Genomic DNA, 126032 nt, shown 5'->3' with positions numbered 1-126032 from the left:
GGGCATCGTACCTCGTTATGGAGGACACGCGTAACAGGTAGACAAAGCATTTGGAACATAAAGTGAGATGATTATAACCAGTATTCAAATTAGACAAAGTTCTGCATTTCACACCTCGTTGTTGGTGTCCTGTGCTTGAAAGCACAAGGTTTCAGTTTAGAAAAAGTTTTAAAGAGCACGCTGGAACCACTGTTGTATGAGCCACTTACCATACTTCATTCAAATATGCAGACGTGCCTTCAGTTACATACATCATCCGAGCCAGGAACAGCCTTGCAGTTACAAAATTTGCTCTGATGTTATCAGCTGGCGGGGTGCATTGCAATGTGTCTCAACAGGTCGGTTGTTTTTTTAACTTGTTACTCCCTTACATATAGGACTGGAATTTGTGACCTGAAATCTGACACTAAGCGAGCAGAGTAAGTAACTAAGATAATATTCCAAAACTGAAGAAAGAAGAAAAATGGTGATGGCATGAATCTCTTTTCTGGGTCAGCCGTCTGGTTATTCTCTTCCTTTGAGGTTTGCAGTCATCATTTAGTCTAGATTTTCCATAGCGATTTCTGGCAGGCTTTGCTGTCTTTGTATTTTTAGAATAATGTACATGGTGGGAGAGGGGTGCCCAGAGGGAAATTACGGGGGGGGGTGACCCATATATCACTTAACAGCTTTATTAAAGATCTCAAAGGCAGAGGCCTAATGAACTTCATTCTCTTCAGACTGGCACTCGAAGATTTGTGAAAAACCTGGAGAAGGAATTGTAAAAGAGCGTCAGTCTAAGATGTGAATAAGAAGCGGAAAAAAAGTATTTAATGTGGAATAACAATCGATAATATGACTGGGGCTGGAAAAGCCGAACTCTGGGTGTACAGCAGTGAAACTGTGCTGTGGTAGAGAAGCCTGAGGAAATATTTTGCCTTTGCACCGTTCATGTGTTGCACAGGTCTCACTTAACATTTCCCCAGACAGGAGTACTTGGTTTCACTAACCCTGTGCAGAGAAGTTTGCCATAAGAGTCCTTGGATATACTCCAGAAGGGACAGACAGCATCACTTGCACTGTAGGCCTTGGGAAGTAATACTCAAAACAACATTAGGAAAAAAATAGTGCAGCAAGATGCTTGGATGAGAGGCAGGAGGTATCATCTTTGGCTTTTATTACTCAAGGATTTCTTACGTCTTGAAAGCATACAGGACTTGTTTCCTAAAGAAAAAGTCCTGGTTATGCGGGCAGACAGGCAGAAATCCAGTATGTAAAATGTTCTGGTTTGTGTTCTTTCTTCCTCTTGTGTAGGACAGTTCCTGTATGCCAGCTCCATATCCAGTAGTCAGCCTCAGTGCTGAGTACTTCTGTGCAAATGTGCAAAACCATTCAGCTAGTTGACAGATTCTTCCCTGTTAATGATGGAGATCTGCTTGTTTGCATCTGGCAGCCTATCAGTCTAGTAATTAAAGCAGAATGCATGAAGTTACTGACCACTATAATACACTACACATCAGTTTCTCTTTATTGGTTTTGCTTGGAGAAAGGTTTCACTGAGAAGAATGGAGTCTCATGTGGTACCAGAAACCACTTTAGAGGTTAGTTTCTGTTCAGTTTTCAACCAACAATACTCTGCAAATTGCTGCTTCAGCCAAGGCTTCCTTAGGGTTCCCATAGGCTTTCAACCAATTTTTAAAAAAACAAAACTCTCCACATATTTTGAAACAACTTCTAACAGATTGCTTTGGTTTTGGTTAAATTGTGCTGAAATCACTGTTGTGGATAAGTAATAAACACTCAGAAGACATGCCTGGATAATTCTGACAGGAAAGATTGAACGCTGGCTGCAAGCAGTCAGGGGAGCTCCCGTGCTAATAACATAAAGATCTCCAACTAAATAGAAGAAATGAATAGTCTTTAGATAAAGCAGTAGTAACCCAACATTTATTGCATTAAAGTGATATTCTAATTTGACATCTTAATTTTAATTTAACACTGTGTCCAATGACAGATATGCAGCTTGGATTTCCTGAGTGGAGGGACAGCATAGTGAACCAAAGCTTCCTAACATCTCAGATACAAATAAGTTACAGAGTTGTGCTCTGTAGTCTTCATCGAAAGCAAACACAACTTGCAGTGGTCCATACAGATCCCCGAAGAGTCTAGCTGTAATGACACTAGAGGGAGTCCTGAGGCTGCAAGAAAATCCTTTTCCTGTAACAATTTCTTAAGCAAATAGTGCCTTATAAATGAAAGTGTTGTTAAAATAGAGCTTCTGGGGAAAATGAAGGAGGCATTCAATTCAAATGGGATCAAACAGTATTCAAGTTCTATATTCCAAGTTTTCCAATGATTCATTAAGCAAGCCAAGTGAATTTAAAAAGGGGCATTGTTAATAAGGACTTTATTTTTTCAATAAAGAGGGTATTTAAAGCCAGCATTCAAAATGGAGTAAAAGAATCTCTTACATTTTTGTTCCGATAATTTAAATTACAAGGGCCCTGTTCTACAAAATCTGTGCTCTTCTTGTGGTCCTTCATTGAAGACTTACCAGGTAGACCATGTGGTCTTGAGTTTTCAAGTTAGGCAACGGAATTTTTACTGAAGTCAATGGCAGCTGTCAATGCTCAGCATCTTGAAGTTCAGCCTACACATCTGCAATAAAAATAGGTTTCCCAAAAGCGCATAGGTGCCTCCCACAAGTTACTGTGGGATGCTGGTCCATGCATGTTCCTAAATCACTTTAACAATTTTGAAAATTGTAGCTATCTGAAAGAGAAATTCACATGCAGCCAGGACTGCCAGTCCTCAGTAGCTCAGAATGATTGCTTATCTTGTGCTGCTGGGATTGGGAATACTGTTTGTGCTGTGGGAGATCATAATGAGCAAGCCTAAAGCAAGGCAAGGTTGTCTGCTCTGAATGAAGAAGGAGGATGGCATTGGCATTCACTAGGCATCCAAATGCTTCCTTTCTTCCCCTTCGTGGCACATGCCTCAAACCAGGGCCTCTATACCTGCTTCAGGTATTCACCATACAAACCCTGTCCCTTCCAAGATATCACAGAATGAGTGCTCAGCTCTTGTTCCTCTCCTGATGTTAGGTGAGCTCTGTCAGAGAGCTCTGAGATTGCATTCAGGAACAGCTCATCCAGGAAACTAAAATCTTCCTCTTTTTCAGCCAGAGTGGCAGAGCCTGAGGGACTCAGCACAGGAGGCTGCAGCTGCTACTAGAAGAAAGAGGTTTGACTGTTGGACGACCCAGAGAAGAAATTGGTGGAATGACATTGGTGGGTAGTGGTGCCCTTTACACTGCACAGCAATAGAGTGCCTTTGAGAAGAAGCTGCTAAGTGGTAGTCCTTACAGAGCTGCTCATGTGGCCAGCCCAATGGACATCCTCAGTGTAATAATGTTACCAGGGCAAGAGGAAAATCACAGCCATGTAGGCAGGCCAGATACTGCATTTTCTATCTGGAGCTGTCCAGGGGGTGAAGGCTTAGGCATGCTCCTCCTCCTCTGTTTTTTCCTTGTGGGTGGTAGGGCCCATTACATCAGTTTGCGGCTGTGCATATCTACGGGCTGTGCAGTGGAGGAGCTGCTGTCCTCACCTGCTGTCCTCATGTTCATGCCTGAATTGTCATGGCTGCTCAATTACATTAATAAAGGCTGCTCTTTCTGCAAAAGCAATACAGTTTTAGAAAAGACATGCCATGAAGAAGCATGAGTATACATTAATGGTGCTGCTGTGTTGTAGGCTCTGCCTTATTCCCTATAAGATATGTACTAGCAAACATAGGATGCTCTCCATGTGGTCTCTCCTAGTCCCAGATCAAACTCCTGTTATTTCTTAGCAACACAGTTCCGTAATTATGGAATATAATAATGAGTCTATTCGCTTGCATATTAAGTGTTACTGAAATCAAACTTTGATTTTTAAAACAAATGTGCAAAGTGCAGCAAACAATGCGGTAGCCTTAGCTTGTATTATTTTTGCTTGTTTGTTCAGTTTTGGTGTGTGAAGATGTGTTTCTTTATCCTGGGTATTTACTGATACATGCATGTACAAGAGTCTGAACTGTCACACTGGCCTTAAAAGAAATATTCATTTGCCCAAAGTTCAGTGTTTAGTGTTGCAGTTTAGCATCCCCTCTTCTGCAAATCTGTATGCAAGTCTCAGGTCATTTCTTTCAAGTGAACCTATTTAAAACTTCCAACTCCAGAAGCTTCCTCAGAGATAATCTGTCAGAACTGGGAGTCTTGAACCAGATCGTCACCACTATCTGCCAAGGCAAAACAAGCCTAAAGTCCAGCAAAGAAAAAACAGAAACACAACTACAGCAAAACTATGCAAGTTATCTTAGCACAGGGAGGAGACTAGAATTCAGCTTTTGTACAGGTCAAAGGAGGCAGAGGAACTTGAAGGGATGGTGCTAAAGAAAATGCTTTCATGCCCCTGGCTTCAGTGTGCTGGAAGAGAAGAGCAGCTCCCTGGAGAGGGCTTCACTTCCAGGGCGGTGGCACGTGGTCTCCCTCAAGACATTTGCAGAATTTAAGTTCTTAGGTTTTCATGAAAAATATCATCTCATTCCATTCCATGGCTGATTTAGAGAATGTATAGCAATCAGATATTGAAGCAGCTCATTTACAAGGAATATATGTCAGAATGTTTAATAAAAGTAGTGAAACAGAAAAAAAACTTTCATACAGTTTTGAGTTTTGGGGTTTTTTTATACACTTTGCTTCCCTGATTTATGCAGTTTTTCTAATCCTTTTTGGCTTTAGCAGGTTTTTTTATGCCACTCCTGCTGATCTGAAACTTTGTGGTTGTTGTTTGTAACTCAGTCCCTTTTGGTTAGACCCTTATTTTCTGGGAAAATCATTTATATGCATCCACACTGATCTGTTGTTCTCATTTGCCTGTGCAAATGGTTCCGATTCTTCCAATAATGGTAATACATCTTTCTTTTACCAAGTGAATCCTGGATTAGCGAGAACTGTCCTCAGCATCATTGTTGTTATTCTGGTTGAGCATCTGGTGCTTTTTCATGTGCTGCCTTTAACATCACTAGAAGTGAGTAATGTCTTTACAGCCCTCCTGCTCTGATACTCATATGGCTGTCATTCCTGCTGCCTTTATTAAAAGGTGCATTTTGTACGGCTTCGCTTTTGAGATTACTTATCAGACTGCAGCTGTACTAAGTTCACACCACTGCTATGCAGAAAGCTGCCTCTTCCTGTAATTCAATACCCTCTGCTGATAGTTGCTTTTGCATCTGGATTGGATTCCTGTCTTGCATCAATCTTACACAGGTGCGGCTGCGCTTGCTAAATTGTCTCTGGCTCATGCTAGCTGTTTTCACAGCCTTCACAATTTTGACTGTTTTGCTCTTACTAAAGCACTTGTATTAGAAGTAGTGGGAGCCTCTCTTCTTTTTCTTGACCATGAGTACAGAATAATGTTGGCTGCGGGTGCACAATAATGTGGGATGGAAGGGACCACCTGAATCATTAAATTCCCCCTCCTGGCTACTGCAGACATTACCTCATATAATAATCACTGTTATTCATTTATTGAACTCTGTCTTAAAACCACTCAGATGGCTTGGTCTCATCCCTGTCCTGTACATGACTGCCTCTTTGCAAAACTTCTCCTGAATGTGATTAGTCTTACGGTTTGGAAATTTCTGATTTGCAGCTGAAGTTCTTTATGGGCAGCTGATACCTCATTTGTGCCAACATTGCTTTTTAATCTAAACAGTTACCAAACCCTTGGTGCTGAGCTTTTTCCTCAACATATTTGTAGATGGCACTATTCTTCCCCTCAGCCCTGGCTGAACAAGCCTAGCTTGTCTATCTATGCTCCTCTCACAAATTAGATGCTCAATACCCTCACTGTTCTTTTCAGCCTTCTTCTCTTGCACCCCTTCTGGTTTGAAGCCATCTTTCAGAAACACAAGTGACCAGAATGATATGCAGCCATGAAGACCTGGTAGTAGAAAGGCCTTGTGTCATGCCTTCCCCTTTTCACTTCAGAAGGTTTATCTCTGCCTTAGGCCATGGACCAGGTTGTCAAGTCCAGGGGAGTCCCGTTTACCTCAAACCTGACAAAGGAGAGGACAACTCCAACATCTGGCACATGAGATGGCCATCTTCACGCTGCTCTCCAGAAGCCCCAGCTTTCTCTCTTTGTGCTGTCTGATAGCAACCTTTCAATGATGGCTCAGACCGATAGGAATTGCTGGACTAGCTCCTATGGTTCCCCACCCCAGATGAGTGGAGCACAGCTGGGATTGGCGTGGGCTTTGTGACACAGCAGGATGTATCACACCTCTAATGGCAACCTGGAGCCTGTGTAGTACACAATATATTTTTCACCATTGTGGCTCTTTATTACTTAGAATTTGGACATTATTGATTTCACGCATCTTTTAGAAGCTGTGTTGTTTTGTTTTTCTTATATCTAAACAAGTTGCCCCTTTGCAGCTTTTTCTTGAGGATTCTCTGCAAGTTTTCTGTTGCTTCATCATTATCATTTATTTGCCTGAGGTAACAGAAGTGCTGTGCAGTTCAGAAAGAAGTACAGCCCAGTGGGCTAGGAAATGGGTCTGACGAATAATGAAGAATGTGAAATGGTAGACTGAGATGAGGTGTGGTGAGCTGGGCTGCAAAAGGGACATTATGTAGAACTGCCTCTAGGTTTTTAATATTTTGGTGATATATTTCTGTAATGGTTAATAGGGTTAATATTTTATGTATCATGTAGGTTTTGCTACAGAGTTTGGAAGAATGGGGTTTGAAGGCTCAGATGTTGGCTTGGTGCTCAGGTGCTTGGGAGTATTGCATCAGGTAAGAGGACCTGGGAAAGTACAGGAGGGATTTTGAGTGAAGAGAACATCAAAAAGACCATCAAAGCTAGTGTCCTTCATGAAGCAGATGCCACAAACTCGGTGATGTATGGCCTTCAATGGAAAGACAAACAATGGTACTAACCTAAAGGCCTGCTAACACCAGCAAAAGCATTTGCATTGAGCTTGACAGGGCCGAGATTTAATCAAAAAAGTTTTAATCTAGTACATATAGAAACATGGAGACATGGCAAGTCTCAAGATGACTTGGTCACCGGTAAAAGCTGACTCCTAATGGCTACAATTTTTGCAGGCTGGGGGGACAAGTCCTTACATAGCTTCAGTTTTTCTTGCTCTGCGACTAACTTGTCAACCAGCCAGGTCTCCCAGTGTTTCCCAGACAGGACAATTCTTTATACAAAGAAGAGCAAGATTGTTTTAATTTTTAATCTATTAATTTCCTTAAGAAGGAGGGTGTCGGTTTGAAAAGCTACCTCTTAACACTTGTGCTGGTTTTGGCTGGGGTAGAGTTAATTTTCTTCATGGTAGCTAGTGTGGGGCTATGTTTTGGATTTGTGCTGAAAACACTATTGGTAATCCAAGGATGTTTTCGTTACTGCTGAGCAGTGCTTACACAGAGTCAAGGCCTTTTCTGCTCCTCACCCCACCCCACCAGCGAGGAGGCTGGCGGGGGGGAAAGGAGTTGGGAGGGGACACTGGGACAGCTGACCCCAACTGACCCAAAGGATATTCCAGACCATAGGACATCATGCTCAGCATATAAAGCTGGGGAAAGAAGAAGGAAAGGGGGGGACGTTCAGAGTGATGGTGTTTGTCTTCCCAAGTAACTGTTATAGGTGATGGAGCCCTGCTTTCCTGGAGATGGCTGAACACCTGGCTGCCCATGGGAAGTGGTGAATGAATTCCTTGTTTTGCTTTGCTTGCATGCATGGCTTTTGCTTTACCTATTAAACTGTCTTCATCTCAACCCACGAGTTTTCTCAGTTTCACCCTTTGGATTCTCTCCCTCATCCCACCGGAGGGAAGTGAGTGAGCGGCTGCGTGGAGCTTCGTTGCTGGCTGGGGTTAAACCGCGACAACACTTCAGGCATGTTTGACTCATCCTGTTTGGCCAATCCCTCAGTGCCCTAATAAACCCGGTGTGAACACTTTGTTCTGGTGTGTGGTATTTCAACCCTGAGATTACATTTTGGAAGCAGCCTGGTTATTGTATCCCACTCCACTGTCCAGACCAACTGAACTGGAGCCAGTTCATTCTGCGCTGTTACTACCGAGGAATGTTTCAGTGGTTTGGGTGGCCCCATGAGAGCTGGGAGAGAGAAAGACATACTCTGTAAATGGTGTCAATGATACCTACTCCATTTTATGGATTGTCTTCACTACTCCAGGTAGTGTGCCTGTAGACTACTGTATGGGAGGTACTGGGCTCTTACCTCCTTCCCTACCTCATGTGTAAGCAGTCCATAAAGCCAACCATTGCCCACCCACGGACAGTGCACATAATCCCACATTTCACTGCACATCTGCCCAGCCACCTGTTCAGATACGGGCTCTAGTATCTGTCACTCCGTGGTTTTTTCCAGCTGTCTGATCACGCACTATTGCTGTCTGTCTTTTTCAGACTGATCACTGATGAAAGCTTGTTTCCTTGCTGTTACTTAGCTAGGACAACTCAGTACAAAAGCCACAGATGGCAACAAGATCATCTGAGAGACATCAAGCTTCTCCCTTGACAGCTCGTATACATGAAGGACTGCTTGTAAGACAAGAAACAGGTGCTCAGGCCCTGACCAGCCACAGGTGATGGTAGGGCTCATCTGCAATGTCTTTCAGTGCAAAATCTCTTTTAAATGTTGGGAGAGCTAGTTTCTCCTTCCAGCTTTTACTGGTCATCTCAGATCTGCGTAGTGCAGTTGTTCTTCAGCTGGTGCTTTGGGGTTCTGCTGTGATGGGAATTGCTTTTCTCTTCAGCAGTGTAAGAGCTATCTTTCCCCACACTTTCCCACTGTCCCCAGCCTGGCAGTAGCACTATCGGCACTAGTAAAACTTCGGCCCTTGTTTGAGACCAGGTCTGTCAACTTGGAGGGACAGTCTAAGCCCTAGGTATCGTCCTCCCAGCCAGGGCAGCCTAGTGATATTGTGGTTGAAAACAGCAGCTGGGCCTGGAGACCCACCTTCACTCAACTGTGGCATCATACAAGTGGACCTCAGTTAGCACTGAGAGCAGAAATAGAGTCAGGTACATGGAGTGCCAGTATTACTTCTCAAGCTATATCCAGGCTGCCCAAGGCTGCTTTAAAGATATGTCCACTCCCTGGGGGAGTTTCAGAGTAGAAATTCTTCACAGCAGCATCACTGGAGTTAAAAACAAGCAGAGATGAGTTGGTTCAAAACAGAGGGAGCCTGGATGCTGATCATTGGTTTGACTTCTATCAGGAAGACTGTGGGAATCAGGAAGACCTAGAAAGAAATAAATGTTGACAGACAAGGAAGAACAAAACAAAACAAAGCGTAAAGTGAAAATGAGCAGAAGAGAAAGAGAAGGGAAAGTTTCTTCTTTGCTTGTACCTGCTTTGCTGTCTGCCCTGCAGGTGATAGGTAGCTATCTCTGGGATATAGATACCAGAAAGAAGAGTAAGTATCCTAATGAATTAAGGAAGAGGTTTCACCGATGATTTATTTTTACAGTCTGTCAGCATTTTCCTCAAAGCCAGGGTAATCCAGAGGGCTTATAATTATTTCATAGGCAAACCCCCAAGCTTCCAGTCGCAGTCCTGTTCCCCTTCAAAAAAGGGGAGCTTCTCTCCCCTCTTTTTTATGCTCACAATGAAGTGCGATTTTCTGAGGCTCTAGATTTGTATTCTTTGCACAGAAGAACAATACTTTTTATTATTACATACTCTGGCCATGCTTCTTCTGCAAACACTTTAAGCTTTTAGGCACAGCATGTCTGGTTTACTTTGGCTTCCTTACTCTTTCTACCCAGCATATGAGGAAAATAGATGTGCATCTCCATTGCACTCTGCTCAGTTCTATATTCACAGCACACCAGTCTATGCCATTTTCTGGACACACTCTTGTATCTCCTAGCAGGGTTGATCTTATGCTGCCAGTGAAAACCCTTTGAGGTAGACATTGACCAAAACACCCTAAAACTAGAAAAAACTTTGCTTTCCCAGTATTGTCCCAATTTTCTCGTTAACAGTGGCAGAGGTCAGCCAAATCTAATACAATTCCTGTGACGAGATCTCAGGCCTAACTACTTGCGTGGGTGTTTCCTGAGTAACAGCCTGCCCGCAGAGAGCGCAACTCCCTCCTCACTCCTACTGATGTGGCACCCCTGAATCCAGTTGAACTCCAGTGTTTGAAAACTGCTGACAATGAGAGCAGCATCAGACCCACCCAATGGTGTGTGTTTTATGGGTCTTTAATTTTTTCCAACCCACTCCTAATTCCACTTCAGGGCTGTAAAATTGATGCTTATAAAACATAATGCTTGGTAGATCAAGTGAGATTTTTCTGTAATTCTTAAAGAGTGTAGAGTTTTGAAAGAAAGCAATCGGTTGCCTTCCTTTGTGCTAATGCGGTTTTTCATATGGAAAAAACAGAATTAGTCATTTGATAGCTGACATTGGAATAGTGTTTTGTTTCAGATAGTCATTTTTCCCTTACGTACAGTGTGGAGGCTTTTTTTTTTAAGCAAGCCATAGCTTTCAGCCATGTGATCCAATGAAAATAATTAGACATAGGAAAGGGACTCCCTCTGGATCTTAGTGATCCAAGTCTCTGATGACACAAGTACCTGCTGCTTTGACCATCAGAATCCATCCATTGTAAAAATGTCCTTAACATTTGGGTTTGCTCACAGAGGTAGTTTTAATACTCCACCTGACAGTCAAACAGGTATTTTGCCAGTGTGGGCAGCCTCAGAGCGGTATTTTGCAACTGCTCAGAATTCTCTGAATACAGGATGACTTCAGAAATAGACCCACTGAGAGCATTACTTTCCCTGATAAATAATCTTCTTTATAGGATATTCCCCCATCTGTGTAGCAGACCTCAAGAGGGAAGTAATAACAAAGGAAGAAATTTGCTTGTTCTGTTATTCTCCTCCTTTGATGCTGTCACTGTGCAGGGTGTGCATGGCTGAGCTCTCCATCCTCCAGCAGAAAGAACGATTTCCTTTTTGTTTCCAGTCCTTTTCCCAAAAAGTTTTGAGCATCCAGCATCTTCTTCCAGTTCCAAGATAATCTGCTGCATGGCCAGTTGTTTCCAGAAACCAGACAGCCTGTTCACCTGCCTAGAAAATGGAGTTAGGAGTTGTACACATAACCTATGGGGTTAACATCTTGTCTTTGTCTTGAAATTTAATACTCCCCAGTTGCTGCTGTTTTGGATGATCAAACTAAGCAATTATATTATTTTGACTCTTTAACACATCCCTCATTATGTTAATTTTCAGTGGAAAGGTTTGCAGTAAAAGGTCAATGTTTGCCAAAGAAACCACAAAGTCACCAATTATTTCTACTTGTGAAATAAGAGTAGCTGTGGAATCTCGCATACCCTGGCTAGTGAGGATAGGCACATGCCAGCACTGATGTGACAGACACCATAGCAATATCAGGCAAAGAAAACTTTTGAAGTGTGGAAGGAGATGCTTTGAAGACCATTAAGACTTATGAATAAATGTCTGTTATTTAATCACTGGAATATGAACACTGCAGTGATTTCCTTTTCCAAGGGGGACTTGTGAAAGTTTATATCAGACTAGCTGGGCCCCAAGTCCAGCTGAGATAGAAATTGTGTCAGTTCTGCTTCAGGGAGTGCAGCAATGGTGATTTACACCATCTGAGCATCTGAGTTCATGTTGCTGCTTGTAGCCATGGTGAGAAAGGTATATTCTAGTGAGCTAACTGAATAACATAGCATGCTGGGGTTTAATTCTTATTTTCTTCTAGTAGTACTATGACATGTTATAGAGCCTTCCCATAGAAAAAAAAAGAGCTCCTAAATTTCTCTTTGTCTCATTAATGTTATAAGCAACAGCAAGAGTAATATGAGAAAGATACAGAAATATGGATACAATTTTTTATCAGTAGCTTTTACAAACTTGCGCTTGTTGTGATGGGTACACAGCAAGTTGGTATGTTTATTTGTCTGCAAGTATTTTGGTAAATTCCAGGAAATATTACCTACTGTTCTTGTCAAAAGATCAAAATCTTAGAATGTTATATGCCATTCATTTTCCAGTGTGAATGTGATTCATTCCTGATTTTTCTGATGACTCATTCCCTCTTCTCATCTTGGCTTCTCCAGATGTAAATTGGAAAATATATGCAGTCCTTGTCTAATTCTCAAGGCTGTTTTGGTACCTAGGTAAAGTTCACTAGGTGTTTTAAGTAATTCTTGGGAAGCATGAAAGGCAGTCACATTGTTCTTTCAACAATGGATAATAATGCTTAGATTAAAATTATCTGTTGTCTTTCTTTGTTAACCATTTTCTGAAAACACTGAGAACAGTCAAAGAAGCAGTTAACTCTAAAGTATTTGTTTCTTAGTCATATGCTTGTAGAAAAGTGTGAATTATTTGATTTTTCAATTAGGGGGCTAAACAAAGAAATTGGGGAAAATATTTGGGGTCTACCTTGGAAAAAAATATGGTGGGAAATAGGGTGAAATGAAATATTTTATCAGATCCATAAACCAAACATTCATTTCCTTTTTAGCAGTGCTGGGAAGCAAGCACAGTGAAACAGAATTTGCTTGGTTATAAACATATGGATGTTGAAGCATTTCTCCTAAATAACAAGCAGACAAGTTTGCCCACTTTATCACAACAGCACTGATTTCTTCTTTGTCAGGGGCAGCAGGGAGAAGAGGCATCTTTAAAACTTTTCTAATTGCATTTAGCTGAGCTTAATTTTAAGCATGTCTTTTAGCTTTGGGTTTTAATCATAACAATCAATTGAAAGAATACTTTTAAGAACTAGTAAGCTGAAAATAACAACTCTATTGCAAACACTACCTCCCCTTTCCATCCAGCTCTGGCAAGTATTTCCCTTCCTCTTTTTCTCCTCTTATCCAGCCATGTCCTCCAACAGGACCAGAGGTTGGGGTCTGCAAGTATACAGGAAGGCAGCTGGGGAGAGGGGAGATACAAGTATTTTAGGTATGGAGAGCAGAGATGTTTTCCCTTGTTCCTTATATACTTTCTAAGCATCCTGCCTGCCTTAGAGTGAAAAGACCCATTATCTGCCAATGAGCTTTAAAGTCTTTTAAACTGATATCCTTTTCTTAATCCAGTATTTAGAACACTGGAATGCCAAATGACACCCCTGAAGTGTCATTTCAAAAGAGCATTTGAAATGGTTTATTTGGAAACTTTCTAAAATTACACATCTTGAATTTTCTAAAACTAAATAATTTCTCTCCTTTTTTTCACCCTGAAACTGTTTAGAGAATCAACCCGAACTGTACCGATAGCTCCATCCAGCCCCAGCAGTGCCTTTTTTTAACAAACTGAATGTCTGCAGCCTGCTCTAGTGCTTTGTCAGAACCCAAATGTCATCTGCAACCTGCCAGCCACTGACTTACATCTTGATAAACGGTGTTTTTCATTCCATGTGAACTGGGTTTTGTTCTTGTTTATACCCAGCGGTATAGAACAGCTCCTATTGTCCATTGTTCCCTTATGTACTTTCAGAAAACCTGTTTGTTTCTGGCAGCCTTCTCTTCGAGGAATGTGATGCAGAGCACAGATAAAAGCACAAGCATCTGTTAAGATGATTGTGATTGGCGTTATCCTGACAACAGTGTAGAAATTGTCTGCTTGGGATGGCAGGCAGGCACAGCCAAACAAAATTAACAGTAGCTTCAATTTACAGTGAGTATGATAAAGCATATGCTTTAATTCAAGCAGACTGTGCAAAGCTGCTGCTTATTTCCTATGCTTCCTATGCATGACAGTCGTGCACACGCTGATTCATTCAGGAAGAGTTGACACTTACATAGGTGCTAAGCTCCAAAATACTTTTGAGGATAATAGTATGGCTAAAGGCAAAAACTGGGAGTTCTCCAAATATTAGTTCGTTCTTGGGAGCTTTAGGGAATGTTTGCAATACTAGAAGCTGGTATTTGCCAGACTTCAAGTGTTGATGTTTTATTTCAGTCCTGAGTGATGGAGGAAAGTCTCCCCAGTCATTGGTGCTATTTCAGGCAACACTAAGAAAATTCTTGATGTGTTCTCATTCAAGCTTTGACCTGACCTGACCCTGCTTAACTTTAAAATCTGACAAGCATGGTCTGGATTTATTTTTCTATAGCTAAGAGTTCAACGCGTATTTAAATGCTTTAGGCCTTCTACTATCAATGTTAATCTTCTGTTCAAAGATATACTGTTCTGTTTGGCTTCTAAATAGCTGATTTTGCCCTGGCATCCCTAAAAAATATTTCTGTATGGAAAAATTGCTGAAAACTGACATCCTATGTGTTTTTTATATTTCTCCCTAAAATATATTTTTAGTAAGGGACTAAGAAGCTTCACTGGTGTCTGTTGAAATTCACCGCTGTGCTTCTGCAATGATTCTTTTTATCATTATTCCTGATTTGCTGGCTAGATTCAACAAAATAACTGTCCTGAATGAAAGAGACCAGCTGTTGCTATTCTTTCCATTCTCTCCTCCCCCAGAGTTTTATTTTCAGTTTTGTAATGCAAAATGCAAGAAACCTTTTCAAATGCTTTCAGCGAATACAAGTGTCAAGTTCCCTAAACATCAGCAAGTGAAAATAGCTGTGGAGAATCTTCTGCAAGACCCCCGTCCCCAGTGCTTTCATAAAATGGTCAAAGTGAGATGACTGACATGCAAACCAGGGAAAGACTCTCTCCCATCACTGACGTTTCTCTGTGGGCTACACAGAGATATCAGGTTGATACTTTGATAGATTGCAATCTGTTTTCAGCAGCTGACCCAGACATAACATCATCATTTCCTGATTATATTGATATGTGTTTCTATTATTTGCTTATTTTGCGCCTTGAGAAACAATTCCTTTTTGTTGTTTAACTGTAAACAGCATTGCAAGGCCTCATATTAAATCATAATTATTTACCATGCTGTTCACGCACCTTTGTCCCTGGGGAATGTGGTGACGTGAATTTACAGGAAGATCGGGGTATTTCTCACCAACAGTTTCCTGTTATTGATATGCTTTTGTTTAGTTGTGATCTTTTTTTTACCCTTTCAGGTTCTCAGGGGAAAAATAAACAGGCGCATGACATTAATCACAGTCCTCTGGTATCGTATTGGAGGCCTCACAAATACTTTCGATGTGGAATTGTGAACTAGGTTTGGATCTTTCGAAAACACCAATGACAGGGTATTGTTTATTAGTACTTACTCTCTTATTCTGATAAATGATTCCAATAATTCTTAAAAATTCTTTTGTGATCGTGTTCCTTTTTAGAAGCCAGAAGGGTTCAAAGGTTTACGAAGACAACCTTGAACGGTTTGTGTCTATGTGCGTAGATTTGTATAATTGGGCTAAGTTTCCGTTTGAGAGAAAACATGAATCACACAGAGATACAGAGGTAATTCAAAAATCCAGAGTCCTTTCAGCAAATACTGGCAATCACAGCCAAAAATGTTTTCTTCAAGATGGTTTGCCAGCTTCTTTCCTTTATAAATAAATGAAGCCCATATTCTTTCTGCAAAAAAGGTAATATAAAAATTCTATTCAATAGTACATCAAAAGCCACCAGCATAACTACCAGGATCATTATCTAACACATCTAACATGTAGATCTTAAATCTTTTTCAGTGGTTTTGGCTATCCTACTTTTATTTCTGTCTCTGTGGATGTGTGGTACACTCCTAGCCAGTGACCTTTGCATAATATCTTGATTTTGCAATAAGGAGCTGCAGCAGAACAACTAAGAAATTTAATGTCAAAGCAGATTTTGGGAGGTTTAGATTTTTTTCTTCCAAGACATTGTAGAAATATTGTGGTGAAAGGCAAAATGGCAGTGTGTCCCAGAGAACCCACACCAAGAAGACCACCGAGGGGTAGATCTGTTGGCTAAAACAAACTGTTAAAGTAAGCTCACAAGTAATGTAGTAGCTATTCAGATTCCTTACCAAATTCTCGGGGTTTAATATTTTTGTTTTGTGTATTGTTAAGTAGCATCTTTCTTAGAAACTGTGTTGTAAGATTTAGAGCAAAATCTCAGAGTCAAACCGACATGTCCACATCCTATTAGTGGCTACAGATTTATTGTATTTGGTACTTAGTGTTCTGCTTTGAGTGTTTGACACTGTTGTTTTCCTTCATTACTGCTGCTAGCATTAAGGACTACTAAGAACGGGTCAACAAAAGTTGTATGTGATACAATACGAATAAAAATTCATGTTATAGAACTTCATATAGAGGGTTTTAATTACCTTCTCTCCTTTTGGAGTATTTAACTTTTGGATAACATGTAGATTCTATCTGAATTCTTAAAATACTCACTTGTTCTCTTTCTAGAAGTCTATGTAATCCAAAGGACTCTGTAAAATTTTCTCTATGGCCATGCACAGTTCTGCTGCCACTGGATTTATGTGAATTTGTCCTCATCTGTAAGCTGAGCCAAATGAGATCTGGCTGCTTTTCAGATGAGGAAATTCTAAGAAATCTCAGGTTATTAGGTTGTTCTAGTTGTGACATTTCATCCTCAGGACTTCCAGGCCTTAAAAGCAATTTGTTGGTTCCATTACTGAATCAGATATATTTCCTCCCAACTGCATCAGTTTAAGATTTCATGACCTGAGCAAAATAGCTTTTTCTTTCTGGAAATCCCACTGGAAAAAAAAGAAGTGAAAAAAACACAGATGTTTTATTAAGCAGACCATAACAAAGCTTCCTATCTGATTTTGGTCTCTAAGCACATTCATCCCTCAAACCATAAAAGCGTACATTCCCCCCAGCCAAGTTCTCTCCATTCCAAGTGAAGCTCAAGACTAACAGATGATGTTCCTGAGCACATCAGCAAGCTCACCTCCCACTCTCTGCTATCACCCTTGAAGACCTTGGGTGCTGGGTTTTTTCCCAGAACATAGACCTCTAGATTAGGGTGTCCTTTTACTTTTTTACCAACATGCTGCCTTTTTAGCAGGACCTGTTGGGATGTCGACTCCAAGTTGTGTACCCATGCACTGTGCCCTGGCTATGCATGAGCAATTGTGTGGTCTGAACCTGATTGTGGCTTAATATTTCATTCATACAGCTGATGTATCCTTTCACCTGCCACCAGAGCTGACTGACCTGGTGAAGAAGGACTCAGTTAAAACGTTTTAGAAATGAATGAAATGCCTAATTCCCTTGTCATATCCTCAGTTACTCACCCTCTGAACACGCAGAGTTTTAACACAGTTCTCCCTTCCTTGGTAAGGCTTTAAGTCAGGGAGCTGGATCTTCTATTTAAGTACCAGACAGGGTGGAAGGAAGTCAGAATTACATTTCATCCAAGACATTTCAGGCTTTTCATTCCTCCTGGTTTGGTGTTTGGGATCAGTCCTCAGAAGAGAGGAAGATAAAGGGTCCATCATTTCTCTGAGTTCTTAAGCATTTTGTTGCTGTTGTTCCTCTGTAGTTTTTGCTCTCTGCTAACACCTCAGGACCCATTTTCACCAAGATGGCGAGACCAGCTTGTACTTTGTTATGTCTCTCTGAAACCTTGGTTAGTGATTTTGATACTTTTAGTATCTCTCTGGAGAATTTTTATTATTATTCTTTCATGCCACAGTAGAAGGTTATTTCTATTGTTGTTAAGTGTCTTTGGAAAGCAGAGATGTCAATCATGATCATTACAGAATCATGGTGCCAAATCGGGATGCCTTTCCCTCTGCATGGATGCTCATGGCCACTTTGGTTGTTTTTTTGTTGGACTAACAGATTGCTTTCATATTTGTCACACTTAGGAGGACAAATATTCAAGATAACAGGATAAGTGTTCGGCAGTCAATGTTAGGTAAAAATGCTTACTCTCAAGCCCAGTCTCTGGTATTTTCATAAATACCAAAGTTCTGGAAAACTGAATTTTCTTAAAAGCTCACAAGTCTCTCCTTTCTCCACAGTTCATTATCTTGTTGAAAAAGATTCCTTTCACCCAGGATGTGCACTTATCTATTAAATCAGCAGATATTCTACGAATTCCTCTTGTTCCCTAATGACAACTTTATAATGCTCTTACTACTTCCTACTGGTCAAATAACACCAAAAAAGCCTTGATTTTCTTGCCACTGCCTTTTAACTCTGCATGACATTTAACAGGTCAGGCAGTTGGACTAGATGATCATTGTAGGTTCCTTCCAAATGAAATAATCTCTTCTCTTCTCTTCTCTTCTCTTCTCTTCTCTTCTCTTCTCTTCTCTTCTCTTCTCTTCTCTTCTCTTCTCAACTTCCATTCACCAACTGCAGGGTAATGTTCTCCCTTGGAAGACTGGGCATTGTGTTATCCTCATGATACTAGTTCACTATTTCCAATCTCTATATAGCTATAAATGCTATTCTAACATAGGGGCCAGAAGAATACTGCAGTATTTATCTCATTGAAAGCACGGGGTAGTACTCACCTGACCTAACTCAGACAACTACAGTGTGGACACCTACTACTGTTCTATTCTTCCTAGTTCCTCTATGTAATCTTTAGAGAAAAATAAGTTCTTTGAGTGAATTCCTCTCACCCTCTAGAGGACACCAAGAGCAGATTGGATGAGTGTATACTGTTGTTGTGACTGGTCTGGGTTTAGTAGCATAGAGGTTCAGCAGGAAAGCAAATGACGCTGCAGCTACAGCTGTATGAACACTTTAAACACAGAATTGTAGAAGTGGTGGTTGGAGGGGACACCTGGACATATGGAGGGCTTCAGTCCAACCTGCCCCTCCAACCAAGACTCACCATCACTGGATCAGGTCAGCCATAGCTTTGTGTAGCCCCATGTAGTCCTAGGACTAACACACACTAACTGGCCACACTATTAAGCTCTCTTAGTCTAGTCTTTTGGTCTCTGCAGCACGCTTCCATTTAGTGTGGTAAGCCCCACTCAGAACCCTAGCCCTGCATGTGCATCCCCTTCTCACCTTGGCAGTTTTTCATCACCACTGGGGTTTTTAGTATTGTTCATCACATAAGCGTGATTTAGCCATGAACTCAAGCATGCAGAGGTACCCAGCAAGCAGTAGGCAGTGCAAATGGAGTGCGCTCTCTGCAATTTTTCACTGGGTTGTGAAACGGATGCTCTGAGGGTTCAGCCAGTTACAGGGAATGGCAGATATATTCTGCCTTTGAGATGCAGGGTGCAAACAGCAGGTCAGCCTTAGGTGGAACTGTGCACTGTCTTAGATTCCTAATAAGATCTCAGTTTTGTAATTAAAAAGTGTATTGTCTGCCTGAGAGGTCAATTACATAGGTGGAATTTTAGAAATGCAAATGCCAGTGGGTGAAATGTGCAGACTTCTTATCTGCTGTTTTGTTTTGAAACACAGAACAGTGTCCCTTAGTATGTAAATTTGACTGTTTTGAGTGTAAATTTGCGCTGAAGTTGGACCTGAAAGCCAAGTGTAAATCCCAGAGTTACCACTTGCTAGGCAAGGTTCTCAAAGCTATTGCCAAATGTTGCCCTGGAGGCAGCCTGGTCTCTATGAGACAGTGCTCAAACCCAACACAGAAAGAGGGAAAGCAAATATAAAATAACTCTGCTCTGTTTAAGAATTCCAATGGCAGGATCACAGGTCCTAAAAAGTCTCCATGAAACCCGGCCAGCTTGAATGTTCAAATCCAGCATTTCCAAACACCTTTAGTTTTAGCTGAGAAAGGGTAACCCAGGTCTATTGGAGTCCAGGTCCTGAAGACATTTCAGCTGTGGTGGTGTCCTCTGCTGACTTATTTAGCTAATGAAAGCTGAGTCACAGCAGTTAGGAGACTGACACAGAAAAGGGAGTGTTTGAGTGCAGACACCCTCTCCGTTTATTCCAGAGGTGTTTACAGTGTCCCATGCCTATGAGATGCAGCGCACTCTCATCTCATGCAGGGAAATTTCTGAATACTTTTAAAGTTGCACAGTTGAGTAGAGCATACAATATTACTCATATGCTTAAATTTAAACACACCAGTCAGCAAGCTGATCCCACTGGAGAACTGAGCTCCCAGCTATTGAGGTCTACCACAGAGAATACATTTTTAAAACATAAAAACCCACTATCTTTTCTCCTGCAAAATATTTATTCTTGCTTTTCCTAAGCTTTGTTTTTCTCTGATATCTTTCACATATTGCTGCCAATGTCATTTTACAATGATTTTGGCTCAGAGTACAATATATTAAACTCTTCCTTTCCATACAAAACAAACAAATGAAAAGAGAAACAGAAAATCCTTTATCTGTTGTCTTTTTTTTTTTTCCTCAGAAGTAGTTACCCATTGTTATGATAACCACAAATCACTCATGAATATTACCAACAACATTCTGGGGAAAATGAAGAACAATATAGATGCCACTAAATAGTTCTTAGTTAAAAAAACCTAATATTTTATCATAGCAACAGGCACTGATTTTATTCACGGAACTTCATTTTAAAGGACAAAATGCCTATTTGCACTTATAGTGAATTACGGCATGACACAAAGATGTATGTTTTACATTATTTTTTCTCTGGATTTCACATAAAATTCAGCAAGCTGCAACTGAAAAAAATGTTCAGCAGAATTCAAACCTGCAGTGTTCCCAGAGCACTTTCCTGTTGCTTGTAAGAAAAAATAACACAATAATTCTTAAAAATGTCCAGGTTGCATCCCTTGTCAATTCTTTATTTGATCCCACCTGCTTTCTTCCATTACACTTCCAACTGCCCAGGTTCCATCCAGTAAAAATCCTATTTAAATAAGAGATTTAAATCAGCATGAGCTAAGCAACACATTTTCAGTCAAGGTGGTAGAATACAAGTCCAATCCCAGGAAAGTTTACATAGGTAGAGAAATTATTTCATTCTTAATGACAAGAAGGGAGCAAAGCTCTTGGCTCTTTCCCTTGGAAATTAGGTTCTTTGGCAGTATGATTTGAACGAATTGCCACCCCACAGTGGACTAGCGCATCATGCTAACATTGGCTGTGAGCCTGAAGAAAATTGCCAACAAAAGCCTTAGTGGGTATGCAGTTACTCCGGAAAAAGAGTCTTCTGTCAGCAGAGCTTATTCCACTCTGAACTGGTTTGAGCGATGCCAACAAAAGTACTCTCTTGCTCAGGTGCAGAGATGTTGCCAGTATTTCTAAAACAGAAAGCCTTTTACATGCAGACAGGCCAACCGTGTGGGTGCAGCGTGCACTGCCAGTGCTGCACAGCTGCAGATAGGGTAGGTGAGCCCTGGGGGATGCACATGGCCTGGCGGGTCCCCCAGTGTCTGTTTTGTCTAAAGAGATGGTTTCAGATTGGCAGCAAGAGGAACAGACTGGAGAAGGACCCCCTTGTGAGCTCCCTGCCAGGCTGCTTCGATGGGTCCTCGATCCCTTAACCCATGCGCACGAGAGCATCACTGGTTTTGCTCATGTCACCCCATAGAAGTGGCATGTCCAGCCCAGGAAGGGCAACGATCGCGGGTTCACATTGCCGGGTCTGGAGCGTAACCTCAGCACAGCCCACATAGCTCTACCCAAAGCATTTAGGAGGTCTGTGAGTGAGATGGAAGGGGGGAACCTGGACACAGTTTAGGAATTCTGTGGTGCTCAGCAAGCAGTGTACCTGGGAGGAGGGAGGCACAGCTGGGGAGTGGACCAAAGCACTAGCAGAGCAGGCACACCTTGGGGAATGCAAGGAAAAAAAGGAAATACAGGTGGAGAGAAGTAATGTGACAGACAGGAACTGGCCAGGGCACAATGTGGTAGGCAAAGATGAGCCACTTCTCTCCAGTAAGCATTGCTGGGTGTAGCTTTATGGTTTTCTTTTTCCTTTTGATTTATATGTTTGCTTATTTTTAATTTCTCCCCAGAAGTTCAAGAGCGTGTGTGAATTCAATGGGAATGCCTCTTGTCCCAAACTCACAAATACTCTACTGGATTTGGATTTATACTTCCAACTTGCGAGACACAAAGAAAGTTCTTTCAACACCCATTTTTAAAAAGGGAAAAAAGGAACACCTAGGGAACTACAGGCCAGTCAGTCTCACCTCTCCGCCCTGCAAGATCATGGAGTGGATCCTCCTGGAAACTATGCTCGGGCACATAGAAAATAAGAAGGTGATTTTCTGACAGCCAACATGGCTTCACTCAGGGCAAATTGTGCCTGACAAATTTGGTGGTCTTCTACGACGGGGTTCCTGTGTTAGTGGATAAGGGAAGAGCAACGGACGTCGTCTACCTGGACTTGTGCAAAGCATTTGACAGTGTCCCACATGATATCCCTTGTCTCTAAATTGGAGAGACATGGATTTGATGGATGGACCACTCTGTGGATAAGGAGTTGGCTGGATGGTCGCACTCAGAGAGTTGTGGTCAACAGCTCGATATCTGAGTGGAGAGCAGTGACGAGTGGTGTTCCTCAGGGGTCAGTATTGGGACCAGCGCTGTTTAACATCTGTGTCATTGACATGGACAGTAGGATCGAGTGCACCTCAGCAAGTTGCTGACGACACCAAGCTGTGTGGTGTGGTCGACACGCTGGAGGGAAGGGATGCCATCCAGATGGACCTTGCCAGGCTTGAGAGGTGGACCGTGTGAACCTCTTGAAGTTCAACAGGGCCAAGTGCAAGGTCCTGCACGTGGGTCGGGGCAATCCCAAGCACAAATACAGGCTGGGCCATGAGTGGATTGAGAGCAGCCCTGCAGAGAAGGACATGGGGATATTAGCGGATGAAAACCTGAGTATGAACCTGAGCAATGTGTGCTCACATCCCAGAAAGCCAACTGTATCCCGGGCTACATCAAAAGAAGTGTAATCAGCAGGTCAAGGGAGGTGATTGCCCCCCTTTACTCCTTTCTCGTGAGACTCTACCTGCAGTACTGCATCCAGTTCTGGGGCCCCCAATATAAGAAGGGTGTGGACCTGTTGGAGGGAGTCCAGAGGAGGGACACAAAGGTGATCAGAGGGCTGGAGCACCTCTACTGTGAAGACAGGCTGAGAGAGTTGGGGTTGTTCAGCCTCAGAAGAGCAAGCTCTGGGGAGACTATATAGCGGCCTTCCAGTGCTTAAAGGGGGCCTACAGGAAAGATGGGAAGGGTCTTTTTATCAGGGAGTGTAGTGATAGGACGAGGGGTGATGGTTTTAAACTGAAAGAGGGTGGATTTAGATTAGCTGTTAGGAAGGAATTCTTTACTGTGAGGGTGGTGGGACACTGGAACAGGTTGCCCAGAGAAGTTCTGGCTTCCCCATCCCTGGAATTGTTCAAGGCTGGGTTGGATGGGGCTTTGAGCAGCCTGGTCTAGTGGAAGGTGTCCCTGCTTATGGCAAGGGGGTTGGAACTAGATGATCTATCTTTTAAGGTCCCTTCCAACCCAAACCATTCTATAATTCTATGATTCATTTCCCAAAATGATGCCTCATATTAACAAACCAAGTAGTAAATAAAAATCTCAAGCATAAGGAGATTTGCTGTTCAGCTGGTAATGAGTGTCTGAGTTTAAACGAGGTTTCTGGCTTTTGTTGAAATGTAATTTATTAGTAATAGACTATTTCTCAAATACAATTTTTGACCGAATCATTTATTTCAAACAAGAGGACAGCATCATGTGGCTGATGAAAACATTTGAAAGTGCTAAGCATACAGATCAGAAGGAAAAATATTTATGTTTCATGAAGGCATGATGGCAAGGAAAAGATTCTGGAGACATTTTCAGCTGCTGCTTGGAAACTTGGCACTGTGGCCAGGGGACATGTTCCAGCAGTCTTTGTGCCCCTTATACAAAACCCCACTTGCCCTTCTGAAGCACTCACTGGGGAAGCACTGCAGAAACAGGCCCATTCATCCTCAACATAAAAATCCTAAGGCATAGGCTTAGGTTTTAAAAAGTGACAAATTATTTTCAAAATCTCAAGGATTAGCAGGAGACCTGAGTGTGTTTCCAGGTCTCCCCCATCTGGTGGGTAGATCTGACTATGTTACATCAGTACTTTGGGTCTCACTTTCTTCCTCTTTAAACAGGAAGGGGAAATGTGCTTTAGAGATAAAGATGCAATCATTATACAAGAGGTAAGTACGTCTATTATTTTTTATTACAGGTGTAGGACATAGTCATTGCACTATAGCATTAAAAGCTTCACAGCTTCTAACACTGGCTCAATGTTTCTTCTATTTTTTTCTGTTTTCTTTATTGCATGTTCCAGATCATGGAAGGAAACTTACCCTTACCAGGAAGAAGTGGATAGAAATAGTATAAAGAAGTAAACATTTTAAATTTAATTAAAGAAAATAAATTAAGCCTGTTGTGTGGGAGAGGGAGTAGATAATCAGTTTTAGAACGAGGTGTCATTCTGTCTTACAGAACTGGAGGAGAATGAGACATGGTTTGTCTGCCGAAATAACTTTCACTGCACCCTGGAAAAACATTTGTGGTGATAAAAATATATAAAAGAACTTTTTATAATAAGAATTAGAAAAAATGCAGACAGGAAGAAACAAATTAGCGTAGTAGAGAGGCTGAATTTACTTTAGCCCAGCAAGAGGCAAGAAGAGAACACTAAACAGGAGCTCAAAGAGCTACTCTCATACAGACAGCAGTAATATATAGCATGTCATCCATGTATAAGGATATACTGCTAGTCTGATTCTCCTTGTGTGTAACTCATGCTTTAGAGTCATAGAGGGAATATCAAGGATATTGAACCATGATTGTGAGTTACAGGTGTGATACATCACTATGCATATTAATTACAGCCAACATTTCAACTATACGTGTTTGCACATGTACATGCTTAGCTGCTGGGGTTTCTATGTGCATACTTTTCTCATAGCAGCACGGGTTTGCAGAGCCCCGCATGGGGCTGGGACTTCTTTGTACTTCATTCCGTGTAAGCTCACAGGAAGACATGGTCTTTGTCCCAAAGCATTTTAATGTCTACCTAGAAACAATGGCATGAAACAAAAGGAGGGAAGCAGAGAGGGAAAGGGACAATGAGGTCTCAAAGTTACGTGAGTCAGCTCCATGTACAATAGAATTGACCTGAATCATCTGAAAGGCTTCTTGGGTAAATAGCTTTGCTGTCCTGGTACATGTCCGGGCAGCTGGTGCTTTTACATGGCTTTGATGGTCTGTCTATTCAGTTGTTGTTCTGATGTGGAGGATGTTGTTTGCATTGTAGGAGAAGCAGGCCTGGTTTTGAGGAGGGAAGTAGGACTTCCAGGTTTCCATGCCACTGCAATGAGTTTAGGAAATAAAATAAAATCTAGGACATACAATGCTTTTTACAGCATGTCTGAGGAATACAACAGGAACTGATATTGGTGTTATTATCTGTCCTTCTGGACTTTTCTGCTTCTACAGTCCCAGCAGGTTCAGAGATATATGTGGGCAGGGGCTGTGGAGAGGATTCTCCTGTGATTTAGTTTATGTTTCCTGTGAAATCAGTAACATTTAATTGCAGATGACAGTCAGTCAGCATCATTCATGTGCACCCTCTGTCTTACATACAAACATACTTGTGTGAAAAATGCTGTTTCACAAAATATCTGTGTGAACAAAAATATTTTCACACGAGTCTTCCTGGAGAAACAGCTGTGAAGATGCACAAGCCTGCTAGAAGCAAACATCTGTCCAGAGATAGAGGAAACATTCATGACTGTTGTGCAAACTTGCTGAGCTGTGATAAATCAAGCTGCAGCAGTAGCCATCTCACACTCAGAGCTCCTTCATTAAAATTATAAGGCTCTAGAATACAGAGGAAGTGCACACCCTGCACTCTAATCAAGTCCTCCCTGTACCAAATCATGGCAACCAGAAGTCAAATTAATAGACAACCTTTTTCTTATTAAGCCACTAGATGCCTGGAGGTTTGCCTTGCAAATATTGTGAAAGCACTTTGTGAAAGAGGATGATCCAATATGTAGGTCACTAGTCTGGTACCTGCAACAGCTGGCTGGAGCCTTTGCTTTGGGATGGAGTACCAGTGGCATCCTGGGTGGGACATTTGGCCTCCTCTTTCCTTAGTTTGCCATCTGCAAGCCGTAGTGCCTTTCTATCTATAAGTGCAGCAACAGGGAACATGCTAACGACTGTGAGATGCTCATGAAACGGTGGAGGAAGAGCCACAAGGTGGTGAAAGGTTTTTGTAATACACAGCACTCCCCGATGTTGTTTTCAGAAGCAAAATATTCCTACCTGCACAGTGCAGGTTCAGCTGAGTTCCTATATAAGTTGCACCGGAGCTTTGTAGAGCACAAGAGCTACAGGTAGCTCATTTGCTATTTCTCTGTGTGTGAGCACTGCCAGTTGAACTCCAAATGCTTCTGTCTCCTTTCTTATTAAGGGTGCTATTTATAGACTTTCTGGCTGCATTCCACCTGAAGGTCAGATTGTTTACATGGAGTGAGGATATACTGTGTTTTTCTAAATAGAGTACATTTTTTGATTCATTAAAAAAACTTTTCCCTGCACAACATAATGGACAGACCTTACTTCTTACTCACAACAGAGAGCTGGCTGAAAATCCAAGGAGTTCCAGAGAGCAGAGATGGCTGAAAAATTGGGAAGGACAGTAAGGGTATCCACATGCATGCAGGAAAGTAAAGAACGTCCAAGTAATAAACACAAATAAATACAGATTAATGCAAGGGCATTTGTCTCCATTGAATGTTTAACCCAGGTTTATGTTTATATTTCTTGCAGCAACTCCTGCTCTGTAAGTAAACAGCATATGAAGTCCTGCACAATTTCATACTCCTCAGGCAGTGCTACTGTTACCATTATTTCTATTCCAGTCACAGAAATTTTCCTATTTCCTTTATTGGAAGCAGGATATGACATGATACTGTTGTCTCCTTTCTCTGTTGTTTTTTAGTTCTTCAGCATCTCCTCACCTTAATACAACGTGGGGGAAAATATCACAAAGATGAGAACTATTCTTTCCATTCCAACATTTAAAGACATAAATATAGAAGATGAGCCATCTTAGGACTTTGATAGTGCAGTAGTTGGCAGGATAGAAGCACATGGAACAGGCAGAAACTCTTACACGTGGAACAAGGTAGTTCACATTGCTCAGACAAGAGACCTATTTCTGGCATTTTATTTTGATCCTAGAAAATTAAGTGTCCTAAGAAAGAGTTCTCATCCAGTGTACAGTAAGAGAGGCCAGTGTATGGCCAGTGAGCTGATTATAAGCTGAGACTTCATTGGAGAATTAAGGTCTTTAACCTCTCCTCTCCCATTAATTCCAGCCACTGCCAGGTCACACAGTTGCAGCAGTACAACCTGCCCCTAAAATGCAGCCCATCAACAGCCTTTAAGCCTAGTCTTCCTAGTCTTTTCTTTCCATTACTGAGACTACTGCAAAGTTAAGAGCCTATGGAAAAGAAAGAAAAGCAAAAAAAAAAAAAGTTTAAAATTAAGTGACTGGAAAGGGCTGTTGAGTACCCACCACCCTGCAAAGGCATCCAGGGAGCTGGGGGGTGGCGGAGGGGGGGGTACTGCCCAGCTGAGCTCTGCCCAGGTATATAGCAAGAGGGGAAAAAAGCAGATGCAAACTCCGCAGTTGAATTTGCTAATGTGCCACGAACAGCTGGGACACTTAGGTGGCTCCCATCACAGAATGAACACTGGGGCTAGGGGTTAAGGCTGGATGGTGCTTCTTCAAGAATCACTTGAGATGATAGAAAACCAAGACTTTCAAAGGAGTCATCCTATCTCAGACTAAAAGATGTGAGAAACTGCAGGTGGACCACCAGTTCATAAAGTGATTAGACTGGGGTCTGCCCAACAGTTCCATTCACAGCTGAGTCTTTCAGGGCTATTCTGTAGCACAGCACAAGCACCTCTGCCACCTGCACTGGTAGCGCTTACCAGAACAGTCCCCTGCCTTGTTTTATGATAGACCTGGTCACTGGAAATTGCTGCCAGATCCCAGGAAGGTCCCGAGAAAAAGACTGGCAGTTCAGATGTCTGTTAGGGAGCTAAGCACCGTTATGAAGAGGATATTGGGCTAGAAGGATCTTCAATCTGACCTAATATGAATGTTCTTACTCCCTTCTTATGTTACGCTCTTCACTGACGTGCGCAGCAGCGCTGGAAGACGACTCTACCTCACCAAGTGTTAGGGCTGCGATCAGCTACCATGTACATCCTATGTGAAGTCATCAGGTTCCTGGTGTCCCAGTGTTTGCCCCTTTGAGTCAGCTGAGACTGATCTCACCACCTACCTTTTGTGTGTCCACCCTGGGGATCAATAGAAAACAGTCCCCCACACTATGATCTACTTACCTGAGGCAGAGATGAGCTAGCTATAGACTTGAACACCACCAGGACCTGGGAAAGATCTGGACCCAGGTATAGCCTATGCTGCCTTGGTAATTATTTAATTTTGTTCCCCGGGGCACTTGTGCGTAGTTTTCATCAAACATCATTTTATTGATGTTAAGCCAGGTGTGGCAGTGGAAAAGTGCTGTGGTTGTTGGCAGTGCTGGGTATCCCTGCCCTCACACTGGCCAGAGGGAGCCAGCCATTTTTGCTTGTCATGGTAGCAGCCAAATTTCTGCAGCTTGAGTAGGCTTTTTAAAGTAGGGAGATGAGAAAATCAAGGGAGGGAAACAGATGCTTTCACTGTTCACCCTCATCTGTTGTGTGCTCTGGTTTTGTGCTTACTGTTGGGCAGTATCAATATTGCCAGTCCTGAGTTTTCAGTCTCAGCTGGATGACAAGTCCCAAGAAATCATGGCATCAGTTTCAAAATCTTAAAGGGTTTGGTTTGGTTTGGTTTGGTTTGGTTTTTTAACACGGCCTTTTGGACTGGCTGCCAATTTCTGAGTCTCTGCATGCACACCTGCAATGAAGTACATTCCCCTGCGGTGAGGTTTATTGGGAGGGAAATAAAACTTTTCCCCAAAAAACTTTCTATTTTTTTAAACATCAGCTAAGATTCCTAACTAATTCTGTGCAGACAGGTCCTAGGTTGCTAGCAAAGCATTCAGTAACGTGAGATTTGCGGTATGGCTTTAAGAGGTGATAATGTTTCCTGTTCTGTAGATTAGCTATATGGCTATACAAGATTACAAATACTTCAGTACATAAACCGGGGTGGGGGTGGGGGCAGAACTTCTTTATAATACAATGTTGCACCAGACCCCATTTTGTTCCTTTTTTTATTAAATGCCATCCTGGAACTTTAATGTGGGACTGGATACTGGCAGTTTCCCATGTGCAAAGACCAGGACATACTGAAGAGCAGACTTGGGCTCTCCTTGTGTGCTGCTCTTTTCTTATGCTTATAAAGCCTGAGTATGTTCAAAGCTGAAAACTAGCAATATAAATTTCCTAAATGCCTTTAGAAAACCAAAAATTCAACCACTGCCAAGAGAAACATGAGTTCCTGAAACTGGACAGCATTGCTTGGGTTTCCTTTGAAGAAAAAAAAAAAAAAAAGAGAGAAGAGAAAAAAAGCCAAATGCCTGAAATATGTAAGATGGAGCTATACAGGAGTTAAAGGGAAGCTGCTTAGGAAGCAAAGCAAAGCCCAAAATAAAAAGCAGGAATGGAAAACTAAAAATAACAAACAGGAAAGTGTGACACAGCTGCAAGGGCTCTGGTGCATTCTCCCCCAGCATTGTACCTTTTTTTTTTTCAGGAACATACTAATATTGTGTTTGGATTTCAATGGCATTCCAATCCATTATTTGTTCTTCAAAAATAGATGTTTCTCTTGTGAGGAAGAAAGAGATTTTCAAGTAATGTTCATATCACTTCAGTTGTCCCAGTTTATCAAATAATACTTCTATAGGCTTAGCCTTTGCAGAGCAGAAAGACTGCATCAATTATGTCATTTCAAGAAAAACTAATGTTTGTCTTGTTAGAATGGTGAAGACCAGTTCATGCATAATCAACTGTTGCCCTTAATTTCAGTTGAATATTTACTTGATAGTTTTCAAAAGTAGGAAGGGGGCTAGGACATGAATCTAAGTTGCAGCTACTTTGGAAGCACAGTGGATGGGAGGGGATCAGGGAGGATCAGGAGCATCGTGTACTAATAAAGTTAAGAAAACCTCTGTCTTTTTCTTCATCCAAACACAGGTTTATTTGTTTTCACAGAGCATGTTGCCTGCCCTGAGAATCCTACAGGAAGGCAGCATGGGGGATACGGAGCTGCCAGGACTGCAGCGAGATTCCTGGTGCCTGCAGAAAAGCTGGGCTCTCCAGGCGTGGGTGCAACACAACCACCCCAGCCACGACCAAGGCACCCAACCACACACAGGGGTCACTGGCAGCTCCTGTGTGACGAGATGGGAAGGAATGCTTCAGCATTCAGAGGTCTTGCTGTATTAACACCTATTTAATTGCTATATTTGCCCATTCTGCAAAAATTAAGCCACACACATGGCTTATGCATGGTCTGTGGCCACCCAGAAGATAGATGGACAATTGACTATGCTTGAGTAGTGCTGGCACCTATTTTGGGAGAGCAAGAAAGCCAGAACACGCCAGTTTGTCAGTCCAAGTTTCCTCAGACAGTCACAAACCCCTGTGGAAACCACATTAAGACCTGCCAAACTGGAGATAGTGGTGCCTATCAAGTTATCAGTCCAACTTGTAAAATTTCTATTTTCAGCAGACACAACAAAAACAGGAAATATTTACCATCTTTGCAGGTGTCAGGAAATACTTTCAAAGCACTGCTGTGACCTGACAGTCCATTGAAATAGATAGCAAACGTGTACAGAAGTGATAATAAATATATTTTCATTTAAAATATATACTTTGGTGTGTTTGCTCTATTATGTATGTCACAGCAGATCAGAGTGGCAAATTTATATTGTTAATCACACTGTGGTGATTAGACAGTGATACATCTCCCAATACTTCTGTGAATGTATTTATATAATGAAATTGTACATTAAAGTACGTTAAAGATGTTTTGCACAGTTGAAGCTGATAACGCTGTTTTTCATTAGAAGTTGGTGTACACTGGAAATATATTTATTACATATTATTAGAATCATGGATGGAATACATCTGATATATTTCAGGCTTTTCTATTCTGTGTACTTCAGACATCTCTCTAAAACGTGATGATATATTGTTTGAACTGTAATGGTGTCTGCAACATCCTATAATACGGGTTGTAATAGAAACTAATACTGCATTACTGCATACTTATCAATGTTGTTGCATGTTAAATATAAAATGAGAGGCAGTGCAGATATTACTAGCTTAGCTAGTAGTTGAGAAAATAAAGTCTACCTACTAGAAATGAGGCCTATTTGCCAAATGTACTCATACTGGAAATAATATATGACCCCACAGGAACATGTTGTGTGACAAACCATATCATGACTTTTACCCCAGGACAGAAGAGCATCTGTGGCTAACTTCAGGCTTGTGTGGGAAGGAAAGATCAGCTAAAAAGAGCATGCCTGCAACGTGGAGTTGCGTGAAGAAAGAAATAAAGTCTAAAAGACAATCCACATGTGAAAAATAAGGGAAATGAGTTGGAGTGTGCAGTAGGGAGCCAGGACAGTTGTGAAAGGAAAGGTAGAAAGATGAAAGAATTGAAAATAAAGAAAAGGCTGGTGAAGAGTGCTTGGTTCCATGAACATCACTTCATGTGCCTTGGGAGGCAGTTCTGAAGGGCAAGGAGTCCAGGAAGGTTCGACATTCTTCAGGAAGGAAATCTTAAAGGCACAGGAGCAGGCCATCCCCATGTGCCGAAAGATGAGCCAGTGGGGAAGAAGACCTGCCTGGCTGAACAGGGAGGTTTGGCTGGAAGTCAGGAAAAAAAAAAAAGAGAGTTTATGACCTTTGGAAGAAGGGGCAGGCAACTCAGGAGTACAAGGATGTTGTGAGGTTATGCAGGGAGAAAATTAGTAGGGCCAAAGCTCAACTAGAACTTAATTTAGCTACTGCAGTAAAAGACAATGAAAAAGTTTCTATACATACTTAAGCAACAAAAGGATGGCTAAGGAGAATCTCCATACTTTATTGGATGCGGGAGGAAACATGGTGACAAAGGATGAGGAAAAGGCTGAGGAAAAGGCCGCCTTTGCCACAGTTTTTAACAGTCAGACCAATTGTTCTCAGAGTACCCAGCCCCCTGAGCTGGGAGACAGAGACAGGGAGCAGAATGAAACCCCCATAATCCATGGGGAAATGGTGGGTGAACTGCTACACCACTTAGACACACAGATGTCTATGGGACTGGATGGGATCCACCCAAGGGCACTGAGGGAGCTGGTGGAAGTGCTCACCAAGACACTTTCCATCATTTACCAGCAGTCCTGGCTAACCGGGGAGGTCCCAGTGGACTGGAGGTTAGCAAATGTGATGCCCGTCTACAAGAAGGGCCTGAAGGAGGATCAGGGGAACTACAGGCCTGTCAGCCTGACCTCAGTGCTGCGGAAGGTTATGGAGCAGATCATCCTGAGTGCCATCACACAGCACGTACAGGACAACCAGGGATCAGGCCCAGTCAGCATGGGTTTATGAAAGGCAGGTCCTGCTTGACCGACCTGATCTCCTTCTATGACATGATGACCCAATTAATGGATGAGGGAAAGGCTGTGGATGTTGTTTACCTAGACTTTAGTAAAGCCTTTGGCACCATTTCCCACAGCATTCTCCTGGAGAACCTGGCTGCTCATGGCTTTGATGGGTATACTCTTTGCTGGGTGAAAGACTGGCTGGGTGGCTGGGCCCAAAGAGTGGTGGTGAATGGAGTTAAATCCAGTTTGGTGATCAGTCACAAGTGGTGTTCCCCAGGGCTCAGTACTGGGGCCAGTTCTGTTTAATATCTTTATCAGTGATCTGGATGAGGGGATCGAGTGCACCCTCAGTAAGTTTGCAGATGACACCAAGTTGGGAGGGAGGGTTGATCTGCTCGAGGGTAGCGTGGCTCTACAGAGGGTTCTGGACAGGCTTGGATCGATGGGCTGAGGCCAATTGTATGAGGTTCAACAAGGCCGAGTGCTGGGTCCTGCACTTGGGTCACAGCAACCCCATGCAGCGCTACAGGCTTGGGGAAGAGTGGCTGGAAAGCTGCCCAGCAGAGAAAGACCTGGGGGTGCTGGTCGACAGCCAGCTGAATATGAGCCAGCGGTGTGCCCAGGTGGCCAAGAAGGCCAACGGCATCCTGGCCTGTATAAGAAATAGCGTGGCCAGCAGGAGCAGGGAGGTGATTGTTCCCCTGTACTGGGCACTGGTGAGGCCGCACCTCGAGTCCTGTGTTCAGTTTTGGGCCCCTCACTAAGGAAAGACACTGAGGTGTCGGAGCGTGTCCAGAGAAGGGCAATCAAGCTGGTGAGGGGCCTGGAGCACAAGCCTTGTGAGGAGCAGCTGAGGGAGCTGGGGCTGTTTAGCCTGGAGAAGAGGAGGCTGAGGGGAGACCTTATTGCTCTCTACAACTGCCTGAAGGGGGGTTGTAGTGAGGTGGGAGCTGGTCTCTTCTGTCAGGTGGCTGGAGATGGGATGAGAGGAAATGGCCTCAAGTTGCGCCAGGGGAGGCTTAGATTGGGTTAGGAAAAATTTCTTCACTGAAAGAGTTGTCGGGCATTGGAACAGGCTGCCCAGGGAAGTGGTGGGGTCACCATCCTTGGAGGTATTAAAAGATATGTAGATGTGGCACTTAGTGACATCGTTTAGTGGTGGATTTGGCAGTCAGGTTTACAGTTGGGCTGGATCTTACAGGTCTTTTCCAACCTAAATGATTCTGTGATTCAATGATCATTTGCAGTATTTCTTGTACCAGTGTAGTCCCATTGCCACAAGTAGCAATAGGTAGACTTCAAAAGATAAGGGATAAAATTTACTTACATTATAATTTCATCCTGGAACCTATTCTGTGTGGAGTAATCTGTCACTGGAGCAGCTGAGGAAGTGCAAAGCCATTTTATAAATTTGATGGAAAACAGAAGAAAACATCCCAAAAACATTTGCAGGCATGCCTCTCCTTCTTTCTCCTGACTTGCTGTGTGTGGATCCACAGGTTACTCCTATATGGTAAATCAAACAGTGCCAAGGAGTTGCATTGCTGCCCCAGGGCTAAATGGTCCCTGGCATGGCAGCATCCAGGCCAGCACAAAGACTCCCAAATCCTTCCTGCACTGGGGTTGGCCAGGGACAGGCTGTCCCCAGTAGGCAACTGGATCCAGTCACCTTGTTTTGGAGGTGAATACAATTGGATGGTATGGACACAAACCATTCTGGACACAGGCCACCACTCAGCTTCAGCAATGGAGAATGGTCACCAGCAAATTCACTGAAACAGATGTGGCCATTGTGAAATCATTTCTGTGGATTTGGGAGCAAAACTGTGCCTAGTCTGCATGCAGCATTGCTATGCCATCACCAGCAGTCTTATTCTGTCATTAATGGATAGACACAATAAACAGAGATGCTTTCAGTTGTTTTTTATTGAACAATAATAGTCATATACTTTTTTAAAACCAACCAGCTTATTAGATTTACATTCAAGAACTTGTAATGTCATTTATGACACTGTTGAAAGATAGCAATAACGTATGCAAATATTTACTACATTCTTTAAATAATTCTCTTTAGTCTGCTGAAGGACTGTGGGTTTGATCCTGCTCTCACTGAAACCAAGAAAAAATTACTTTTTATGTCAGTAGGTGAGAATCAATACACTTGCTTGTAAACAGCCCAAGATAATATTGCTCCCTCTCAGGCCCAAACATTCAATACAGGTTAAAATGTGATATATGGGAGTTTGAGGTTTATATCTGTGTGTCTCCAATTATCATGGCAAGAGAGCCTGCACTGCCATACTGATGTTCGGATGCCGACTGCTGTCATAGTCCTCTTGTTCTAGAGCAGCACAGTTCAACACTGCTTTCTCAGGTGAAAGCAGCCCGCTTCCACCAAAGTTGACTTTGGATCATGATTTGGACTCTTTAAAAGCTTTGGAGTTTCTATTGTTCATAGTTTTAAAAGTACGTTTTCAGATCCTGCACCAAACTTTGGCAGCAGTACTGTGTGGTCCTTCTTTCACTGAAGTCACTGTCAAAGCTCCCATTGATTTCAAAGGAAATACTCAATTCAGACCACATTTCCAATGAGAATGCTCTGCATTACAAGGCAGTTCCTAAACTCACGCAATCCAGGTTCACTGTGACACAGCTACAACATCAATTTCCATTATCTGAGGATCTGGTTGTTTCCAGACATATTAGCAAACCCATCTCAGTGTGGATTTTTATGTTACAAATATATCATCTAGTCTGGACTGAATGAGGGACCGCCAGTTCCTACAACATTCTAACGTACTTTTTTCCCCTGGCTGAAATGGGACCACTTGCTCATGCAAGTCAGAAGCGAAGGACTGGGTACCAAAGTACTGTAGCCTGTGGCTGCACTACCAGTCACTGAGGGTCCAAGACTTCTCTGCACTGGATCAGATGTACTCCCTGTGAGTCGCAGCTGGGCTGCAGCCAGCGATGAAGATGAAAAGTACGACAGTCCATTTGCTGGCCTCTGGCGTTGGACCTACTCTTCCCCAAGAAACGCAGACGTTGCCTTAAGGGCACTAAAGTAGCTGCTTTATAGAAATAGAGAGAGAGTGAGAAATAATGCTAAGCAGCTTCTTTCATTTTAGGTCCCCTTCTACAAATCTGTGTAATTTACCAAGCTGCTGTTTCTCAGCACAGAATTTAACTTCAGAAATCCACCTTAACACAATTTATGTCTGTGGTGTCTTGGCTAAGTTGTTCACAATGTATAGACTGAAATGCTGGGTGTTTTCTCACTGAAGGAAGGGTGTATTTGTCTCTGCAGAATTGTCACCAAAATTCCAAAAACCAGAAGATGACTAATGACTAACGTTGGTTTATTTAATTCACACTGTTTTGCTCATTTGTTATTATTATTATTGTGATTCAGGGGTGTTGCTTTCTATCCTGGGATTTGTTGATGTGAATTTCTTTCATGTTGGCTCCACACCAATAGTTTCACTCACCCAGACTGTCCACTGAATTCAGTGAGAGCTTTCCTGGCCTCAGGCTGCAAGAGTCAACCTCTGGCATTATTTAAATGAGGAGGGTTGAATTGTGCTGGTTTTTTAATATTACTGTACATTCAGGAATCCACAATACATTTCTCTGTTCAAATACTTATCAAAACAAATATCAAAAATCATATACACTGTACAGTCTATTTTTAAGTAAACATTTTTCTCATGAAAAACAGAATCACAATTGGCCTTCAGAGGTTACATTTTCATATGCTATAGATCTACTTTGTTCTTAAAGTGTGTTGTTGCATATTCAATAATCTGTGAGAAATGCATTCACTTGAAAGTCTTATGAATGTAACTAAATATCAGCGAGGATTTAGCCATTTCATTACTGGAGAATGAATAGCTTTCTCCTTAACGAATTCCTCTTTTACAGAATTGCCATCCCCTGATGCCATGTCGTTCTCTGAAAATACACAAAAATAAAGGTGGATTTCATGAAAATGAGAGAATTAAAACATTGTCCTGCAGCAATGTCCCTGGTTTGGGGAACACTTCAGGAAAACCTTAGCTAGCAAATCTTGCAGGGATCTCCCTGAATGCCTCCAGTTATCTAGTTGCAAAATTTCTGCCACGTTATGGCATAAGCCAGATGTGCTTTCTAATAGTTCAAGCATAAGTCAAGTGATTTGAGTTCAGTTTCAGTTCTCACCGTAACACTCCAGTGTGACACGGGACCAAGCAGCACATCCTCAATAGCTACAGCAGCAAATTAAATATGCCTGCGGCTGTTCTCTGACTGAAGCCAGCTGGCATGGAATAGCCTGGTGCATGCCACTAAACTCTCTTACTCTCCAAAAAAAAGGTAAAAGTTATCCAGTTTGTCTACTGGAAGTGGTCCCTTGCTGACACTGATTCCTGAGCTGTGGCTGAGGTTGTTTGGCACGGCCTACCTAGGCTGGGATAAAGCATGCTGGCTGCTGCCCTACTGTTTGACCATGAAGGTGGTCAAATTGCAATACACAGGAACACACTCTGGCACCATTAAGTTTACTAGGATATATGTAGCCATAATATCTTTATAAAATATATGGGCCAGAAACTTGCCTGTTTAAAACACAGAAGCATTCACAGCTATTTTAATTTGCTGAGGAACTGTCCTAGATGCTATAGCTACCTCTGAAGACCACTATTAAATGAAATCCCATGTGACCATCCTATGCAGTACTACCCACAGTGTCACTGGTCTACTTCCAGTGATGAGGACAGAAAACAGGGTGAAACCTTTGCACAGGTAAAAAATACCAATTGTTTCTATGGTTTCAGTATCTTATCCTGGCTGAGATCAGGCAAGCTGCTAAACATTGAGGCAGCAGAAGCTTTGGGGCCAAGGGAAGGAGAGGAAAGGGGAGGAAGAACTGATGAAAACAGGCTACCTGGGAAGATTTGGAATATACACTAGATACAGAAAAAAAGCAAGACAGGAATATTTTTTTGTGTTATTTCAGAACCCTTGGTAATAAAAAAAACCTGGAAAGGCAAAAGAGCACAACCATGTAGAAAGATACAAAAGGATCAGGACTGATCCATCTCGCAAATTATTTTTTCAAGATCATTTAAAATGTCATGTAAGTATAAGCTGAAGAACTTTGCTTCTGTCTAACTTTCACTAAACAGAGAGTGGGGAAAGATAAATCATGTTTTAAGGCAGCAAACTCTTGATAGCTTAATATAACAGGAGAAAAGCAAAATAAGGCACACAAACTGCAGTTGGAGGAGAAATAAATTTCAAATACATTTGGGTGAAATCCTAGAAAAGCTCCCAGTAGGTCTAGGATTAAATCTCTGATATTTATTTAAAATCGTTACATTTATATTGATTTTGATTGGTGAACATTGTTCAAATATACCTCAGTATCATCAGGTGGAGAATAAAAGAGGAAGAAATTTTAATCCCAGGTTTCAAATCTTCAGTGATCTCTCCTTCCTGCCTCAAAAACACTCCAGTTTCTCACATGCCTTTTTTTTAATTCTGTAAAGAACTGTTACAAGCTTCAGACATAATCTTAAATGTAAGAACTTATTCCAGAGATGCTGTGATAAATGTCTACAATAAAACATTCCATAAAACAGTTCACTGACATGTGAAAATGTATAAAGCTCTGTCTTCATGGAAGAAGGATGTTACTTTTACCACATATTAGCTAACAGTAGTAAATGCAGCCTAGTGAAATCCTATTCTACACAAAGTAGATGCATGCATCGCATCTGAACTGACTACTGCAAATCCTGGCATAGCTTCCCATTGCACAGGTGATGTTGTACTGCTAGTGCATGCAACAGCTGTGAAGTATTTTGCCCATGTGAGGATTTCAAAATGTTTTCAGCATGTGTCACATCTCACCAAATTCCTTGCCTTATGTTAAGGGAGCTGCCAATAAAAAAAATAAACGTACCTTGTGTTGTTAGCTGTTTGCACAGCTCCACCAAAGTACCCATCACTCACACACAGCATACACAGCATGCAAGTAGATGATGTAAAAGGTGATTTCTGCTAAAATCAACTGCCCCACAAAGTCTTACCTGTGTGTGAAACTATTTTTCGTCGATTTGGAGGCTTTGAAGCAGACAGTTGAAAAAATGGGAACTTCAAACACTTCCCGGTTACTCTGTCACAGATGCCAGAGGGACAGTTGCAGGTTTTCCTGCATTCCATTCCATAGGTACCATAGGGACACTCTGAAAAAAAGTAATATTGCAAAGCAGTCCTCAGTGATCCAAATCAGCTGGCAGCACTCTTAGTAGCTGGTCTGCTTATATCCTTACAAGTGGAAAACCTTTGAGGAGAGGTCAGCTAAAACTTGACTATGGGATTTCAGCATACTGACTGCTTATTACAAGCATTTTCCAGTTTTAACAAACCTTGACACACATGATATACATCATTTCTTTTCCTATAACTTATTTACAATGTGCCAACGGTAATCCTTCTCTGAAACACTCTTAGTATTAAAATGCAAATTAAAGGCAGTATGACTATGTAAGTATGTAATCATAGAAGATGTAGTTAAAGGACTAGCATCGGATTTAGAAAAGAAGAATACTTCAGCAAGTTCCTGAATTCATTGTTTGGGCGTGATATTACCTGGCTTACATGACCGTCATGATTTAGAGCTGCAATCTATTGCTAGTGCCAGGCTGCCTGTGGCCAGGGCCACTGCACATAGCCTTGGTGGAGAGTGCCGCCCTGACCCTGAGGAGCTATCCAGCAAACCCACCCTCCGCCTGGAGATGCTCCCAGCTCTTGGGTTGGGAAGAGCCTTCCGCTATGTAACTTCTCAGACAGCAAAGGTCTGCCTTCCCATGGCAGACAGCAAAGAGCAAAGCCACATTTCCAGCCTACAGAGTGAGTATGCTCTGAAGTGATCACTGGCACTAAGGTGGCTGCCTGGTTGTATTGCATCTGGTCACATACTGCCCTGAGTCAAATCTCCTGCCCCTGAGCAAGCTTGTACAGGAGCACCAAAGGGCAGCTGTCAGGATGGGACCAAATGTTTTCTGAAAAAAATTAAGTCAGGTGCAGAGGATTTGCCCCATCCCATAGCTGACACCTATCACATGCTGGATCACATAGCTTCCCAGAGGGTTTAAACTTGGGGTCACAGCTCTTGTCTTCTTCTGCCTTGCTGTTGAACAGGGCATCTTCCCAGAGCCATAGCTGAAGAGATGGAGAGAAGGAAAATCCAGCTCCAGCATCCCCTTTCCAAACCCCTTGCCATGGTTTAATGAAACAAGAGATCATCCCAAGAGAAGTTTGGGATGTCCTAGGAGAAAGGTCTTTACGCTCAAGCTGTCCTTGCCAACCCAGGGTGCAGGTCACCTTAAATGACAAGTCCCAGAGAGTTTCCAGTTCAAGTCCTAAGGGCAGGTGAATGACCATTCAGGGCTGGACCAAGGATCCATTCAGCCCAGGCTCCCACAAAACACTTAAGAAAGAAGATGACCATGGTAAGCACAAATGATACCTCCTCCCCTATATTCTCCCCCATTTTCAGCTCTGGGATGTCCTGAGCCTGCCATAGTTTCTGTGCATGTATCATCCCGCAACAGGGTTACCCTTCTCAGTTTGTCCAGTCTCCTCTTGAACCAATGCAAATACTTAGTTTCACCATACAGACTAGGCTATCTGAAAACCAGGCTAATGCCCCCAAATGAAACCAACATATTACAACTCTCTACTTGTCCAATGGTTATGCTTTTATAAATGAAGAACAATGGAAAATCAACTAATTCCCTGCTAGGGAGTGCAGAGTGAATTCCTCCAGCCTGCAGGACCTCACAGAGCTTTACCATACTCCCCTTCCCAAGCAAGGACACTCTTTGATCTGCTGTTTGTCCACATAAACCAAAAACAAAATCCTGCCAAAGCGAAACAGGTTTTGTGTGCACAAACCTCCCTGAGGGACGAGCTGAGAGCACACACCACATGTAGCATTAATCTGCCTGCTGCAGGTGCTCAGCTGCTGAGCCCAGAGAGGTGGGATGCAAAGCTGTGTACAACGGCATGGAAACAAGTCTGAGCCCAAAGCACTTGGCTCCGTGTGGAATAATCCTGACATTGATGTTGCTCTTCAGATTTGATGAAACTGAGATCTGAGTCAATGTTGCTGTCAGAAGGTTTTGTTCAGCAGGAGCCTGCTCCTAAATAAATTGCAAATAGCTCCCAGTGATCTAAAGGAAGCAAAAGCAGGTTCTTTACTGTGACAGTTATACCTCACATTTAGAGGGTATTTACTAACAAAAGAGCAGAGCACCAGTTTTCCTTACTCTGTTTTGAACAATAATGACATTGCTATTGATTATAGTACTAAATACTTACAATACTAAAAGTACTCAAAAAATTGCTCTGAAACTTATACTGTCCATGTTTTACCCACTTCAGAAATCAGAAATTGAAGAACAGAGAGTTCAGGTTATTTTTCCACCACTTCAAAGTAAATCAGTTGCAGGCAACCAGAGAGAATATAGCCATCCTGACTCTGTGAATTATTACAGGCATGGAAGTTACTAAAATGAGTGAGTGATGTGGTATCATAGCTGTAAACATACAGAAAATAAAAATACTTGGCCCCATACTTTGCCTGATAAAATTCAAATACATCCAGAGAGGGATTGCACTATCTTAGAGCTGAGATGAAAAAAGAAAAATAATTAAAAATTACATTGATAATATTTAGTGAAAATAAATATATGGGGAATATAAGCCTTAAACACCAATTTACAATTCCAAGTCAAGATACGGCTTTCTTGAAATTAATGAGAGTTTTTTCACTGACTCACTGGAAAAAAAACATTTTACTTTACATTTTTACAGAGCTTCCAAGATTCAGCTACAGGGATTCATATCTCATGTTCCTCAATGTTTCTTTTTTCCCATTTGAAGTTTGCTATTGCAAAGAAATTCCTACGAGGACAGGGAAAAGTATATAACCATTCAAAAGAATTGTTAAAAGAAATATAGGTGGTATCTTGTACTGCAGTAATTTTTAATAAACTGAAGATCAGTCAACTCTCTCAGTAAAATAGTTTTCTGGTGGGTGCACCAGAGAAATTATCTTTATGTGTAAATTCTAGTCTTCAGAAATAAAAGTAGTATTTTGGGTTTCACCCTCTAACATGCACATGAATTTGATTTTAATACCAATATAAGTAAGTGTGTGCTTATTGAGTGTGTATGTGAGTCAGCCTGAGTGATTTTTTTTGCGGCATCTGGTCCTAAGTCATTACTTTAACTGAGGCTATTAATACTCGGGTTATTTAACTGCCAAGACATCTCCACTGCTAAGGAAGTTATTCAAAAGCATATCTGTATCTACTTACTGAAGTGGTACACGAACACAGGAAAACTCACTGCATTCATAGTTTGCGAAGCCTTTTTTTAAAACTATTTATTTTAGAATCTTTCATCCTACTTCCTTGTAATTTAATACCTCCTCTCCTTTTAAAATGTCTCCTTTTTGCATGGAGTGGGGATAGGTCTTAAATGAAAAATGCCATAATAGTTACGACTAAAGATATCAGCATGCAGCATACCTGGAATAAGCTGAGAGCTGTGGCTGGCTGCTCACCTCACAGTCAGCTCCTGTTCTGTTAGTCCCATCTTTCAGGCAGGAGGGTCTCTGTTTGCCTCCCCTGACTACGTCCCTAGGGTAGCTAAGCACCTCAAAGGCAGGACTGAATTAAACACGACAACGTCCCCAGGCGCTCAGGCAGTGCTGTTATCTCCATCTTCCAGACCCCAGAGAGAACACCTGGTCCCTGGGCAGGCAGCCGGCAGTGCCAGAGGGAACCTTACCCCGGGAAGAGCACGGCAGGGGCAGGGACCCTGTGACCAGTTTGGACTTGCAGGATTTCAGTCTTTACAATTTATAGAAAGCCACCCACCAAATCAGAGGAAGGATCAGGACTAGTGCCTGGGTGTCTCAAGTCCTAATCAAAAATCTCATCTCCGAGCACAGCCCATCCGTATTTCCTCACACGTGTCCCTAAGTCTAAACAATATTCTCACATAAAATAACCCTGTCCCACCTACACGTAACACCTTTTAATTCCAGCAGGTATTTTTCACTTTCTTCTTGGCTAAGGGCTGAGCTGGAAAAAACCCATTTTAGACCTTTCAAGCAGGAGGCAAGCTCTATATGTAGGTTGCTGTAAAACTGCCACAGTGGGTGCATGCAAAGTGAATATTGTTACCTTTGCAGATACCAAATTCATCACCAAAGTCATCCTCCTCAGTGTAAAACTGGCACTTCAGCCCAGGACCACACTTGACACCATCCATACCCGAGACCGTACGATAGCAAGTCTCCCCCAGAGCAGCTGCACACACTCTGCAACAGCCACAGTCATCCAGCACCGTTCGCTTACAGCGCAAGGTACTTTTGCATGCGTTACTGTCACAGGGCTCGGGGCAATCTACTGCGTATTTCGCACTCCAAGCAGTTCCAGCGTGCACGGGCATCAGGAGGAGTGTGAGAAACAGGAAGCCCTTCATGTCTTGCAGGGGTAAATGCTCCGTCCCAAAGAGCAGGCTTTAATGCTCAGCCTGCTGGTGCCTTGTGCCGAGGGAGAAGCAGCGGTACAGAATCCAAAGTGGTAGCTGCACACATCAGCCTACAAGTTTATGAGCTTTATACAGTGTGTTGCCCACATGCTGCACCGTCGTCAGCTTCCTCAATCCGGCAGCGCTGCTCCTGCCAGCCTCCCTTGTTTCAGTTTATGAAATCCAGGATGAAGGTTGGATTAGCACTCTGCTGCCATCCAGGAATTGAAAAGCCTGAGCTGATGTAATCTGTTATGTTTAGTTGGTTGTTTTGCATGAGGACTAAAAACTCTCTCACATCCGTCTCAAATGCTCAAGGACGTCTGCCAAAAGGAAAAAAAAACAAACCCACACACAACCAAGAAAAAAAACAACAAACCCCAACCCCAAGTAGGTTGCATACCTTCCTGCAGGACAGGGATCGCTCTGACACTGGGCACACTGCTGACAGGACAGCTCTGCCTTGGTAACACAGCTCATGCGACCAGAAGAAAATCACACTGAATCTTCTCACTGCTGAAAGAATAATCTTTAAAAGAATAAATCTTTGCCATTGCCTTCAATGGGTTACGGACAGTTACTTTAAGGAACAAAGTGAGATCATGTCATTTAACAGCTGAGCTCAGATGTTTCAGTAGTGTTTTTCCTGCATGCATCAAAACAGTACTTTTTAATCAGTATTTAGGTGGAGATGAATTAAACATTTTACTCAAGGATTACTGTTAGAACTAAAACCAGGTCAGGCAGAAACCAACATTTTGTGGGATCTTCCACAGGAAATTCAGAGGAATGATCAATGAGCTGCCTCGACCTCACAACCAAAGGGGGAAATCCCCATCCATCACCAGCACCATCTGCACAGCCTTAACGTGGAACTGGGGGGGGGCTGATTCTCCTCCCCTCTACACCACTTCTATCCTGATCAAACTCTGTGGGATGCCCTGATGTTGTTCTTCAACGAAAGCAGTGTAAATAAACAGAAAATAAGTTTCAATTTCCCCCATCCCCCCTCTTAGACTTTATTCACACTGCCAGAGCCTTGACAAGAAACAGCAAACAACTGAAGAGTTTAGTGAAACAGACGAGCCACCAGAGAGATGGAAATTTCTGCTCTAAAGAAAGATCTACAGGGAAGGAAAGAAGGAATAAAGCCAGCCATAAATAAATCTCTGAATACTGAAAGTTGCTGCCACTGAAGTTAGTGGGAACCATATCGATATAAATTTGTGTGTGACCAGCCTGCCATTTGGGAATCCTGTGTCTGGAGTGGGCTGAGGACACTGCCAGTAGGCTGCCAAATAAAATGAAGGGCTATGCTGGAAATACAGGAGAGCAGGAAAGCCTTTTCTTCTTGAATGTGAATGTGAACTGATAGATCTAAACCAAAATGCTTAACTTCTTTCTTGTGAAGAAGCTGAGAAAACCAGCATATTTTATGTTGCATTTGGGTAGGTTGTTCGTATACTTCTGGTACGTGTGGGTATTAAGAACCTGGATAGCACAGCATAGCATTGCATAACATAGCACTGCATAGCAGAGGAAGAGGAAGAGGAAGAGAGAGCTAGAGTGTCCTGGTTTCAGGTGGAATAGAGTTAATTGTCTTCCTAGTAGCTGGTATAGTGCTGCTTTGGGTTCAGTATGAGAAGAATGTTGATAACACACTGATGTTTTAAGTTGTTGCTAAGAAGTGCTTAACTAAGTTAAGGATTTTTCAGCTTCTCCTGCCCAGCCAGCAAGAAGGCTGGAGGGGCACAAGAAGTTGGGAGGGGACACAGCCAGGGTAGCTGACCCAAACTGGCCAACGGGGTATTCCATACCGTGTGGTGTCATGTCCAGTATATAAACTGGGGGGAGTTGGCTGGGGGGCGGTGAGGGGGGGGGCAGATTGCTGCTCAGGGACTGGCTGAGCATCAGTCAGCGGGTGGTGGGCAATTGCACTATGCATCACTTCTCTTTCTTGGGTTATATGTCACTCTCTTTTTGTTATCTTCCTTTTCATTACAATTACCTTTTTTTTTTTTCCAATTATTAAACTGTTCTTATCTCACCCCATGAGTTCTACTTGTTTTCTATTATCCTCCCTATCCCACCAGCGGGTGAGGGAGGAGTGAGTGAGCACCTGCGTGGTGCTTATTTGCTGGCTGGGGTTAAACCATGAGAAAAAGAAGAGAGGAGAGGAGAGGAGAGGAGAGGAGAGGAGAGGAGAGGAAACCCTAATATGTTTAACACATATCAAAGGGAGACTGCACTCAGGCAAATATTTGCAGGCATCCCTCTTATACAGTATATAATTATTCAAAATACAGTTCTTCTAATCACAGTTGCCAGCTGGCAGATGTTTACATGCACTAGCACATGCCTGGTTTCACATGTAATCTCGGACCAATCAGTGAATTTAAAGTGTAAAAATTAAAGCATTAGGTTGAAGTCTTGTATGAACTGACAAAAGTGCTATTGGTAGCCATGAGGTGACAGCAATTAGCAGTAGTAGACAACTTCATCTTCAAAATCCAATGCAACTATCCTCTGGGAAGTGAAAGGAACACTTCAAACATGGAAGTGAAGATTGCAGCTAAAAAACAAGGAGGAAGAAAAGTACAAGGTTACAATGAGCAGATAAATTAGAAATGGATGTGCTATCCCTGATCCCATCACAACTACAACATGGCAAAAGCCTGTTTAAAAAAAAAACAACAACAAACAAAAAACTAAAGCAACATCGCCCCATAGTTCACAGGTCTGCAGAGTAATGTAAACCACTACCCATTTCTGCTGGCATTAGCATCAACTAAAATTGACATCGGTTTATATTAACAGGTGAGGCTGTAACCTGTGGGGCTGAGGAGCCTACGTAAATCCCACAGGGCAGTCCCTCAGTGGGAGAGAGCCACTAAATTTGATCAGAGGGCCAGGGAGCACAGCTAAGGGCAGTAACCATTTCAGTCCCATGGCCAAATCTGTTCACAAGGGTGAAATAGCCCAAAGAAGCAGGTTGCATACTTAGTGCATGAAACTTCACAGGTCTGCAGCAGTAAGGAGCAGGAAGGCTTTCCCTAAAGTCCCGCCCTTAAGTCTCCCTTAAGTCAATTCACACCTGCCCTTAAATTCATACCTGCTTGCTCACTCAGAGGAGATAACAGAGAAGTATGCAGACCCACCCACACATACACTTAGGCATTTATGTCTGGTAGTAAACACCAGCTGGTAAAATCCTGTTCTGTATTTAGGAAATGCTCTTTGTATAAAACACCGAACAAGATCTGAAAGGGCTGCACTTCACGTTTGGGTTTCTCACAAGGAAAATGTCCTAGGGAGATGATAAATAAAAAAATTACACACAGATGTGGTGAGAAAAAGAAATCGTAAAAGAGATCAGCACACTCCCCTAGCAACTAGCCAATATTATTTGGAATAAGATGGAAACTGTATTCTGTGCTTAGAGCTAGAAGCCAAAGTAAATTATTACAATGGATCAAAAAATACATGTAATGGAAGAAAAAAATATGAACAGATAGAGGTCTGGCTTGTACATGAGTATCATGGAGGAAATAATGATACTATGATCTTCCACACCGTCCACTGATTAAGTAGTGAAATAAATCCAATGTCACTCCCTCTGGTTTTAATGTTGCTTTGTTGTTTTACCAGTTGAATGCATTAACCTTTTAATTCCAATGAACAGCTTGATCCTGTAAAGCCCTGAACTAAGCTCTCCCTTGAAAACTGGTGCAATGGGAATTAATGAAGCTTCCCCAGCTATCAACAGCAGAAAATTTAGCACCATTATTTAACGTGTGGTATAAATATACTTTAAATGTGGAAGACTTTCTGGATCAGATCAGATCAGTGCTAATTATTTTTTCTCCAAATTTACAGTGTAAACTCTCTTGGTGCCAGTTTACATCATAATTACATCATCATATATAATGTTTGGCATTCCTCCTAGAAACAGAAAAGGTTTCAACCCTTAGGTTCAACACTTTACAGGGAACAGAGCAATCAATGGTTTAGTATCAGTGAGCTGTGAACTGTGTTTCCAGCTGAATACTCTGCAACACAATTTTTCTAGTTCTTTTGCAAATAATCCATTTCTCAAGCAAAAGCAACTGGGGGGGGGGGGGGGGGGGGGGCAGGTCTTGAGGTTGTATTTATGCCCCATGAAAAGTTTGACTCCACCTGTTAAAGATCCCCGATAAATTACATACTTCATGATAAACGATTAATCTCTGCTGATACATGGGAGCAGTCTATTCATTAGGCCAATACTCTAAGGCTTTGCTCATTTTACTCCTTAGATAGAGAGGCTAATGTTCACTTCAATTCTTCTGAACTTAAGCATTCTGGCCACTGTCACTATCCAGTCTTTTGAACATGTAAAGCTGGGATAAGCAGGAAGCATTAATATGTCTTTAAACATAGGAAAAGGTTTAATGTATGAGCCTTGTTGCTCATTTCCAAAAGGCAGTCCCTAAACTAAAAATATGTTACCATACATTCCTGAACGATCCAACCTTTTCCCAGGCTTCCTTTACAAAAAGCCATAAGCACAATGCTATATGAGAAGCAAAGTTTCAAAGGGAAACACCAAAAGGAAGCTGAGCTGCAAAGTCCAAAATGAAAAGCCAGAAATAGGAAGTAAAAGATAAGAATCAGGAAAGTGAGATAGCGGCAAGGACTCCCCTTTGTATGATTTCTTTTCTTGTATCTTTTCAATGAATTGCTAATTACTCTTTGTTTCAACTGTAACATGGCAACTCAACTTCACTCTGGTAAAAATAGATGCTTTGGGACATTTCCTACGCACTGAAGGCAAGAGGTGTTTACATCCTTTCTCCAGGCAGACCAGGTGCTATGCAGAGAAGTGGGTAGGCTGGCTACCTCTCCACAGACCTCAGGAGCTACTATAGAAATGACTGGATATGGTGGGGTTATGTGCAGAAAGCCTCAGGAACTAGAGCCATAGCTTGTTTGGAGCATATTAAACTATACTTGCCCATAACTCCACATACAAATATGTGGCATGTCCAGCCTGGGAGCTGGAAGCCAAACTGACTGCACATAACTTCTGCTCTGAGTTTCCTCCCTCAGACTTACGGCCATACAAATGGAGCTGGGCACCTCTCAGGTCTGTGCTACTGAGTCCACATGGCACAGTCCTGTTCCTTGACGGATTATGTTCATGGCCTGGCTCTGACTGAAGGATCTCTGCACTGTGTCATCCCTGCACAGTGTGGCTATTCCCGGTGATTTTACAACCACTGCGATGTTCTGTATAGCAGAAATCACTGGCTTTCCCTCAATTAATTCATGAATTGGGTCAAATAATTCTGCTGTGCTTAGCAAATGTGTTCAAGAGACAAAAAAACATCACAGAGTGGTGGAAAATATCTACTGCATGGCAACAGGGTCAATTTTCTCCAAGGCAGGCAAGTTGGGGTTTGTCATACACAATAAATAGGTAGTTGATGTAAGTGGGAAAAAAATGATGAAAAAACAGGTTATGATTCTGTTATGCTGAAGTCTTTTTTTGACTACTTTCAAATCATCTACTTTTCCAGCGGAAAAAGGGAGTTTCAGTGCCCAAGACCTCTAATATCTATATTAGAGAGTTTCTTGAAAGTATGAGAAAGTCACATACCTTCTCTGTACTTCAGAAAATTTACTTCTCAGAATACAATACTAAACTTGACTGATCACTCACAGCCGAAACCAATGCTCTGCCTTCACAACCCCCCACCTTATCAATAGTTTTGTCAGTAGCTGTTTCTTTTGTGATACCTGTTGCTCCTAGGAATCTAAATCACCCTGATTAAGCCATACGACCACCTAGGGAAAAAAAGCCTTTCCATGTGAATATTTTTCACAGATTTTCAACCATTTGAAAAAAAAAAATAATAAAATACTCTTTCAGGAATGATCTTGAAATGTTCGGTTTCTTTATCAATAAAAGAAAAGAAGATGTGAATGATGGTTCTTCTCATGTTCTACGTAGGTGCTCAGGTGTGTATATATTGCCCATGTGGTATGCAGCTTTAATGCTGAGATAATGTGAAAGATATTTTATCTCTCACTATTAAACATAATTAACTGATATAGGACTATACACTCATTTCTCTATTGCCGTGCAGCCTATGCTCTCAGTAGTTCCCTGCAGAACAAAAATAAAACATATTAGACTGGAACAAGCATTTTCATTAGTTTTGTCAGGACATAAACAATAACACAGCAGTCAATATAATGACAAAAATTGTGAATTTTATCCTTTCCCTACTCAATGCGAATGGTAATTGTACTCTGACTCTATCAGTCCCTGATAACTAAGCCAAATTCCCATTTGAGAAATGTTTGTTCTTGGTACCTGTGCAAAATCTCAAAGTGCACCATTTGGTTTTCAAATAGGAGGTATAAATTTTAGAATCAAATATTTTAGGATTGGTGGGGAATATCCTTTTTCTTGCAACTCAAGCTGATTTTGATCTCTGCTCTTTAAGAAAAAAAAGTTACATCCCTATAGACACTTAAGGGAATAGACCCCTATCTTAAGTATTAATGCGATTTCTACTTTTCTGTACTAAAACCTGTTTTTGAAAACCTTGTTGCCATTAAGCAGTGCTGTTTTCTTACAACAGTTCTGCACAAGTTTTAGCTATGCTTTATATATAGTTTAGACTTGACTAAGTAGCTATTTCCTGTAATGAATGACAAAGCTATTAAAAGCTCAACTCTTGTAATCCATGGGTTGCTAACAAGAAAATCTGTGGTCATATGTGTGAAATGTTGAGTTGTTTGAGTTCGGGTTAGGTGTCCTCATGAGCTAATATTTCCACATATTCTTTGCAATATCACCAGGATAATAAGCTTTCCATTGGCAGAGAAAAAAAAGTTTGAACTAATTCATTTAGATAAGCAAAATGATCAAATTTGTATGAATCATCACTTTTCTCTAAAAAGAAATCCCTCTTCCTTTTCATAAGTACCCATCTTTGAAGCATAAATACTTTCCAGAATAATTAGATGATCCCAGAAAGGCCATAAGAGGACTTCAGCATCTCCTAGGTAATAAAACTTCAGGGAAGAGCCAGCCAAAGGCTGAAAGGAGTAAGGGCACCAATGGGAACTATTAAAGAATTTTCCACAGTGTTACACACACTTTCTCTCCTTAAGATGAGTGGCTGTTTTATTCTAGCTTCTCTCTGCCACACAATTTCTCCAGCTCACCCTTAGTCCTCATTATGCTGTTTTTCTTCAGTGCTGACATTTTCATCTATTTAAATGTGTTGTCTCTCTCTAATTTATATGCAGCTTTATTTTTCACAAGTCTACTTCTGCCATGCACAAAACACACCCTAAAAATAAGAGTGGAACAAGACTGTATCCCTTCAGCCCATCCTTATTACTGTCTCCTGTTCACAGTCCTCACACTCTGTCCATCTTGTCTACCCAGACTAAAGCCTCTTTGAGACTTTGGGCTAACTAGTGCAGAGTCTTCTTCAAGGAGACTTTTAACAGTTGGTCTTCAGGCACTTACATGCTATATGCAATTGGTATCTACTTCACTGAACAGGTTTGGACATTAATTGAATTAATACCTTGGCTTCCATGAAGAGAGACAGCAGTCAAGGTCTCTTGGAACAATGCTCCTGGAGGGATCTAGCACAGGTCCATTTGTTTCCTTAGGGTGTCAACAGGATTTTCATGCATGCACATGATTCCTACATCTTTTGTCTTTTGCCTCATCAATCATGTGGCTGTATTTTCAAATATTTTAATTTTTTTTCCCCCCTGGGTTACACATATTGTGGGTGACACCAATCCCAATGACATAAATGCTTTGCCACTTATTTCAGTGGGGCCAGGATTTCAGATTTCACACCGTACTTTCAATGTGCTATGATCTTCTCTGCAGTAAAGAAACCAAAGCCAGTTCAAAGCTTTTTGTGTGTGTTTTTTACTCAAAGTAAGGAAAGGAATGTTTGCAAACAAACTCTAATTAGAAAGCAATGAGGAGTAACAGCTGCATATTGCCTGTGGTAAGTTTGTGTTTCGTTAAGCAACAAAACTGCCAGAAACCTTAGAATTATAAGCCGTAAACCTAAAAAGAGCCTAATCACTTCCAAATCTATTTTAGCTTGTACCTCATTATTTTCAACTTTCTTAATATATTGCTAAAAGAAAAGAGGTCTTATAACTAACAGTGTGATATATAACAGTGTTACAAGTGTAGAACAAAACCTTGTGTTCTTAATCAGAAATTTGATAATTTATCTGCATTTATATCCATTCAGCATATTTGAGAGAATGAAATAAAATATGGTGAGTTGTATTGCTTTTTTTATTTTATTCATAGATCAACCTTAATTATTTGATCAAAAACTTGATGTTAATTTTCAGACATTTAATCAAATGCCCAGAATCTTAATCCTGTAAGACAAATGCCTGGAAAAACTTGGGGTAAATTATTCAAAGCTGCAGCTATTTTCCCAAACTATGAATCTGACAGACTGAATATGGGATTACTCCACACTGGCATATGCTTCTTCTCTTTTGCTTTATCTTCTGAATTGTCATAGGCTGACCAATGGTTATTTTAGATGTTTCCTGTCCCTGATAGCATAAACTATTTAAGCAAGCAGAATTTCTGAAATAGTTCACAATCAGATATACTTTCTTAGACAATTTAATTAAAATCAGATAGTTACTGCTCAGCCCCCAATCCTATGTTCTAATTGCCCCCCATCATGTATTATGGATCCTCTTCACTGTGCCACGGGTTGGCCTATGATGTTACAGACTATGAATGCTGGCCAGGTGCTGGGTAAATACCTCATCCTGACTGTCAAGAAACTGCAAAGAGGGCCAAGAGGAAGGTCAGCTACAGATGGTTGTTGACAGTAGGAAACAGCCCTCAGAGCTGTGGTAGACAACATATTCCCTCATGTGGATCCCATGAGGCCAGCTGGGCCAGAATTGGGCAATAGGATCTTCAGTTCTGGCTTTAGTGGCTTTTTCTGTTTTATAAAATGAAAAATGTTTTTTCACTTTATAAAACATTGGTAGTAAACAAATAAGTCTGTTTTCTACAACGAACGTAGAAGGAAAGGATTTTTTTGTTTGTCTATTGCCTAAGATAAGTGCCTGAAACAGGACTTAGGAACCACTGGCTGTACCCACTGAAACCCACCCAAGGTCACCAGCAGTGTTTGGCTAGGCAGATGAATACTGCCCAGGATGGCTAAGCTGGAGCCAAGCATCATGAGAAGGGAAAAATCCAACCCAACACAGCTGGTGGAATAACAAACCCCTCTGGAAACCAATGTCCCAAATATGAATATCAAAACTGGTAGCTGTTACTGTGACCCTGACTTCAGTAACTGGGTACAGGACAAACAAGGGAAGGGAAAGAAGCCTGGAAGAGAAACACTTTAAGTATCCCATTAGAATTGAGTCTATTTCTTGTGTTATCACAAGCTGTGCTCTTACCTTGTGCAGATACTCTCAAATATTTCTGCATAATGCGGCCGAGACCACCTGGTAAGATCAACACCATTGCTCATAAGACAGAATACACAAGCTGACTTTATTTAATAATTCAGGGCTCTGATGTGCAGACCCTGTCAAATCTCACTGTGGCGCTGCCTAGCTGATTGCTGCTGCAGCAGAGTCTCATTTCACAGCTCCACAAACTAATTCACAGGACAGCAAGTTGACTCAAACCACCCGTTTACCACTCCCCTCTGGCTACAGAGATAACTTCTGAGGTTGGTGTACCTTGAATCATCAGCACCATAGCCCCCTTTGTCACACTTTTCAGCACACTTATGTTCTCACATACTCATATTTTAGTGTAGAGGCGTCCCCAAGAAAACTTGCAGTTAGAACCCACCCCACTGATATAATACAGGAAGAAAATTAACTATGCAGCAGTATCAGCAAGTTTATCTTCTGTCTCTGTGAAAGGAAACAGCGCAAGTTTCTCCACAATGCTCCTTCAGCATGCCCGAAGCCTCAGTTCAGAGAATAATTGTGTGCTCAGTGTGACCATTCGTTACATGAATTCTGCTAAGACCTGTGCTAGGACAGGACTGTGGCTTTTGGCATGGGATATGTACACTCCAGATTTTAATCGGTGAAAGCCACATCACTGTCAGTGTGGTCCATTGTCATCTGAAAATGTCTGGGGTTTTGCAAACACACTAGTCCAGAGTTTCCCCTTCTTTCCACACATCAGCTTTTATCTGGTACCAAGGTGTTACCGAAAAGCCGGTTAAAGAAAAGACTCTTTTTGGAGTTTTAGAAAGCAGGCATTCTTTATTGCAGCGCTGGATGCACAGGGGATAGTTCCACCTAGCGTGCATGCCACAGCGTTAGCACTAACAGGTTATATAGAATAACTAATTGCATATTAATCAGATTAGTAAACATATACATAAAAATAATTGCAACTGATTATCTTAGTACTGCCTACATCCTATCATGCGCAATGAAGCATCCATTTGAGTTGAAGGGCTGCTTTTGCGACCACCAACCCATTTGAAGTTCCTGTTGGCTGTCCTTGAAGTTTTTATTCCTGTCCTTGTTCTTTGATCTTGAAGCTTAACACAGCTTCAATCACATGTGGTCAGTTTCAACATTGTTCTCATCTAGCGTACAGGAACATCTAGTCATAAAAGCAAAGAACTGCAAAACTTATGAGTAACTACCTCTACTAGTTAATTGCTTGACTATACTTTTGTCTATTGTTTCAATCATAGTGTTAGTATAAGATTTCTAATAATTATTTACCAAATCTCACTTTTACAGTCACCTAGCAGCAAACCAGTTTCCACAGCTGGTACAAAATATTAAAACCATCAAAATATTTAGACATACCATAAGAATGTATGGAAATATGCTATCAAAGGCAGCTGAAAGGAAGTGTGATGTGGCTTTGGTTTTAACAGCTTGAGATAGGGATGTTCCGAGGAAGCTGGACACTACATCCTGATAGGTAACATGCTCTACATGATTTCAAGAGAACCTAAACTAACAACCATGTGCCATTCGTTCACTTAAATGGAAATAATTAATTAAATTCTCATGACTAGTATTTTTTTACAACAGCAGTGGTTAAAAATTATTAGAGTAACATTTTTTTTTTTTATCTACTGATGTTATCACTGTTTTAATTATTGCTTATTTTAAAGCAATGTGGCAGCAGAGAGGTTTGATATTTTATTGAAATAAAGTTTTTGTTATAGTGTGCTAATAAGGCAAAGTTTCTTGGTTTTTAAAAACAAATATACATAAGAATGAACCCTGTGAAACTCCATTGCTTATACATTGAATCAAATCTGTGCCTTTGGAAGTAGCTAAGATCTCTAAGTTTCTGTTCTATTTTTTCATTAAATAAGGGCTTTTTTGCTCATCTTTCTGTGGTTTCGTCTTTGCCATGAGAAGGATGTGAGTCTTCGTACAGCTTTTAGACTTGATAACTTTTTGTGAAATTAGTGGCTGACTTTCAATGCATGTTTCACAGCTATTTCGATGGCTTTGAAGCAACCTGTGCCACCTTGAATTGAATGACAGTTAGATTTATCCTACTTGCAATCTGTCAGGTATTGATTATTAAATATTATTATTCAATCCAAAAAGAGCTTCATCAGATGATTGTGGGGTTATAAACATACTGGGATGGAGGTGTCTGAACCATCTGACAGATCATTAATGAGATGAAGATAAATTTTGGGAACAGTAAATCATAATTAAAAGATGTAACAGACATATTAAAATGACTGCTGTGATACGTCTGACTATGGTGAACTGACCCGTTCATACTTTGAAAGAGTGTTCTGACTTTATCTTGACTTCTCTCCAGCAAATATCCAGGAAAATTATCTTGAAAATCTGATGGCTTGCTTTGTTTTAATTCTGTTTTCTAAATGTTTCTTCCTGATGCCAGATTGAGTTGCCCAAAAGGAAGGTTACTTTTACAGCTTGCTAGATGGCGGATGGTTCTGTATTCAGAAGGTAAACCAAAGACTGACTAGTAGCTGTGGAGGCAATCCATGCTCCAAACATATCACTGCACTTTGAGGAAACAACAATTGTTAACAACAGATAATGCCACCCTCTGTACTGGGAACTAGAAGTCTGTTTAAAAAAAAAAAAGATTCCCACATTGAACATACAGTGCATTAGATGTACAGCCAAACAAGTACAAAACATCAGCCACAGCTGCCCAGTACAAGGGCAGAATGACATAAGGACTAAAGCTAACTGGCATCTGCATCCCTGTGTGACGTGTGAATATGAGTTGTCAGCCCCCTCTATTGGATAGAGTCATCAGCCATATGTCAGCACCATACACTCTACATCAGCACCATGCATCACATGTCAGTGCCATATGTCATCTCTTTGCATGGCCTGGTCAAGCTTAAGGGCTGCTCTTTATGCCCAAATTATGACTATGTGACAAGCAACGAGCAAGTCAGACTTCTCAGCAAATAGTCTTTAAGAAATAATGCTTTACCTGGAAGACCTCAGTAAAACCAGAGACAGATGCAAATGTCTGACAGAGAAGTCAACTCAGCAGAAACCAAACTGCAAAGTGCTAACGTAGACAGCAGCCCAGCCCTGGCCAAGGGCAGAAGGATTCCCGGGGCAGAACTCCCTTAATACACTGACAAATTTCCAGTAAAGCTCAAAACAGATAGTATGGGAGAGCTGGTCTGGTACAAGAGGCCAGTATTTGGAAAGTGGGAGGTCATGTGCAAGGGGAAACCTCACAGGCACCTCTTGATTAGTGTTGAGGTGTGACAGGTTAGAGAAGAGAAGACGAGATTTCTCTTACTGAAGGAAAGTGGAATTGCAAATACTGTGCTGGAAACAACTGGAATCTATAGTAAATTCCACCACAAGCTTCCAAATAAGAGCTCCTCTCAGTTGAGTGAGAATGTGTTTCTAGCTTAATTTTGTCAGTCTTCATGGTTGTCTGTTTACTGTAAACTTGTAACGTACCTGGAGCTCCTCTCTGTGGCTTTCCTGTTTTCAGCTCAGTTCTGAGAACCAGCCCAGCAGTGGTTTCAGCGGTGAGTGACACCAGTGGTCACCTTGTTTAGCCAACACTCACCCTTACCTGCACATTTGCCTACCTCTGGCTGCAGAACCAGACATCCTTCCGCTGTGTGCTTTCACGGGTGCTGATAAAATGCAGAATTGCAGGCATTTTGCAGCCCCCCTGCAAAACTCCAGCCATGTTCCCTGGCCCAGAGTGCCCCTCACCCAGAGGGGCAGAGGGACAGGCACTTCCTTGAGACATGGGGATTTTAGTGCTAGCAAAGTCTTCCCTCCTGTTGCACATGGAGGGAATAAAGACTCTGCTCACCTCAGGGTAGACAGAAAATGAGTCAAGGTTACTGCTCGGCTCACTGGTCCTGGACCTCCCTGGGGACAGGCCAAGGCCAGGCCGAGATGTCAGCCTGTGGGTAGGCCTGGCTCAGCAGGGCCCATGGCAGGGCTGGGCCAGGCTGAGGGGAGCTGGAGACCAGCCCTGCTCTGGCGTTGCTGGGGCAGGGCTGATGACCCTGGGAGTGGACATGGGTCTCGGGCTGTGTGCGGGGTGGGGGGGAGCCCCGGGGGCTGGGCAGGGACAGTCAGGCCTGGTGGTGCCCTGGGGGGCTGGCAGTAATGGCCTCCCACCTGCTACATCGCCCATAAAAGAAAAAAAGGTGCTCTAAGTGAAGTCAAGTCATTACAGGAGATCATACACACCAAGCCCAATACCTGAACTAGAAATAACCTGCTGGGTTATGGTTTCCAGGCTCTTATCACTCATTATTTCCCATCAGTGACTGCGAGACAGCCACTCTTCACAGGAATAGAGCGAGTGAAATCTTTGCCTTTGAGAGAATAAACACCAATTAGTTATTATTTGGCTGCAGGGTGTGAAAAGTCTCCTGTGGGATGGGAAGAAGAAGAAGAATATCCTTTCTGGGACTTACCTGACAAAGATAAAAGGGACAATTCGTGTTTGCAACATCCTCTGAGACCCCCAGCTGAAAAAGTGTTAACAGTGGTGTATTATTCTTTCCACTTTTATATCGCTTCCCTTTTTTCCCCAGTTTTTCCCAGTTTCTGTCCTTATTTATTCCAGTCCTGAGCCATTTCTCACTGGCATCTTTTAAGATCTTCCTTCTCATGACCTTCAGTGAGAACTGAATCAAGCCCCCATGCACCACACCGGCAGGTTTTATTGCACTATGGCCAGCTACCAGCCCAGCCTGCAGTGTCCATTTTCTTCTTTATCTGCACAGCCTTTATGAGACAGGGCTTGCTCTGCTCAATGCAGTGACACGGGTGCTGGTCAATAATCAAAGCCAGTACGTTGATGTGTTGGAGTTATTTATTCATGCCTCTGCAACATTCCAAAGTTTACAGTATTTGGTACATACTAACGCCATAATCAAAGAAGCAGAGAAACCCTGCTGATGGTCACTTCCAAACTGTTGGCAAAAAAAGACATAGACAATATTTGGAAGATAATGGGAATACACCAAGATAACCACAGGCTTTTTCAGAAACATAGCAGGTCCTTCTGTTAGTAGAAGCCTGTTGAAATCCATAGCAAAATTCTTGTTTGTTTTGACAGATGTTAGATAGGCACTGTGTTAGAGAAGTACAGTTACTCCCATTACAAGCAGTTATTTTACTTTTTTCAACTGACCATTCCCTGAAAGTGTGAGATCATGAACCAAGCTGTGAGAAGACATTATTTTGTTGATCACCAAAAAAAAAAATTAGGGAAAATAACCTAGGAAAAAGAAGAGAATTTTTTTTTTTCTCTCTCATAATGGAAGGTTAGTTGGAAAAATATTTATCTGTTTACTACTTCAACTCTTTGAAAATTAATTTAGTTAAATAAATACTTAGTAATGGAGAATTGAAGTATTTAGTTTTTAATAACATCACAGCAAAATATTTGAACATTTAAAGCTTTTGTTCTGGTTTTTCTCATTCAGCAAGCATCTCATTCACTGTCAGTCTGAAATTGAATTTTTCTGTAAGTACACATTCAAAAATGTTGCCTCATCCCAGGCACAATGAATAAGGTGATCAGTACTTTCCTATCACACTAAGAAGTAAGGTGAAGACCAATACAAATCGTGTTATCTAAGAGAGAGTTTTCTACTAAAGGGGGAATACTTTGAACTGTTCTTATAATGCTGTGGTGGTGTTAGTAAAGCTGTAAAGTACTTTTTAAAGGTGGCACACTAAAGCAACATCACCTAGTTCTAATGCACAGTGCAGTATTTATTAAAACTGTCTTGCCTGTCTCATGGATCTCTGTGAAGGGAAATTATTTTTTTTTTATCCAGTCAATATATTTTTCAGTCAGTCATGTATAAACTCCAGGAACATCTCTTCTTCCACATCCTTTTCTGAAAGAAACAATCTCACTGTATCGACCAGCACAGACTAACAGCCCACCTGAATCTCCCTAGAACACAAAATAGAAGTAACTATCAATGTGTGTTCCTTGCTCTTCAGAGGAGCATGCAGTGCCACCTGCAGTGCATAAGCACATTTGGAAATGTTGCTTCTAACCTGTTCCAACCTATGAAATGGATCTGTTGGTTTATGTCACCTCATGGGACTTGCGTGAGGTATAAGGAGAAGTTGCTTTTCAAGACTGAGGGAGTTTTTGAAGTCAATGTTGTAGACCAGAACAGTCCTATTATAATTCTATTTCAAAAGGTATTTTTTTGTTGCTGATATAAATTGATTTTCACTTCTTTAGCAATTGGCCCTTCTGGACTCGGCGCAGAAGACATCAAAAGCAAGATCCAAACAGCACTTCTGAGCGTACAGTTAATTCTGTACTATTCAGACATTGATATCTGGAAAGCATCAGGTGATTCAGACCCTGAAAGTTCTTCTTTCTCTCCAATAACTACAGGTGGTGCCTAAGGAGATCACCTTAGCTAAAGAAATGCACCTGAGGTTAACTGAGATAATCCCAGACTCAAATTCCCTTATTCTCAATCTTGTTGTATACATCGAGCTAAAGTACTCAAAGTTTTAACACTTCTTTTTCACAGCAATAAAGTCTTTTATAAACGTGGTTAAAATCACTGTGAACCTGATCAGCCTCTTTAAGTGTCTAGCACTGCTTTGTTCCCAGTGAAAAGGGAACCATTGTTAAAAGCATATCACTTCCTCTTTGTAACTTTGCTTCTTTACTGGCAAACATCTCTCTTCAATAATTTATTTTCCCTATAGCACAAAACATGTTGCTGGTTATTTTTGTGTAATTTCCATATTTGCTCTCACAGCTTTTTCTACCAACAATTTTAAGAGTTGCTTTCCAAAGATATTCTGATGGCTTTCCTGAAGATGTGACCCCAGCTGGCCACCTTGCATGTTGTGCCAGGTTTGATATCTTCACAAGAGTCAGGCAGAGGCAATAATTGCACATAGTTATTCAGCTGGAAAAAAAAAAAAAGAAAAAAAAATACTTTCTCATGCAGAAAGGAAGGAAAGTATAATCTAGTTTCAATTGGCTTTTAGTCTCATTTTACCGATACTTTTCTTATAAATCACTTTTCAATATTTAGGAACAGATCCGGAGCTAAATTGCCCCTTTGCAAATCCAAGAGTTTCCCTGGTGTCTGTATAGCAATTTCCTATCTATGGCAGCAGTAGTGTGTTCAAGCCCAGCTTCCCATTGATTACAGTAGGAAATTAAAAACCTGCACAGGACTTAGGCTGTTGGATCTATGTCCTGTTCAAGAACCTAACTTGCCACTGAACTGTGTTGAAATCAGACTCTGGTGTTTGACTGACAGACAGAAAAGTCTCAAAGCTCAGTGCAATGTAGCCAGTAACAAAGATGAAAAAAAAAAAAGCCGTAACCAATTAGACATGGCAGCAGCAACATAATTGGGTTAAAATGAGGTCTTGAACTCTTCAGACTGCCAAGTTTTTGCTCTGAAAGATTCAAAAGGGCTTAAATGATCCAAACTGTCTGTGTTTTGTTGGCCTTTACCTAACAGATTCATCCTTCAGCAGAGGCCAATTTAAGCCTGTAAATGAAAACATAGCCAAACCCTAACAGATATCCTCAATGTGCTTGGTAAGGGCTCAGAGCTACTGAACAGACATTTTCTGTTTTACACACAGTCACCACACCATGAGTGATTCCACAGGTGGTTATATATGTTGCTGAATGGTTGTCAGTTAAATGATTCTGCCTTTATACCTTTTTAAAAAGGCACTCCAACAAATCACAAGTTTATCCAAAAAATCCTTACAGTTTGTTATCACCAGTGCTCATGGGAATTTCCAAAGATGGACAGTTCATCCCAAGTCACTTAGTACTCTATTACAGCAGAACTGTAGAGATAGGAGGTGAGCCCTGGTACTAACGCTATACTTCCTCCTGTGTCAATTTCAGACAAAGGTTTTTATGGTATCCATGTCATTCTGGAACAGACTTGTAACTTTCAGCTCTAGAAATACTACTTCCTAGCAATCCATTTTGGTATTGTGTTCACAAATAACCTGGTTCTCCTGATAAGTTGCTAGTGGCCACAGAAGAAGCCAGTGAAATGAACCTGTCTGCCTTTGCAATGAAACAGATGGAGAATGCTCACTAACATCTAGGAGAAGAAGCTTCTCATGCTTGGCAGCGTTAAGTTGCTGGGGGCACAGATGTCTGTAAATGCTCCAGCTAGTTCCAGAAAGGGACATTGCTAGTTTCCTCCCTGTCTTATTGTCATATCAAACTGGTGATACCACCTAAATATTAAAAATCAGGTTCAAGTCATCACTTCCTTTTCCATATAATTCCACCAATTATTTCACACGTGATAATATTCATAATATACTGTACCTTGACAATTATTTTAAATATATGTATTGATCCTTTACATAAAACTATGTCTTCATTATTACAGCTGTAACGTTAAAGCATAGCCTGAATAAAGATCCATCCGAGATTTCTTAGTTATCGTACTGAAGTCATGATGTTTCTAAAGGTATAGGCAAGATGATTGTCCTGGTTTCAGCTGGGATAGAGTTAACTGTCTTCCTAGTAGCTGGTACAATGCTGTGTTTTGAGTTCAGCATGTGAAGAATGTTGATAACACTGATGTTTTCAGTTGTTGCTCAGCATTGTTTAGACTATAGTCAAGGATTTTTCCGCTTCTCATGCACAGCCAGGGCACAAGAAGTTGGCACAGGACACAGTCAGGGCACCTGACCCAAACTGGCCAACGGTGTATTCCATACCATGGGACGTCCCATCTAGTTTAGGAACTGGGAAGTGGGGGGGCAGGGAATCGCCGCTCGGGGACTGGCTGGGTGTCGGTCAGCGGGTGGTGAGCAATTGCCCTGCGCATCATTTGTACATTCCAATCCTTTTATTACTGCTGTTGTCATTTTATTAGTGTTATCATTATCATTATTAGTTTCTTCTTTTCTGTTCTATTAAACCGTTCTTATCTCAACCCAGGAGTTTTACTTTTTTTTTTTCCCCGATTTTCTCCCCCATCCAGTGGGATGGGGGGGAGTGAGTGAGCGGCTGCATGGTGCTTAGTTGCTGGCTGGGCTTAAACCACGACAATGATGTACAAGTCTTATCTTTCTCAGGGACTTTGGATAAGCACTGAAACTACTGGTACCAGGAAGGCAGTCCTCCAGAACCATTTCACCATTTACAGGTTTCCCACGTAAAGACTGCCCTCAGCCTTTTCAAAACACCCATGGCTGCCTTCATGTCAATCTCAGCACTGGATTAACAGAGTTCTCAGTGCAGGTTCACATGAGGCATGACCGAGGCTGAACAGGAGCTGGTACACAGGAAATTGTTTCAGCCCTGCCCCACTTTGGCATCCAGGATGATGACATTGGCAAGGACATCCTTCTGTGTTTCATTCTGCAGTGTCCTGAGCCCTCTTCAGTATGTGACCACTCTGTGCTCCTAGAGCTGAATTCACCTATGTCCTGTATTATCCATACTTTTACTTTATGTGGTTAGCCCAAATAATTAACAGTAAGTTTCATCCCTATTTTTGCTTAGTCCAGCACAAAGTATCCCTTTGGGATACAGGTGTGACTCAGAGTCCATTGCATATATCACTTCAGCACTGCCTTTGAAAAATTACTAAAGAATGTGTTTTGGGGTTTTGGAGGGGTTGCTGTAGTGAGTGGGTTAAAGACAGTTTTAGAGCACAGAATGGGCCAGAAATGTCATCTTTGCTCACAGTGCCAGTGATCCTGTAACCTTATCTAGATTAGTACAACCAAAAGCAGGGTGTTCTGTGATATTGTTAAGCTATCTAAACAACGTACTCTTCAGTATCAAAGAACAGCCAAAACGATCATCAGCAAAATTCCTTTTATAATAATACAACACCAATTAACACAATACCTTGAGGAACAGTATATCATTTTCCTTGGAAGACCTGGAAGGCTTGGAAGTAGTTCATAACCTTAAATATCCACTGTTCTTCTTCAGCTATGGGATACTTGATGGGCTCCAAGAACAACTCTAACTTCTGATTTGTTTAATATGTAATTTAAAGAAAGTACAGGGAGAGAAAGTCACTACTGAAACTGAGCAACATCTCTCAAGATAATCAAAAGTTGTTTAACACAATACTCACAATTTCATATTACAATAACATGATTAAAACATAGGGAAGGATATTGTTCATTTTGATGTTTTGACATGAGCTTGTATTTTCCTCTACAAAGTAACATTTCTTTACTGTAAATCTAGTTTGGTGAAATAATGGTGTGATAGGTGAGCTTCAGGGATTTCCAGAGTTTGGAATTAAATTAATGAAAAAGCCTACTGGCTTTTTAAGGAGAGTCCCTTGCTCAAGGACTGTTGGCACTGATGCCTTCCATTATCCTTTTAATGGTCTCCCTTGGACTTAAGACCTAATCCTGCAAAGGACTGAAACATGCCTGACTAATAGCATGTAGGTTGTCTTGCTGACATCAACGGGATATCAGAACACACACTGATACTCAATAGTCATTCTGAGCATTATGCATACATGTAATTGCTCTGCTAAAGTGGACATCTTTAATATTAATGAGTTTTGTCCTTAACTTCACTAAATACAGGATTCAGCTCACTAGGAAAGAAGGATGGGTGTTGCCTAACTCAAGACACCCCTATAGTGAATATTAAAAAGAGCGACTGACAAAACCCAAAGAGAGTTATGTGTCCAGTTTCTGCAAATAAACAGTAAGAGTTAAGCAACTCATAAAGCTCCCTCTCCCCCAAGCTCTCTGAGCGTCATCAGAAATTTATTTATTAGAGTTTGTCTTTCTTCATTTTGCCCTGCTAAACTTAACGCAGCCCAGTAAGGTGAGATTGCCAGAAGACATACCACTGGTTTCCTGTGCTTCATCTTCAGAACACAGTCTCACTACCAACAAGACAATTTATTCAAGCCAGAACATAGATTTTATCAATCCAAACAAAAAAAAAAAGGTATTTTCTTCATTCCAACTGCATGTCTCACTTAAAGATACAATTCATTTACTTGTATGTGAGTGTTTGCTTGTGAAAATAGCTGCAAACGCAGTGCTGGATCCTAAAAATTTCTCTTTTTATCTACAAAGCATGCTTACACAGTGAGAATGATATAAGACTCACTAAACTCCATCCCTGGGACTCATTCATGTATCGTTCCCTACAGAGGTGCAACTGCTAGACTTGCAGAAAGCCCAGGCAATTGGTCACTGTGCATACAGAGAAGCTTGCAGAAAAAAACCAACAAACCAAAAAAACCTACTGCCATTGACTGAAGAGTGAGAGACTCCAGCTCCCATTAAAAAAATGCCTTAATTCCAACGAGGAAGGCTTGGCTTTTGTTTTGTAAATATCCAAAAAAGCATGTTAGGTGTGAATATGTCTACCCTTACAAAAAAATTGCAACAAACCTGATTCAGCTGAAGAAGTGTGAAAGTCAAATTCCCTTAGAAAGAAGAAGCTGTGTCCTCCATTTCAGACTAGCTCATGCAAGAAGGCTGGCCGAGCTGCCCACACTGTGTTTTAGGAGGTCAGGTTTGCACAGGTTTATTGTAATTGGTTTGCTTTTAGTTACTCAAAATACTGGGGGGGAGGGGGGGGGAGGGGAACGGGGGCGCAGAATAAAAATAACAATTTAGAGAACATTTTAGCAAAAACAGGGCATTTTACTTCCTAACATGAACAGTAGATGTCCTCCTTATCCTGAGCCAGCTGTTCAACAGCTGTGCCAGCCTTAGGGTTTCTCACCTGGGGAAGGGGTGCTTGTGCTCACATTTGACTTATCAAAAGGACAAGGCTCCTTGTCATAGTCATGACTGATGTTCAGTTTTTGTGGGCCCATGTCACTTAAAATGGGAGGAATAGTCTAATTCAACGTCATCTCTCAGTGTGTTTTGAGGCTTAGTCCCAGGCACACAGTTAAGATTTGCTTAAAGCGCTTTGGAATATAATCCCTCCTCTAAGGCATTGCTCTTTCAGATGCATAACTGGCAGGATCTAAGTCATGAAGGTTAGGAGTACACTATGTAGATCAGTACTTTACAAAACAAAACAGAATGACAAGTTCTTAGACCAGCTGAGTGAGAGAATGGCGACTTTTAACAATTCTTAAAAAATCAATATCCATCTTTCTTTATTTACAGGCTTGCATACCATCCCCCACCTCAATGAAGAGTTAAAATTGCCCCAGTGTAAGATAATTCTTCACAATGCGCTGCTGTCAAACCCCATTGCTTTTCCACAAGAGCTCCTCCTCCACACTCAGTTAAATTCTTTCTCTGCATAGCAGCCGTATAAGGCCAGGAATGAGGACACACGATGTGTCCTCTGATAATGTCCGCGCAGCCATCTGAAATGCAACAGAAGTGTAATTATGTTACATGTTGTCCAGAGGAATCAGGAATTTGGATATTTTTATCCTTAGATGAGTACTTACATCTCAGGGGTAGGATAACAGCAATTAGAGAGAGCAGTAGAGCCAACAGGTGGCTTCTCATAGCTGCTGCTATTTACTGACAAGAGCATTGTAAATTACGATATAGTCTTTTCTATTTAAATGTCCCCTACAGGAGATGGTGGTTGAAAGGTTTTATGAATAGGTCTCTCTCTTGAAGTTTCCCTGTACATCATTAATATTGTATTATTTAGGTTTCTTTAGGTTCTTTCTTCAGGTTTATTTAAAACCTGTCTATTTCTTGAATCCCCAACATGCATCAATATTAATTGGTCCAAGTCTTCCAGGAACTTCAGCAGCCCTTCACCACAGGTATTATATCAGAAAACAAGGGCACAAGAAAATTCCTGAGCATTACATGGGATGGATGTATAATAAAACCTAAGTGCCTCAGAGAACTAAACTCTCTTTTTACTTTAAAGAAAAAAAAGATGGAAATATGTGAGAAGAATGAAACTTGCCATATTCAAGCTGGTGAACGAATGCGAGAATAAATACAAGGGCCACCTGAAAAGTCTTCACAGATCACCAGTGAAAGGGAAAACTCAGGGCATGTAGACTACAAAATTCATTCCCAAACTGTGAACCGAGATAAATCAGCAGCCAGCAAATCCACTGCCCAGGTAACATTTTCAGTTGAAAGACTAAAAAAGATTCATACATTAATTTTCTGAGAGCGACTGAGAATTGGCAGGCGTCTGTTGTCTGATAAGCTTAGGAATGTCTCACACAAAAGACAAGCTATACACATGGAGGGCAGAGCAATTTCTATTTTCTTAGCAATAATTTTTGAGGGTGCAGAATTCAGATGCAGAAAACCCTAGAGCATACAAATGTGAAAGGCAAACAAAATACCTAATCAGTAGTCACAAGAAAAAGATAAAAAGACACAGTGGTGGAAGAGACATTTCTGTATTGCAAATCTCTGTGTCTGGACCCATGTTTTGCACACCTTGCTGGTAAACCACTACAAAAAAACAGCATGCCCTAGTGTGAAGAACTTAAAAAGGCTGATATCATCTTAAGTACCTTTAGAAAGAATCAGAAATGTAACTTGCCCAATACAGCTAGCTGTTGTTTTTATTCGAGAGTTAGAGAACAGAAGCTATCCAGATTGTTGAAAGAGATTATAGCATTGAGATGCTTGTTTCTATGGCACAGAATCTTACTAGTTATAACCCGGTTTGAAAACATGTACTTGATGCAACAAAATGTAACACATTTCACATTTCAGAAGACTCTTCCAAAGCTCTTTTAAAAGAAAACATGTGACTTTTAGAATTCATCAGCTCATAGAAGAGCCAGCTCTAGTTACCCCCAAATTACTCCATCCTCCAGTTAATCCTGGGAATATTCACCTACTGGAGGTTATCTCTGCAAAGCGGGTCCTAAAGGCAAAGTTACGTCCCAGTCCTTTATGGCTTTGCCCTCCCAGTAACTGGCTAGCTTAGAAAGCAATATAAGAGACAAAATGGGCAACATACCCATGTTCTGACCAGACAGAAGACTTGCATTTCCACAGCATAGTATATAATGCTGGATTCTTTCTGCCAAGTACATTCAACTTCATACAAGTAACGCTGATTCACTATAAGGCTTTGAGGACTCTCTGAGTTAACTTCATCTACTTCTGTTTCTGTGCTACTACATTTTTCTGTGATATCACACAGTAAATACATGAAAATAGGGAAGCTGAGCAAATAGCTGAGGCAGAAAAAACAACAGGTAAATACCATGAGACATTGGTACCAGAGGAGAAAGTAAAATAGGTATCCCGACCACACGTCCTGTCCCTTCCCCAGCAAGTCCCTGGGAGTGCGTCCCCCAGCCACTGAGGGATGTGTCCAGACAAACACACTGGAGTGGGGATGGGGATGGGGCAGCCCAGGGAGGAGACAGAGAAGGCCCCCCAGCTCTGCCTCGCTGTCCTCCCAGCGGCTGCCCGCTCTGCACCACTCTCCTGCCCTCCCTTCCCCAGCCCCAGGCGCCAGCCCTGCAGCTGGGCTACGACACCGGTGAACATCAGCACCCAGCGGCTCTGGAAGGTTTAGAGCTGTGGTTTAAATTGGTGTCCTGAACTGGTCTCCTAAAATCACACCTGATGTTCACCTTTCGCACCACAGAAAGCAGCATGAATGAGAAAGGAGCATAGTCACTGGGGAAGCAAAATTATCAAAACAACTGTGTATACGATAAGGGGCAGAAGCACTCGACAGTACTGAACAAGCTGTATCAGTAACAAAGAGCTCTGTGATCTCTGAAAATAGCTCCACACCTGCCTCTTTCAGAGAAATCACCAACAATTACCCTTTGTCTCAGAAGGGAGGCCAGTACCAAATTTGAGCCAGCTGCATGTCCAAGGTCTTCTACTGGTAAAACTCACATCAGGCTGGGCCAACTGAGCTCAGAGATGTGACACAGCCAGAAAGCAGCAGCTTTCTGCAGGTTGGCTGTAATGGGGATCAAGTCTTCAAGAAACCTTCCAGACTGTGTGGTAGTGACACTTCACTGAATGTACCTAGCTAGTTAATAGAATATTTGATATTCCAAATTATTTAATACTGATGGAAGTTATTTCTATTATTTGGATATATATTTGGAAGTGAGGAACTATGCCTTTACAAGGGTCTAATAAGATTATTCAGTTTTCAGGACTCAATTCAGTTGCCTGAAACTACGCATTTAGTGACATTTGAGATACCCTGGGTTTCCCAGACACGGGCACAGGGATGGCAAATCTGACATAGCATCTACAGAAGACCCATGGCCTTCTGCACCGTGAGGCAGACCTAAGACACCCTAAGACACTTTAAATGGCATGATACCCTTAGCTCTAGGCCACTAAACCACAGTCAGTACTATATGGATGCTCATCCAGCACAAAGCTAATGAGGTAGGATGAGATGCTGAAAGAAGCGAATGTCATATTCCTTGGCCCTGAGGGGCTCCTGAACAGCACAGATAACTCTCTACTGGAGAATAGGCTGGGATTCATCTCTGACTTGGAGGTCACCTGTGGTATCTAGAATGAACTATACATCTTGAACTGAACCAAGCCTAAATTTCTGTGAGCGGAGTCCCACTGTGTAACTGGACATGTAGTTGCTTGCAAGGTTTCACCCCAGTACTCATCTATTAGCTCTGTGCAAATGCTACAGAGAGAACATGAAGGGGACAGATCCTGTCTTCACACCACAACAGATGGTGCAATTTCTCACTAACACTTCTGCTGTAAGCTACAACGTTGGTGAGGTTTTTTTGCCTTTGCCACAGTTGCAAATGTCAAATATCCTTAAGAGGAAAACCAAAACCCACATCCTTTTCACTTAGATATATATGCTAAACAGTAAATAAGGGGGGAACACCAGACAGAAATCATGGGACCTCTCCTCACTTTGTCCACCTTTGCTGCTGTTATTCTTCTAGTAATTCATGGAGGTGAGTGCCCAGTTCAATCTTTTGAAGGTAAATGCTGATGTACGGAGTCCCAGTTAAGCCAACATGTATTAATGTAAAGGAAGTAGCCACAATTATTATTTGAGTTCTTATTATTAGCTCTTTTCTATGGTCTGCATGTGTTTGTTCTTTTGTACAAATGAAATAATTTCTGAATGGGTAGTAATAATGAAAGCTGCACACAGGACAGGCTATTTGGAGGAGTTCTGAGGAGTTAACATAAGTATTATCTGACCTTTCTCTCCAAAGGCATACACATACATTAATGTCTTGATTTTCTGTTTTTCTGAAAAAACAGGTTCATCTAATGTGACTTACACTATATAGCTCAGTTTCCAGGTGTCTGCGTAACTCACATATTGTACAACATTTATCATGTGGCAAATCTGAAGTTGTTACTCATGATGAAAGCTAAGAAATTAACCATAGCAGCAAACTTCAAGAAAAGAAATCTGTGCAAGAGCAATAATACTTTGGTGTTTTTCTTTCCCATGCTCACCCCACTGATGTAATTTTGGTCCCACAGAAACATACAGAAGTACTACTGCTGAGCAATTTTAAAAGTCTACCCTGAAGACCAGCATTGTGACATATGTACATACATGTGTGTCTGTATACTTTGTAATTAAATTAACTGTTTTTTCTAAGACAATTTGAGTGTCTTACAGTATCTGTTAGCCCAACTGTGTGTATTGAGGCTTATTTTTATTTTTAGGTTTGTGTGTGGATATCATTGGAGGAAATGAAGTAGCACCACACTCAAGACCATTTATGGTCCTTATCAACAACGCAAATGGAGAATTTATTTGTGGAGGAGCTTTGATCAAGAAAAACTGGGTGTTAACAGCTGCCCACTGTAATGTGTAAGTTCTTACTGTGATTCAGAGATTGTTCTTAGTGAGTATCTGGTGTTTCTGTTCAAGAAGGAAAGTTAATATCTCTGGTGGTTTTGTGCATTCAGCATGACCATGATTATGTTCTGAGTACTGTCTTTTATAATTTATATTGACAAATGTGCTTCAGCAAGTAAAAATTGATATAACAAGGTATAATTATCTTCACTGTTTCTGAAGAGATATTTTACAAGCTTCTAGCTGCATGCAAGCACAGAACAGCAACACTGAAGTAGTGAATTTGGGGGAAAGGTTTATCCCTGTTTTCTCAGTCAGCCAGCACACTAGGCCAGAGGACTGGCCAGTCTAAATAGCTGCTCAGAAAACAGAAATAAATTCTTGTCATTTTATTCTGTAAAAGACATGCAGTTTGCCACAGAAAGAGACAGCATGCAGTTATACAGGAGCAAAAATCCTCCAGACGTAGGACAGGAGAGATCTCTGCTCTACTGGATACATTGGCTTGTCAGCCAACCTTTTTTCTTCCTGTCTGACTCAAGATGCAAACGGCTATTTGGCCCCACAGAGTCCCTTAGTGAGGCAAGACGTAAGGTTTAAATGACACATCCCACTCCTTGCCTTTGTGGGGAGGACTGAAGCTGCTGCTGAGCCAGACCTCACACAGGCTCTGTCAGTGGCCTGCCTAGGACCAGTGAATCACTGGACTCTGCAGACATCAGAGGAATGTATCCGTATGTCCTGTCCCCGTCCAAACAAGGACAGATATGGGACCTACTACACAGACAGCATAGGGCCCAAAAGCTGTAGTATTAACATGAGGTGAAGACTGTTTCCAAATGAGATCACATTTAAGAGATAAAACAATAAATAATTAACCTAATGATGCTCAGTCAACAGTCAGACAGTTCTTAATAGCTGAAAGAAAGGAGAAACCACTTCCTCAGCGTTGTGTCTGCCACAGTAAGATGCAAATGAGGCCAACCTACACATCTGCCCAAAGAATATTCTCCCATTCAGCTGTAACGTACATTGTTCTCCCACAAACAGCTATACCTGTGGTCTGATGTAAAGGTCTACTTGGACTGCTTGACCAAGGAGTGCTAGACTCCTGGTTTCTATACCAGAGAGGCCCAGCAAGCACAACTCTGTCACCACTTCGGTATCTAGTAAGCATATGAAGTTGCAGAACAAGTTGAAGAAAGGGAATGAGCTATGTCTCACATGGACTCAGAAAATGGTGTTTGAAATGCTGTTAGGGCAAAGCAATGGTACAATTCAGTCTGGTCCTGATGATCCCTGAACTAACAGTGCTGCGAGCTGTTCTCCTAAATTTTCAGCACAAATTGCAGAGGGCACAGTTGGTGAGACCACTTACCAACAGCAAAGCTGATGCATCCACCCCTCATTCAGTTCCCAAAGGGAAACAATAGTGTACTTGAACCCTGCCTATGCTCCTGGGAAGCTGAAAATAGGATAGCATGAATTTTGATTCACTGAGTCAATTTTTTTTTAACTACTTGTGAAAACAAGATAATCTTTTATATTTTTCTAAATTACTGTTGCTTTTCAGGCATGAGAAAAGAGACTCTGTAGCAGCTGGACAGCATAGCACCACATGTAACAGCAAAGAATTATGGAGTTACAGCAAGTGAATCCCACTAACCATGTCCCTCTCTCTTCTCAGGGAAGGAGGTCAAGTTATTCTTGGAGCTCATTCACGGAAAGAAAACGAAGGAGAAAAACAGGTTATTCGGATTGCAAAACAAATTCGCTACCCACGCTACCGTTCCAATCGTAAGGAAAATGACATTATGCTACTGCAGGTATAGACTTACACATCACTTATGGAATATGCATCTCCTACATTGTACCAGTTTCTTCCTTCTTGTGGGGGAGATAAGCCAAGGGAGTTTCTGGTGACTTTTTTTCCTGGGGTGATACAGTCTGGTCTGCTAATCCAGCAGACTGGGGAATCAGGGATGCACTGGGAACTATGGCAATCAGCAATTCCTGCAATGCATACAATTGCTAGAAGTAGAAAAATTCTGGAGCTTGACCAAACTATTTCAATTTGTGGCTTTTCAGTGAAAGAATAAAGATTGTCCACAGAAAAAAACGTATTTCACACATAGAAATAATTTGGTTAAAAAGTCTAATGTTTTGGCTGAAAAACAGTTCTAATTAAAAACGTCTGACTTCCCTGATTCTCAGTTTTGACAGCTTCAGTGATTACTGTTATTTTGTCTTCCCAATGGTCTGAAAGCCAGAGAAATAAAATGGAGTATTTTTAGAGCTAATATTTCAGCAGAAGCTAAATGGGTTTTCATGAGACAAGGAATATTCATTTTACCTTCTTACATTGATTACATAAATCCTGTCACAAAGAAATGAGGAATCTTGAAAAGAGGTTGCAGTAATCCCCCATTACCATAATGGAAAAGATTCAATGGTTAACACGCAGGGACCTCTGTTAGAGTCTGCCCCATAATAACTATTTTCCATATCTTCTACAGCTTAAGAAAAGAGCAAGACTTAATAAAGCTGTGCAGCTCATTCCCCTGCCTACCTCAGATTATGACCCCAAACCAGGAACAACTTGCACAGTAGCAGGATGGGGACAAACTCGAAATTATCCGAAAAAGCCTTCTGATACCCTGAGGGAGGTCAATATCACTGTTATCAGCAGGCAAATCTGCAATGACAACCATCATTATAAAAACAACCCTGTTATAACAGGCAACATGATATGCGCAGGAGCTAAGAATGGAGGAAAGGACTCATGTTCTGTAAGTATATTTACTGTCTGTATCCACACAGATTATAATAAAAATAAAATACAAAGTACTAGCTTTTACATGTTTATAATTTCTGCCTCTCTTCAGTTCAATGAAGACTTTTATTAAAAATGAGTGAATTTACCAAGGCTTGTTCTTCTAAACCTTAAAATCAAAACTTCTGATGGATAAATTCACCTTCACAGACTTTGGATATTGTGGTTTTATTCAGGCATGGCAGATAGCTATTCTCTTCTTCAATAAAATGATTTAAATAGAAAAATCTCCACAAAATAGCTTATGAGCCCATTCTCAAGCAGCTAACCTCAGTGGAACAACTTCTCTGATGTCAGAAGGCTATAAAACAGGTTTTGCTGATAAAAAGCGTATTGACTGGACCCCAAGCCAAATGCACAACTGCATAAGAACTACCATGTTTCAAAAGATTTAAATATTGAATTAATGAAGTTACAAAAAAGGTACCAATTTCTAGAGACTTTCTGCTTTTCAAGAGGAAACTTTCCAGCTTTTTGTTTTCATGTTAAAAAAGACTAACTATTCCTTAGCACTGAGCTAGATTCATTCCCTGTTACTCACACTTGAAAGACCAGATTGAAGTCTTTTTTTCTTTTTTGCTAATGAAAATCTTAACTTCCAAGGTGGAAAAAAAAATTCACAACAGCACTGTCTACATTTTTATTTCCTCCATGCAACTGATACAAATTTTATTTAAAAGAAGCATTTTTTAGCTTTTGTAAATTTGAATGACAATTTTTTTTTCCTTTTTCCAGGGGGATTCTGGCGGACCTTTAAGATGCAATAATGTGATGAGAGGCATCACTGCTTTCGGGAAGGAAAACAAGTGTGGTACCGCTGATGGCCCTGGTGTTTACACTCGACTCACAAAGCAATACCTTCAGTGGATAAGGAAAACCATAGGGGGAGCCTAATAGATTGGGTTTTGACCAAGCAATTTCCTACTATGTACTTGTGTAACAATACCTAGTTTTGAAAAACGCTTTTAAAAATGGCTTCATTTTACTGGTAAAAGAGGTATTCTCACACTGAATTTTAGCAGTTTGATGTCCTTATAGGTGAAAATATGTATGTCTGTTTTCAGGACAGATGCTTGACCAAGGAGTGCTAGACTCCTGGTTTCTATACCAGAGAGGTCCAGCAAGCACAACTCTGTCACCACTTCGGTATCTAGTAAGCATATGAAGTTGCAGAACAAGTTGAAGAAAGGGAATGAGCCATGTCTTACATGGACATTAACAGGGCCAGGACACAGTGCTCTGATACAACAGCATTTGTAGCTTATACTGTCAGCCGTGGAGTCATTCAACAGGTGTTTGTGACTCAGGCTTCCAACACTCTTGCATTGCACATTCTGACCGAGTGCTACATGGATGAGTATTTCGGACCAAGAATCTAATACAGCTGTTTGTTTCTTCACTGCATGCTGAGCATATACTGCACTCTCCTAAATCTGCACTTCTGCAAATAAACCTGAAAGTTAGTCAGATGCTAGGTACAACTCCAGACACCTGAAAAACTTCGTAGTTTCTCCACAGCAAAGCTCCTGATTTTACAGGTGTAGGGAACTGCTAAGCTTCAGAAAATTAAGTTTCAGCAACTGCATTTGTTTATGGGACATAGTAAGCGTGCATTTCCTAACTAACTGTCTTGTAATTGAAACCTCTAGATTTCATCCCTTTATGTACTTTGCATTTAATAAAGAAATAGCAATAAAAATCTACTGCTTGCAGCTGTCAATTTATGTGGAAAGCTCCATCTGTTGCAGTACAGATAGTCTGTGTACATAATGTTTTGGATGTGCAATATGTTTGCAGAATGCGCCAAGATGAGCAACATTACGTTAAAAAATCAGCTGAAAACCCATCATCCAGAGAAATGACAGAAAGTGTCTTAGCTGGAGTACCAGTATGATAAAGCACTGTTCATAACATAAAACAATCTTGATTTTATGATGCCACTACTGCTGTTTCAGATAAGCAGTGAAGTTTTTAAGTGCTTCAACAATCACTTGTCAAACAGCAAGCACACCTATCATGAAAAATGCTTTTGCCTATCTCTGTATTAACGGTCTTGGGCATTTGCAATGTCATGAACACCTCAAAAAGGGCTGTGTTGCTCTGGGTTTTTTTTACTTGGAAGTCTGCATTAGCTAAGAGAAAGTAGGGGACATTCAAAGGGTGGAGAAATCTTGTATTAATTTTAATTAAAAAATGATTGTTTGGTTCATCATGAGCAATTAAACACCATTTATAAACACAACATGAGAAAATACAGACTAAAACTTCTTTACACAGCTGCCTTCACCTGATGTTGTTGAGCAAAAAACAGTAGTTTTGTCAGAGGAATAATGAAGGGTGAGGAGGGAGAGGGCCTAAACTACAGGGATCTTTACTGAAAGTTTTGATGAGGAACATCTTTTATGTTTTCTGTCCACTACAAATGTTACACAGTCAGAAGTTTTCACACCCCTCATTCCTGAAATGTTTGTTCTGACTCTTGGGCTGAACACACAAACAAGCACACAAACACACAGAGGCACACACAAACACAGAAGCATAGCAGGAGCAGAGAGAAGGATTCACAGCCAAGTAAGACTGCATCAGTGAAACTGAGAGGAGAATTTGCCCCACTGACTGGTACCGACACCCGAAGCAGTGACTTTGATTCTGTCTTGAACACACAGGAAATAGGTAACGCAAGTCCCAACTTTTTCTGTTCTTTTAAAGTACCAAAACCTTGCTTAGGAAAGAACTGATTCTAAAAACCTTCAGGAAACAAAAACATCTTTATCAATCTAGTGAAAAATCTGTAGCTGATCTTCAAGACAATTGATCACCTCTGGCTATTTCACTCTTACCATACATCAGTCTGTCTTAATTTCTTTCCTCTTTGCGAGTTTTTTTCCCTGTCTTTCTTTCATCCTGCTATAGCATTTTTTTCATCTTACTGCTTCCTCTTTGGTCTGCTTCCTCCTCTTCCCTGGAAGTCACAGGCAGCATCCTTGTCAGTGGAAAATCCCACACAAAGCCTATCATTCACTATTTCTCCATTTTTCAGACAGTAGTTCTGACCTAAGTGTTGCAGCACCTTAGAGACCAGAAGAGTTTCTGACCAAGGAGATGTTTATAATGCATGAAGAAATGTGCAAGAAAAAAATGTACAGCCTTCATCCTCTAGCTTGAAATTTAGGCCAAAATACTTTAAAAACTTACTTTTTTACAAATGTTAATTAGTGAATTGTGCAAAATGAGCCAGTGGAACTGGACTTACATGGGAAACAAAACATTCAAGCCTCTGTTACCACTGTCTGTAGTGGAAACCTGTGGAAAAAAGCAGAAGCAAGAGCAAGAAGATAGAACTGAGGTTTCATCTAGGTGGGTGCTTCCTCTGATCGAGAGGCATGAACCCATTCCCAATACAGCTCCACCACTATGGGATGGAACCCATACAAGTTTATGTACTAGCTAAGAAAAATGTTATGATCATTCAATATCACTGTGACTTCTAGAATGTAAGAATTTCTTCTCGCTGTGGCTGTATGAGATAACTGGGGGAAATGAAGAGGTGTAAACTGAATTACACAAACTAACCCAACGTTCATGAAGATAGTATCAAGTCAGATCATATCGTGGCTGAAGAACAGGGGACTGTCTGCTAGACACTAGTGCATTTATGTGCAGAAACAGAAGGATTCCCCAGTCTGAGTTTCTTTAATCCATTTCACTGCATTACAGTCATACTGGTATACCTGGGAAGACACATGCACCGTATGGGCAATAAAGTTTTTCCTCTTGTAAAAATGATTTTTGTCCTGAAGTTTCGGATTCCATGCGTTGTACACTGCCCCACCTTGGACAGGACTGTGGGGCTGAAGGCCTGAATTTAGGCAATTTTACTTAATTTGAATTTAATTTTACTTAATCCTGTGACACCTCTAGAGACTCAGCCCTTAGTGCATACAGACCTCAGGTCCAGAACAAGCTGACCTCTTAGAAATGGGTTCTGATTTCTGTCTCAGTCTGGGCCTGAACAATATACCAGGCATATAACAGGCAATGAGCTAAAAATATGCCATATTCTGCAGGGAGGATGTGAGGATTTCACATTTTGTCCAAGACTTCATACGTTAAGACCTCTGCACTGGCAGAATGAGGCAGCTATGCAAGAACAATGGTCTACTTTCAGCAACTGCACACTCTATGCCTGCAAGTATTCAGCAACATTACCTGCAAAAGATTAGTGAAGCAGAATCATGCTGCCTACTCAAGTCCTCAAATTCCTATTACAGAAATATAGGTATTTGCCATGTAAAAGAAACTGACAATAAAGAAGCCTATCTAGAAAAGAAGCACATCCAGAAAAGGCACTCCAGTATATGTTTAATTTCACTCCAGATTAGTCACAGTCTGGAATTTAAATGCATGATTAAATGCTTTCTCAGACATATCCACAGAATAGAGCTACAGGTCACACATGCAAGATTCCCTCACATTTATGGGCTGTTGGTTAGTTCTACTGAAATCAGTGACTTCTCCCACTTTTAGATACTTATGTTAAAATACTTCTGGGGCAATATAGCTTGACCACTCAATAATGAACGAGCATAATTAACAAAGAAATGAGCACTTCTCGGTCTGAAAGAAATGTATTTTCTTGTTTTGACAGTTGAGCATCCAACAAGATATGCATGGCTTCAATATTGACCAGCTCCTTCCCCACCACAGGCCCCCATCCCATGTTACACTCCACTTCCTATATTTGGCAAACCAGTATCATTCAGGTACTGTCAAAGGAAAGAGAATTTCTGGGACAATCCAAAAAATGTATAAGTAAAGAGACTAATTCTATTCCTTTTTTCCCATTCAAAAGAGAAAAAAAGTTTTTAACATTTGAAAAAAACACTTTTAGATTATTTAAACATATTGAACATTTAAATCAGATTCTAAATGTTTGATAAAATCTGCTGCAACAAACATGCTCATATTAGAAGACAAGCACAGTATAAGTTATTTCCCATTCTTAGACATCTTAGTCATTTCTCAATTGATAATCAACATTCCCATTTTCTAACCTGTTTTAAAGACCACATGAGATGATGTCAGAAACCAGCAGTTTAGTAGCAGATTTATTGTAAATTAACATCTCACTAGGTAAAAAAGATGAGCGGTCTCAACCTTCCACACCTAAATTTAGCAACCACGTGATTTATGAACAGCAGAAGATGAGGTTTTAAAAATGATGAGAACTAAAGTCATGACAGTTTCACATTCATTTCCAGAGATACTTGTGCCCCTGTTAACATTGCCTATCTCTTTTCATGCATTTGATCACAGCATAATTTTCCATGGTCTGACACTGCTCTACTCCCCTAATCTCCCATTCTTCCCCAGCTACAGGAAATACTCTAAATAAATTCCCAGTAGAAAAAAAAAGGATATCCAAACAACACGAGTTTCTGAGCTCACAGGGCTTTTAATATACAAATGCAAGAGTGAATCCTTAGCACTCGCCTCTCATCATTCCTAATAATGAAAGCAAATCTCTGAAGATGTCTGTGGATAGAACATGTTTTGAACAGCACTACTGAGTTGCACCTGAATAACATCTGAAGACTGGTCCTGACATCCTTACCTAGCTGTTGACGGTATACAAGTCTTACACAGGCAAATGTCTGTTAAAGTCCAAGACGCCTGGTCCTTGTGAGCACTAAATAAAACTCATAAGAGGGTGACAGCTGCCAAGTTTGTTGACACCCAGAATTAAACTGGTACCCTTAAGGAAGGAATGAATCAACTGCTGTGTTTGATCCAAACAGCATGCTTCTTTGGCTATGTCCATCTGGCTTATTAACCAGTTGATTACATAATTATGCATAAGAATAGAATCATTACGCAATTATTTATATTTTCAATTATTGACATACATAGTAGGTGGGTTTTAAGGAAAGGAAACAATTCAAAATCTAATAAAGACAGTTTTCTAATTAAGTTAGTTGCCACTACCACTACAAAAACAATAAAGAATTCCCAAGTAATCATTTATATTTAGTTACAGTTACATATTTTACCTAGATCTCTAGAAATATTTAGACAGATTCTGTACCATGATCTATGTGACATATAGAACAATACAGACCCCTGGACTGGTCTCTGCTGATCCTAGCCTTTGAATGATTCAAGGCAATTTACACGAATTGGCATATGGTTCCCAATGGGGAAGCTAAGATGATGTAAAATTACTTAAAAGAATCATAGCTAAAAGCAGGACCTAAGACTTTATGCTGGCACTTGACATAGAGTGGATTCCATCCATGCTTGCTAGTTTAATGAAAATAAATATGATGTTATTCTTCAGAGTTAGAATATTTTTCCTCTAGGGTAAGAAAGATAAGCTACTAACATTTCACACGATGGACTGATGGGGAAAATTGCTTTCTCCTGAAAAAAGTGTACTACCTTTTGCCATGTTTCCATTGGGAGGAACACATATATTTTGAATTATTGAATGAGCTAAATACATTTAATCACTTGCTTTCAAGGAAAAGAAGTCACTAGAATGAGCTCAAATAACCATCAGAAAAAGCCTTGCTGCTGTGCTTGTTCTCCCCAGACTCGTGGCATTTCCACAGACAAGCTATCCCATCAGCTGCAACAGAGAAGAGCCTGCTCTGATCGGGGCTCAGGGCTACATGCAGAACTCTCCCTTCGTGACCTGTAAAATAAAATATGTGCAAAAAAAGGAAAGATACATCACAATTCTAAACTGATTATGCCAGCCACTTTCACCACCCCCACCCACACTATGGCTTGTTCCACTTTTACTGTAGCAGCAAAACATGCTGCATAGGCTATGGGAAGGTAGCGTTATTTATAGAATATTTTCCCATTGAGAAAGAGCTGAAGGCCCTATTTTCCTGTTAGGGACCAGGCGTTAACTGACAGAACTGCACCACATTGAGAAGACATTTCTGTCAAAGGAGAACATTGGACCTGAACTCTTGATTCTCCACACATTTACAACATCAGTCTCATCTGCATCTCACTGCTGAGCTTTCCCATCCAGCTGCTGGGACAGTTTGCAGCTGATCCAACAATAATGAGATAGTGTCTCCAGCTGCTCAGTTTTACTGTTAAGGAGATCTTTTAACAGTGATCTCACTAAATAATTTATTGGAATTGTATATTGAGTTTGCCTGCAGTTGTAGTAAACTTTGAGCTAGACACTGGAGGCCAGAAGCTACCCTAGTCTAGCAGCACAAAGAACGTACAAAACTCATTAATCTGGTTATACAAGAATGTCCCTCAGTAGAAGCAACTTAATTTGAACTAAAGGTAGAAAGTGTCTGTTACCCTGTATTTACCTCACTGTTCCACCATAGACCTCCTGTATCATCTAACACAATGTCAATGCTAAGCAAACCCATGAGGTTTTTAGGCACACAGGGGCATGAGAAATTAGTAGCCTTTTTACTCCAATTTACTGGCCATTAGCTTCTCTGATTGGGTGAGTTACTGACAATCATGTAGCTGAGCTAGTCACCCAAGGAGAAAAAAGAAACTTCTAATACATAGTGCATCTCATCTAAAACAGACCAGATGAACCACATCCGAAAAGGAAGTATGAAGGTATGAAGGAAGTCTTGGGTGACCAACTTGAAAGAATGTAGGTGACCTTTGTCACCCGATCATCTGTACATGAGTTCTCCATAAACTCAAGGGGATAGCACTTCTCTAGTTGAAAATAAATTTATGAGGATAAACATGTGAGGAACTGTAAAGCCTTGAAACTGTGGTACTTATCACAACAGTTCCTGATGAAGGTCCATAGGACTGTTGCAGATGGACAGTCTGCCCTAACTTTGTGAAGCTGCTACAATGGCTCTGTGGAGCTACTGTGACTAAAAGCAAGTATTTGCTGTCATGGAGCTGAGTAACATATGTCCCTCCTAAACTTTGTGACTAGAATTTTTACACCACCATTAAATTATTTCAGCAGAGATTAATCTTCAGGCTTTGCTCCTTCTCAAGTTATTGAAGCATACACAATCTTTGTCAATATTTAAGACCATGAGTTTACAACTCAGTGAATTCTCTATGGTCTCTGTTCAGTGTCTGTAATGACTTTGAAGGAAGAGCTAGAAATGTAGTCTTCGGAGGCATCCAAAACTATCCACAACACTGACTGAAATTTGATTAATAGTTTCAGTCAAAAAGAAGTGAAAGGTGATAGGGCGAAATCAGAAAACTTGGAATTATTCATTTCCATGTTTTCTGAGTGGAGTTTTCTGGGTTTATTTCACTGTTTCAAGGCCACATTCAGATATTTTTCAAAGCAATTACATATTTTGTTTGCTTGTATGTTTTCTTTGATCCACAACAACTCTTCTAAAAGGAGGGCATTTACATCCAAAATGTATCTTGTTTTCTAGTAAATTACTCTAATAGTTCTATCAGAAATATCTAAAAAATTGACTCAGTGCTATAAAAAGGTTACTATCTTTCAGTTGTTGTTCTGCTCTGAATATGCTCAGTAATAGGCAACCTCAGTTACTGAAGTACCCAACGGATAGCTGACAATGCTTCACTGTTAGCTGAGGTCTGCAGCATTTTGCAGGATGATTAAACAATGAGATTCAGTTACAATTTATCTGTTCATTTCTTTGGGTGTAAAACTCACGTGGTTAAGGGTGTCTGAGGCTGACTTAGAACCATCTCACAAACATCCATCACAGTATTTTTTCTGAACATAGTTTGATACATTCAGAATTTCTTCCAACATTCAGTTGCTTATAGTAAGGTATTAAGAGTCTTCATAAGCAGGAATATATCTGTGTAACAATTACCTGGTTTTTTTATTCATGAAAATTAGTTTCTCTTGCAGATAAGTAAACTGAATAGGAAACAGGATGGTAAGTAACCCTCCAGCTTCACCAAATTACCAATGCACTTTACTTATATGGTAAATGTTTTACACCATATGCTATTCTCAAAGGTAAGATTAAATCTAGGTTTTATTTCAAATAGTATATTCAAGACTTACAAAGACTGAAGAAACCTCAAGCTACAGCAGTTAAGACTAATCATCATATCACTTTCCAGATCATTTCTCAGAACTTCACAGGACATTACCTTAAGAGCTGTACATAAATGAGGAGGGATAAGAAAGGAAAAGCAACACAGATAAGCAGCATTACACAAGGATAATGTGTAACCAGATACAGGTATGTCTCTGCTGCCCTCTCTCTTCCACCCATCTTTGTTCTGACTCTCTTGTGCTTTCCTCTTAAAGGCTAGGGTTGAAGCCAAGTCCCTGTTTCCACCCCAGTCCCTGGTTCCAAGACCAGCATCCCAGTATAGCTAGGATTTAATAAATCAGGAATTTAATAAATGGCTTCAAATGTAACAATAGGCTACAAAAATATTTGTAAATATCAGCTGTCAGGTTAACCATCCAAAGCTTCTTTGGCCATATCTTGTCGGTGAGTATGAAAAAACAACCTTACTTGGGAAAATGCAGCCAGTGCGTAAATAATTTGTTATTTTTCTTTAATTTCAGATGCTTCTATTGGATCACTTCAGTTAACACTAGAACAAGTAAAACTTAATGGATATGAGTGACAGCAAGCACCAGAAACAAGAAGGTTTAATAGCCAGGAACAACTTTTATGTGTAGTGTAGCCCTACAGCACCATGGACCAACACAGAGCTGCAAGGAATCTCCACTTTCCTCCAGCTGTCAGCATGGTACAAGGGAAACATGCTGCACCGCGTTGCTTCACAGCCAAAATCATTCATTAAAACCCAGACAACTCTAAATAGCACATGGAGATTTATTTCAAACATCATTTGAAGCTGGTTGACTATCCTTGCATGATGAGCTGCATAATAAAAGAGCCACGTCTAGTTTGTGTTACCTAGAAGGCCACCAGCCTAGAATATATTGGAAGCAACCTGACATTAGCACACTCAATCCAGGCCTAGTAAGCCTTAGGGAGAAGTGGAAATCCACATTCTGCACCTGGGATGGCCTTAAAAATGGTAGGAGAGAATCCCATCATTAAAACCAAGGAATTTTACAGAAGCAACTTACACTATTATCTTAAGAAGTCAACCTTTACAATCCCATGAATCAGGATTGTGCACATGAATGCATATGTGTAGGCAGAGGGAGGGTTTGTAGGTGACTGCTCTTTTAATTCTTTTATTTTAAGGTAAATGCATAAGGTATGCACCTGCAAAAACACACTGATTAGACAGATAGTAAACTGAAATAGTTAAAACTATTAATTGAAATACTTGCCATAGAGTTCTGATGTATTGGTAAGCATGGGATACTTCCATATTTTCATCTGATTTCCAGGAAGGCCTTGTCCAGTCATCAGTTCACTGGTTTTGGGTAACCAGAGCAAGGAACAAATCTATTGCAATTTAAAATTCTGCTTTAGTTTTCAAAAAGGGTCAACATACACCATTCAGTAGATTTGAGATGTTATCTACAATGTTTAAACAAGCTACTGAGAAATAGTCCCAGCAGAGTATTTACTTATTTAGAAGGATCATTTCATTCCTTACACTTCAAAGTACGGTTGCCTTATTGTCCTATCTAAACATGGTAACAGCCTATCAGTATAAAACCAAAGCCCTTCAAACACATCCTCAGCTGAGTTGTAATAGCTCCAGGAAAATCAACAGTTATGCTGCTTTACTCCAGCTGCGAATCTGTTCTTCTGTCTCCTAATATTCAAACTCCAGAGATGGATGTCTGCCCTCTGACTCTTACACCTCTTCTCACCCCAGCACTCTGGGAATTTTCCCACCGCCTCAACATTCTCTCCATATCAAGAGTTTTGGCCAAAACTATTATTGCCAATAAGGAAAAGATGATGAGATGCGTCTGGCTGCGAGACCACCTCCTCTTCAATCACTTCTGTGTGGAGACAGAAGTGGTGAATGAGAAACAACAAACTGCTTTTGAGTCCAATCACACACTGCAGTGCTGAATGTAGCACAATTGCACATCCAGAGAAAATCCTGCTGTTCCTCTGACCACAGAACCACCCTCAAAGTCACTGAGAGTTTGCCAAATGAGGACAGCTGTAGAAGAAGACCATAGCCTAAGTATGCAGACATTTCATCATTTCACCTGAGAATCTGTAGCTGCACTTTGGATGATTTTCTCACGATTTATGTCCCAGACACGCAAAATCCCATCTTTCATTCCACCCCCTGTAGCAAGGACTTTGGACTGCCAAGGACACCAGTTCATAGCCTAAAAAAAAAAAAAAAAAAACAAACCAAAAAAAAACCAAAACCAGATCCCAGAACAGACTAGGAGGTTAGCTAGAAAAACATGAGTAGTTTTTGCTTAAAAGCCTAGTTGGAAAAATGAACTGCAACAAGCACCCAGAATGTATACACACAGCAATGTAGGATCTCAAAACTCCAAATGCTGCGTCCCTTCCCATTGCTTCACAGTAGCCTACACTGTCCCACATATGCTCATAAAACTCTGGCTTCTCTCCTTACCCTTCTCAGGCCACAGGCTCACACCTTAGTAGCAGAAGAACCCAGCAGGGTACAGTCTTACTGCCTAAGCCAAGCCATCACAGAAGCCTAAGCAACATGACTTATCAGGGCTTACAAGAGACCTGGTTTCTTCTGAGATATTTTTTGTATATGCCTAAGACCCAGGCTCTACCTGGAGAAGAGCTACTAAGAACTCATTTCCACCTGTTTCAATAAACTTCTCTGACCCTCTAACCCCAGTGCTTCAGGCCAGCCTCAGACTCTTTTGGGAGGATAAACACCTTGTAAATGCTGGACTCCCCTGCCTCTTATTGCTAATACCTGTCCTCTTTCCCACACCGACTGGGACTTCATAAAGATGAAGAATCTTAAATTGTCTCATTTCCAGTTTTCTACTTCAGATTATTTGCTACCAGCAGTGACACGAAAATATGAGCAGGAAAACAAAAGAAACTCATATTTAAATGAATTGCAGCAGAGAGAATTTTCCAAAATTCCAAAAATTGAAAGATCTTTTTTGTTAACGTGTAAGTACTGTGCCACCAAACTTTTCTGTGCAAGGCAGAGAGATAGAGGAGAAGGCTGTAAATTTTATTTCTATTTGGCATTATATTTACAAAGGCCTACTAATCCAGCAAAATTTCCTTATCAAAGCTCTAGCAAACTTACCTGTGACTTGGAATGAGGAAAACTGGTCTTAAAATTAACTGCATCACAGACAGGGAGAAGAAACTAATAGATATCGGTGAGATTATTTGAAAAATTCCCTAACTATTCACATCAACAATGTGATTTTACGAGAGCAAATATAGAAAAGCAGACATTCCTTCTCCATATACCTTAACTGCTGAGGAATGAGGTATGGTTTTCAGTGGCTGTGACTGCAATTTCACACCTGGGTCCCTAGGCCAGATATTCAATATACCATCACTGGACCCACTTGCCAGCAACTGGGCGCTTAGTGACCATTCCAGGCTGCAAATGCTTTGTTTGTTTTGGCAAAGAGTCCCAACATGGTGCTCAGCAACTCGAACATCATGGTGATGAATAGATCCTAGTCGTGAACCACTGCAGATAAGAAAAGACAGCATGGGTTTAATGTTAAAGAAGACAAGCTACATCACCACACTGATGTTTCTTCTGTGGTTTCAGAAGCAAACCACATCAGAGTGAAACGTGTCTGCAGAACAACAGTATTTCAGTAAAAGGAAACACAAACCAACTATCAAAAGCACACCCTGACTGTAGAGGTGTCTGTCAACAGAAAGCAGCCAACCAGCTGCTCAGTTCAAGCCAGGCAGAATACCTGTTCTCTCTCATGGTTTTCATTTCTCTGAAGATATACTGCACTGTATGCCACTAATCTGCGCCCTGTTCCAACTGTCAAGCCATTTAACATAAACTATTTCCTGTTCTTCATGAAAAATCATTTTGCAAGATTATTTTTGCGAAGGCCAGGTATGACTCCATGCCCAACAAAGTGGCAGTGTAAAACTGCACTGCTCTGGGAAAGGGCTTACTAACAAGCAACAGTATGTTCTTTGGTTCTGTCCGTTCCCTTGTCTCCTTTCTCCCTCCCACTTCCAGGCTTAAAGAAAATCTGCACAGCCTGAGACTGTTGCACTAATTGCCTGTTAGGAAACGGATACATGGTTCTACAGCCAGTATCATCAGTCTACCAGATGAAGGAAGAAATGCCCTGCCTGGAATCACAGCTACTGTTACAGCTTAGCTCCCAGATACAGGTTTCATACATCAGTAGTAGAGTTGAACAGAAAATATTGAATAAATACCTTCCAGTAGATTTTCTTTTCCTGCCTTGCTAAGGACAATACCTACATTAAACCTACGACAAAACAGCTTCCTGCTTGAAATTCACACTTCCAACTATTATGATGACACTGAAAAAATCAGGAAGTTCAATAACATCTTTCTGGGTATCTGAGGAACAGGTATCTGACATTACTGCAATAGATCAGTTTAAGGCATTAATCTTCCTACTAAATAATAAGCAGAAAATCTAACCAAGTGCATTGGGTCTGGGTGAGATGGAGCTAATTTTCCCCATAGCAGCCCTCATAGTGCTGTGCTTCATATTGGTAGCTAGAAAGGTGCTGATAACACACCAATGTCTTGGCTACTGCTGAGTAGTGCTCGCACAGCATCAAGGCTGTGTCTCCAATATTCTCTCCTCACCAAGTAGGCCAGGGCTGGGTAAGATCTTAGCAGGGGACATAGCCAGTACAGCTGACCCAAACTGACCAAAGGGATATTTCACACTATATGACACCATGCTCAACAATAAAAGATAAGAGAAAGGGGCAGGGGCCGGGGGTGGGGCAGTCATTATTATGACATTTGTCCTCCAGAACAAGCGCTACACATACTGAAGCCCTGCTTCCTGGGAAGTGGCTGGACACCGCCTGCTGATGGGAAGTAGAGAATAAATCTTTTGTTTTCCTTTGCTTCCACATGCAGCCTTTGCTTTTATTTTATTAAACTGCCTTTACCTTAACTCACAAGGTTTTTTTCCATCTTATTTTCTCCCTCACCCCCTGTTCTGCTGAGAATGGGAGTGGTACAGCAGCTTGGTGGGCACCCGGCATTCAGCCAAGGTCAACCCACCATGCCAGGAGAAACAGAATTGAATTGCCAGCATTGGTCAAGGTTTTTCAGTAATTCTAGTGGTATGAGTGGGAAGGAACTGGGCTCCTGAGAATCCTGGCTGAAAAGACATTTTAACACTTGGAATAAAAAGAAATGAGAATTATTTGCTTTTGACACAGAAGACAGTATCTGTTCTGCTAAAGACAAAGAGAAACCAAAAAAAGTTTTGTGATGGGTTAATTTATGGTACTGAAATTTATTTACAGTTTCATGATGATGTGTTGTTGCACTAATTTTAACCACAAGAATTAGTATGTAATCCCAAGGTATCAGTTGTCCACAGTGAAGTTTACTGTAAGAATGCTGCTCTTATTTTAATAACAATGTATATTAACTCCATGTCTTTTTTTCTACTTATACAGATATTTTAGCTCTGCCCTAATGTTAGAATGAACTGGTTAGTTTCAAACCCAGCAAGAGAAATAAATGTTATCTCAACCTTATCTGTCAACCATAACTGTAGTTCACAGGTTCATGCTGAATTTTATCATAAATTTCTACTCAGATCTGTAATTTAAGTTTATGTTGTTTTCACTCCTTTGGCCAAGCTGAAATACAAATTGAAACTAATGCTTACTCTAATAAGGTTATGCCATTTGGCATTGGCAGGATGTTCCAGCTGCATCCTTCCAACTTAACCCACTCAGCGTACCTGCTCCAGCAACACCATTTTATTAACTGGTTGTTCAGCTGGTATCCTTGTACCTCACTTCACCTAGCAGACTTAATACAATCAAAAGCCAGAGCATCTTGTGAAATCAAAATAAAACTACCTCTAATCTTCATATCCAGAGATACTAGTTTCATTTTGAGTTTAACAATAAAGTCAGTCCACCCTTGCTATTATTTCTGCGTTTAAGTAAAACAGAAGACTATCATATGATTTTAAATTCTACAAGCATCCATCATAAACAAGTCTCCCCTCAGACCCTTCAAGTGTGAAAGATCTGAAACAAAAAGTGTGAGAAAAAAACCATAAAAGAGTACACTTGATCTTTCTCATGTGAGTCCCCACATTGAAATGATCCCTAAATATAAAACATTCACCAGCTAGTATAAAATTCACCCTTGGTAAAGCAAAGGTCAACCATTTCAATCCTCCTTGGGTTGTGGATAGCAATGACCTGGCCCTCCCTTGTAGATACACAGCTAGACAGGTGTGCAACTCTAAACAGCTGTGTTTTGCTGTGCATCTGAAAAGACAGATGTAGTCTTGATATCAATGGAGGGGTAGTCTAAACCACATACCCTCTCCCCAGCACCAGGCTGGCTATGATTTTTGGAGTCCAGACCTACTGGAAACAGCACCATTTAAAGCTCAGGCTTTGCACAAAACCAGAGCCACAGCCTCCACATGCTAGTGAAATTCTTCAAGTGGGACAGTTTTTCTGAAAAGGAGAGTAAGAAACAGAGACTAAAGAGGCAGAATAAATCCCGTTCATCTGCTTTCCTGCCATACAGTAAATCTACACACAGTTTCTGAGATGGCCAATAAGTGGAGGGACAGGATAAATCACCTTTGAGCAAAGCCATGGAAAACAGCTAAAATGAATGGGACACTTGTCTTAAGTAAAAGCAGCAGGACTCTTTCTGGGAATACACTATACCACTCACCTGCTCAGAATATAATGACTCCAGCTCAGAGCTCCAACTACAGACAGGTGACCAAACATATTTCTCAACCTCTTTTTGGTTTCAATGTCCCATAGCTGCCAATGCGAAACAAATAAGAAATACAAATTTAAAAACAAAAAGAAAACATATTTTTGTTCTCTTCATTCATTTGCAAGTAAGCCACTGCCCAGTTCTGATCTGCCATACGGACAAGCTCAAGCTCACCGATTTCACAAGTAAAACAAGAAGGAGTATTTCCAATTTTGGCACCTGTATCAGTGATGCTGAAGTCAGACAGGATTGAAGGGAATGCATGTCTCCAAGCTTAAAGCTATTTATTTACGTGTCAGTATTTGGAAGTCCATACTTGAAAGCACTGGCGTTTGGTACCTTCACATTGCTCACTCAGGACTGCAGCAGGTAGGTTCCCATATTATCTAGGATCTCAGCCAAAGTCCCACAAAAATCTTTTGATAACAGGACTGTCCTATAACAGCAAGCTGAGAGGTATGTGTATAATCAGACTGAAGTCAAATTCTCGTGTGTGAATTGATAAGGAGAGTTTTGGATTGAGTTCTCAAGACTGATCACTAGAGTGATCTTAGCAAGAGAGATACAAGAAAAAATAGCATGTGCTGAGTAAAATAATTTAATTAAAGAGTTCAGTCATCAGCTTTTTAGTGGCTTCAGAGGCTCCATTACATACAGATAGCACTGGATGTCACTAAGCCATTCAGTAAGGTGCAGCATGATACAGACAAGTGCTATATATTTTCTCCAGCAGAGCTCTTCTGTAGTTTAGCCAATCTTTTTAATTTGTTTCCTTAAAAAAATCAGTATCAAATTGTCTTGAGGCCACTTCAGCTGTAAATGGAGAAAGACTAAAAAAGTAAATTATCTAGTACTTGCACTTCTCCATCACTGGTGCCAATTGCAAGGCAAGTTCCTTCTTTTATCCAAGCCAGAGATGAAATGTATTTGGAACTGGAATTCAAATCAATATTTCCAATGCCTTGAAGAGTTCCTCCATTCCAGATGTGTGCAGCAGGTCCTACAGCAATAGCAATGAGATTTTCAAGGCTCCAGTCCAGTATGTTTAGATCTAGAAGAAAGCTACTAAAAATTACTGTAAAAAAGTTGTAGGTAATAGGATGGGGTGAAGGGGAATATGGTTTGGGGAGAGGGGCTTTTTTTTTTAATAGCTATGGAAAAACTTCAAGAAAATGCTTCTATGAAACCATTGCTAGCAAGTATTCCTCCTACATGAAGGAGAGTATCTCTAACAAGCCAAGGTCTTCATGAGTCTAATCTCTACAAACTGGCATGTTTGCACAGCAGGATCTGACTTACAGCTTCCCTACTAGAATTTTTTAATCTATCATCCTGCATTTTGGATCACCACATCACTCACTCTAATTTCTGCCACAAAAAATTAGACTTCTCCACCAACAGCTACAGTTCCAAAACCAGCATTGTTCCAAGGTAATTCTTGGTTTGGGGACAGACAAAGGAGAGAGTCTATATGCTACAGTCTGTCCGACATCCTCAGGTTAATGATAACATTTACCCTACACATGATAGGGGAAAAAAGTGCAGAAAGGAATTAGTGAAATTCTGCTCCTCACATTCAGAGCTTGCTCAGCAAGCGTATGATGGAAATGCTGTTTCCAGTGCCCCTGATGCTGGGTGCATTGCGCTTGCAGATCCTGGCAAAGCAAGTCACTATAGCGATTAGCCTCAGAACAGCATGCTACATCAGGTAGGCCAGAAGTTAGTATACAACATTTAATACCAACATTCTCCCATGTCAAGGGTAATCCCCAGCTGTCCATTTAGGGCAGCTTAAAAATCATTTTGGATGACCCTTGAAGCACAGAAGATTGTCACCACAGGCCAAGGCCTGACATCATATTTTGGTAACTAAAAATCACTCTGAAGAACAGTTGAATCCAACAGCCAGCTGTTTGACTACAGTCCTGGTTGTTGCAGCCAGAAATCACTTCCAAAGACTTCTGTTAATGCTGTTAGTCTTGGGGCACACCTTGTGCACAATCAGTGTAAATCATACAAACAAACTTTTGTCCCGTTCATAGATATACATAAACACTTGCAAGGATATGTTGCAAAAATCTCCAAAGGGACAATTATAAACACTTGCACATACAGAGATATTCGTTAGATCTTATGAAGTGTTAAAACATGTATTTGCTGCTATTGACCAGAGATCCACCTGTGTTCACGTGTAACTGGTGCGTGTTTAATTTTTGCCTGTGCACCACCAAAGATGTGAGAATTTAGTTCAGAAGGTATCTATCATCCAAGCCATAAACAGTGTCACTGATTAGACATCCCATAACAAGAGATTTCAAAATCTGCTTAGTGAAGTTGCTGCTGTGCTGACTGGCTGCTAGATATCCAAGGCTGACAGCTGAAACATTTAACTTAATTAAGTGGAGGTAAGTATACTACGGGTTTGATTTGAAAATTGTATTGAGATCTATAGCTGAAGGAAACTGCATGAGAGTTAGGTAGTATTGATTCTAGGGTTTGATCAGGCATGTCTCCATCCTGGGACAGGCAGTCTTCAAGGATGCATCCTTATAAGAAAAATGACATCATGCATATGTCCTGCAGAGTTTCCATTTTATGTGAAGGTGACGCACCTTCACCATCTTTCTTGAAACACACATAAGAATTCCCAATCTCTGCAGAAACCACCACACAGGAGAAATTAACTTACAGTAATCATTGCGCAAGCCAGTAATATGAAGCCTCACTTCTGGCTCCCATGGTATGGAAGGCTTCATTGTGGTAACAGCTCTAAACTCATTCTGCGTCTCCTCTCGGCATCCTGCGTTTGAAGATTCATCACACACAAATCAGTAATGCAAACTCCAACAGTTTTTCTCAGGCCTAAGCTTTTCACATTCTCACTATATTTGTCTCTCCATTGTCCAGAGGAGGCCAGAAGGGTTTAATTTATGCTGGGTAGGCTCAAAACACTAGACACACTAAACTAGGTGAAAGCCACCTTTTACCACCTCTTTCAAACCTCCATGGATTTAGTCAGCTAGAACAGAGAATAGGGCCCACTGTATTTTGTCTAAATTGTACCACAGCTCAATACAGAACATGGCGGGGGGGGGCTCTTTTTCACTTTAGTTTTCTGTCAAAAGTTGTTAGTAGCAGAATGTTTCATATGTGCTCTCCCACTTCAAAATGCCCTCATGTAGCAATTAACTTTTTTGCTTTCTGGTGTTAATTTGCCACCAAAAGGTCTCCCCTATCAATACCTAACCACAGGAAAAGGTTTTTAAAGCACACACACTTTGATCACAGCACACTAGGCTTGTGACAACACATACATGAGAAAAAAAAGCAAATACGAGCAAGCAGAAGAGTCATCCTTTGTGGTCATTGTCTACATTATGCTGCAACAACTCCTAAACATCATAGAAAAAAAGCCAGATCATTAGCACTATGAATCATTTAGTGCTAGATTTTTATGTCAGAAATTATTTTGCTGTAATGCGCAGAGCAGGAAGCTGAAGATTCACATTTCTGCGCTTTTCTCTGTGTTTTTCAATTATTCTCCAGGGAGAAGTTTTTAGAATAAATATCGAAAGTTTCAGGGGCAGAAGATATTACTCATCTCTACAACTAAACTTCTCTGTTCAAAAAAATTCAACACTGACAAAGTTTTTGTACTGTGTAACTTAAATACACACATAAATATCCTACATGGAAATCCAATGACAAATTCTGGAGAACTTATTCCACATGATCCGTCCCTACTCTGTCCTGAATCTTCTCGCCTAATCCAAAATTCATTTCTGCCAAACAACAAATGTTTCCCTTCTCAGATGTGGTACCCCCTCTCTCACCAAATAAAGACTGAATATGAGCAAGACACAAGCCACAGTGATTTTGTTCTGTATCTAAAATTTTGTGGAGTTAAACAATCAAGCAGGCTTGCAGGAGCAACCTTCTCAGACCAGCTCAATGAGGTACGTAATTGCATTCTAACCCTAAAAAGGTCTAATGTCACTGAAATTAGATTTCTTTGTGCAGAAAAATGTGTATTTCTAATATCTAGATTTTTCGTCCTTTTTTGAAAACTTTACCAAACCTTTCTGAATCCACCCAAGTAAGATAATTCAGGAAAATTAAGGCACTTAACTTTAACAGTTGGATGAATAGCAACACTTCTGAAACACTCTGAAAATGTTTTTCTTCTTTAACATTGGTAGTTGGTATTGCGCAATGATATATAAAGGATTAAATCAACTCTGTAATTTATTTCAGGTTTGTCTTCTCTCATGAGTAATTCATCTACCCCAAATTCATACTGATCACATTTTCAGCTCTATTCACCTACTTCATAGACACATGAATGTGCATAACAGGCTTTTTAATTAGTGGAAATTAAGCTTCATTATACCATTTTGTGTTATTTTGCCTGGGTACTAGCAGATATCACTGATTTTTGATAGGATTTCAGCTCTCACATTCCTGTGTCACTTCTCAAAATGAGACCCAGGAAGTGGTAAGTAGTCAGTACTGTCATACCAAACCACTTGATCAACAAGTAGGTGGGCAGAATAAAACCTGGCATTCCTGATACCTGTATTCATATGCCATTGAGAAAAAAACCACTGTGACTAATCCCTATACTGTTGCTATTGACTTCTCTGAAATGAGACTTACTTGCATTGAGAAGAGCAACGAACTCAACTTCTTCTACAGCAGCTGAACTCCAGATTCATAAAGAAGCTGTTTCTCACTGTTTTTACATGAGCATGAATCAGGCCCTGACTGGCAAGAACCCATCATACACAGAAACAGCCAGATCACCAAAACAAATCATCTGTCCAAGACAGAACACAACAAAATATTGACCTGATATTTAATGAACTGTCTCATACTCAAATAACTCTAGGAATATCTGTATTACTTCAAAGGTTAGCTCCTCACATCCCACCTGTTTCCCAACTTCCTGATCATTCACACTCCCTTACGCTCATTCATTCCTAGGATATCTTTTGGAGCAAATTAACCAACTACCCCACAGATGAAACCAGAGGCAGTGCTAGGGACAGTCTGCTCCAGCTACCTTTCCCTACAGTTAGGAGCAACAAGACCCCAGCATCTCTGCATGTCTTGCACCCTCATGTACCCAACAGTTCATATGATACCTATCCTGTGCCCATTCTGCAGCACAACTCTACATTATTTTTAGGGTTCTGAAACTGAAAAGCTGAAAGGAAATTAATGTTTTAGGGCCACCAATGCATTAGATGGGGCCCAAAGGAGAAGCAGGTAAAATACTAGTGGTTAACCACACTAGAAGAGGTGGAATACTGCCTCTTCACAGGTGGTGAAGGGCTAGAAATAGCCTTCAGCACCACAAATCTCAGACACTTTGTATTACTCTGTAACGCTTGCTGGAACAGGTAGATGCACTTCCTTTTCCAGTATAGATGCAGCCTGCTGTATCTTACTGTTCAGTGTGCATGGGAGCATTTGCTATGTTGAAACATACCCTTCCAGATGCAATTGTTATTTTCACAGACCTTCATGTCACCACTTTCTGCAATGCTATATCCAACCTCCTGGAGCACTGGAAGCTGAGAAGGACATTTCTGCCAATACATTGAAGTGAAAACAAGAATGAATGAAGAATCTGTTGAAAAACGTATTTAAGCATCATGGATAACACAAGTCCCATCAAAAGGCTCAACACTTGTTACACAAAAGCTTCAAAACAGCTTGTCTTTTGGATGGGAGATGAGTAACAAATATAGAATATCAGTGTCCAAATCATGTGCTCTAACTTGAGCCACCATCTTTCCTTCCATAAAACATCAATTCACTGTTAATGATCACACAAACTTTAACAAAGCTGTTTGAACAAGGCCATTTTACCAGGGGAAGAGGTCCCAGGCTTGTACATCTGTAGGTACTACCACAGGTCACATGGAAAATATTAGTGCCCTCTTGTCCTCTTCTGAATTGGCATTTGGGCTAATATTACTGGCATACAATGCCATGTTTTCTGCATGCAGACAATAAGTCTGATGCCTCAGGCTTGCTCTGTGAGAGAAGATCAGTTTTGTGGTGCATACACTGCAGGGCCATTGATTCCAGCATGAGACCTACTGGATGTCAGAGTCTTCTCTCAAACCAGGGTCCCAGAGCCTGGAGTCCATTCCTTAAACCAGTATTACAATATGAAACTGAAAATACATACAAGGTGTCTCAGAGGAGTAAGACTTTTTTAATTACATTATCATTTCCTTGGGTGTCAAACCGATGATGCAGCAGAGAAAGGTAAGAAAAGAGAGATCTGAATTGTTATTAGAACTTTTTCATTCTTCAAAAAAAAATTAGCTTAGGCCTTTACCCAAGATGCAGGCAAAGGCTCAGATCAGCTCACACAGGATATGAATCTCTTCACCAATCCCTAGTAATATGCATTTCTTCACAATGTTCAGTGAGTTGAATGCTTTGATGACAGTTGTCTGTTTGGTCTGTAATTCTTATTTACAGACAGGTGGAAAAGCAGCTGATGTTTTTACCAGCCACTCAAGATTAGTATGTTCTTCCTCCAATGTCTGTGAAAACTATCCTTCCAAGCACACACAGTGTTACTCTTCTTCAAAACCCTGTTGTAATCATGATAAGAAATGTCTTACAAAAACATAGCTGGAAAAAAGTGTTCCCGTTTTATATATCCCAGCTGTTCTACAGCAGGCCTCCAGCTTTCAGAGACACTCTATATATGATTTATATAGACAACTTGGCAGAAAGCTAATCAGATTGCTTGGATCTGTGTCCCTCTAAACTAAGCACAGACATTTCTGTGGAAAACTGATTGTGTATAAAAGGAAGCAATCTGCTGGCCCACAAAGAGACCACACACGCTCCCTGGAATGTGAGATGATTTTCTTTTCAATGCATCCCATCCCTCTATGCTACGAGGCAGCATAAATTAAACAGTCATTAATTACTATATATAAGAAGATTAATAGATTTTGGTATGGTTTTAGCCAGGACTGACTTCCAAATGGTTTTAGGAAGGACTTGGGTTTTGGACATCCCACCACGTTATCTCAAAGACCCTCACATCACACTTTTAGGAAATTACTGTGGTCCTTGACAGAACTCTGAATATCTTAGTTCTAACTCAACTCCTGCTTGTAAATTATAGTGTAATTCTAGGTAAGTCACTTCACTGTACAGATGAAAGACTGACAAAAGGTCCACATTGGGACCGGTACTGTTTAATATCTTTATCAATGACACAGTGGGATTGCATGCACACTCAGCAGATTTGCAGATGACACTAAGCTGAGTGGTGCAGCTGACATGGCTGAGGGACAGGATGCCATTCAGAGGGACCTGGACAAGCTTGAGACTTGGGCCCCTGTGAACCTCATGAGGTTCAACAAGGCCAAGTGCAACGTCCTGCACCTGGGTCTGGGCTACCTCCAGTATTAATACCGGCTAGGGGATGAAGGGATTGAGAGCAGCCTTGTCGAGAAGGACCTGGGGGTACTGGTGGATGAAAAGCTGGCAACATGCACTTGCAGTCCAGAAAGCCAACCGTGTCCTGAGCTGCATCAAAAGAAGCATGGCCAGCAGGTTGAGGGAGTTGATTCTGTCCCTCTACTCTGCTCTCATAAGACCCCACCTGGAGTACTGCGTTCAGTTCTGGGGGCCCCAACACAAGAAAGACATGGACCTGCTTAAGTGGGTCCAAAGGAGGGCCACGAAGAAGATCAGGGGGCTGGAGCACCTCCCCTATGAGGAAAGTCTGAGAGAGTTGGGGTTGTTCAGCCCGGAGAAGAGAAGGCTCCAGGAGACTTTATTGTGGCCTTTCAGTACTTAAAGGGGGCTTATAAGAAAGATGGGGACAGACTTTTCAGTAGGGCCTGTAGCAATAGGACAAGGGGTAATGGTCTTAAAGTAAGAGAGGGTAGATTCACACTAGATGTAAGGAAGAAATTTTTTACAATGAGGGTGGTGAAACACTGGTACAGGTTGCCCAGAGGGGTTGTAGATGCCCTGTCCCTGCAAAGATGGGGCTCTGAGCAACCTGATCTACTTGAAGATGTCCCTGCTTATTGCAGGGGGGGTGGACTACATGACCTTTAAAGGTCCCTTCCAACCCAAACCATTCTATGTATAACTAAGAGTGAAGACAATGACACGTACTCATCTTTTAAAAGATGTTACATTTTAAGAAAGAATGTTTTACATACATTACTCCATAGAAAGTTCTTACCATCTCACCAAAAAGTTTTATTAAATTTCTCTGTGGGGTAGATTCAACTAAGATTACTAAACCCATTGAGTACTGTATTTTAACAATTCTAAAATTCCAGACTCTCCAATCAGACCATGGAGGAGGGCAGGAAGGAAGAAAGCACTGTTGTCAAAAGGAGGATTTTCCAGATTATTTTGCTGATTTAGAAAGGAAAGTCATTGTCCCAAGGACCAGGCTTCCCAGAATTATGTAAAAGCATGGTCATTTTCGAACATCCAGTGACCTTCAAGAGTACAATTATATCAGCCAACAACCCTGTTAGCCCACCTGTCCTGACACTACCCTCTTTTCTTAGAAGCTGAGTTTGATACCCTCACAGAAACTTCTCAATAATACTAATCAAGGATTATAAACCACTGTAAGCAAGGACATTGAGCATGCATCTCTGAAGCATCCTTACTCAACAGTTATGGCTAAAAAAGTAACCACATGAAAACAGCTATCAGCATCTTCAGTACTAACCTTGCAACTAGTACAATCAAGGAAAGGAGAGCACAAGAAAAAGCGTGGTCACTGACTGAAAGTCTACAACTTAATACATGAACAGTCACAATTAGATGGCACTAAAATAGAGACATGTTTCTGAGTATAATGTTATAGTAATAACTTTTACTAATAGAGACAAGTATCACCATGCTTCACATGAGAAGTCAATTTTCAAGAAGTTAGTGAACAGAAACAGGTGGATGGCTGGAGCATAGGTTTATTTAAGATGGCCAAAAAGCAACAGATAATGCTTAAAACGGAAAAAAAAAAAAGAAAAAAAAAAAAAAGGTGTCAGCATCCACTAGGAAAAATGAATGGATAAAGTGTACGCCAGTAGAAAACAACACCTAAATGGGAAGTGATCTGAAGTCTTTGTTTCACGTTAGGCAGATTCCATGTGTTCTTTCATCCTCGGCCAAGAATCTGACCTTCTATTGTCATAACAAAGAATTTTATTCTCGGAAAGCTACTTTTTGTCAAATTTTTCATAGCACCTCATTCTGTCTACGTGACAAAATGAACACCTACATCCTGCACAACTGAAGAAATTATCTTCTTCACACATAGTCATTATTAAAGCAAGTGGAAAACTGAGTCATTCATGCTTTTCATGCGTATTTTTTATAATGCACGTTTTCCCTCAGAGGTAACAAACACATCTTGAGGGCTTCATTAGCTTGGTTTCGATTTTAGTTTGCAGGACGATAGCCTGGAGGAAGGGGAAAGAACCTGAATCACATAAATGACAAAGCAATTGCTCCTGACATTTCTGTAGCAGACATTTCCTAAATGGACCTCCTCATGTTACTGTTCTCCATGTCAATAAGGTAGTATCCACGTAACAGATTACAGGCCAAAAAAAACCACATCAGGAAAGCAAATACCCTACATATGCACTTGAATGTTCCATTACTCACCTGTTTCTTTTCCATTTCAGCTCTCCTATTATTCCTCCCTTCCAAGCCTGCTGCAGCATGACTGCTAGGTAGAGTCACAACAGTTTTCATGATGGAGAGTTTCTTAGGCACCTGAGGTATCACTGGAAAAACAATTGTAATGGAAATACTCCTTTAAAAACCATACACAGGGATATTTGTCAAGTACTTTCATAGCAGCAGTACTCTAAAAGCAGATCTGACACACTAGGTGGGACAATGCAAATACTGACATTTGAACCAGTCACCCTGCTTTCCTTTTGTCAGTGAAGAGAAAGAGATTTCTACAGCACTATTCATCTTATCCTAAAAGAGATGTCTAAAAAAGGTCAGATTGATCATTCCCTTTATAAAGAGTACCTGTTTATTACTGCATCTGATATCCAGCCTTAGATTTATTGACTGGTTACACAGGATCCTACCCCACAGGCAATCAGTATCTAATTTCCCAGAACCAACATGCAGGCTTTCACCACTGCTAGTAGAGACAGCATGCAGGACTTTCTGTTCTAGAAACTGAAGTAGGGAAGACGTCACCTGGTTTTAGAACCTGAGTTTCCTAGGGCTGGGCATGTATTATTGAACAGCTTTGGTATTCTGTTTAGCAGAAGATAGAATTGCACTTTCTGACCAACACCCATGGCATCATAGGAACACATCCTGAACACTAAACGGCATCTTTTATTTGCCCTCTAAAGATTTCAACCATCAAGAAGTGAGCCGTGTTTAGTTCCCTAGATGTTCCAGGAAGCTTTTCTTGTACATGCAGCAGGTAAACCCTTCCCCCCTGTCCCCTAGCACTGCTGAAGTACTGAGTTGGTGAGTTCAAAGGCTCGTTTAACCGTTTAACCGTTCATCAGTTCCCTCTGTTGTTGACGAACAGCCTCCCCTAGAGTCAGTTCTTCTTCAGACCAAGTCAGAGTACTGAAAGTTGGATCTGTGCTCTGAACGGCCCTCAGGTTAAGTCTCTCCCTAAGGTGAGTTGAGTGTGAGCGTCCCTTGGCCGCTGTCCCTGTGTCAATACCCGAAGCCTTACTCATTGGAGGAGAGACAGTAACGCAGGGCAAGCTTCTCCTTCAGTGAGCGCACACTGCACCACATCCAGGCATGCAGACTGGTCCAAGCTCTGCAGTCATGGCCGGGTCTGTGGTAGCTGTGTGTATGGCAAAGGAGAAGCAGAAGGAAGAAAGGCGAGAGGCCTGTATGAATTCTCCTGCTCTCCTGTCAGGTTTTGTTAACAATTCCAGGTATGAAGGTGCAGTAGCAGACCCTGTGCACTGTTAGAGCCCAGTGTAACTTAAACGCAGCCCAATACAGCCGCCACCATACAGGAGAAAAGATTGGTCCGTAAGAGGCATTGCTTGGCTAGGGATGTGACTCTCTCTTCTCTCTTTCCTTTAACACCTGCTTGATGTCAGCTGTGCATATGACCCCCCCCGTCCCAGGCTGCCTGCGCACTGGCAACACGAACCTTGGGCGCAGCCCTCCTCTCACGACAGCAGTCTACCTGCCCCTGCTGCCAGGACGCTGGCCCCGAGCCGCCTCTGCCTGTGAAGGTCTGCACAGACTGCTGCTGCTGCTGCTGCTGCTGCACGCTGCCACAGCCCCAGCCCCTGACGGTGGGACCTGGGGGGGGCCGGGACGCCAACCCACACCTTACACTAATTCCCCGCTCCTGGCTACGGCAGACGTCGCCGCATGAGGCCATCCTCAATGCGAAAGCGCTCCTTCGCATCCCGTCTGACCTGGAGTCGTCCCCGGTGCGCGGAGGGGCCGGGGCCCGCCGGAGGCGCAGAGATCGGTCAGGCAGCGGGCCCTGCGCGGCTCCGCTGCGCCACCGCCCGCGTGCAGCTGCTGCCATCTTGTGACAATAGGGCTGCTCGCCACCGGAGCCTTGGCCGCCAGCTTCCTCTTAATGGAGCTCTTAAACCTGGAGTACGTGGTCCTTTCCGAGTCTGGGACCTGCACAAGTGAAAGGGGACGAAACACCGAAATTCGTCACGGCTCACTATCAGTCCGTCCCTTCACGCTGTTGCAAGTTTTCCTCTGCCGCGCCGCGTGGGCTCAGCCCACCTCAGGGCGACAGGCCACGGAAATGGGTGTTGGGCCGAGGAGGGGTCCAGCAGCCAGTCGGCTGGGTGGAGAAAGGGGAGGGGGGAACAGAAGGAAACAAACGTTTCTGGTCAGATAAGTACCCCTGAATCAACTATCACTCAGAAAGCCTGCGGCAGAGGAGAAAAAGAAGAAACAACACTAGATTTGTGTCACTCATGCACTAGGCTACAGCACTGGCCTCTGAAAGACCCAAGGTATCTTCAGACATTTAGCACAGGCTCGTGGGTCTGGTCTTTCCCGAGAGATGGGCATTTGGGCAAAACCCGCATGTTGGCTGTCTGGAATCCGGCTGGTTTTCTGATCTTCACCTGAAGGAGGCCTTATCTCTCTTATGATTTCTGAATCTTCTTACCACCACTGTGGCTTGCTCATGGGATTATTTTTAATGTTATCTTAACACTTTTTAAGATATATCAAATACTAAATGAAATAGATAATATGTATTAAATGTAATATATATATAATATTAATAAAGATTAAATGACAGATTTACATTTCTTACTTTCAAATTCATTGCTAGAGCAATTTGTGTCAGAAAAACATAAGAATGTATCAAAATTTGAAATGTAAGAGCCTGGATAATATTGAACACAAGATTTTGTTTTTCAAACAGTTCTAAAGGAATGTTTTAGGTGAAAGTAGCAACAGTAAGGAAGCACAGCAAGTATAATAGGCTTCTGGATAATTACTAGGTACTTCAGTAAATATTTATAATACATTAAGTCTTGTGATTATTTTTTTTTTTTTCTAAAATAATATTAGCTGCAAATTGCAAGCTATTGAAACGTAACTTAGACACCAGGACCTTGCACGGATTTTCTGAAATCAAACACATTCAAACTTGCTTTTAAAGTCAGCGTTGTCAACTGTGCTTGCTTGTTGAGTACAGCTTTCTTCATTTCAGCATGGATGTCTGTGCCTTTTCTGTCCCCACCACTGAAACACCACCCTCACAGGCCTCACTGCCAGGCAGAGAACAAGGCTCCCATATCCTCAGATCACAGGAAACACCCATACAAATACTGAAATGTCACAGTATTTCCCAAGCATCTGTTATGTAGAACTGTGTGAAACTCTCTATACAGTCTTGTTGAACAAAATGAACATGGACTTTAGCTATTTAGAGATTATAGAAATGGTTGAACATTCTGTGATAGTCTACAAATCAAGGACAGTTGAGGTGATACCAAAGTCACTGAAAAGGCAACAGACTGCCAGATTCCAGGTTTCACCTTCCAAAAGTCTCATTCTATTTTCATCCTTTAAAATGTAGCCTCTAAGTGCAGCAAAACATCAGAGTGGTAAGAATAACTGACACAGAAATCCCTCTTCAACAGTGGTTTGGACTGGGAGGAAAAGAAAGTTAGCAAAGACTGGCAAGCAACATAGGCTGAAAGACAAGTAATAGCTTAGAAAAACCCAAGAAGAGAAATGTGAGGAGGACAAAACAAAATCCTGAAAGCTGAGAGGAAGGGAGGAAATAGCAAATGGACAGAAAGAAAAAGGGAAGAACAGAGCAAAGGAAGACATGAAGAAAGACAGAGAAAATTTTTTTTTTTCCATAACTGAGTTGTAACTACTACATGTTGATGTACCTTCAGAAATCAGGAGCAACAGGCAAACTTTTTTTAAATACAAAACAATAAAATGAAGACAGATAAGACACCAGACTTGTGTGGCTCTAAAGTTCAGAGCGTCTTTCAAAATTGCCTCAGCAAAACACCGCTGGAGCTCCCTGGCTTATACCTGAGATTCTCAGCTAACTCATTCTTCTCTCGTTCAGACCTTCCATCTTCTCATCTCAGCATAGCTAGTTGCCAGTTAGCTAGCAGCAATAAAAAAACCAACTCATTTTCCATCACCAGCCCCCCCCCCCCCCCAATCCATTTTATTATCTTCTTTTATGCCAGCCTATCAACAGGGAGTTTTTCCTCTGCCCCACGCAGAGTTTTATAGAGAAAGCTGCCTGTGATCCCCCAGCAGCTGATGAGAGGCTGGACTGAGGCTTTAAATAAACAGGGTGGTTTCAGCCATACTGCCTGCCTTCCACCTCAGCAGCCAGGCCCCAAACTGCTTCTCAGGTCTGCCTGATAGCATAGATGCCTGCTGCTGAACAACTCTGTCAGGGACAGCTGAGGGACGCGGGGAATGTGCTAGAGGTGCACTACAAACCCACAAGAGGCCCCCGCAGCTCTCAAGACAGTGCAGACAAATACTGGAGCATCCCACACAGGTCAGTTCAACAGAGCAATCAAGATCCTTAGGTGATGCGAACGCACTTTTTATGCGTTTCTTTTCTTTTCTTTTCTTTTTTCCCCCAGAGAGATTTCTGTGCTTTACCCAAAAGCTCTGAAGCCCCCCAGAGGTACTCTGATATGAAACAGCCAGCAACACAGACAAAATGAGCAGCTTGTTCTTTCCAGCCAGAGCTGCGAGTTTCATATTTCAGCTCCTCCTTCACATTCCAGGCCTGCCCAGGCTCCTCTCCAAAGATTTCGAAAATGGAGCCTCTCACAACTACTTATCCTCTGAAATATTCAGTGCCCAAAGCCAGGGTCTTTGTCGTCTTTCTGTCAATGGTTTTGTGTACTGCCATTCTCTGCCTGCTGCAACTCAGATTTTTTAAACCTAAAATCAAAGATTTTTATTCTTTTGAAGTCAAGGATTCACGAGGAAGGATCGTTTCCTTGGAGAAGTACAGAGGGAAAGTAAGTTACAACTTCATTAAGTCTTTGTTTTCAATCTTTACTGAAAAACAGGTGTCCATTTGTAGGTGAAAAAAAAGTTTGGTTATGGGAATTTTCAGCAGAGATTTGTGCTAAATTCCTGTTCTTCAAACAGTAAGCTGGAGAGAAATTTATCTAGGCCTGCTCCAGGAATTAAGTGTTAGATCTAATGAATCACGAAAAATGTTTTTTCTTATTCTTTATTATAAATCAATATAGCCTAACAATACAATTGGTGCATTTTAATATTAGTTAAGAGTGGTAGCATGTTGTGTTGAATTCTGGAAGTTGATCTAGTAAATATGGTTTTAGTGCCTGTTGTAAATACCTGCTTTTTTACATGCTTATATTTAAACAAAACTGTAAGTTGAAGCTTATCCATTTATTGGATTTTTAAAACAGGTTGTCTGAAAGTAAATATCTTAAGCTGCTATCATCCCTAGCTGTTTGATGAAGTTATGATTAGATGGATTAAATTTAGCGTTCCGGAAGGAATGATTGTGGTAGTAGCTGATGCCATCTTAAGACCTAATTGTAATCTCTATGCCATCTCTAGGGATTTTTTCTTAATATTATAACTTTATTTCTCTGAAGGCAACTTTAGTTGTAAACGTGGCCAGTTACTGCCAACACACAGACAAAAACTACATCGCACTGCAAGAACTACACAGAGAATTTGGCCCCTCCCACTTCACTGTGCTGGCTTTTCCCTGCAACCAGTTCGGAGAATCAGAGCCTAGTTCAAGCCAGGAAATAGAATCTTTTGCCAAAGGAAACTATGGAGTAACCTTCCCTGTTTTCCACAAAATCAAGATCCTAGGATCAGAAGCAGAGCCTGCCTTTAAATTTCTAATAGGTAACTGTTTTCTTTTATATATCAAGCTGCCTTTAACCATGGTATTCTCCCTAAATGATGAGCAATTGCCCTGCACATCATTTGTACATTCCAATCCTTTTATTACTACTGTTGTCACTTTATTAGTGTTATCATTAATAGTTTCTTCTTTTCTGTTCTATTAAACCGTTCTGATCTCACTTCTTTTCCCGATTTTCTCCCCCATCCCGCTGGATGGGGGGGGGGAGTGAGTGAGCGGCTGCATGGTACTTAGTTGCTGGCTGGGGTTAAACCACGACAACCTCAGAGACCCAAAGCCAATTTGAAAAGCCTCTCTGAATTTTCCTGAGCATTGGCCAGGTCTTTGATGCATACTAAACACTGATATATGAAAGAAAGGATAATTAGAACACAACCCTTCTCTATCACATCATTTTAACTAGAAAATAAGGAGTTTTATTCTAGTTCTTCTGTCAGAAAGATATTTTCCTCTAAACCTTGGGACTCTCCAAGGACAAAGCCTGAGTCAAGAAACTACCTCTGCCTCCTCTAAGAGCCACATAGGTTCCTGATACCCCCTTGATCTCAGAAATTATCTTGCTAGATATTCATGATAGCAAAGGTACCTGTAAGGTTTTACCTCATGGGATGAAAGGAGCTGAATTAAGCCATCACTGGTATAACTTCCTGCTCCCATTTCACTTCCCCTAAACTGACATAAAACTAGGGGTTCACCAAATGAGTATGCAGCCCTCATACCCTCCTCCATAGGAAGCGGAGCATAGTAAAAGTAGGAACTCTTAAACAGTTTCACAAGAAGGGGAGAGCATCATTCACTTCCCACTTTTCAGATCATTAACACCAAGCAGTAAATCCATGCCCAGACTACTAGCAAAGAACAAGGTGGGACTGCTTCAACATAAATAGTTGAAGAATCACTGCAGGGTAATGAAACAATTACAAGTCTAAGTGACTAAAATGATCTGATGCCATTCTTACAGATTCTTCAAAGAAAGAGCCTCGATGGAATTTCTGGAAGTACCTTGTCAGCCCTGAGGGTAAAGTTGTAAAATTCTGGAGACCTGAAGAGCCCATAGAAAGTATCAAGCCAGAAGTAGCATCATTAATCAGGCAGATTATCATGAAAAAAAGAGAAGACCTCTGAAAAAGCCATTCATGCTGTGAATCCATTCAATAGCATGGGTACACAGCCTTACTACATTCCTGGGAAATGCTGCTAGAAGCTAAAACATCAGTGATTTTACTTCTCTTTGGTGTTAGTATTTTCAGCTATACTATGTCTACTAATGTTGGATTGGCTCCTGCAACAGCCTTGAGAACCACTGAGGTTACTGAGAATGGCAAGGCACTCAGTAACTTGCAGGGATGGACCTTCAATTTGCCTAAGTTTCTGAATGTTTCTTTAAATTGCTGACAATAGTTAATTACAATTGTCACCAGCAGAGAGAGAGGTCAAAAGAAGAGGATTTGTTGATAAATTACTCAGTATTTGCACACAAGAGTTTTGTTTCCCATCTACCAGTAACAAATAAATTTTTGATATTCCATTAACACTTAACTGCCCTAACTGAAAGACATGGGGCCCAGAGGCATCATAGCAGGTTGTTTAGACACAAATGTAACTGAAGATAAGAGCTTTGCAATATCTTTTCAAGGAAGATTACTGAATTGTGAAGCTGTCAACTTAGTTGTAAAAAACTGTACATAGAAAATAAAATTATTAAAAGAAAAAATTGGAAACATTTTCTTGCCTGCTTTGTATTTTGATAAATTTTACATTTCACCTTTACAGCAGCACCTTTAACCTCTTTAGCCTTCTCCATACATTTGCACTGCAGTGCAGTGCCTCGGCTGTGAGCTCATCTGCTGGATTGGGAATCCAGCAGATTCTGACCTGGATGAAGGCAGGGCCTGTGTTAATATACATAGTTGCTTACAGTGGGATTCAAGGAAGGGGCAACAAAAATCAACAGCCTGGCACGCGAACAGACATCTTTCTGAGACAGTCCAAGACAGTGCTCCCCAGCTATCTACCTCACATCCCTGGAATAAAACAACAGTCTTCAAGCAGAGGTAGAAAAAGGGGATGAAGGTTCACCCCTCAAGCCCCACTCTTCTCACCTTGCAATCTCCCCAGTCCTGCATGTAACAGCAAACCCATTTCCAGTTCTGTTCCACTGTTCTATTTCAAGCTGCCAAGTGTTTTGATTTATCTGTTTGATGAAGGGAGATAGTAAATTGGAATAAGGAACTTCATTCCAGCTGTCCAAGTCTTAAAGGAAGGCAGAGAGAATAGAAACAAGAGAAACCAGTGTCTCAGAAGAGTTTTCTATATGAAAAAGGAATTGGTAATGGTAGCATTAGTGCTGTTCTCTTACAAGACTAACAGTGACTGAAAGTAGCTGAAGCGCTTCAAAACATTTTCCAGTGAAGATAGCCAGTAACTGTATTAAAAAGGTGAGAAATTCAACAGCAGTTAAAAAAACAATTTTTTTTTTCATTCATCTGTGGAATTCATTGAGAATCTCACAGAAAACCACTGAAGGATAAGGACATAAAAACATTTTAAGAGATTGAGTAATTATACTGATGTGGAGGATTAAAGTCACACTCAATGACAACCATCATTTTGGAAGGGAAGTCAAACCTTGTGCATGACAACTTTAGCCACTTTGACTTTCAGAGATCAGTTAAGGCCTATGTAAGGGTCTAGTTAGTACAAATGTGCCTACTGCTGGTGGTTTAGACCAGCCTCTGAGCTATGTGCCATTAGCCCACAAGACTCCACATCCAATCATCAAGACAGTTCCTGTTCTTACGCTGAGGACCTGTCTTTTACTCCAGTCTCCTCATGCATGCACAATTCCAGCCTTGGGGACGTATAGCGGAGCATGTGAGGTGATTTCTGTCACATGCCCCTGCTGTTTTGATGGAGCAGGAAGGGAATTGAGATATGAATCCTCTCCCCTCACTGGGAGCAGTGTAGATTCCACAGAACTAAGTGGCAGGACACAATGTTTTTCACATAAATGGTGGATCATGTCTTTACTTGAAATGTACATGGCTAAAACATGCATGTCATTTCATGCACACTGCTATAGCTTCCTGCTTTTCTTATCACTGAATAAAAAAGGTTAGGTATAAAGACATGTTAGGTGCTGTTAGTGGAACACCTGAAAAAAATCTGGTTTAGTCCTGGTATCACCTGAGAGTTACTCAGCATACGGGAAATTTCACCCCACGTTCTTTAAATACCCTAAGAAAGATAAACAGTGCAGTATGACTTTCTAGTGTGGAAGGTATCAGGAGGGAAGGGAGTGTGAACACCTTGCTTGTGATTCACTCACTAAAGCTCATTTTTTGCTTTTCACAGGATACACTCTAATCTTAAATAACTCAGTGCCAGCATTAAGATCGAGTATCTTTCCTGGTATTCAGAAATAGCATGGGATATTAGCAAATGAGTGGACAGAATTATTTAACTCACTGCTTCCTGAATTACTTCAGGTTCATAGAAAAAGGAGGTTTTGCCTGAGGAAACAGTCATTAATTTCTTATTTCATCATTTGGTCACAATCCACCACAACCATCTTCTGCAGAAATTTGAATATAAGTACCATTCAGTCCTGAATCTACACAGAGTTTAAGTTTTTCAAAGTTTACTGTTAATTAACATTCCTCCAAAAACTCAGTATGTTTGTATTACTTGTTCTTCGTGAGACATAATAGCTCTTTCAATGTAATATTTAGGGCGGATCATTGGTAAACTTATCAATTCTTTCATGAAGCCAAGTTACCACTTATCCAGGGTGAGAATAAAGCATCTTTAACTGCCAAATCTACACAGGCTTGGAAAGGCGAATAAATAAAACGAAAGTCAGAACACTGTTACACAAGCACACATTTATCTATAGTCAAAAGCCAACAAGTAATATGAATGCGTTTGTATAAATATCCCCTTACAGTTTATGTATGATATAACATATTAAAAAATACTAAACTACAGATGCTATAAACAGATTAAAACCTCTTTATTGGATTCTTAAATAATCTCACCAATTTAAGATAAAACTGCCCTCTTAAGAAGGTTAACACAGTTCGGTCCACAAGTGTTGAAAGTTTCTTTGACTCCATTTGAGCATAATGTATTGCATTGCATCCTTCATCTGAACAATTCGTTTAATCCTATTTCATGCTTCCCTCACTCCTTAGGTCTGACATATCCTCATTATCTCCAACAGATACTATTTAATTGTCAGCTCCTCTTTCAAAAAAATTGCCGGGGAGCACAAATATTCTAAACCCATTTTAGTCACTAGGTGGACATGTCTCTGTTAATTCAATTATTATCAGAAAATACTTGTTTGCTGAGCCCCACATTAATGCTCCAGTAAACATTTAGTGGTGTAAGAGAAATACATTCACATAGGCCCAAACCTGAAACTCTTAATACTTATATGATGTAGTGAATTCTTTAGAAACCAGTTGGATTAGCTGTGTAAGTGTGTCAAATACAGTTACACTTATTTTTATACCTTACATTCACTCAGTTTGCATAACCTAGCACAGCTCCTTTCAGTCAGGGGAACTAGGCAGGCATTGGGCCCCGTACCAGCTGAGGATCCGGTGAGAGACTTATAACAACAGTGTTTATACTCTTGTCTCAACAGTGATGTGCTAATGTGGCAGTGTAGTCAGTTGCTGCTGCATGAAGAACAGCTAACTAACAATGCACTGCCTAATCAGCACACACAGTACTAGGATCACCCTGATTCTGCAGACCATCACAAACATTGACGCTGTTTCTCTTCCTAGGAGACGTTCACTTTGCAAGGCACGGCACCCTGATAAAGCAAGTAATAACAAAGAGTTTCTTTTGCATTTGTTAAGTGCCTTAAGTGCCAGGATAGGGACAGGGGTAACACTCGGTTGCCTGTGGCAGTGTTTGATAGAAGCTTGCGACAGTAACATGAATCAAAACAATCAGTGTGCTTCCAGCCTTTATTCTTCTGAAGTGTAATATTATGTCCTATTCAAATTGTGTCTCCTGGTTGGTGAGACTATGGGCAGTTGTTTTAATGTATTGCTGTTCACAAATTAAGTTCTTGTGAAAAGCAAGGGGAGAAGAAAAACTCTAAAGTTGACTTCTCTTTTTTTTATAGACTGGAAAGGTAATTACTTTTCAGATACAGCATTTGGGCAGTTAATGAAAGTGATTTTAAGCCTTTCCAGCATGTAATTACTCAGTGAAAAAAAATCAAACACCCCCCCCAAAAAAAACCCAGCAACTTGCATTTGCCAAATATCATTATAAAAAAATCTAAAATAAAACTTTTAAAACTCATGAAGTTTTTAACTGTGCTTCTTTTGCTTTAAGAAAAATTCCAGAGCTTAAAATTGTTTGATATGTTTGAATTATTTACTTGTTTCAGGTATTTATAGACTTCCTGTTACCTTGGTATCTAAAAGCAGCTGAAAACCAGAGTCTAAATCAACCAAAAATTCTCACAATTCTTTGGATAACAGTGGGTAACGGAAATACAAGATACCCCTGTAATACCAAAAATGAGCCTGACGGTCAAAAAAAGCAGTAATCGGGTGGACCCAAAAGATTCCTTAGAGAAAAGTAGTGGTTCTCCCTTTTGATGATCAAGGTACGTGAAACAGGATAGCAACTGCATGTTAGCTGATGTCAGAATTTCAACCAGCTAACATACACTGCCATCCCATCACACACAGATGCACCACCTGCATTCCTGGAAATCAGAACCCTAGCACTTTCCAAAGGAACCACCTTTAAACAGCGATGAGCTGGCCCTGCAGCAGGTGACAGTGTAGTAGTGACTGCTACATTCAGATACAGCAGTCACCTAGCAGTACACTGCCTACCAGACACAGAGTCCATGCAGAGCAAGATGTTTCATGAAATAACATGCCTGGAAACACCTCTTATTTTCCAGCTAAATTCAGCTGGTTTGAAGATCATGTTTCAAATATGTATCTACACAAGTTCTATCGGTAAATACTGTGATGAAATAAATGGCACAGATTCATTTCTGATTCAGCAAGACCTGAATTAAAGTAATAGTATAGAACCTATGTGGAGTATGACTAGAATCAGACCCCAGACTGTCCAAAAGGAACTAGACTAGCTTCATGCCTTAGCTGTACGAGCACCAGTATAGTACATTACCTCCACATTACTACCGTACTCCAGTTAGTACCATACACACTTCCTTCAATCCTTTTCCCGCTTGGGCATCTGTTTATGGTCACTATTGGAACCTGGCCCTTAGTCTAGTTAAGCCCAGAGTCTAACTCAGTATAGTCAATTTTAGGTTATTTTGAAGTTAGAATTATCATTAGTTACTCCATAGTGCAACTTAACGTTAGGTAACGAGCCACACTGTACCTCCATTTACAACCATGTAGTAGTGGAGGATGCATACAGATCCCAAGATTCAAGCTTACGGATTTAGGCTGGATGGAGGTAAAATTTTACCTACAACATCCATTTTGTAGCCACCGAGTTAGACACCTTGTATAAAAGTCAATGATCACCAAGTCTGAAGCCTTCCCTTTGCTTCTCAAAAACTGCTCTTAAATCACTTAAAATAATCCCAATATAAAACAAACATTAAAACATTTACTTGCCTGGGTGCTGCTGTTAGCAGCCACAGAAAAGCATTAGCTAATCGACGTCTGCTTGTTCCACAGTAAGAGGAGGCCAACTGAGTCTTCCAAGATGCTTTCAAATGAAACAATACGGAGTGCAGCTAGCAGCTGTTGACACATCACAGACAACAGCCAGCTAACATGCACTGCCAGACTGTTACATTCTGTTGAGTTTTGGCCATTAGTTCCCCCTCACCACCACCACCCCCCAAAGTTTCTTCTCCTAGTGCCCGGTCATTGATCACTTTAACAACACGGCTTTTCCCATGGGGTCACTTAACATAAAATATTTATGTCGGAGCAACATTCTCAGCATGCTGGTGGCTACATTTCTGTACTGTCATAGTATCTAAGGGGGTACACTGATCAACTCCTGCTTCAGTATTTTCAGTATGGTCGATTCCTTTTACACCTTCACCTCCCACTCCACCAGTTTGCGTACTGCAGTCTCGCCAGGTTTTGCGATCTATGTCAACTTCCTAAGGCACATGCTGCCTGTATTTTGCCTCTTGCCTCTTGCTTACTGTCAAGCATATTGTTGGAGATTAATAGGTTTTCCGCTTCTGTTGCTATTGTATATGCAAGTTCTTTGTTGTCCCTTTTATCTCTACCACCCTCTAAATGTGGACAAGTCAACTTGCAGTACCAACAAAATCACAGCTCTGAAAATCCATAGAACCCCTTCCGTCAGGTCAAGTAGATTTTGCTTTTAAATAGCAAGCAGTCCCTCTAGTGCCAAAGGAGAGAAGCCCAGAGATGCCACTTTACCGTAACTTGTGTTTTTCTGACATTTCAGATGCTACAGTTAAGAAAGTGTGATAAAGATCAATGGGAAAGGGGGGAAAAAAGTTGGGTTTTTTTAAAAATCACTTATTTTCGACAGTTTCCTCCTCTCCCTCCCCCAGAAGTGTAAAGAGGGGAACCCTTCCGTGCAGTGCATACAGAGGAGCGTGAATGTCTGTGCCTGCCTGCCCTTACCTTAGCCGCTTTCTGTAGGCTTCGCTCTCTGCTCGACTTCAGGTCTCTTCTCGAAACTTTCTCCTTGAAAGAAACACAGAGGCACAACACTTACTTACTTAACAAACCCGCGGCTCCCAGTTCCCTCACCCCGATTCGCCTGCTGCTCGCAAGCCTTCGCTGGGAGCCACGGCCCCCGGGGACAAGGCAGAGCCGCCGGGCGGGCGGGGAAGGCGGCTGCCAGGCCGGCTCCTCGGCCCCGACCCTGCCCAAAGCACCGACAGCCCCCACATCCCCGCAGGGCACCGTTACCCGGAGCGAATCCTCCTCCCTCCTGCCCGTCCTCCGGGTGGGTTCTTCTGCTTCCCACTCCATCTCCGCCGGGGCTGACCGAACCCGCCGCCGCCGCCGCCGCCTCGAGGCGAGGTGGCCCGCTGTCGAGGTGGGTCCCTGCGGGCGAGACGGCCCACACGGGAGCAAACGGACGGGCCGGGCAGGTGCGTGGAAGGCAGCCTGCACCGCACGGCAGCCTATGGGGAAGGCAACTTATAGGGCAGCCAGCCCTCGGGACGCCGGTTCCCGCTACCCGGGAGGCGGTGCCAGTTCCCACCCCCACCCCCCTCCTCCGCCGCCGCACACCCCGCACCGCTGCCCGGCGGCCGCCCCCGCCCTTCCAGCAGCCCGCAGGCGCGGCCGGCGAGGCGGGAGCCCGCGGGCGGGGACGAGGCTCGGCCCTGGCCCGGCCCGGCCCGCCGGCGGGACGCAGCGCGCCCGGGCTGCGCGGCGGCGCCAAGGAGCGGCGGCGAGGGCGGCTGGCGGCAAAGGAGCGCGGCGCGGCGGGTCCCGCAGCCCCGGCGGCGGGAGGGGGGGGGCGGGGGGGGGGGGGAGCGGGGAGCGGCAGCGGCGGCCGGTGCCAAACGGCCCTGGCTGGCCCCTGGGGACGGGCAGCAGGCCGCGAGGCCGTCACCCCGGGCGGCCGCTCTCTTGCCCCCGCCGGGGCCGGCGGGTCACCTCCGCCGGGCCCTGTCCCCTGGGGCTGCCCCCGTGAGGGGGGGGGGGGACGACGACACGGAGTGGGGTGTCCGTGGCTCCCAGCGAAGCCTTGCAAGGAGCAAGCGAATTAGGGTGAAGGAACGGGCGTCGGGGCGCCGCCGCCCCGGCCCCTGCCTGGGGAGTGGAGCGGCGGCAGGTTGGGCACTCCCCACTCGCAAAATCCCTCGCGTGGGCTCGTCGCCGCTGTGAGGAGCCGGGCACAACCGCGCGGCAGCGGCCAAGGTCTGGGGGAGCAACGCCGCCGCGCTGAGGCGCTCGGGCCTGGCTGTCCGAAGCGGGGAGCTGGAGCAGAGACCTAACGTGGCTGCGGCACCCGCCGCAGCGTGTGGTGGCCTGTCCCCCGGCGAAGGTCCCCAAAACCACAAGTGAGCGAACACGGATCGCCACCGTAAACCACCGGACTCGCAGGAATAACCGGCAATCATCTGCTTTAACGTGACAGGCGAAGGCAGGGGCTGTGGGGGGAAAGCGTCAAGAACCATTTTACCCCAGCAGATGAGTTGCTTATGCACGTGTCTGACGGAGGGCAGGTGGCAGGGGGATGGCGCCTGCCCTTAGGTACTCACTTCGCCTGAGGAAACTTGAGCGCAGATTTGGTAGGAAAAAAAGTCAAACATTTTTGTTGGAAGATGGGGTTTAGTTGAATCCAAAGAGACAGGAAGGGAAAAGAAGAGTTACTGCTACATAGACCTTCCGTATTGTTTTCAAAAGAAGTTCAGAACCATCCTTTTTCAGCTCTTGTTACAGTTTCAAAATTTGGTGTGGTGCCGCTTGGGATTTCAAGTGACAGAAGCTGAGAGATGCACAGCATGTGAAAGAGCCCGGTTTTCATCTTTCTAGCTTTTGGATCAGAGAATCAACATTGAAAGTGTTATTTTCTAAGAGTAAGAAACAGAGTGCCACGTTTTAAAATGTCCTCAAAGTTTTCCTTATTTTCTTACAGTTTCACTTTTTTCCCCCTAGGAATACAGGAGAGATTTTTCTAAATTTTCTGTTGGAAAAGTATTATTTGAACAACAACAAAAAAATCCTCCTGCAAAAATCTTCTCGTGTAAACTCCCATTTCCAACTCAATTCTGTTTCTGTAGCTGCACACATCACATCTGCAAAAGGACATCATGTAAGCATGACAATGGAGGAGAATATTTTTATTGATGCCTGAGTTATAGGCAATACTTCAATACCAGATGATAGAGCTGTTTTCCCAAATCAAAACTGTTTCAAAAGTGTCTTTTTATTATCTCACTTTGTAATGGTAAGGGCACAGCTAAGCACACCCAGGGTACGAAGTGGCTGAGTCACCCAACGTCATTTTAATATTTTCTGTAAAACAAACAACACACAACGCATTGCTAGAATACCATCACAAAGGATTATTTGCAATGCTTCAGTTGTTCGTTTAACTGAACATGAGCTCTTCCTACAAGACTAACGTTCAGCAAGCACGGCCAGCTAGCGTTACCCTGCCTAACAGCAGATGCTGGCATGCACTGCAAAGCCAGCTCATTTTAATACTCAATGAATCAGCAACACTCATATGAAGTGTATTGAGCTGTTACCTATCAGACCAGTATTTGGGCCTCTTAACGAAGCTTTTGCTTGCACTGAAAAGTTTCTTTCAGAAGAACAAACCCGTAACCAGGCAGTTTGTTTGACAGTGGGATGGAAGAGGTGACAGTCTGAGAGCTATGTGGTTGTAAAGTGGAATACAATCATAGACTTGTTTACGTCGGAAAAGACCTTTAAGATTATCGAGTCCAACCATCAACCCACCACCACCATGCCCACTAAACCAGGTCCTGAAGTGCCACATCAACGCGATTTTTGAACACCTCCAGGGATGGTGACACCACCACTTCCCTGGGCAGCCTGTTCCAATGCCTGACAACTCTCCCAGTGAAGAAATTTTTCCTAATACCCAACCTAAACCTCCCCTGCCGCAACTTGAGGCCATTTGCTCTCACCCTATCACTAGTTTCTTGATAGCAGAGACCAGTACCCACATCACTACAACGTCCTTTCAGGGAACTGTAGAGAGTGGTAAGGTCTCTCCTCAGCCTCCTTTTCTCCAGGCTAAACAGCCCCAGCTCCCTCAGCCGTTCCTCACAGGACTTGTGCTCCAGGCCCCTCACCAACCTGGTTGCCCTTCTCTGGACACGCTCCAGCACCTCCATGTCTTTCCCGTAGTGAGGGGCCTCAAACCGAACACAGTGCTCAAGGTGAATAAAAGTTGAAAGTCTTTCAAAGTCAACAAGGTTTTGTTTGAGTGAATTAGAATTAGGATTAATTAATGCAGAGCAAGGCATTAAAGAGTAAATAATGTGACCCATTGCAATTGGTGTTACAAACAGTGATTCCTGCCCAGGGACCTTCAGCTCATGCATGCATGTACCACGAACAAGTTACAAGAAAATATCTGGAGGTTTTTCTGTAAAACTCCTTCCGTACACTGATTAGCAAATGGAAAACATGCCAAGATACTATGTTTGCTAGTAGCCTTAAAACAAGTAGATCCCTAAATGAAGTCAGTGGTAAATAAAACCCAGAAATAAGCAAAGTGCCTTGGGGAAGACTGAATTGCTTTGTGTTTATTAAGGAGGGTGCATTGGATTGTTAGGCCGGTATTACAACATCAAGGATATCCTTAAAACTCTCTTCTTCACTTGAAGCACCTGGTATTTGGAAATGATGTGGTAGGTAAAAGCTCTGTTGTCACTTAGAAACTGTAACTGAATTTTAAACAAAGGAGGTTTGTTTTAGAAAAGCTGTCCACAGCTAAGTGTATCGCTTCTGAAATGCTTCCAGCAATGCTTCCATCTCACTAACATGTCTTCAAAGTGAAATGAAAAGGTCATCTTGGTTAGGTGTCTTCATTTCTTTCTCACTGTGGACTTATTTTAGTCTCCTCATTACGGAACCTATGCAGTCAATTGCTCAATTATTTCACTCACATACTAGAAACATGGGTGAATTTTTGTAGCTCACTAAAAATATTCCCTAACCACTATGTAGAAACCATGTAGTTTGTCCCCGCTGGCAGCAGATGGTGCTGATACCTTGTTGCTTGGTACGTCCTTGAACGCTGGTGTGCAGGTTCGCTATTCCACAGTAACTTACTTTTTTGTCATCCATTATCCTTAAGCTCTTTTGACACTAATTTGTCGTCATCATCCGACTTCAGAATTTATCAAGATAAAATACGAGTTTATAGTCTGAAGGTGAGGTTTGGACATCAACAGCAAGCCTTACAACATTATCAGAGAATTAAGCACTGACTGAAATAACACATTTCAGGAAAAGCTGGATTCATCACATCAAGACTGCTGAACAAGGACCACTAATACTTGTAGGGCCCAGGTGTCTCAGAACATGATAATGAGGGTGCTGCTTGTCAAGTGTTTGCTGGCAAGAGGTCATGCTAGCTTACACCAAGTTCTGGCAAGTAGAAAGATCACAGGAGCTGATCATAGAAAATTGTCTTAAAAGCAATAGATCACAGGTGGTTTCCATGTCAGTCAAAGAGAGAGGTAAACAAAACTGCTCTTGAGATAAGTTTCTAGGAAACTTTTGCTCAAACCAAAGGCCTATTTACAGAAACCTTCTTAGGTAAGGAGCACAAGGACTTGGACATCAAGGGCATACTGGACTGGATACTTTTCCAGAGAGGATGTAGTCACTGTCTGTGACAACCAGTTGGATAAACTGAAAAGAGTGTAACAAATTATGTTAAGAAAAATAGTGCCCATTTGGAAGTGTGAGGGGATCTGAATAAGATCTGCCACAGTTTTGAGTTGCTGTTCAAAATAGGTGGGGAAAATTTGTTGAACATATTTTGGTGCAAATGTGTTTCCATTTTGCAGTTGCGAAGTGATGAGAGATTTCTGGGAATCAAGGCCTCTAACTTCCTGCCAGAGAGAAAGTGATGTCCCAGCTTTGTTAGATGCTCACAGAGCAGAGGTCTTGAGGTGTGGAAAGACCTTAATTTTTCTTTCTGTATTTCTCCACTGTTCCCTCTAGTTTTTCAGCCAGTGTCTCAGAAAGATCCCAGTCTTGTTGCCTGCTCAGTCGTTTCAGTAATCAGATGGTTCTGGGTGGGTTAGAGGAACAGTTCTCACAGTGGTACAGGGCAAACCATGGATTCATTGCCAGCTGCTAACTGTGTGCCTAAATAATATTTCATCCTGGAATCTCAAGAGTCTGGATTAACAAACTGCCAAAATGCCACTTGGGCGTGGTTCTGAAATACCAAAGCTTCCCTAGCAACTTCTATTGTTAGCACGGCACTTATTACTACATTACCAGTACCAAACTGCTGTAAGTTATTATAAAATTAAGGTATTCAAAAAGTAATCATGGCTTTGAATAATTATGAATTGTAACTATATCCAAGGCTTCAGGCACCTGTTGCAGATGATTCCTATCAGGTGGTCTTGGAGACATTCTTTCCTGGATAAGGGCAATTAAATATACACCTTAAAAAGCAACTGTCATCTCTCTTTGCAAACTTGTTTCAATCAAGTAATTGCTTACAGGTTCAGCTCCATCAGCTGTGAGTTCCTGAAATTCTGTTGCATCTCCATAACATTACCCATGAAAACAAGTCTCTGGTTTCACTTAAAAAACCCTAATTTTCAGGGAATTGGGTCAGACCATATTTTCAATATAGTTGAATCTATAAGCTAAGTTTTCAAATAAAATGCATTTTGGGGTGTTATTTTTCTGTTGGATACTACACTCTTTGAAAACAGGTCAGTGTTTACAGTCAGATGATGTCACTCACTATTAAGATACGGACTTCAGCAAACCAGTGGTTTAGTTATACAGTTTCTAGATGACATAGGTTAATTCATATCCTAAGATTGTGTTCTTACAGTTAAGCACTTTGAAAATTTAATGTCTTGAAGATAGGCAGTTTGTACCTAACTCCATAGTAGATGTCCATGTATTTCAACTCTTCCACCTTTTTAAGCTTCCAAAACCCTTTTGTGATATCCAGGGTGTAGGTCAAATCGTCTCTGTCTACACACAATATGCAAATTTCTCTCCCCTCACAGCAGATACAAGTCCATTACAGCTCCTTTCAGAGGCAGTGTGACTCTCCAGTCCTGCAAAGACCTTGGAACTGCCAGACTCCTGAACTCACTCAAAGGCCACTGAGGCAACGGGGACTCTGAATTTCACCAGGAGATACAAACTTGGTAACAAAAGGAAACAGACAAGCGCAGTATGAACATACACACAAATGGAGCTATGCTGGGGACTATCGGACCGAAAAAGAATAAAATGGTAGAAAACATTTATCCATAAATATAGCTGTAGCTGTTTTATTAGTAACACCTTCCACACAAGGAACCCAGTGTAAGAGATTCACCTGTTATTTCTAGCCTCACCTCTTCTTTTCCTCTTCATTTTGTTGAAAGGCACTTGCTCTGCATTGCACACCCCAGAACATCCTGGATTATGTGATGCCCTTTACTGTGATAATGGGAATGGATATTTGATAGCTCTAATTAGATTTTTGAAGAATACTCTATGGAGGTGCTGGGTACGTACCTTTTATCACCTATGCAGTCATCCTCAGAAAACCAACCAACTGCAAAGGAAGTAACAGGTAGGAGTTTCCTAAGAGAAGAAAGAACTTAATCAGGGCTTTTAGAAAGCTGAGCAGGGGTCCATCACAAGTCAAACAGTGACTTTGTAGCACTCTTTACCTCTCACCACAAAAAAATGCTGCAAAATGTCCCAAAGATGCAAACAACTGTAAAAAGCCAAATTGAAATGTGTTAGGAAACCTCCTTCGTCTGTTTATTTCCACCTGAGATCCACCTGAGTTAGGGAATTACAAAGCTACTTCTTTGTTGATGGAAAATGAAGGCCCATTAGAGCATAATATAGACTGCCTTCAAGAGAAAACTCTTTGCCATCATGTAAACTTTTCAGGCATTCAGCATCAATCTATATGAATAAATAGTCCTATGAACTATTCTCATGATTCATTTAAAGTTAGACACCCCAGCACTTGAAGCAGAGAACTGATCTGCTGATTTGGGGGGGGGGGGGGGGGGGGGGGCATTTTTCTGTAGGTGGTATAATTCCTTCTATTGCATTCCTCATGATTGCTATTTCACATAGCAATGAAGTACTGAAATGCAAAACAGTAGAATCATGATCTCTAGAAATGTCACTTTAAAAAAAAAATAAATTAAAAAACCTCCCTTCTCTTAAACCTGCCTATTCAAATATTTTAAAAGCTAACATATCCTCAAATCCTGTGAGATCCACACTGTACCACACAAACCATACAGGCAGAGCCATTGCATATATTGCATGATTATGCCTAAGTAAAGCTGTCCTGCTAAATCACTAGGCCAATGGGCATACTTAAGGTTAGTGTTTATAGACCTCAGGTCACACAGTCCTCCCATGCGTGCCCCAACAGCAGCTCAGCTATTGTCCACGAGAGCTGGGACAGGCTTCGGTAAAAGGTTTAGACACCTAAAACTCAGAGGGGGATGCAAGCAAACACAGTGGCACTGGATGCCAGATCTGGATACATGCCTATGGCAAAAAAAAAAACATTAATAGAGACAACTGTTTGAGTGAAATGCAGTGTTCTGGTAATGCCCTTCAACTCTGAGAAAAGAATCTAAAGCCTGAAGAGCTGCCTCCGTACACTGGCAGTCACCTGCAGTTCTACCACAGCTGGAGCAGCACCCTTTCACCACCTGAGAGGACCTGCTGGTACTGAAGAGCCGTACACCAACACGTCTGAGCGGCTACAGACCACCCTGCCCGTCCGGAGCAGAGGGGGAGTCAGCGCTTGACTTTCTGCCCCTTGCTGAGTACACACACCATTACGCGTTTAGATTGCCTACACGGAGCCGCAGCAGGGAGGAAGAAGGGCGTCTCAGAGTAGGTGCAAAGCCCAGAAAATCTCCACTGCTAAGCTGCCTGAAGGGTGCATTGAGCACAGGGGGGCTGTCCCAGCACCACAGCACCCACCTTGAAACAGCTGCCTCTAAATACACAGGATGAAGAATCAAGACCCTTCCCCATGGTCTCTTACAGCTCTTTCTTGCAAAAGCTGAGAAAGATGTCCTATGTTCTGTTTTAGCAAAGCCAAAGTTGGTGCTGTACCTTTTATACAGGGGCCTCCTGATCAAAACGCTTCCCCGCAAAGTGGTAGGTAGGTCCAGCAGTCCCGCACCCCAAACTGAGGGATTGCAATGCCTCAGCCTCTGCTAGGTTGTTACCTCCCCCTCTAACGCTGACACTCAGACACTGGCTTTCAGGTGTGTGGTTGTGTTTTGCAGTGTGGATTGCTGTGACCAGATCTCATTCCCAGTGGATTTGTGAAAGCAGTTGTGAGCATTTACTCCCTCTATTATAATGGCAGTACAACCCTGAGTGCTACTGACTGCCTTCTCATTTGCCTCTAACTTATGCCTTCACCGTTTTTACCTTGACTGTAATTACTACTGCTATAATATATACTGCTATATTTCTTGCTTGTTTGTCATCTCTCTTTGCTACTTTTTTGTTTTTGTTCCACAATTTTAATATTTTCTTATTGAAAAATCTTGAATATGGGCATTAAAAGCCAGTGCAAATCCCTCAGTACTTTCCTCCACATCCTAGTTTCTTTCACTCTTGATTCTCACTGAAGAAATTGCTATCAAAATCACTTCTAAATCTAGCCCTTGTGTATCTACTGAAATGTAAACATAATTGACAAATATTCATTATCTTGAAATTATGACCTACTTGCTAATTTGCACTGTACTGAACGCTAGTAAAATACTCCCTTGGTTACACAGGTATATTTGCTTTGTGATAAAGCATACTTAGAAGTGTTTTGTTTAAACAAAATTATTTTATTAGATTATGGGGCAACTTCCAAAAGCATCTGACACCCCTAATATTCATTTGATTCACTAACTCCTTCCATACATTGCTTAAGGCTTGGAAAAAGAAGCATCCTGTGAAACAAAAAACCTTACTTGTTGATCTGCAAAAGGAAAATATAGGCAATTCCACAGATGCCGACAGAGTTTCACATGTTTACGTCTGTCGCAGTTTAACCCCAGCCAGCAATTAAGCACCACGCAGCTGCTCACTTACTCCCCCCACCCCGACCCATGGGATGAGAGGGAGAAGTGGGGAAAAAAGTAAAACTTGTGCGTTGAGATAAGAACAGTTTCATAGAACAGAAATGAAGAACCTAATAATGAAAATAAAATTACAATAATAACAATAAAAGGATTGGAATGTAGAAAACAAGTGATGCACAACACAATTGCTCACTCCTCACCAACCGATGCCCAGTTAGTTCCCAAGCAGTGATCCTCCCATGGCCAACTCCCTCCAGTTTATACACTAGGCATGACATCACATGGTGTGGAATATTCCTTTGGCCAGTTTGGGTCAGCTGTCCCGGCTGTGTCCCCTCTCCCAACTTCTTGTGCCCCTCCAGCCTCCTTAACTTAGTATAAACACTACTGAGCAACAACTGAGAATATCAGTGTTATCAACATTCTTCTCATATGGAATCCAAAACATAGCACTGTACCAGCTACCAGAAAGAAAAATAACTCTATCCCAGCTGAAAGCAGGACAACTGCTAAGGCTCCTTCTGTAATAGCAGATAGGTGAGGACTTAGGCCAACAAAAAGACAAAATTCAGGACCAAACCTCTGTCCTGCGTTCAGCTGGGATAGAGTTAATTTTTACAGGAACCTGGGAGGTGGGGGCATAGCCGGGGCAGCTGACCTGAACTAGCCAAGGAGTTATTCCACACCGTGTGACATCCTGCCCAGTATATAACTGGGGAGCGGGCCGGGGGGTGCTCTCTGTTTTTCGGTGGGGGAAGTGGCGGAGCGTCGGGTCCCGGGTGGTGAGCAGTGCCACTGTGCATCACTCTTTTTGTATACACTTTCATTAGTGCCATTGCTGTTGTAACCTTTTTTTTTTTTTTTTTTTTTGTGTGTGTGTGTGTGTGTGTGTGTGTGTGTTGTCCCAGTAAACTGCCTTTATCTCAACCCTCGAGGTTCCAGTTGTTTTTTTTTCCTTTTTTCTCTCCTCCGTCTCCTCCCCATCCCACCGGAGGGAGGCGGAGGAGTGAGCGAGCGGCTGCGTGGTCCTTTGTTACCGGCTGAGCTGAAACCACGACAACCCAATTTCTAGTTCCTCTCTAGACGGATCCCCTAGTTAGCAGCAAAAAATCAGGTCTGATACCTGCTTGCTGGCCTTTGTTTATTTTACTAAATTCAGACCAATGTGTTTGCTTGCTTGGAGGGCGGGGGAAGGGGAGTATGCAGAACAGAAGGAAAATCTACACAAATGTTCGAACTGGCTGAGATGCATCTCTGTTTTCCAGTTCCTTGCAGCTTCATGCACTACAGTGAGTTCTGTCACTCATATATTTGGTTACTTTCATTCCTAAAAACATCGTGTTGGCTGTTCTGATATTGTTTGACACTTTCCTGGGAGTTATGTCACCAGTGCAATAGCTATGATCTTGGTTTGCTGCCACAACTGTACTACTATGACCAGTAGACATTATATACAATATAGAAGATTCCCCTGTCTTCTACAAGACATGCTCCAGGTTGCATAGAGTGGCCTTACCTATGTCTGCAGTAGTGAGGAGTGAGGAGTGGCATGAGTGGACCTAGGAAGTGGAACAGCTGATGCCGAGATCCAGGGTCCACCACTGCATATACTTGAGGTGTCTGGACTAAATGCCCATTAGCAGTTGAGGTAAATTAAACGAGCTCCTGGAGGGCATCTTTTGTTTCATTTTGTCTGAAAGGAATCCAGCTGACAAGGTCCAAGACTGCTGTGCAATAGGAAACCAAGGTGGGGAATATGGGATCAAGCATGAGACTTGCTTCTAACACGCATTCTTCATCTGGATTAAAGCGATACTGTTGCTGTAGCCCTTCTACAGCTGAATACTGCCAGTGAAGAGCTTTTGCGATGCCATTCCCGCACAGCTGCCTGTCTTCCCCAGATAGGTATCCAGCAGAGTGAAACAGAGGAGACAGCAGAGGAGGCAAAGCAGAGTCCAGCTTTGGCTATTCCTGATTTTCTACTGGTGTAAATTAGACCTTCATGCAGATAAGGTACTGAGTATGAGTGAACAAGGACCCACTACTTCCTCTGCATGCTTCAATAGACTGGAGCCAAAGTCAACAGAGAATCTTTCCCATCAAGTTTCATTTTATTCCCCTAAGTGGTTTTGATACAGTCACTCCCAGAAAAAAAAAAAAAAAAAAAAAAAAAAAAAACCAAACCCACACAAACAAAACAAACAAACGAACAAAAATACACAGAAAAAATAAGATAAAAATTACAAGAAAAAAATGCCCACTGCAGTTATCTCCAACAACTCCTGGAAAGCTGTTTCATCAGTATAAGCAAGGAAAACAGCCTGGTGTTACTTGAGAAGTTCATGCCTTCCCGTCCTGTGTAGCCTGATTCAAAGCCCACAGAAGGGAGTGACAGACTCATTTATTGTTTTGAAGTGGCTGGGCAAATGTGAACAATCTAGGAAGAATATTAGAGAACTTCCAAAGAGATTCAACTGGACCATGGGGATTTTCAACATAATATCTTAATAACTAATGAGGAAATAAACAATTGAGACATAAATTATTTCATAATCTTCAAGCTTAACCTCAGAAGCTGAATGTATGCTAAAGTGTGTTAAAGAATTTGTGCAGGAGGTCAGAACTTGCTTGTTTGCACAATAATGGGGAAAGCCTTTCCAAATATTCACATCTCTACTTCTTCTGCCCCAGCTGTTTAACTCTTCTGTGAGAGGTTGGTTGGGATCAGTGCTCCTTGCACTGACGTCTTAGCTGTGTTAGAGGTTCTAAACTTGTTCACAGGGGTTCACCACGTACTAGAGAAAATTGAGAAAAATGCTTTAAAACTGCTACTAAGAGAAAGAATGCACTAAGAAGAAAAATCATATTTGATAGTTAGCTTCACTTCTTTTCCTCCTTTAAATATTTCACTGTGAAATTATGTGAGTTTTCTGCCACCAAAAGAGCCATACAAGATAAGCTAAAAGGATGCACACTTTCAGAAAGTGTCTTTGGGCAGAGACTCTGGGTTTAGAGAGCATGCAACACAACAGGACTTTGCTTTCATTACTTTTGAATCACCAACATAGTACAAGGCAGCTAAAGAAGCAGACTTTAGGAAGGGAGGAAGAAGGGGAAGCATAAATATGTAACCAAGCATTTTTTGAAAATGACATTTACCCTCCTATCCCTTCCCTTCTTGTTGAAAAGAAACAAGTTGATGGCCATTATCCTTGTCAGAGCACAGCTAGGAGCAAGTCCGAATAAAGAGATGGGTTCCTCACTTTGGTCAGAAAGTCACTCGGGCAATGCCTGTGCTTTTTCTTTCAGTGCCTTAAATCTATGACCCAATTTGCCTCCATTAATGGTTTTGCCCTCACAGATCCTCCCTCAGCAAGTTGACAATTTCATTCTTTGTCTGGAAAGCCACTTTTTATGGGAAACTACAATTGCAGACAAAGAAACAATATATTGGGTAGTTAAGATTATTTCTAATCAGCCTTTCTAAATGAGGAAAAAGACAGTGAGTGAGGTGCCTGTTCAGTGGAAGTCCTGTGCAGAGAGAGATACTGTTCTGGGAGATTTGGCAGTTGTTTTCTGGTCAAGCTGAATAATTTTCAAAATTGCAGTAAATGAGACTAAAGTTACAAATATAGGGCCAGACACCAGATGTACAGTGAGGGGTGGTTGTTTCAGGTTTTTGCCAACATGCACATGGACCTTCAAGGGCAGTTCGTAATCTGGCTCATCCCAGGGCTGCAGCCCAGTCTAAGGTACAGAAGGGAGCACCTGTACATGGATGAGGCTGTGGTTCAACCATTTTTCTAACATTTTTGTTCCCTGTCAGTGACAAAGTCCTTGCTTTTGAGGTTTTCATGTTTTTAATTTTACGAAATTAAAATCAAAATGGAACAGAGCGATTCTACATTTGAGTCCAGCCTCTTTGCATTTTTGAAGTGATTATATTTCACCCGGGAAGAAAACCATACACAAGTGAGATGAACTTTACCTACTAGATGACTACTCCTACCAGAAGCTGCAATTTAAACTTCTTAACTTTGATCGCACACTTGTTCAAATGCATTCATAAGCTTTTAGGGTCTGTGTTGTAACTGTTGACTGAAAATAGAGTAACAGTATGCTGAGGTGTGTCTTTGGTAAAATAAACAGGTTAATCTGGCTAAATCTTTCATTAACATGGAAAGACTTCAGGGCTATAACATAATTTTTTATTGCTTTATTTAAACAGCTGTAAACTGTTCAATAAATTGTGAAGAATGCTTTTATACTGAGGTTTAGTTTTAACATGTTAAATATATTTTCTTACAGTAAAAAAAATCATCTTACATGACTGTAATGATTATTTATATACCATTACAGATCTTTGACCACAAGAAAGTACAGCTCAGTCGTCTATTGCAACCACTCAAAGTATCATGACAGTAGTGGAAACTGATTTCAGTTTTCCATGTCCACTCCACCTAAGCTGAAAGAAGGTGAATCCCAGGGAGCAAATTCACTAATTCATGTTGTATTTGTTGCCAGAATAATAAGACAACTGAGCATCTGCAAAGGAAGAAAAAACAACCCAAAGGAGCTATGATTCAAAGTAGAATTGTTTGGATAACATCCAGTGGAAAGTAATCAGACAAAGAGAGGCTACGGTGTGTCAGAGCACCTGCTAAACAAGCAAATATAAATTATGATAATCCTTCTAGTTCTGGGCATTTACAAAAATAAACAAATGTTTTCAGCCAGCTTTTTTTCTGATGACTTATTCATATGCTCAAATTTTTTCTTCCTAAATCAGGGTTGTGTAAGATTTCATACAAAAGTAACAGGACAGTATTTATAAATACTTTCTGCAGGTTCATAGTTCATAGTTGTAGGTGTTGATTTTGGTCTTAACCCAAAACCCCAAAAGGAGAAGTAAAAAGATTTAATTTTGAGGACATTGAATCCATTGCTGACAGGGAATTCTACTTATGGCAAATATTTAGTGTAAAACAAATACTTAGCTACAGATCTCAATTCCACCTGCTCTTGAGTTTTATTCAAATTTAAAAGGGATTTTTCTGTGTTGTATGAAGAATCGGACATGTCGTTTTCTTTAATCATTTCAAAAGGCAGCACTGAACTTCAGGGGTGAAAACTAATATTATAGTACAATGCCTCAGTTTAAACACCATATAATCCATACTGAAAACACTAGAAAGCTTTGCAGTTTGCAGATATTTCACCTGTTTTTAAATTTCCCTCCTTTGTTGTTTTATGTTTGTTTGTTTTGTTGGTTTGGTGTTTGTTTGTTTGTTTGTTTGACAACAGTTGACTCTACCACCATGCTGGGTTTGTAAGATTTGGAGGGAGGGGGCAGGAGCTGAATATGGGGTTCCAGTGTCCAGCTCATGAGTTCTGGGTCTGTTCTGGTGTAAGAACAGAACATGATGAGATCACCAGGGAGCAGGCAGAGTAGGCTGAGACTAACCACTAGCACAAAGGGACTGTGCTATTCTATTCCCTAGAAATAAAGGGAAAATCTTTCTTACAAAATTTCCATGATGGTTGGCAAACAAAATACATTATCAATTTTTTTAGTGACAATGTAAATTCACTTGTCTGATGTCTTTCATTCAGAAAATTATTCTTTTAAAAATGAGTTTTATTATTCACAGTGCTAGAAACCCAAAGGTGACTGCTACCCAATTTGGAGTATAACACAACAGAAATTTAAAAAAAAACAAAACCAAACCAAACCAAACAAACAAACAAACAAAAAAACAAACAAACAAACAAAACCCCACAAACCAAACCTGCAAGGAGTTCCTT

The 126032-nt window shown here is 41.5% G+C and overlaps 4 protein-coding genes and 1 pseudogene across 6 annotated transcripts; 2 read left to right on the top strand and 3 right to left on the bottom strand.

Moving 5' to 3' along the window:
* Positions 1-35318: 35318 nt before the first annotated feature.
* ESM1 (endothelial cell specific molecule 1) lies at positions 35319-43217 on the bottom strand. The gene is made up of 3 exons (XM_049795233.1): positions 42727-43217; positions 38557-38712; positions 35319-36439 (listed from the first exon to the last, which is right to left on the bottom strand). Exons 1-3 carry the CDS (start codon positions 43025-43027, stop codon positions 36339-36341), a joined length of 558 nt encoding a protein of 185 aa, XP_049651190.1. The 5' UTR covers positions 43028-43217; the 3' UTR covers positions 35319-36338.
* Positions 43218-58409: 15192 nt separating this feature from the next.
* LOC126036239 (granzyme A-like) lies at positions 58410-65098 on the bottom strand (annotated as a pseudogene).
* Positions 65099-68420: 3322 nt separating this feature from the next.
* On the top strand, positions 68421-121432 carry LOC126036358 (granzyme A-like). Of its 2 annotated transcripts, XR_007505132.1 has the most exons (6): positions 68433-68493; positions 69227-69374; positions 71050-71188; positions 71879-72151; positions 72931-73797; positions 121422-121432. XR_007505132.1 is itself a non-coding variant. In XM_049796025.1 (5 exons), the coding sequence occupies exons 1-5, from the start codon at positions 68433-68435 to the stop codon at positions 73087-73089; spliced, it is 780 nt and encodes a 259-aa protein (XP_049651982.1). In that variant the 5' UTR covers positions 68421-68432; the 3' UTR covers positions 73090-73873. The 2 variants fall into 2 exon arrangements, 1 of the variants encoding a protein (XP_049651982.1); XM_049796025.1 differs by lacking the exon at positions 121422-121432 and having other exon boundaries at positions 68421-68493; positions 72931-73873.
* Positions 78729-100363, bottom strand: CDC20B (cell division cycle 20B). Its single transcript, XM_049795766.1, has 11 exons — positions 100352-100363; positions 99480-99696; positions 97717-97838; positions 93527-93626; positions 90725-90835; positions 88890-89086; positions 87985-88079; positions 84543-84771; positions 83321-83446; positions 82478-82595; positions 78729-78889 (listed from the first exon to the last, which is right to left on the bottom strand). Exons 1-11 carry the CDS (start codon positions 100361-100363, stop codon positions 78729-78731), a joined length of 1488 nt encoding a protein of 495 aa, XP_049651723.1.
* On the top strand, positions 102328-105154 carry GPX8 (glutathione peroxidase 8 (putative)). Of its 2 annotated transcripts, XM_049796027.1 has the most exons (3): positions 102328-102557; positions 103170-103431; positions 104412-105154. In XM_049796027.1, exons 1-3 carry the CDS (start codon positions 102351-102353, stop codon positions 104573-104575), a joined length of 633 nt encoding a protein of 210 aa, XP_049651984.1. In that variant the 5' UTR covers positions 102328-102350; the 3' UTR covers positions 104576-105154. The 2 variants fall into 2 exon arrangements, with proteins under 2 accessions (XP_049651984.1, XP_049651985.1); XM_049796028.1 differs by lacking the exon at positions 103170-103431.
* Positions 121433-126032: the final 4600 nt, after the last annotated feature.

This window comes from Accipiter gentilis, chromosome Z (genome assembly GCF_929443795.1).
Source record: "Accipiter gentilis chromosome Z, bAccGen1.1, whole genome shotgun sequence".
NCBI classification, from domain to species: Eukaryota; Metazoa; Chordata; class Aves; order Accipitriformes; family Accipitridae; genus Astur; species Astur gentilis.
The sequence above is the reverse complement of the archived record's forward strand: the minus strand, read 5'-3'. Positions and strand labels throughout refer to the sequence as shown.

Excerpts from the sequence above, each read along its gene's own strand:
- ESM1 (XM_049795233.1), bottom strand. The coding sequence starts at position 43,027 with ATGAAGGGCTTCCTGTTTCTCACACTCCTCCTGATGCCCGTGCACGCT. Across the intron at positions 38,713-42,726 it reads TGAATTTGGTATCTGCAAAG|AGTGTCCCTATGGTACCTAT; the intron begins GTAACAATATTC and ends ACTTTTTTTCAG. Across the intron at positions 36,440-38,556 it reads AAAAATAGTTTCACACACAG|AGAACGACATGGCATCAGGG; the intron begins GTAAGACTTTGT and ends GTGTATTTTCAG.
- LOC126036358 (XM_049796025.1), top strand. The coding sequence starts at position 68,433 with ATGGGACCTCTCCTCACTTTGTCCACCTTTGCTGCTGTTATTCTTCTA. Across the intron at positions 69,375-71,049 it reads ACAGCTGCCCACTGTAATGT|GGAAGGAGGTCAAGTTATTC; the intron begins GTAAGTTCTTAC and ends CTCTCTTCTCAG. Across the intron at positions 71,189-71,878 it reads ATGACATTATGCTACTGCAG|CTTAAGAAAAGAGCAAGACT; the intron begins GTATAGACTTAC and ends TATCTTCTACAG.
- CDC20B (XM_049795766.1), bottom strand. Across the intron at positions 89,087-90,724 it reads TGGCTTGCGCAATGATTACT|ATCTAAACATACTGGACTGG; the intron begins GTAAGTTAATTT and ends GCTTTCTTCTAG. Across the intron at positions 82,596-83,320 it reads GTGCAGCTACAGATTCTCAG|ATTTGTTCCTTGCTCTGGTT; the intron begins GTGAAATGATGA and ends AAATTGCAATAG.
- GPX8 (XM_049796027.1), top strand. The coding sequence starts at position 102,351 with ATGGAGCCTCTCACAACTACTTATCCTCTGAAATATTCAGTGCCCAAA. Across the intron at positions 102,558-103,169 it reads TGGAGAAGTACAGAGGGAAA|GCAACTTTAGTTGTAAACGT; the intron begins GTAAGTTACAAC and ends ATTTCTCTGAAG. Across the intron at positions 103,432-104,411 it reads TGCCTTTAAATTTCTAATAG|ATTCTTCAAAGAAAGAGCCT; the intron begins GTAACTGTTTTC and ends CCATTCTTACAG.